The following is a 144179-nucleotide window of genomic DNA, read 5'->3' as shown; positions in this document are numbered from 1 at the left end:
ACTAAAATCACCATGTTCTCCAGTTGGTCACAGCTCTCTGCTTAACAACTTAGCTGGCTGGGATATGGAGTCCTGCATTTGACTTGCTGTTTAAGATTGGAACTCTTAGTGTCCCTAGGAAAGCAAGGGTAAACTGCTGTGGAGCCAGCATGTCACACTACCTACACCATGTGTGATATCAGCTTTAGGCACTGCTTCACATAATTTTTATTTCTGCCCTTTTAATACAGGTTTTAATAAAGGACATGATAATGAGGACTGAATGACATTTATTATCCAGACAGCATATCATGGTCAGTTAGCCTGATGGATTGGTAAGAACATGTCTCAGCTCCATACCATTATTCAGTCCTTAATCAGGAATTTTTCCTTAGTAAGGGCTGAACACCATGCAAGTTTTTCAGATTTACCTTGTGTTATTCATAAGGAGCAAGTGCTTCTTGTGCATACTCCAGAGGAAACAGTCTTCCACCAATATCCATGAAGGGCTTTGCTCTAATTTCTCATCCAGAAGACTTTAGTGCATAAGGACTGTGTCTGCATGCAGGAGATTACCCAGGCAGATGTAGCTGCACTAGGTAGTCCTTTACTCCTTTTAAAATATGTTAGAGGTACTTTATTTCTCCAAGTATGGAAGTCAGTTCATGCCTGTAGAATATACCTAGGACTTACCTCTAGATGCGTTCATCCTCTTTGTATCCCTAGTCTTATTAACTGGGGTTTCTTTCATTTTTCTGGACCAGCAAACCTCTAGTTGCATGGTCAGAGACTTGAACTCCCTCTTCTGATGGGTTCTGAACGAGATGCTTGTCCTCCCAGAAAAACAATGTAGGCATCTCTGGCCAAAATAAAGCTCTGGTGGCATGGACAAATACTGCATCAGGAAAAACTTTGAATATTTCTTTCTGTGAGCAGTTGAGCAGTGAGCAAAAGGACTATAACTGCAAACTGATAGCAATCACTCAGTGCCTTCTATCAAGTGAAAGAAAATTGTACTTTGATCCTTTGGGAGATGCATTTGGATGTAGCAAGTCATGGAATATTTAAAGGAGCCTTGGGGGGAACTTCTGGTGAGAAAGTTTAGTTTGCAGCCTACCTGTGGTAGCTGCAAACTGTCATGTTTATTTTTCCTCTCCTGGGGAGATAAAAACGAACACGGTTTTCAGTGATGATGGGGGCTTGCCCTGTAAAACAACTACCTCTGTGTATTACTGTAGTGTAATATTTGTGGGGAGGCAAAACTGAGCAAATCAGATTTGTTTACAACAAATAGAACTTGCTCCTCGGAGGTTGTTGTGATGCATCTTCCCCAGTTCAAAACAATGCTAATTTGCTCTCACCTAGTTACCAAAGGGAGGTTCTGTGATTTCAGATATGTCACCTGCTGGAAATGACTAGAAGACTGAAAATATATTCAGTTCCTTAGGGAGCGTTTTTTTATCCTTTTAAGTGAGTTTTTGTGTGAAGAGGTATTTGATAGACTATCCCCAGTGTAAGATAAATAGTTTCCGTGAGTTCAGGACTAATTATCCTCAGGGACACAACAGACTGAAGAGCTAGATGAGCCAGAAATAAAATGGTATCTCTTGGTTATAGTGGGAAGTATGCTCCTACCATACATGATTAGATGGCTATCGAGCTTGTTACTGTTGAAAATGACCAGCTTTCTCCTAGAGAGCCTCCACAAATGACAGAGTACGTGTGCACTGCAGCAGCACTCCCTCTCTTTTGTGCATAGGTAGATGTACATCACTGGCAGCTTTTGCTGGTTGTACGTATTTCAGACCAAAGAGGATCTTTACATAGTCAAAAGAGAGAACTTTTTTTGTATGTGGCATTGCACAATGCTTTTCTTGTTTATGTAACATATGTGTTTAAAACACGTCTCTCTTACTGAAGGATGAGAGAGCACACTTTTGTTGTTCCTTAAAAATTCAGGAATAAAATGAGTTTTTGTCGTGTTTGTCCAGGGCTTGAGATCTTTTTCTGTTTTCTTTAACTCTTCAGTTTTTCTCAGATATTTTTCATTGACACTTAGCTTGACATTTGAGGCTCCAGGTTGTAACTGGAAGCAGAAGGGAAAATGCATGTTGAAATTTCAAGGAAAAATTAATTTTTACAGCTTAGAGTTAAAGTGTTTTGTTGTTGGGGTTTTTTCTTCCCCTCCTAAGCCAAAACTACTGTTAAAGACAAATGTTTAAGGGGAATTACCTGACTAATGATCGCAAGATCTATCCAAATGTTGCAGAACAAAAAGTTCATTTGTTTCTTAAACTCTGGATGAGCATCTGAATTCTGTGCCACATTCCTAAATTAGATCATTCCCAGCACAAGCCTCACTCCAGCAGAAACCCAGCCAGGCCATGCCGTGGGCTGTGCTGGGGGAGGTTTCTGTGGGGCAGAGTTTCATCTGTGGGACCACACAGGGTGTGTGAGGAACACCAAGACCTCTCAATAGGGGAGGGGAGGCAGAGGAAAAGGTGAGGGGAGAGGGCAAGAGGCAGAGCACTGGTTGAAGGTGTGCAGTTCACCCTGTTTGCCAGGATTGGCTGTGTGTCACCTCACCCACCAGTGCTGTTGTGGTCAGCTGGGAGGTGAGAAAAGCCTGGAGCATTACAGTGCTGGCCCCAGCCAGGAGGGATAGGCACAGTCTCTTGGCTGGCTGAGGGTACATCTCACTGTGACTGCTATTTATATCTGAGGCAGATGGAGTGGGATAACACACACAGCCCCCATGTCGCTCACCCTACCTGTTTGAAGGGCAAATGCCTCTCCGGTGGAGAGGGCAGTTTCTCTCTGAGCTCTTTCAGATGGCACTCAGAAATTTCTTTTTCTAATAAGAGCTCATTTGTATCAGTCTGCTAAAACTGGGGTTTGGGCCAGACCACAGCACTGCCGTAGCAAACGGCAGCCGCAGTGATCCTCCGCCCCACCTCCTGGGGTAGAGCAAAAACATCAGCAACGAGCTCCTCTAGAGGCCAGTTTGGAAGTGTTTATTGGTGAAGTTGCCAAATAGAGAGACGTAAAAAGAAAAGTCCCAGCTTTAGCAAGTGGATTTGTGCTTAGCATGGTATATTAATGAACTGTTGAACCTGAGAGTTCAGACTACCTTTGAGAGCAAGATGTGCCTGGGGAAGTGTGAAAATAGGGCTTGCCTGGCTGAAGAAGTTCTTTTGGCATTATCCCTTCCTCCAGGCCCTCCAGATGCTGCTGCTGTCAGCACTGGGGAGCTGCTTCCCAGCATCCTAAGGATTCCTAGATTTTAAGTGAGTGTTATGAAAGCAAAGGTGACATTCATAAATTGTGATTCTCTAAGTGGGGTGCTTGCGACTTGTGCATTCACATCTTGCAATCGGAAAGCTATGAATTTTCTGATTTTTGTCACACTCTGATAAGATTAAAAAAACACAGTTATATTTGATCCTGCTGACTGAGCTGCAGAGGTAATTTCTTGTTCAATTGAAATCTAAAACTTTGGAGGTTTCATGTCCACTGGGATGTAAAGTAATTTTTCAATTCCCATGAACTTCAGCCACCAACCAGGGAAATTTTTTTTTTAATTTTAGCAAAAAGGATAATGTATAGTACCCTCATTTTATACACTGACAGGAATTTCAGAATGCAAGAGCTCTCTACCTGTTTGGAAAAACCTGTCCTTTTTCTCAGAAAAGCAGAACTTTGTATTTGGTCTGCAACTTTTATGAGAAGGAGGATTCAAAAGTCTAAAACATACACCTGTATGTTTTGAGACTTGCCCATTTTAAGTAACTTTGATCAGCTTTGTGGAACTTTTTGCCTTTCAGCTCTCTTATTTTTGAACATGCACATCTGCACTTCTTTTGGGCATTGCTCTTTTAAAACACAAACATTTACTAATGGTCTTACCATGGTTGCAGATTGCATTTCAAGGCCTGCAGGCAGAAAAGGAGAGGTTGTCAATCCCTTACAAAAACAAGAACAGCGACATGAACTGTGTTCATTTGTTGTAAAGACAAAGAACACACAAGAAATGCAGAGAAGATGCATTGTGAAGGTTAATTCTCTGAAATTCCTATGGTAGAGCATTTGAAGAAGGAGAGACTTTCTATAAGTCAACTATATTGATTTCTGCTACTAAGGAAAGTGGAAGAAAAAATATTTACTGTGCTAAACTGCTAGAGCTTTCAACCAGTTCATATTGAATACTGGATCCTGTGGTCTTCTCTCCTTGGTGTTGCCTCTGCAGAAGGAAAGACTGGAAGAGACACTAGGGCAGAGCAGTGAGAAGGAGCTGCTCTAGGCTTGTCAGCCTCCTCGAGGGAAACAATCATCTTCTCACTGTTAGCAATGGGTCACAAAACCATCTTCATGATTGTGACAAATCAAGTCCTGCTGTAATTAAAAAGTGATCATTGTTGCTTTTTGGTCTTCTCCGGTGCTATGAGTACTTGCAAACATAGTTGCTAACATGGTCAAAAATTTGTTATAGGTGGTTTGTTTCAAGCTGCTTGATACTTAGGCTGAATTTCGTAGGAAATTATGTTGTTTTGGGTTTGGGCAAATTGGAATAAGTGTCTTAGTTTTTAAGGGGTTTTTTTGTGTTTTTCTTCTCTTTTGTTTACAAACATTAAACCTTTAACTGCTTTCTTAACAAAAGACAAGGAAAAACAAGCTGACTTTTAACTAAACTCTTAAAGGTGAAGATTGATAGATGGATAGGTGTATTTTATAGTGAGGCTCCACTCAGAAAAGTGGCTAGGTAATGATGGTGTCTGCTTCCTCAGTATGACTGCTACTTTTGTGCATTCAGTTAGATCTTTGACTTTATGGCAGAAATAAGTCTTGACTGCTTTTTACTCATTAGCCCTGCAGAGGCTACATAGCTAAGCAGCAAATACAACTGAGAGCTAATGAGCTAGATTTTTCAGTGGTGAGCATTGAAGCCTCAGCAGCTGAGACTTCTGCAAACTATTGATTGCTCCTTACAATGACGGGGTAGTGGCCAAAATGTCATATTTCTCAAAAGAAATTAATCCCAAATAAACCCAAACAGGCTGCCTGTGTACTTGACTTTTAAGTTTTAATACAATTCTAGGTCTGAAAAATCAAAATGAAACAGTAATGAAATGGAAGGCTGAACTTGAAAGACCAATCTTAGGTTTACCCTTTCAAGGCTATACTTTAAGATATATTTATTTTCATCATTATTAAATTTTTTGTAACCAACAGTACTTTTAATACAAAATGAATTTCACATTGACACTAAATAGATGATATATTATATATAAGACTTCCTAGATTTGATTTTTAAGGCTTTTGCTATAAGAGTTCAGTGCTGAATCATTAGTATTTGAAACTGCAGTACATGGTAAGTTGCACTAGTAGATTTTCTGCAATATTCCTGAAATTAGTCCATGAATTTGTAATCTCCTTTCAAATAGATGAATATAACTGCTGTGACTGTAGAAATCTGAAATGGAGACTGAAAAGATGTGATATTTTGCAATTTTTGAAAATTATGAAAAGTAGAGCATGAGGAGCTGTAATGGGAACTGCACTTACTAAGTCAATTTTTATTAATAGTGAAGCAAATGTTAAAGGATGACAGCTGATGAACAATAACACCTTTATATATACATAAAATAACCTGTAACATATTGAAATGATAGATTTTTTTAATGTGATTGAATTTGTAGCCAATGGTAATGATAGCATAACTGAAATACAGATATTTCTCATTATTATTAAGAATTTGATAAAATACCTCCAACCTGAACAATTATTTCTTAGAAACTTGGGTATAAGCACTGTGTCATGCATGAAAAGAGTCTAAATAAATGTTAGTGATTTGCAGCAAAAAATTGAATAGTGGGCGGTGCTCAAGTGAGATGGTGCTAGGCAGTGTGATGCAGATTTTGTTTACAGTGTTTATTAATTTCTGCAAGAGAAGTGTAAACTGCACATTAATTATGTTCCGTGGGGACTAAATGGGGAGGTGTAGCAGAGGATGGACTAATCACTTTATCACTTGCTGGGCACTCTGAGCTGGTATAATTTAGTATAGTCCAACTAAAAATGGGAATAAATTCTCCCTGATAGGAAATTTATTTCCTGGACTGGTGTGTGGATCTGGGCTTTATTCACTTCAGACACTATATATCTAGTCTTATATGCCAAGGCTTTTTTGTTATTCTGGGTGTCCGGAACACTGAATGGTTCTTAAACTGCTTATAGATGATGAGAAGTGCAAATAAAACAATTTTATTAATGATGAAAAGAGGAAGCGGATAAATATTGAGGATCATGAAGCAATACAAAAAAGATCAGAAAAGGCTGGCAGAACAGGGACAGGCTGCTGCTGAGCCAAACATTTTTCTTTGGGTGCAGTAGATTTAGAGGGTGTGCTCACAGACATACTGTGGAGAATAAGGAGGCTATAGCCACCCATGGAAAAGTCTCACACAAAGGATACAATATAATGCTGCATTGGTTTTTTGTAGGAAAATTTCTCCAGTTATTTTAATTGTTTCCACTCTGGCAAGGACCCTCTGACCAGGGGTATTTTGGAGACCTGGCTCTCTCATGGGGCAGAGGCAGAAACAGGGGAAGACAGAAAATCGCCTGTGTGGGCAGGCCTCACATTTTTTGGTGTGGAGGGTGGGCACGTGTTTCTCAAATGGAACTTTCTGGAAAGGAGGTATTTGCCTGTCAAAAATGAGTTTTAAGGAAATTTAATGCCTGTGCAAGACCTCAACAGACTTCAGATGTGCCTGGAGGACGGCAGGATTGCGGAGGTGACTGCAGTGAGTGCTGAGCTGGCTTCCATCAGAGCATCTCAGGTGTCAAAAGCACTGAAGTTGCCAGGTACAATCTTCAGCTTTTGGTCAAACTGGCCAAGTTAAAATGAGGCAGCTGCTTGTGTTCTGACTGTATGGAGGTCAGGTGCAGGCTAGTTCAAGTTCCTTCCTCTAGATCATGTTCTCTGTGAGGAGGGCAAGTTCAAAAGCAGTCTGGACAGGCAAGGCCAATGCATCTGAGGCTGCCAAGAGTGGTGCCTGTAATTGTAGCAGTATTTATCACATTGCAGTGGAAATGAAAACCCTGTAACATCTTCCATAGACCCTTAAAATGCTTGGAGACGAGATAAAATGTTGATTTAAACCATTGGCTTATATTACTTAAAGCAAGAAGAACGTCTTGAAATAGTTTAGGTATGGGCGCACATTTTGTCCTCTTGCCTCTGGTGTCATCATGAAAACTTTTAGAAGTGTAGGAAATGGGGTGGTTGAGTGAGTATACAATAAAATTCTAGAGGAAGATCTTGCCTACAAACTTCTAAAAGACTCTGTGTTACCAGTGGATTGAGCTAGTGAGATGTCTTATTTATTCCTTTAGAGTTTTCTATATTGATTGGGCTTAAATGTGCTCCTTTTACAAAAATGTCCATGAGGGTGATTAAGTCTTGCATAAAAAGTGCAGTAAATTCCTCTGGCTCCAAGAGACTCTTTAGCAGTCACTTGGCACTGGCACTCCCTCATCAGACCTTGTAAATCAGGTACTATCTGGCAGTTTAAAGTTAGTTCGCCTATCTTGTCTATTCTTTGAACAAGTGCTGGAGACAACTGCATTTGGCTATATGCACTGTCATCTGTGATATCCTCTGTCACTTCAAGGCTGTTACTTGAAAAATAGAGGGTACTGGGGTAGGGATTGAAAGTCTTCCTCCTACTGCTTCCAGCCTCAGGCCCAAATCACAGAGAGGCAGCTGCTGGAACAAACAGTAAAAAAAAGGGAGTGGATTCACATTGTGGCATGTGCAGGTGATGTTACCCTCTCAAAGCTTGATGGACTTAGCAGTGCAGGGAATGCGCCTGGGGTTTCTCTACGTACAGAGGAAGTATAATGCATCCTCTATGGCACCTTCTGGGCTGCTAAATCAGACCTAGGGAGGACAGATGTGGTCCACTTGCTCTTAGTTGCCATGTGGGACACCACCTACCCACAGGGGACTGTGGAAGGGGGTGTACATGACCTTCTTTCAACATGGAGATTGAACTATTCTTTTCTTGGACCTCCCAGGTCAGGAGTCACCTTATTCCCTCTTTTCTCACAGACGTAAGACCATCAGAGACTGCTTTTCAATCATGATGGTGGCATTCAGTGGTGTGCCTTGTCATCGCCCAAGGTGCCTATGCCATTGCGCTCTCCTTAACATGCCTAAGTTACGCTTAACAAGAAGTTAATGTGACATCAGCACCCATCTGATTTTCTTCTGCTTCTCTGCTGCTGCAGCAGAAATTATATGGCTGAAAATCTTTCATGGTTATTGGACTCAGATATATCCTGCAAATGTTAAGTATGGTCTGATTATTAAACGCTGCCCCTTGGTATGATTTAGCATATGTTTGTTGAGCAAACCTCCTGGTGACATTGAATGACTCCTTCAGTGACGAAAAGTGGATTTTAGAGGAAAAATTGTTTGAAATATTTATTGGGAAGCTAGTTTGAAAATAATTACAAGAGGAAACTCTTTTGTGTGGAAAACTAAATTCTTAAATAAAGTATATAGAAAATTTAAGGATTTTTAAAATATTTTTTAAAAAAGTGTAATTATATATATACACATATTCCTCTTGAAGGCAAGACTTGGGAATTTTAGGCTTTTGAAATGGTTCTCTCTGTCAAGGGCACAAGTCCATAAGTTGTGATTTTTGGATCACTCTGCTGCTGAGCTAGTCTAACTCAGGAAGGTGGTAAACATTTTAAACTTGCAGGGATATGCCTGAGGCAAGCTTCAGGCATGTTGGCATCATAGCTGCCTCACTGCTTTGCCAGCAGAAAAGTGGTACCATATAGACTGATTAGAGGAACATGGATAAGGGAAGGAGTAGAGAATTCCAGATAAAATAAACAAATAAAACCTGCACAAAGAAGCAAGTTTTTTGAGGTGTTCTATTTTTTTTCAGGAAAGGTTTGGTTTTGGTTTTGTTTTTTTTTTTACTGCTCTATTTTGAGAGTTTGTCATCAACTACTGTGCCAGTTTAGCCCAAAATAATGTGACATGGCAAGTTTTAACTAGGACTACTCCCAGTTTACTCCTATATGAATGAGATGACTTGCAAGTGAAATCAAAGACATTTCTTGTGGAAAACCACAATTTTATGTCAGGTTCTTAATTGCACACAGTGAGTCAAGTGAGAGTAGATTTTGTACCTTGTTCTTTATGACATGTTGCAGTGCAACACAGTTATGAAATTCATATCCAGATTATGATTTCTGAAATTTGATGATCTCTTAGACTTCATACTCTTTGGTTTGGATCTATCTAAACATTAAGCATTGACATATAATGCTTTGCATATGTAAACATACTTTTTACTTTTCATTTCCTAGTAACCACAGGAAGGTTATCAACAAGATGGAGCCAAGTTCCTCACAGCATTGAATACAGGGGTGGATAAGGGAAAGCAGTTGTTAGTTGAAATGAGATGTTCAGTTGGCCTATAGTCAAATAACAGAGCAGGTGGAGGCTGTGGAGTCTCTGTCCTTGGAGCTTTTCAAGACCCAGATGGAGAGCACTCTGGTCTGATCTCATATTTGACCCTGCTCTGAGCGGGTGATTGGACCGATGACCTTTTCGGGTATCTTCCAAGCTGAATCCTTATGACTTTTAATTGCTGTTTTGTCCAGTCTAATTCAAAAAATTATTATGGGCAGTGTTAGATGAAGATGGAGTCCCTTTCCCAAACTGGAAATAATTTAGAAATATAGAAGCGCAGCTGGGATGCTGCCATTGCTTGATGAAGATCGATGTTAGAGAAGACATGATTATAAATCATAAGGATGGGAGCTGAACTCCCTCTTGCACTGGTTGAAATGGGATTTCTACATATTTTTAATGTTGTTCTTTGGTCATATTGAACAGCGACTAGGATCCATTCCTTTTCATTTAATGGTCTCCCCAGCACAGCAGTGCAGAGATTAATCAGTTGTGAGCAGTTAAGTTGGGTTTAAGTGGTAGCAAAAGTGAGGACAAACCAGGTAAGCTTGAGTTTACACTGACAACTCTCTACTGTATTATAATTATTCCCCTGGGATATTTTCTTTGAAATCTTAAAACTTTTTGAAGAAACTTCTCATCTGCTTTTGGCTCTTTGCTTATGGTGAAAAGGACATTGAGATTCCAACCACAAGGTTTTTCCCCCTCTCCCATTTCACTTCTGCTACTTGAGCTATGACTTCCACTTCTTTTAGCAATCCCCCCAGATCTCCTCCTTCCTCTGGCCCTGCAGGTGACACTAATAAACCATTTGCTGAGAGCAGCTGTTGCAGCATCCCAACTTCAGGGATCCCTTCTGGGAGCCCACAACTGCTCCAGGTTTTCTTGCTTAATTGGAAATCCCTGTCCTGAATGCCCCTTCACTTCTAACCCTCACACTAATTTTTTAGTTAATTCCAGCTCTTACCCACTGATTTTAGTGGATTTACTGCTGGAACATGAATATCTTATTGTCTTTCATTTTTGAGTACCACTGGTACTAAGATAACTGCAGTTTTATGAGTTTTGTGTTTCAAGATTGCCATTAAAAAAGCAGCACTGTAGTGCCTTCTGATATTTGAGCTTTCCTGTGATATGTGTAGTATCTCCTGTAGCAAGAACAAGAAGTACTGCAGTAAAGACAAAATTTGAGGTACTATAAATGTTAAATTTATTTTAAAGGACCCCTTGCAACCCAACAAGAAAGATATACTTAATACCCTAGTCTATAAATATAAAAATTGATCCAAGACTATGTCCCAGGAAAGTGAGAAAGAAATAACATTTTTTTTCTCTCACAGAAGTTGCTTCTTGTGTGAATGAGTTACCTCCAAACCTTCCAATTTCTAGGTTATTCCAAGATTAGTGACCTTCAGTGGCAGTATCACAGCTTGTTCCTACTGCCTCATCCTGCTGTTAGGGGAAAATCATTTTTGCGAGGACCTAACCTTGATACCTGAAGGAAAATACACACCAAACTGTGATGGCTCCAAGTCTGAAGGAAAAGTGCATTGTCTGAGTCTTTCAACCCAAAGGTCTGAGCAACTGTGACTTCTGCTGATTTAATTCTGAGTATAAACAGGGAAGCAACAAATGCTTAAAGCTGGCTGCCAACAGAGAGGGACTAATTTTTAAAGCTGCTGACATAGGTGGAAACTTAGGGAAAAATCCGAAGGCTTTTGAAAATGGCAAGGGACTTTGCAAGTCTTCTTTATGAGAGGATTTTTACATATATTCCTGTTTTAAAGGGAAGACAAACCGTTTGGGTTAGTAGGGAAAAAATCACTGCCATATGGCCCAACTCCTCCCTTAGCTGATGCAAGAATACACCTGCTTTGGTCACAAACCCTAGAAGAGTTATGGTATTTTTCTGCCTGTGCTGAATGTGTGAGGAAAAAAGAAGGGAACTGAGAGTCCTCTGGTCCTCCTTTCCTTTGCTGGTAGTGCCATTGAGTGCCCCAAACACCACTGTACTCTGCAGTGCAGCTTTAAGTGCAACTGTGTATATGCTCATTTAGATCCTTGCCTTCTGATTCAGCCTTGTATCGCATTGATACTGCCTGGACATGTTAGCCTCTGAGGATCAACATTCTGCCATGTACCCACCTCCTCATGCCAAGTTCAGCGTCCAGACAGCCATAACAGCGTATGTTAGCAGCTGGGCAAGTTTAGCAATGCGTGGTGTACCCTGTTAAGCATGTTTGTGCTTCCCCTGTGGCATAGGATTTTACTATCTCTGTTTTTTCTCTGTGCTAAAATGCTATGAAACAGGGTGTGCATAGAGGTGTGAAAAAGCTGTTTCAGTGCCTCACTGCTTCATGGTTTGAGTCATGTCATTAGCAGTCCTCTGGTGCTAAAACATTCTGTGGAAACCAAATTAAAATACAATTTGGTTGTAGAAGAACACTTTATAAATGGAGTACTGATTTCCACTTAGGTATATTTGCAGTGTTCAGGAGCAGGAATAAATAAAAGCATCTTTCCCCATTTGAGCTATCAAGGTGGCTTCTTTTGTGGTGGTTTTAATCCAAGGAAGTGAAAGATGACTAGAAATTTTTGGTGCTCAAATCAAAACATTTTAGAGAGGTCTAATCTTCAGAACAAAGGTGTAGAACATGTTTTGGAAACTGGACAGTTAGGGGCATCTCTGTGAATGCTCTGTGAATCTGCCATCCTTTCAAGAAAACCTAGACCATAGGCTTTTGAGGACAGGTATCTGTATTTCCTTTGTATATGCAAGTTGGCTGGTCAAATTAACCACACAATTTCTCTAGGATCCTTTTGTAAGAACTGGAGACACTGTTTATTTCAAAACTGGTGCAGGGGAATGTAAAAGCATACTTGGAGCCCAGAGAGAGTAGACAGCCACTGTAAATGGCTGAGTTAGGTGGGTGGGCAGTGCCAACACATCTGAAGGTACATAGGTCCTGGATATCAGCATTGTTGCTTTTTGTAATTAATTATACAATTATGTGTAAAACTTTTTAAATATATAGTTATGTGTCCTAAAATTAGGAGACACTATAAGTGTGGATGGTGTTTGAATGGTACACCAGCTTCAGCGTTTGAATGCTACAGTGTGCTTAATTGTTGCCAGTCATTAAGGGAATTCTCCATATGAGTGTTTCTGTGGGCATGCATGTGTTTTAATTCTTTCCTCAACCCATCTGATTGGCTCTGTTGCTTCCTCAAAGACTATAGAGTGTCTTTAAGTCTCTGTTATGCCACATTTATTTTATTTGCTTTTTTAAAAAAAGGAAACATTCTTCTTTTAAACTTGAAAACCTCTAACTTTTATAAGTGCCTTTCCATAAAGCTCACAGATCATTTGACATGCTTTAAAAGTTCAAACCAACTGCAACAACAAAAGTAAACCCAGAATTTTTGCCCTAATTGGAATATGGAGAAAAATCTTTCTTTTGCAGGCGCAAAGTGCCTGATGTATTCTCAGGTGTATTCTGTTCCCAGTTCTGTTCTTTTTCTCTCCCATTGGGCACATGAAGAAAGAAAGGTGCTTGTAACATGAAGGAGAGAAAAGCTAGTTCAAGTTAATATTAACCAAACATGAGAGGAGAAGCAGGGAGTGATTTCTGAAGTCTGAAATGCTTTTTGGAAAGGACTATGACAACTTCTTCATCACCAGTAAATAGAACAAATAGAACAAATAGAAGCTTGATGCTTCTTCTGACCAAATGCTCCTGTAGCAAGGCAATACCCATCTGGTTTGAGTAGCAATTCCATTTAGCTCTTCTGTCAAAGGCTCTTGGGTTCATGTGTTCAGAGGCCAGAAATGCCTATGATGAACTCCTAAATGAACCAAGTAGTGGAATTCCATCCACTGATGTCTGCATAAAGTCCCTAGCTTCTCTTTGAATATAGGCTTTAGGAGACATCCGGTTTTGTTTTAAACATATCCTATAATGAGAAATCTACTGTATCCCACAGGAAGCTGTTCAAATAGTTATCTCTTTCTCGAAAGCATGCATTTCATGTTGTGTTTGAACATTTCTAATTTCAGCTCCCTGGTGTTTTGTATCTCATTATCAAAAGATGTTAACATTCATTCAACATCAGGCTTAGATGAGATCACTGGAGCAAATGTTGCCCCATCTGCTCATCCACCCCCATCCCAGACACTGCTGCCCACCAGAGCAGGTGTGGCTAAATGTCTCCTAAAATGACACAATTTACAATGATAAACAGATCCTGGGCAGCAACCTGCAAGAATAAAGACTGAACTGGTTCATGCTGCAGCCCTACAGTTTGATCTGTGGCTGCATGTATATTAATATTTTAATGTACTAGTCTGAGGTACCTCTTATATCCATGACTGTAGTTGTGATCAAATATCTTCCTAACCTTCTCTTTGAATAGGCTGACTTCTGAGTCTTTCGCTGTAAAATGTGCTTTTGAGCCCCTCAAATCTGTAACTCTTTTCTGAGATATATTTCAACATGTGGACATGGGACTTTGATAACCATTGCTGGTCAATCATTCTGCAGTATGTGTTAACTATGTAGATATCTCCTCATTAAAAAAAGGTGAGTCCTTAACACAGAGACTTCTTTACAAATAAAGTTTTCAATTCTGCAGCTGTGGCATGGTGCCACACTACTACAGAAAAATGTGGGTAATGAAGGTTTGGTATTTAACCTACCCATTTAAATACCACTGAGAAACAAAAAGCAAATGGCAAAATCAGGGACATTTGAATTACATTTTTTTGTCTTTGTTTTTCAATGCTGTAGTGGAAAAAGTTAACAGAATACAAAACTTTTGCATTGAAAAAACTTTTTTTTTTTAAGAGAAGTATTTTCTTCCAACAAGGAATTAACAATTTAAAGCAGGATATTAGGAGTTGACTGGAGTAGCTGTAATATATTGTGTGATCAAATTAATATGTATGAGAATGTCCAATATATGCATACAAAACCTCATATGGTATAAACCTTATATGGTAGCTCGTTATGCAGCAATTCAAGTCAGCAGTGTAGTCTGAATTCCAGTTACTTTGCAGTGAATTGGAAATCAGGAGAAGTATAAGCTACCTTGCATTGCTGGAGTAGGTGAAGTTCATTAATGTTCATTTTGGGAATGATTTAATGATGAGCGGTTGATACATTGCCAGCTCATAGTCAGCTCAATATCAACTCATTAGCAGGAAGCTGAACTCTGTCTGAGTTGTCCTGAGACTTGTACCTCAAATACAGCTATGAGAGAGTCATAATTTTAGCAAAAGTTTTTGATATAAGAAACAATATTTTAAAAATAAGGTGAGACTTTATAGAAGTAATGTTGGAATTTCCTTGAAATGATTCTCCAGGAAAGCTCTCAGCTTTAAAAAATGAGTAATTAGATATGTCAATGTCTTTCTCATGCTAACACAAACCTACTTCTTTGTAACTGCTAGATCTTATACTTTTAGATCTAGGAAATCAACACTGAATTTAATTTTAATTCAGTATACAAAAACAAATCAGTAACACCATATCAAAAGCACAGACTACATCTGGTCTCAATCAGTTTGTGTACAACATACAATGCACTTGGGAGCACACCACCCACAGCATCATCTCCCAACATGCTCAGAGCTTCCAATGCTACTTTCTCTGCTTTTTTTTTCTCACTTAGAGTATGTTCTTTAAAAATAGACAAATAAACAAACTACATTTTCATGATTCACATTTTCCATAATCTTGGGTCTGAAGCACTGCTTCCACCTATTTTTAAGCTATTCCTGCATTCCTTCATTTATTGTCCTAGGCACCAAACAGTATAATCCATAAATTCCATTCATTTGGCATGTACTTTGCAGCTCCCAAGGCATTTGGACCCCATAGACTCACATCTCTTTCCAGATATGTTATTTGGGGATCCCAAATACCTGAGATTATCTTTTAATTGCTGGTTTAAATAAAGTACTGATGTATTGACTGAATTGTGTCTGTTCTCATTTATCTGCTTAAACAAGCAAAAAATACTAAAAGATAACAATATTGTTGATTGATTTGACTGTGTGATGTTTGATGCAATCCATGTGGGCCACAAAGCCAGCATTAGGTTTGCAATCACAAGACGTTACATCCAAAATCTCAAAGAAGAAGAAAGCTGTTGGTGCTGGGAAGAAATTCAATTCCTGTAGTAAAGAATCATTTGTTTTGGTTTATTTACCCCTGTGACATATATGAAGGCAATGTCAGTAAATCAGCTGTCAGCTGACAGCAAAAACTTCACTCCAAAAAAAAATAATTGCAAACTGAGATCTGCCAGTTTCACGCCTGGTAGTTTAGAAATACTAATATAAACAGGAAAACCTATGACAGGAAACTGATTTATACAAAACCAGCAAACCTCTGTTATTTGTAATGTTAAGTTTTCTGCCTTGTAGAAATGATCCCTGGAAAAAATTCATAGTCTGAAGATCTCATTATCCTCTGATTGTTTTAAGATGTCCTTGCCCGGGTCGGGACTTTGGGAATGGACCCTACTTTTCCCAGCCAAGTCAAAATAGTGGATTCTTGTGTGTTTTTTGCCTCTTAGATGCCTAGCCAGGTCTTGTAGCTTAAGAAGAGAGAGCAGAAGCTGATCATGTTTTTGGTGCAGAGGTGTTGCAGTTTCCCTTTGCAGGCAAGCCAGAAGCTGTGGAAGAAATTGAAAGAGGAGAGAAGTGGAGCCAGAAAGTCTCAAAAAGAATGCATAGGAAATTCTTCTTGAATTTTTGGATGATTGTATCAGTTTTGAGCACCTTGAAAAAAGCAGTTTTGTTTTATTCCTGGTGTATTGCACTTGTTCAAGTAAAGCCATTAAAAGTTTGGGAATAATAATTTGTGAGGCAGCTTGTGACCCATGCTGATCTTTCTTCCGTTCTTCAACCTAGTTAAACTTTAAAAGCTTCATACATTATTGTAAAATGCTGCTTGCATCTAAAAAGATAAGTGCAGCATATCATCTCCTGTTAAAAGGTGAATTACAGGTCTCCCTACTGGAAGAGCCAACAAAGGCAACAATGTGTTTTCATTGAGCTTGCATTGAAAAATGTAGATAATCTCTGTGAATTGAAAGAGTTTTCAGGAGAGAAAAATGGGAAAATTAGAAACTTAATGTTTCACTGTTTACCAAGAATGGTTGTCATACTATGCCAGGCACTATAATGAAGAAATTAGCAATACACATTTAGGACTGTGTCTTCAAGAGAATTGTAACACCTTAGTTGTACCGAATATTTGCATTGAAGGCAGTGAAGGTAAGCTGATGAGGAAAAGATGTGGTATTACATCCAGACCAGGTAAACTGTGCAGGTAAGGAGGGGCTGTGCATTTCTATACTACAAGCTGCCCCTATTCTGCAACTTGTAAATTTTTCTTCATTTGAATAATCTTGTGTAATTACCTGGATCTCTCACAGGTGATGGGAACTACCTCATGGTCAGGAACATATTTCAGAATAAGGAGATTTATGCTTATGTCTCTTTTCCATGCCTGATGTGTGCTGTTTTTCTAGAAATAACATAGAGTTTTGATGATGGGTGTTAACATTTTCCTGAGGGTATTTGATGTTGGTGTTGGATACGGAGCTGCTGGCTCAGCTATAAATGGTACCTGGCCATGTGAGTTAGGGCTCCAGAAAGCCAGAGGCGATGCTATGTCCTTGTCTGCCCTACTACCTCCTTGTCTATCAGCTGTTGTGCAATGCAGCCTGGCTTGGCCACATCTTTGACCTCAGCTTCATCACACAGTGCTGTTTTCTCCTCTGCTGCAGGAGGCTCTCATGGTGAAACTAAATACTGCTTCTCTTAGTTACATGAGCTACTCTTTTTATTCAGGGCAAAGCAAGCAAAATCTCCTGCAATTGCTCTGCTACTTTCCCTTCCTCCTTTATAATTTTTAACCTTTTCACTATCCCCTGCCAGCTTGAGCTGGGTGGGAAATCGTCACTTCCTGCTTCCTAATGACAGTCTGTGATGAATGCATGCTTTGCACTGTGTTGCAGCCTTTCTGCTGGATTTGGTTCTGGCATAAGCTGGTAGGACAAGCTGTCACTTGTCACTCTCATGATGTTTTCCTTGTGAATGGCTTCTTTGGCGTCTTTTGGCCCAAAGGACAGTCAAACACTCTTCTCTTGCCTACTCTGTTATCTTCCTGTGCTTATTGCTCTGATTGTGCCAGATGCAGTGAGACAGTTACTACCCTTTAGAAATTTGCAGTAGGACATTGACACAGGTATTTTTGTGGTCCAAGGAAGACGTTAAACAGCTGAGGTAGGAGGGGGGATGACCGTACCTATGAACGAAGCTGGTGCCCTGTGAAAACCTTAGCTAATTACCTCTGGATGAAAAAACTGTCAAGGTCCACTGGCTGAGATGTTGGAGGCTGTTACCTGAGCAGTTCCATGGACTCCGGGCAATGAGCCAGTGCAGCTTCCAGCCTTTGCCAGTCCATTAGCTGCAAGCTACTAATATGACACATCCCTCACAACTTGTGTAAAGCCAGTGCTGGATTCAGTCCCAGATCCAAGCTCCTACATTATGTGCTTTTTCCAGAATTTCATGTTTTTATTAGAAAAAACCAGCAGGCATAAGAGCCTAACTATTCCTTGCTGCTTAAAAAGCACACACACTTGACGCCACTTGATTACTTTGGTGTACAACAGTATTGGTGAGAGATGAGAGCACACTGGAAACCTCACTGTGGTGCTGATGCTATGGCCCCAAAGATCCATGAGACCATTCCCAGATCACCTTCTGAGAAGTCTGCATGAGAAAGATGTGGTAGCCCCAAGCATGCACTCTACAGGCCTGAACGAGCACTGAAGTAAACAAAGAGTAAAAAGAGTTTGCTTAGACCTTGCTTGGCTGGAATGTGAGGGTGACTACCCGTGGTGATGCTTACTCTGGGGCAGCAGAAGGCATCAGTCCCAGCACAGCATCTCATGCCTGTGCTGGCAGCAGGAGGAGTAGCTTAATGACGCGTGCAGTGGACTTCTCACAGGTACAACTAACAAACACTCACTTTCTGAAAGGACACCACCTGTGTGAGACAGCTCAAAGCTATTTTAATCAGGCACCAGCCTTGTCCAGGAAAGCCCAGACAACACTGACATCTCCAAAGGTGGGAGAAAAAACAGCTGAGTAAATACAATAGTGAAGGGTCATTATCCCAGTCAGCCAAAAAGCACAGCATCCGTCCCGCACTGGACATTAATCTCACAGAGTAATGAGAGTCTGGGGAAACTCCTTCCTTTCCCTGGTGGAAAGAGACAGCTGGTCAGAACCCTGCCAGCAACACAGCACTGGTCAGGCTGTGAGTGATAAAGTGCCTGCTGGACAAGCAGAGAGCTCCTGGAGGAAAACTGACCTGTGCAAGGGCTGGGGGCTGCGCTGGAGGACCACGGCTTGGGCTGGCAGCACTGCTAGGGCTGGGTTGCTTTGCTTTGAAAAGGAGAGGAGGCATTCACCAGCCTGCATGACAGCTGAAATAGCCAGAAACAGCCCTGCAGCTGTCCAAACCACTGCTGTGTCAAAACATCAGTTGCCTTTGGCTTTTGTAGTTTCGCTCTCTATGGACTTGTTTTTATTGAAGGATAAATTCCTGCCACAGTCTATAGCATTTAAGCAACTTTTCCTCCTGGAAACCTCGTGGTAGTGACAGGAGGAAGATGGAGCCATGTTGGCACACTGGCTTCAGACACAGAGCTGTCACACAAATATAATCTGTAATAGCCCAGTGCTTTTGGCCAAGAGTGCTTTTTTCATCAGTCTTCATAATCCAACAAACTCCATTCTATGGACTTCTTTGTACTAATGTAAAGATGCTATACATAGGCTCTGTCTGACCCCACTCCACCATGGAGGAGCAGCTCCAGTGGGGTGTGCTATGCCCCTGCAACTGTAGTAGATAGGCTGATTGCCTTCTGTATGGGCAGCAATGGCAGCAAGTGGCAATAGGTCTCTCACCTGAGGCAATTCTATTGTTAATGATGGAAACAGCTGGACCCACTTGTGATCTTTGTATCCTCAGTGTTACTGCTCCTCAGCAAGTGGCTGTCAACCTGCAGCTAGACTGATGAAGGAACTGATGAAAGCTTCTCGGTGATTCTGTATTGGGTTCCTGGGGTCCTTTGGTTGCTTTTCTATGGTGAGTGAAGCTAATCTGTCTGGAGTACAATGAGAATTGCTCCTATAGTCTGTTTTGCCAGGTCTGTTGTGTCAATTTGGACCTTCAGCAGGGGCACCATAACTGATGGTAATTGTGCAAATAATGTTTTAACCTTGTACAGATGATTCTGCAGCAAGTGACCATGAGCTAAGAAAGGAAGGAATTCAATCCATGTGTTATTTTAGCTTTCTCTCAATACACCCATGTTATTATTTAACCTTTCTTTTGATTTTCTGGTATCTAGAATCCTTTAGTATTTGGACATTTTGGCTTATACTCAGGAACAGACTTGGTGTATGGTTTTTTCTCTACCACCACAGATTTCAGCTGAGGGCAAGGGTGACATACACTGGTACTAGTTTCAGTTGACTGTGGCAGATTAGACAATAAGCACAGGCAGCTTGTAAAGGATATGTGCCATGTGTCATTGGTATCCTCTGAGGAGGAAACAAAATGGCACAGGTGGCAGCTAGTGCTGCTGTCAGGGTTACTTTCTGCTCCACAGCCCTATTGTGCACCCAGAAGTTGCAGCTGGCTTACCAGCATAGGACAGAGAATGCTGTAAAGAAATATTCACTTCTGAATCCATTTCAGCCAGCAGAAGCTATCAGTGCTCCCACCTGCCCATTGGCCAGGAAAACCATCCCTGCAGCTTGCTTAGTAGAAGCTCCTTACTTGTCTTCAGCTAAACCAGGTACCTGAGCCCTCTGCTCATGCTGTTTGAGGACATGGATAACCTCTGATGTTTCTCGATGAGCGCCAGAGCTGAAGGGCAGCATCACTGTAGTCCTTCAGGCAATCAGCTTGGGCTCAAGAACTGAGTAACTATTTTTGCCATTCTTGAAATGATAAATAATAACCCATGAAAACTTAACTAGTCTGATTATGACCACAGTCTACCAGGTGCTTTGGCGTTCAGATAGCCAGGAGGAGAAAGTTTGCAATTTTTTAATGCACATAAATTTCTGAGTATAATGTTCCAATAACATCTTTCTGGCTGTGTATACAATTAGATAGAGGCTTTTTGTAATATTACACAGTTTCTGATAAAACCATTCTTCTGTTTTGTGGTAGCTCTCCCAATTTTTACAATCACTGCTTTGTTTGGGTCAGCCTGTAATCTTTCTGAAGAAACTCAATGTCTCAGAAAAGTTATGGGTCTATCAAAAACCAGCAGTTTAATTTTATAGGCACACCTGTGAATTTAATTCTCTCTAAAACTTCTCTTAAGTCCTTAAAGGGTCATTCCAAACTCTAGGGGGAAAGCTTTGATTGCATCGTCTCAGTAAACTGCACAATATATAGACATACTGAACCCGACAAGTGAGTGTTCATTAATCCTGAAACCTGGCCAAGTCACTTGTAATTCAAAAAGGCACTGCATTTAAAATTAAAAGTTCCCCTTATGATAAAGGCTCATTTATTATTTCTTTATTATATTTCTTACTGCTGTCATTCATTACTAACTGCCAGCAGCCGCTAGTAAGGTCATTGGTAGTTAAAGGTTTTCCTCACCTGAGGAAATGTCAGTGAACTATAAATTCTAGGACACAGATATTCCCTCCTCCTTTCTTAAAGTAGAAAAAAGTTTTTATACACTTCTTCATATCAGCTCATAGAGTAATCTCTACCCTCAAGAGAGTAAGCTAAAGGGGAGCAGGACTTCTGAGCTGGAGCAAACGTGCAGCTTGCTTTCAAAGAAGATGCATTTGGTACTATCATTACTAAGTGTTGCACATAACAATGGTATTTCTTCCTAGAGTTTCGCTAAAAACCCCAAGCCATTTCTGATTTAATCCAGTAAGGTGAGATAACCCTTTGTCTTGAAAAATTTGAGGTAGCTGAAAACAACATGTTTTAAACATTGCTTTTAGAGTGATCTTGTATGGTAGTGAGTTTTAAAGTTTTTTTAACAGTTCCCTAAGTCAAGTCACACTTCAAATTTATCCAAAAGTTTTCTAGAGGGGAGGAAAAGAGGAAAGCAGATGAAGAAAATATGCTTGTCAACACAGGCAGCACCTAAAAATCCGAGGGTGGTGGCAATGACCAGACAGAGTAAGTTTCTTGAGCACTAGTTAAAGTCTGGCTAAAATGTATTTGCTTTACAGTTAAGTTAATGACTACATGTCTCCTATTCTGTGTTCCTTTTAACCTAAAGCAAAAGTATGTACAAGCTGTGGCCAAGCCTCTTTATGAAGTACTGATATCTTGACAAAACAAAAGTATCTGAAATCTTGGACTGTCTGTTCTCGAGGATATTCACTGCAATTTTGTAATCTTTGTCAATTTAAGGAAGGTAAAATTGCCTCACTGAAATCTGTGTGAGCTCTGACATTTATTTCAGTAGGGCCAGTATTTGAGAGAGTCCATTACCTGAGGAGCTCCCTCTTTATGTATAGTGGGTAGTCCACATGCTTACCTGAACCTATTACATGCTTATCTAAACCTGTTGAGGTTTTTGTGTCACTAAATATGAAGCATATCTATCCTGCTTTTTGGTGGAAATTTTTTTAAATACTGAAAAAGGGTGAAAAACCAAAGGGAGAGAATTACCATGATTAAACATGCACATTGGTGAAACTTCAGTGCCAGTCCACCCTAACTATGCTGGCTTAAACTCATGGGGTACCCGAGACCCTCTGCAGGGCAATCCACATGCTGTAGGCAAGCCCTGTGCTTACAGAGCTGGGTTAGATAGAAGCTCATTAAAGCTATTACTAGGCAGAACAATTTAATTTGTCTTCAGTGACAAGAAAGCAGTTTTTAACTGCTACACAATGAAAGGGCAGTTGAGGCACCAAGGTATTTTTGGTTTTACTGGAAGGTAAATTAGCTAAGGTTGAATCATCGACCTCTATAATAATGCTGATCTTGCCTAGCTGTTAGTAAAACCTGCAAGCACCTGTGGCCCCTTGCAATTTACAGCAAGATAACCATCCCAAGTTTAAAAAAAGCAAACATCCTCTCTCCACCCAATACCTTTGTGGTAGAGAAAACAGTATCCTAAGTCCTGAGAGACCTCTTAGTCATCTGGCCTCAATAAAAATTCTCCTTATATCATCTGTAATTGAATCTTATCTCTGAAAAAGGAGAAGTGAGGAAAGAAAGACTATATAAGATTGGAAAAAGAGAGGGTAAAGTGCAAAGGGATGGAAGAGACATGCAGGAAACCTGATTAATAGAAAAATCACCCGGAAAGCCCTGAAGCATTCTGATTCCTACTTTGTCTTATTTATACATCTTAACACTGTTTTCTGTTTGTTCTTTAGTTCTAGAAAATGGTAGTTGCTCCATACTTTGCAAATACTAATGGCTTTAATAGATTAAAACTGTAGTAATGTCCCTGCAACCTAATAAAGCTCAATAGTTTGTAATGTAAGGCATTAGGATTTCTGTTCTTACTGTGTTGGCAAGAGGGAATATGACAACAAGGGTAACAATTCTTAAGAGCATGCAAACAATACCCAGGAAAGGCTTGAGAGTCTTCTGACTCAGAATAAAATGAATTTATAATGAAACTCTTCACAAAGAAAAGCCCTTATTTCTTCACTGAATGTTATTTTCTGGAGATATTTGACAGTGTTGCTCATATCTTGGAATCTAGAGAACAAAGAGCAATGATTTTCATTTCTTTTCCACTAAAACATTCCCTTGATGTTTGAGTTTGGTTTTGGTGATACTCTAATAGGTTGCACTTATATATACAGCTTTCCATTTTGAAATCTGGAGTATCATACATATACTGAACTATGCCTCACATTCATGGCTAGGCTTTGCAAATGAAGATTTAGAAAGGCTCTATCCACATTTGTTGCAAGCACATTTGTTGCTGGTGGCTAATGAGGCCAATACGAGATAGACATATCCAATTGCAAAAGGCACAGCAGAAAGACTCCTTAGGTTGTGTATTCTGCAAGACACAGTTCTTCCTGCGTTGTCTTTTCTCCTCAGGAGTGATCCTGCGTGCGTTCTCAAAGGAAGCAGCAGCGTTATAGATGGTGTGTCTCCAGGCCTCCCGGTTGGATGCCAGAGTAGACCAGTTATGACGAGTAGCCGAGGCTGAGATGTTGTTTCAGGGAGTCCTTGTATCTTCTCTTCGGGGCTCCTCTCTTGCGGTAGCCAGTGGCAAGTTCACCATAAAGCAAGATCTTAGGGAGGCGGTGGTCCTTCATCCTGGAGACATGCCCTGCCCAACGCAGCTGTGTTCTCAGCAACATGGCCTCAATACTTGTGATTGCTGTTTGTTCTAGAACAGATGTATTGGTCACATAATCTGACCAGTGGATGTTTAGGATTGTACGGAGGCAGCGTTGATGGAAGCGTTCTAGGAGTCGCAGGTGGTGGCGGTAGATGACCCATGATTCGGAACCATATAAGAGAGTAGACAGCACAATGGCTTTGTAAACACTGATCTTGGTACTTTTCTTCAAGTGTTTATTTCACCATACTATTTTGTGGAGTTTTCCAAAAGCACTATATGCCTTTGCTAACCTGTTGTCTATCTCCCCATCAATCTTACCATCCGAGGAGATGAGGCTACCTAGGTAATTAAACTGCTGGACTGATTTGAGCTCTGATTCGCCAATGGTGATAGGAGTGGATGTTCCTATAGCAGTTTAGGAAAGTACTGGAGCTGGACATTTAGTCTGAACCAGCATGATGGCTCTTATTGTCCATGGACACTACTGTCTCTTGCTGTCCCTCCTGTGCCTGTGAAGGGGAAGGACTTGCCCTTGCCTCAGCTATTCCTGCACAAATCGAGTGGGACAAAAAAACCCAAAAGAGCCAGTTTGCAAGCAGGTGTGACTGAACAAGGGCATGTGGTCTGGTCAACATGCTCCTACAGAGGGGGCAACTTCTGGCAGAAAGTGTGGTTAGCTAGAAATAATAGTGTTTTAACATGCTTTTTGTGTCTATATGGAGCTTGAAGACTGGAAAAATAATGGATTTTTTTTCTCCAAAAAATCTTTTGTGTTATGTCTGAATGAATTGTTTCATTTCAGTCTGTCTTCTGTTTGTTTTTTGTTTGTTTGTTTGTTTTTTTAATAAAAGTAAGGTTTTGACTTTTTCTTTACAGAATTTTGAGGAATCCTACTAATCAGCTTGTAGGTGTCATTGCTCCCCACTTACGTGTTTGCATACTGAAAGCTGCTTTCACTTCTAATTGAAAGCATTGTGATTGTTTTATGAAGCTCTTTTTCAAAGCTTCTGGCACTGAGCTGTGGACAGAAAAAACCCCCAAACTTCTGAAAACTTCACTTTAATAACGTATGTTACACAGTGCATTTGAAGAAGCTCTCTGAATTGCTTCTTCGCATCCAATCCCCTTTATATGCCCACTGCTAGGCACCAAATAAGTAACTGTTATACTTCTTTCTTTCTTTGCTGTATACCTATAAATGGTTACCACCTGTCTTTCTGAAAAGACAAGAGTTCACTTTGTATAAGGTCCGACACAAGCAGGAAAGAAGAGTTAAAACCATGTGGTCTCTCACACAGTTTTCTTTTGTGTCATCTAACATACTTATCTTAGCAGGAGGAATAATTTTAGTCTTTTGTGTGTGAATAAATGTGATAGGATTGAAATATGAGTTCATATCTACCATGCATTGTCCTAGAATACTGCATCAGATTTAATCACATATAGGACTGAATGGACAAAGACTTATTTGATCTTCTTCTGTTAGCTTTACTCACAATGGAACCTAAAGCAGACAGTTTCCTCTCAAGCTTTGAGGGGTTGTTTTTCTGTTTTTACACACTGATGTGCTGCTGCAGCACAAGTAGATGCCAGCACTCTGAGTTGGAGGATCCATGAGAAGAGTTAGAAAGAAGTTGTTTATGCACTGTTAGACTTCATTAGGAGTTTCTCACCTATCCTGGAAATCATAAACTTTTATGGAACAGATCAGTTTCCAGCAAGGAACAATTACATGGCAGAGGCTGGAACAAGGGTTTGCCTATTGGTAGGTGTGGGTGCCAGAGTTTAATCTACTGATTACTGTGTCCAATTTATTCTTTCAAAATAATGTTGGTGTTTCACAGGAAACACAGAAGTGCTGATTTCAGTGGTTGCTCTTTGTCTGTCTGTTAGGTGGTCTCTTCTATCTTTATTTTCGTGGTGCTTACTGAGGAGCAATGGTATGGCTTCTTCCTAGCTGAACCAGGGGATTATTGAGCTGAGGCTAACCAGTGATGTCAGTGCAGGTGTAAAATAGCAGTGTCCATTCAATAACAAATGTCTCTTTAAATACACAGTTTCTGTGCTTCAGTTGACCTCTGGAAGTACTCTAATGCTCTTCCATTTGCTATGCTTAGACTCTTACAAGTTTTGAATTCAGTAAAATTCCCTTCAGCAGATTCCACTGTCACTTTGCTACATCTTGTACAGTTTGATTCTCCTAGTAATGAGAAAGTCAGTCACTTAGCATTGTTCATTCCTTCATCTTGTGACTTCAAATCATTGAATATTAAGAACCCATTGTGTTCTTTATGGTTATTCTGTGTAATAATAGTCCTAATAGTTATTTGTAAAGTATTTTTTAATAAATCCTCACCTCTGCCCACAGTTTTTAATGCTTGGATGACATGGGAAGAAGTGACTCACCGTTGCCAGGCTAACGCAATTTCTAATAACTTAACAAGGGCTTATGAACTTCTTAAGCTTTAAATACATTTTGGCAGGACATACATATGTATCCTATAACTATATTTAAAGTTTTCTGCATATTCTCTCTTGCTTTTACCCTTGATGAAATCTCTTGGGTGGCTCAGCTGTTTGTGGGTCTAATATAAACCTGGAAGGTGCACAACTAGATATACCTTTTTTTTTTTTTTTTTTAACAGGGGTATGATGTAGATAGATATTCATGCAATGATTTTAGTATAGTTACATCATCTCAGATGGTGAGTATAGCAGAGCCAAAGCCTGAGACAGGAAGGCGCATGAGTACGGACCTGGAACAGGGTAATGTAAATACCACAAGAGTGCCCCAGGAGCAGGGTTAACTACAAGAAGATGGGTGAGTGTGGGACTACAGCCTGTTTCCTCCTCTCATTCACACTTTAGTGTTAAGAAGTATTCATAAGTTGATTTTTTTATTTTGGCGGTGTGTTTTGTTGTTTGTTTTTCTTGAAGGAAATTCTAGGCAACTTTGGTTGTGGATGGAAAATGGTAAAAAAATACCAAGTCTACTACATGTGTCTGACTAAAAATCTTTTCTTAGCCTTCAGATTCAACAGAAACTCTGATCTGACATTACATATGAACTGGACTGGGCTCTTGGAAAGCTTTGCAAGTGTGATCAATTTAATAATAGAACTTAAAATAGCTGTGGAGTTAGGATTTTGCTTTGGCAATTTCATAGCATGGTCATGTCTTTTGTTCTCATTTTTGTCTTGCCAGGCAAGCCTAAAGTGTAAAGAAGATGAATGGCTTTTGGGGGCCCTTCATGTAACTTTGTTTGATCTTTCCATTGATTTAAGCAAGCCAGAAAAGTCTTGGCCCAGTTTCTCTTTCTGTTTTCTTCTTTTGGCAAGAGTACCTGGTGGGAAGCAGTATAGCAGGTTTGCTTTCCCTTTCGAATCATGCTCTATGGCTCAAGGCCTGAATGTTGTGATTCAATTTGTTCTATCTCTGCCTTTCTCCTCTTTACGCCATCCCCTCAGGAAAAACTGCCCAACAGCTGCCTTGATTATGCTGGACCTCTGAAGGGTAGGATACCAGGACTCGAGCAAACCACAGGTCACTCATAAACAAGGAGATATTGCCTTTATGTTATATCCCTTTGCTGTTAGATTTCTATTGTTCAGCACTACTATGAAGATCTTAAGGGTACTATTACGATGCAGGGTCCTGCTCTGACAAGAGTACTCTAGAGCAAGCTCCTTAAGGATGATTTATGAAATAGTGCAAAAGTAGTAAAGCAAAAGACAGCATTATGTTTAGAGCTGAAGCTCTAAACTTGTACCTTCCCATCCTTTGGAATATTTGGGAAAGGAAATAATCTATTCTGGATTGAAGCAGACCTTTTGAAATATTTGTAGAAAGAAAAATCTGGAAAAAACAGGTCTGAAAATTTGGAAACAGGTTTCTTTCATAGCATCCAAATCAAAGGCTGGAGTTTGGTTCAGCTGAGCTCTCTAGGCTGCCAGCTTTAAGATGGGCAGGACCTGGGACTCCCATCCCAGACATGCTTTGTCTGGGGTCTCAGGCCTCTGCCTCAGAGAGCCTGGAAGACATTTTGCCTTGTTTCAGAAACATTTGGCTACTTCTACTAATTGCCTCATTGTTTTCCATTCTGTCTTCCTTTTATCACTCTAATAAATACAGTCTACTCAAAGATCTGTTCTGCAGTGCTATCTGAAAAGAGAAGTAATTACTGAAAGCTAGGTCTCTGCTATTTGCAAAACTTCAACATACAGATCTATAAGACCTCAACAACTCTAGTCTCAGGTGAAAAATGGATCCTATTTGATGATTGACCTTCCTAGGAACAGAAGCTTCTCCAGAAAGACATCAGATCTATTAGTTCCAAGCTGCTGCTAGGTAAAAATCATTATTAAAGCATACAAGGGAAAACTAGTTGCACTGGCTGCTTAGCTCGATGAACGTTTCTTAGAATAATCCCTAAAATAATATGAACCAACATGGACATAATATGTGATTGCATCTCTGGCCCTTTGAAGGAAGATGGCTGTAGTTCATTATTGATAGGATTTACTGAGGTGAGCAGTAGAAGTCAAGTAGTTATTAAAAAAAAAAGACACTTCAGAGTTTCAGCTTCTTTGTTGTCTGCCTGTTCTTGGAAGAGGAGTAGATGGTACAGGGTCAGAAATTTTCTCCCTTGGTAGGCAAGCTGCTTGCTTTCTCACTTCGTGTACAAATGGACTCAGTGTGTGCTCAGTCTGCATAACGGATTAATTCCATTGATCACTTTAATTCCCCATTAATAGAGTAGCTGAGGATTGGCTAGCAGCACCTCATACTGCAGTTAAATTTTTGGTATTGGACCTGAAGGGGCATGTGATGGTGAGGATCTCCTTGGCTGAAATAGCAGGACCTTAGTCTACTCCTTTAAACGTTTAATTTAAATGACAGGAATTGCTTAATGCCACTGAATTGGGCTGTGACTTTACAACTTCTTCCAGCTGTGGACTGAGGTGAGACTTTTTAGCCTTGGCATTGTGCCTCTTGCTCTGATGATACCATGCTGCAAAAAAGTGCACTGAGAAGATCTTTTTTTTTACTAATCTGACCCACTTACTTTGACTGCTGGTAGAAGGCAGGAAGAGACAGAAATGAGCCAAGACCCTCCCTACCTGTAAAAGGAGAGAAGAATGGTTTCTCTTTCGCTTGGACATGCAGGTTTTGTCTGTGGGCAGCCTTTGGAATAAGGAGACTTCTTGTTCCACCTTTCTCACCAAAAGAGGTCATTCTGTCTCAGCAGCTTCAAAGCAATTTGGAAAGATAGCAGACAGTTATATTTTATTATCATAGCTTATGGTTACTTCCTACTCCCTGCAAAACAGCTGAAAGGAAAAAGAAAATGTTTCTCTATGCTTTTAAAAGAAAACTATTACAGTTAATAGTGCATCTGAGACTAAAATGAGAAACAGTCATTTGAGAAACATTTGTAATTGATGCTCGCTTGTTCCCTCCTCATTAAAATTTCCCACTTCCCAACATACACACACCTACACATGTAGCCCTCCTTCCCCAGCTCACACTAAATTCTGTCTTCTGGTGAAATGCAATATAAAATAGGATATAGAGCACGAATCTAGTAAGACTGTACTTGGTAATCCAATTCTGGGTTGTTTGTTTCTTATCCTTTATTGCTTTATTTTGTCCTTATTGAAACTCCAATATGTTGCCTATATTATTTTATATTCCCCAAGTTTGCTCTCTAATGGCTGGGTATGCCCAGCAGTTACTGCCTCTCAGTTTCTGTTCCTTTCTTTCAGAACAGAAAGTTCAGGTTTTTGGTAGGCTGTGCTGCACCATTTATAGTCCTCCAACTTTTTGATTGCAGTAATCACCTACTGGATGGCTTTGCAATATCAGGACTTGCATGAAAACATCCCATGAGGACCAGGTAGAGCTGGTTTCTCTAGACTTAAGCTGAATAAAATCTGCTCACTATTGCCTTTTATAGGAGAGTGAATGTCGAGGTTTCTCTTCGATTGGATAGTGGTTCTTAAAGTAAATGATCTGTCATTTTGTGTAACTTTACATTTTGTACTTTTTTTCTCTTAAAGATCATTCAAGTGTTGATCTAAGACATATAGTATTATTCAGGGTCAAATGTACAGCATATGATGTTGGTTATTCAGATATGAAATGGCTGGTGCACTGACAGTAAGGTTTTGTATATAAATTTAGGCCTAATTTTAATTAAAATAAATTATCATGAAATTGGAGTTTTTGATCACTAATTGTCAAAAAAATGACTGGAAATTCGGAAACTTTGGGTTTTGAACAAAAGCTCCATCCACTGGTATTCAATAGGCATGTCCACATCAATGACTTTGAGTTAAGGTTTTTTTTTCAGTCTCTGAATTTACACTATGTAAAATCAGTAAATGCTGTGGAAAAGAAGCAGAGAATAAATGCTGAAGGTGTGCTGTTATTGCAAAGCTGAGCTAATTTATCTTTATAATAAGTCAATACAGCTCAAAAGATTGAGGATGCACTGACATTACACTCATGTGGCTTTATCCATGTCAGTGCTGTGCTCGCTCACGCACATATGAAACTGAGGCTTCTGGGGCTCTTACTATCATTGTTGTTATTGAGCTGAGCTCTTTTGTGATGGCTTCTCTTCCTCATCCTGCTGGAGGGTTAGGGGAGGAACTGGAGATGGTGGCTTTGCAGTCATGCTTGTTTCCTTCCACTCTGAATCACAGTTAGGCAAATGGCTCATTTTTACTGTTTGAGCTGGCCTTTTTTAGCTGAGTCCTCATGGGCAAGCTGCTCGGCAGAGCTTGCTTAGAGAGACACAGCCGAGGCTGCTTTCATGCCAGGCAGGTGAAGTAGTAGAGACACCTGAAACTCATCTTCGAGAACGAGGTTTGGGATTGTGTTTGGATAAGCAGGTATATTCTCTTTTGTCATGGCTGCCTTTTTTAAAAAAAACTTTGTTCAGACCTCTGAATTTTGATGTTGCTCTCTCAGGAGGAGTTTTGTTGTCATTGCCTGTGACTAATTACAGTTCTGCAGTCACTGGCACACACAGTTTTTTCTTAAATTTTTTTCATGTGTCTTCCATCACATCAGCAAAGGCCTCTGAGATAGCCAACTTCAGCTGTGCCCTCAGCACACCTGCTGACTCGAGAAGTCATGCCTATTTTCAGGGTTTTTTTCCTCTGTGCTTAATGGTTTGATGTGTGTTCAGGTTTTCAGCTCTTCTCCCTGATAGCCTAAAAATTTAATAGTAAAGAAACAATGAACATGAAAGATGCTTATGTGAGTCCTCAGCTGCAGCTGTGATTGGAGTACTAGATTCATGATATAACCCTAAGAGGTAGCAATGCCACAGAAGTATGGCCACAGCCATTCAACAGACCTAGGGGAGGCAGTAGAAGAAATCATGGGGATGGTACCAGCAAGAATGTTGCATGTTGTGATGTTACTAGAGAATGACTCCGAAGCTGTCTCTGTGGATCAACAGCTCGTGCTATGAAGAGATAGCTTGAGACTTCTATGCATTTGAAGTCCACTGTGGTATCTCTGTGCTCATCTCCTGCATAATGTAGCCCATGCTGAAAATAACTTCAATTTGAACAGATGGGCCATGGCTGTAGCTCGTCTCCCATACCCCACCTCTCCCAAGACTGCCTTGTCGTTTTCCTCTCTCCGAAGGCAACTGCCTCCCAACTGCCTCTCTTTCTTGGTGCAATTTTCCTGGTAAGCCGGGAAGAGCCGTATCTTCCTCCCTCCTCTGCAAGCCCCAGTGGTGCTGCTGGACTGGAGAAAGGCTGGGGTGCAGGAGTGGTTCCTGCTGTGCATGGGTGAGGAGGAGCAGAACTGGGATACAAGCAATGACAACCTCATGCATGTGACAACCCTTCTCTTGACAGTAAGGGCTCTGCAGGCATGTGGTGGTTATTTAGGCTGGGGTGAGTATTTCTTATTTTCTCAGCTACAAGATAGGCAAATTACAGCTGACTGTAGGGTGCTGACCTGTGCAGCTAACTGCTGTGCTGGTGTCTTTCTTCAGGTTCACGGGGTTTTTTTTGTTTTGTTGCTGACATTATATTAATTTTAATGTTATTTACTAAGGAAAATAAAAGCAGCAAAAATCACCTGCCAAGTCTAGTTTCTCTTGACTACCAAGTCTAGTTTCTCTTGACTACCTGCAGACAGCGAAGTGATGTTGGTCTGGAAAGCATCTGCTTCTCTGGCTTCACAAACACCCTCTCACATGTAGGATGGCTTTTGGTAATGAGGGTCAAGATTCACTTCTGTCCAGAGCACAACAGTTCATAAGATTTTCACTATCCAGATAGTCTATTCATTTAAATGCTAATAAGATTCCTTGTTTTTTTTAAATGTAGAGAGGATCTTTCTTCTTTACCCTTTAATCCCCTTTCTCCTGTTTACAATCTTGCTTTTGCAGTTCAATCTGATATTACAGATAAGAAACACTCTCAACTTAGCCAGGGTGGAAGTATCTTCTGGATGTACTTTTCAGAGGCACACATGCTGGATGTGAGTGATTCAAGCATGGGCAGCAAAGCTTTCTCCACCTCTTTGGACTTGCTCCATCCAAGACACCAGCTTTTGTTTTACTTTTAGAGCTTTAGTACAGAGAACAAAGGCCTGTTTTACCCAGATAGGCTCTTATGTTCTACCCAGGCAATCTCTTACAAAGACAGCAAATGCACCTTTAAGACCTCCACAAGTGGCCACTGGGGACTTGCTGCTCAGAGAGGGTGAATCAAAGATAACAGCATAGTTTCTGTGGGAGCCTGACTCCACTTAGGAAAGGATAGCACTTTCCTCATGATGTTGAGCTGGACCAGAAATAGAAGCAGGCTGCTTCTGTGTACCACGGGGCTTTAATAACTTCATAACAATGACATGAGTAACCCTGTGAGTATGCTGTAAGATGACAAGAAGCTGGAGATAGCAGTGTACATGGTCTTCTCATTACGTATTCTAGATGCAGAAGGTAACAGCAGAATAGGAGTCTGAAAGTATGTGACTTAAATTAGGTCCGAGCTATTCTACATCACACTGACGTATCTCTTGGGAGTATACATTAGAATTATTAGAAAGAATATTGGAAAGATCTTGCTAATATTATTTTTATGGTTTTATTTATTACAGTGATACAGAGGTTCCACTTTATCTTGGCCCAATCTATGGCCACATACATGCATGCACTAAAATAACTTCCTGACATCACAGCCTCAGATTATAGCATGACCCAATGATAGCTCTATTTTGAGTTTAGGGGCAACTGCTGTCCTCCTTTTCAAGTGGTAGAAGTGGGGAAAACTTTTGGGGCATTGTGATGTTCTTCAGGTGATATTCTATATACATATTAGTGCCCAAGTCAGAGGAACGTCCTGGACCCCTCAGCTATCCATCGTACAGAAGAATCACTAAGACTGAAAATCAGAGAAAAAAGACATAAAGGAAAACTTTGAGCACAGCCACCTTGAGTAACCCTGAAAAGGCTAGAAGAGAGAGTGTTTTTAGGTTGCGTGCTGATAGGAAGATGCCAATGAAGAAGAAATCTCTGGTCGTGTGACACCCTCAAACCCAGAAAATGGAACTTGGTGTTCCTTGTCAGAGGGCAGAGTTTCTGTAACTGATACCAGGCTCCACTGCCAAATGCTTTTTCCCAATAAAACAATTTGCAAGATCCCAAATTTGGGAAACTGTTGAGTTCAGAGAGAGTAGCAACACAGCTGAAAGTGTTATATAAACAACATATGTTAGATGTCTGATGTGTGGAGCTGGTCTGCTCCGCGAAGAGTGCTAGAAACTGCATAGAACATAAGAGCCCAATCTCCCATTTCACCAGTGCAAAGGAGCACTAAAAAGCAGAAAGGGGAATTTCTATTGAATTTTACAGTAAGATTTTTTTCTTATAGCATTTTTATAGTTTTCTTATAGTTTTTTCTCCTTTGTTGTTGTTGTTGAATGTTTGCATAAAGGAAACCAGTATGTGAGTTGTATTTGAATGAAAAGGTCCCATCAGAACGTAGCCTTAATAATTAGGCTTGGAATCCTCTAAAATGGCTTTTGCCATCAAAAACATAGTCATCAGGCCTAAGCCAGTTGTCTAGGTACCCATCACAGCTAGAAGACGGGTGTCTCCTGAGGGCAACTCAGCCCTTTCTAAAAGGACTTTTAAAGCAAGTAAATGGTTTATCATCCAAAGGTGATTTTCTCTTTCTTTGTTAGAGAGAAAGCTGTAGAGGGCTTGTTTATTCTTACCCTTTTTATAATTTTGATACCTCATATATACCTTATCTTTACTCTTTGTATAGTCATTGTTAGCTGAGAGGAATCTTGTCCAAAAGTGTCCAAGAAGGGTGTATATGAGAGCTGGTCAAGTGGCTGTTTTACAGCCCAGCCTTGCCAGGCCTTCTGCAGCCTGAGCAGAGCCTTTCAGGTATCCACCCTTCAGGTGCTTTCATGGCACTGAACAGTGAATTACTGTCACAGCACTAAAAAGTCCTCTGCAAACTGTTATTTTTCTCAGTCTTGACTTGCATGTTCTCAATTGATTGCAGTTTCTGCTTTGTCTCCAGATTCATAATCAAGCACTGTCATATTAGCTGGTTTTCTTATGAATTGTGCTGCTCGTGCTCTGACAACTCAGTGCTTCCTTGGTGGTGGCATTACTGCAAGGCATTTATGTTGTGCCTACAATGACAGGGCCTGACATTCAAATCTTGGCTTCATCCAGTTACTTGAGGGGGGTTGAGAGCAAATTCTTGCCTTCAAGCTGCAGCCTTGATGCCAAGTCTTTTAAGGAAGCCTGTCTCTCGGACGTGAGAGCTCCCCTTCTTCCTGCTCATTAGGTGGTAGGATCTGCTACAGTGGTTTGACTTTTACAATGCCACAGGCAAGAGTTGCTGCTGCTTTTTGCATTTTTACCTGAATCATTGGCATTCTGCCTCTCCGCTTTTGAGACTTGAATTAGGTATCAGATTCAAGAGGAGGCTGTAAGACACAGAGGCGTGCAGACTGTTTTCTAAATCAACCCTGATTAGAGATGAAAAACTAATTTCTCTTACACATAATATATATTTATGAAAGCATTGTCTTTCTGCAAACATTACCATTTTTACAAACTTGCTATAAGTCAGTCAAAATGGATTATTCTTTGTGTGTGTGTATTATTAAACATTCCTGCATTTCTTTATATTTGAATGTTTATTTTCCGTGGTGCCTTTTTTTTTTTTTTTTTTTTACTTGATACAGTTGATCTTAGTGCCTTGTTTCTGATACCTAACACTTGTGCTGCAAAGGAGAGAGACAGAAATAGAACACCAGATCCCTGCTTGGTTGGGAAGGCATTTGTTCCCTTGCAGTGTTGAAGAGGGTGACAGCTACTCAAATGGTGGTGCGAACAGACATGTGAGGGGAAAACCCAAGCCAGCTGTCATTGCAAGGAGACTGTAGAAACCTCATGTACCAGAGCAGTATAAAGAACTAGAAAATGAGTCAAAAATTCATGTGTTCCTTCCATCCAAGTAAAAATTCCATACAAGCATGTGGATCCAAATGAAAACCTAATCTGATCCTGGGCTCCTTGTGTTTCCAGGTCTCCTCTGTGAGCTAGCTTGCTGCCTTGCTTCCTCCCTTTGCTACTTCATCCTTTTTCAAGGGGAGGGAAATGGATTTTCTTCCTTTCAAGTTTCCCACACTCTACTTTGACCAGTTAAGTCTTCAATAATTTCTCATTTCTGCTTGACCAATTTCCTCCTTTTTTTTTTTACTTCTGAGACCCAATGTAATTTTAGACCATAAATAATGCTTTTATACAACTTGCCATAGCTATACTCTTGATTACTTCACTGTCTCCTTTCTCATGGTCATTCTCTGTAGCCCCATATGGCATATCCTCAAAGACAAAATGAGAAGTTGCTGAGTGCTTCCCTGTCCTTTTGTATTAGCATTTTGAACATTTTAATACCTTTTGAGTCTGCAAGCGGCCTCACAGCTTATGGATGTCTTCCAAATATCCACAAACAAAAGGAACTTCTGAAACTCATCTTTGAGCTGCAGTTGTGCTGGATGACTTCAGGGTTTGTTTTGTGTAAGGTGATCTGTGATGGGATCTGTCTAAGACCCCTTTTATAGGGCTTCAAGTAAATCATGTGCAAGTAAATCTACCTCCGAGGGTAGAAATGTCCAGAATGGTTTTACTGGAGCAATCGGAGGCAGAGGTGGCCAGGTACTTCCTCATGTTGGGGATCTCAGCGGGAAGCACTCTACAGAGCGAGTGAGTGGCAAATGGATTTGGGGGAAAGTAACTCTCTACCATCCTTGGAGCTCTGTGGCAGTGGCAGTATTTACGGGCTGTACTATCTGCATCACTAGTGCTATTTGGCAGGATTTGGCAGTAGGACTCCACAGAGACTCAAGAAAATGTTATAAGCTCCTCTAGCTCTTGCTACGTATTATCAGTGGGGCCTTTGGGGCTGGTGTCTTCCAATACTTCCCATCCTCCTTCTAGTAGCTCAGTAAACTAGAGCCCTTTTCCTAGCATGTTGTCAGGACCATGCTCTTCAACAAGCCTTCCTCCATGCTGTGGGACAATACCTGGAAACACTTAAAAAGGCGCAGGTCAAAATGCAACTAAATAGTAAATGTAATGAGAATTTAAAGGTACCTGCAAAAGGTGTCAGAGAGGAATGAGCCCAAGTTCTCAATCGTTCAAGCACCTTTGGGTGCCCAATGACAGGCTGTTGAGGTTGGGACAGAGTTTACTTGTGTTATGTGTATTACAGTAATGGCCAGAGGTCCCAGCTGGGAACAAGTGTACCACTGTGCAAGACAGCATCAGCGTTTCCAGATCACTGTACCCGCCCCACTCATGAAGGAATAGGCTGGTTTAATCCAGGTGGAGGTTTTTCTACAAAATTTCCTTACTGTAAATTACATACGGCTAAGTAAAGTATCTGTACTGCTCTCTCTGAAGTAGTTTGAGCTCCTCACAGTCCAGGTCCCAGCAGAAGCACTGTTGTTGTTTTTGCCTGTTGAACATTAGCAGACAGTTTTCTTGATGGGACAAAATGACAGCTCTCAAAGCATTGCCCTACCTAAATTTGCTCAGACTTGTGCCATGAAAGGAACTGGTTCACAATGGCCTGTTTCAGCCTTTGTCAGGGAGGAAATGTTGAATTGCAGGTAAAGCACATGAAAAAGGAGTTGCACAAGATCAGGGTAATCCGATATTTGCAGAGTGGTGCTTGTGTGGCTTTTGTTGGGTGGTGTGCATGCAAAATGCTTGCGGCCCCAGTGAGGTTTTGGAGTAGTCCCGTGCTATCAGGGAGGCCACCGGTATCATGCCTGAGAAGCAGAATTTCTGTGTTGTGTTTATCTTCTCTTTGTTTGATAAGAAAACATAGATGTTTTAAACTCTGCTGTATCCTTGTAGTTTCTCATGGCTGTAGTCTTGCATGCAGAGCAAAAGGTTCAACAGACTATTTGTCCTGGTGTCAGATAACGAGCAAGGGCTGGCTGTACACAAGGAGATGGGGCTGGGGTCAACTCGAACTGAAATAAGTGTTAACTCCCTGAATTAAGACAAGCCAAAATCACTTCAAGTTTTCTTGGTTTTTAAAATGGGGAGAAGATGGATCTGTCTTTGTAAGACTTAGTGGTAAGTACTGCTAGAAGTCATCTTGTCTTGGGAGTATTTTTTCACTCTTAACACTAAATGATTTTTTTCTTAGTTCTGTTTCTTAATGCAATTTCATGCCTTGATAAAATATAGTATTTTTTCTACGTTCTATATGGTAGAGTAGCCACTCTTGAGCAGACCAAATACATTTTGTTCCCTTCCTGTCCTTGCTGCAGTACAAAATACCAAAAGTAATTAGTCTACAGTATGGATGAATTGATTAGATTTTCAGCTTGGGGAACAGATACATTTTAAAATTAAAGCCTCTGGAGCCATCTCACTCTCTAGTACAAAGTTGACTAGAACTCACAACTGCACTATATTCTTTTATTTTTTTTTGTGTGTGAGTGTGTGTCTTTAATTTACTATGCAATTTCAGTGAGTCATTTAAACTCACCGGCCTTGATTTATCATGCATTCTGTTCACCTAAGCAAAATAGAGCTGTGCAGAGCAGGGGTTCAGTATACAGTGAATATGTAGCAACCCTTCCTGATGGAGAGAGTGCTCTGGCTTGGGGCAGGGTGGCAGGAGAGGGATTAGTCATCAGAACCCCTATAGTGCTGATTCTGCACTCCACACTGTCTGCAGTGGTTGCTGAAACATCTGGATTTTGCAGAGTAGCATGAAGAAGCATAGGCAGCCTGTTTGAGGGAGACCCAGGCCAGCTCCTCACTGGTTCTGGTTTGGACTGAGTGTAAGGGGGAATGAACTTCCCAGTTGCACTCTGCAGCTTATATGATGCCTCAGTACTTAAAGATCTTTGGATAAATGGTACAATTCAGTCCTGACATTATTCTGTAACTTAAAAATGGTTGAAACATTGGTTAATCCCAAATTTAATTAACTTTGTTTTTGACAAAGATTATTGTAAAACCTTTATCCAGCTGAAGCTTTATCTGCCAAGTTTCACTGCAGGCTGTGCATTTGCATAGCAGAGTTTTACACACTCCTGAAATTTACGGTTTGCAATGGAAAACCTGGTAGACTTGGTTATATCAGCATTAACAGATATTCAATATAATTGAAAATACTGTCCCTTGCCAAAAATTGCATTGTAAGAGTTTAAAAGATTTTTTTTTTTTTTGCTCCAGGTCCTTTCACTTTAGTAATGAAGTTGCGCCTCAGTTTATACCGGGGTCATGTATGGCTATGAATTCCCTCTCCTGTATCTTCTACCCATGAGCTTGGGGTGCAAATGCAGCCCTCCACTGCAAGAGTTGCAGTACTTCTTCCCAGTTTCCTAGCATGGCCATGCATATGTGATCAATGGCCAAGGACATTTTAGAACATCCCATTTCTCAGGTCAAGCAGTATGATGCCCTTTGAAAATTCCTATGTCAGGGAAGAAAGGCAGAGGAGAGGTGGGAGGCATACTCATGTTTCACAAAGTCCACAAACTGCAGCCAGACTCAAAAGCACTTAAGTACAGCCTGACTGCAAAAGGAATTCAATATTCCATTCTCCAGAGTGAACGAGGACGATCAAAGAAGCTGTGTCTGAAAAGACAAACTCTCTCCTGTCCCCTTCACTTCCAGACTTGAAGGAAAAAGTATGAGAGATCACTGTGCTGCAGGAATGGCCAATCCTCATTTCCATGGGGAAAACACTTTTTTTTTTTTCTGCCAACCCTCTTTTCTTATGTCAAAATAGTATTTATTTTTTAGAAAGGGGAACACTGAACTTTGCACTGTAAAACTGTCTTTAAAAGGGGTAGGGCAAATACAGAGTAGGAAAAGAACCGCTAGAAGCTGCTAAGCGGCTCTAAACAGAACTGCGAGTACAACTTCCAGATAGACAGTCAGACAATATAGCGCAGAAGTGCAACTTTGTTCCTGCCCCTGAGTTTCCCCCAAACACACCATGACACCTGTGCTTGTCCCCAGGCAGCTGCTACTTCTGTTGTCAGAATCTGGTGAGGCAGACCTCTGGTTTGGTAGAGGACAGACATCATGTTGCCTTACCCTGGCAAATGGGGAATGAGATGTTGTTCCTTGCTGCAATGAAGGGACAAGTACACTATGTCATCTGTCCTCCTGAGGACTCCTCTTGCACAGTTAGCTTTCAGGAGCTGATAAAGCTATTAGTGCTGAGCACCTTCCCTAGGAGCATCCTGCTTTCCCAGCCGGGTAGCTGCTGCCCAGAGATGCTCTTGGTGGCTGTGGTCACCTCTGTGACCCTTGACGTGGATGCTTTCAAAACTCCTCATCCCTGCACGAGAGAGCAGAGTATAGGAAATGCTTCTGTACCGGGAGACAGATACAATCCTCCAGGCCTCAGAAGAGATTTACATTCAAAACACCAATGCTGAAAATATAGAAGTTAAAACTGCAGCAGATCAAATAGTTGTAATTGTGCCAAGCATATGAAACAAAATGCATTGTCATTTGTCTCTCTAGGGACACTGTACTTTTTGTTTGAGCCATATTATTGGTGGAGGATGAATTCTAAAATTATAATAATTAAAATGATGATTATAAAGTCTTGGGGATTGTAATTTTTTTTTTAATAGCTGGGAACAGCCTGTTCATTATTGAAGCAAAGATCTGGCTTTAAATTCACATCAGTTTAAAAGATAGTGAGAGGGGGAGTGTGTTGATGTGAATGCAGTGAACATGCCCACGTGCTGAGGCCCCTTCTCTTGCTGCAAACTCAGTCCCCTTTTGCCTCTCTCAAGCATGGAGTAGAAAAGAACTGTGGTGAAGTTCAGCCCTGGACAGTGGGCTGGAAATGTGTCACTACTTGACCTTGCTGGTGACTTCTGCTTTGTAAATACTAACTGGATGGCTCCTGCAGCTCATGGCTGGCATGCTGGAGTAGGCAATACATTATCCTCATTTTCTGGAAAGAGAAGCCGAGAATGAAAAATTGAAGAGAACCACTAGAGGCATCAGCAATTGGAGCACAGGAGCCCTTGATGTCAAATGCATCTTCAGTGTATCACTTTACATTGTGTGTCTTATGCTGGTACTGCTTCTTGTTGCAAAGTCCTATCTGTCTCAGGGCAGAAGGAGGTGTGTTTCTGGCTGAGACTGCAGCCTGTGCCAAACATGGTTGTATATCTCAAGGAGTTGGCTTTGAGCTTTGTAGGTTGCCAGGACTGGAATGGGTAGGTCAAAAGAGAGAACATCTTGAATGCTTGATATTCAAAATACTTTGCATTTTCAGATTGGCTCAACTTTTGGGATGAAATAGCCCCAAAATGTCAGCTATGTCTGTTCTGTGTCAGAAACAAATGAAAGCTGAGATGAGTGTTAGCTTCAGGCACCCAACCAAAGCTGTGGGAGAGAGGAGGAAATCTATACCACAGATTTCAAAGAGCCCATATGTCTGATCTAGGACTGGCTGCCTGTCCTTTGCTGGATCAGGCCCACCTCTGTGAAGAAGAGGCTGGGTAGCAGCTGGGGGATGGAGGGGAAGAGAAGGAGAAAGGAAAGGGAATCAGAGAAACATTGATAAATTCTATTTAGTGAATAACACAATACATGTAGCAGCACAATGGCCTTTTCTGCAGGCAGATTATCCCAGCCAGAGTCTTTGCTATATTAAAAAGAGGGGGGAAAATAGAGCACCAAAGAAAAGGAAAGGCGGGCTGTACAGCAGCAATCAATGCTGCCCTTTGTGCTGCCTGACATTTGAGGGACTTGTTATCAACGATTGCTGGCTGCTTTATCTAAATGTATCTCCCCAGCTGCCAGGCACAGCGCTGATAGGAAGTGGGACGTGCTGATGGCCCCAGCTGATACCGCGGCAGCCCAATTCACCCACCAGTCTTGCTGTCAGGGCAGGATGCCTTCCAGCACACCGCTGGCATGCTGCACCTACCCCTCAAAGGGGGAAAAGAGACAATCTCCCCCTTCCACCCCCCTTCTCCCCATCCTTACCAGCCACTTCTTTGTCTTTTTAAAAGAAAAGGAAAGGAAAAGAAACAATTCAAACAGGCCCAAAATTAAAAAAAAACCCCACAACAACCAAATAGAAAGGGTCAAGAAAATTGCAATGAGGAAGGGATGTTCTGGATAAAGGAAAATTTACTTTATTTTTTTGTTTGTCCTGCAACAGCTCTGTCATCTGCTGCTCTGGCAGAAATTGCCTTATGTGTGTTTGTCTTCTCTCTCCTGCTTTACTGCAAAAGAGTGATAAGAATAATCTACTGCTTGGCTGCTAGGTTGTCTCTTAGTGTGGAAAATGCCTTTCTAATATTTTTTGTTTGTTTATACAACATATATACTTGTGTCTGTGTAATGCAGGGAGCTGTACGCACAAGTTTGCATGCAATTGCTATTAATTTTTATGACTGGAAGATTAGGAACAGGCATAAAATAGAGGTTAGCTTGTGGCATCTCCTAAATCCTGGAGGGTGCGTGTATTTAAAAAGAAATAAAAAAAGTGTGTTGCAGTCCAGTTCCATCCAGAAAGTAACTGCTCTTAGGTGTGCACACTGCTTAAAGCCAGTTTAATTATTCCTAAAATGTAGCCAGTTATTGACAGGTTTTAAAGTACGAAAGCTCTGGATTTGTGTGGCCTCTTATTCCAAGAGACAGCTTAAATTATTACCTTTACAGCTAAAAAGGTTTTGAGGTCTGCGTGGAAATGTCAGCTCATAGGTTTGCTTGTGTATTTACTCTTGCTGAGTGCTAATGAAGCCATTAAAAATGCAATATAGCACAGGTGAAAGATTCCTTAAAAATGAGCATTTTCTGATGTCTGTGACTCTTTCTGGTGAAGCATTGGGAAAACAAAGTAACCTATAAGCACAATAATAGAGGCCACTGTATTAGCTGATCTACTTTTAATGATTATTCACCAAAGTCTGACAGTAATTAGGGCTTTCAAAAAGTAGATAAGTAAATTCTTATCTGTCCCATGTTCATCTATCTTATGTAATGTGTACATTTAGCATATATTTGTACAGATCTGATTTTAAGTGTGTGCAAATTGCTAGCTTGACCATAGTTGGAAACCTCATATGCCTATAGTGAAAACTAATGTTGGTGGTGCATTTTAAGGAAATCGAGGCCTTTCTGAAGGACATTTGTTTGTTTGGTTTGTTTTTTATCATGTCTGTCTCAGGGAAAAAGTTCTGGTACTGTTGTCCTTGCACTTCTGCAGTCACTTACACCTACTTGCACCAAAAGACCCAATGAGGAGAAAAGCAAACATGCGTGAGGGGCTGTCGCAGACCATAAAAATCCCTCTGGAGAGCCAGGGCCACTGCTCAGGTGCCAATATATATCTGTTTAACAGAATAATATCAAGATGTTAATAAAATACAAGATTTGCCTTTCAGAAATGGCACAGTTGAATGTTAGCACCTTGAGTGTCCAAACTGAACATGGAAGATGGTGAAGGGTCTTTGATAGAGCTCTGGCTGAGAAAGCAGCAGGCTAAGAATCCAGTTCACAGCTCAGAGCTGGACACCCTCACTCACCCCTGCAACTCCCAGTTTTGGCTGGGTCACAGAATTCTTTGTGGAGCCAATACTACTCTTCTGTATAAGAAATGGGAACAATTTCACAATGCAGTGTGGAGTAATCTTAAACGGAGCGTGTTCTGCCTAGCTTCCATCGTAAGTCATGCAAAGTATAACAGAACTGCTTTTAATTAATAAGTGCTGTCCAGCACTGAGTTCATTTGCCTTTCTGTCTCATAGCACTGAGCAAGGGGAGAACATTCCCCATGCCCTGTTACTCTTCAGCCTTTTGCAGATGCAGGCAGCACAGCTTATAGAGCACAAGCTCAGATGTGCACATAGTATAACCTTCCTGAGCATTTCTCTTTCTGTGGCATTAGGAAGCCAATTCCTCCCAAGAGCATGTTTATATCAATCTAAAATTCATTTCAGCTGAAATATTTATGATTCTGTGGGGGGGAGGCAGGAGGCCTGGGTGTTGAATGTGGTCAGATCAAGTTAGCTTCAGCTGGCAAGGTTGACACAAGTAGGAATCTCTCTGTCCCTCCTATACCTAAATGAGCATTTATTCCAAGCCCTTTCTTAATGCTGTAACATAATTCATTAGGACAGCCTTAATGAGCTGATAATTAGTCTGATGGGAGGGGGTGAGGAGGGGAAATAGAAATGCTAGACAGAGAGAAAGTCGAGCAGGCTGGGACACCTTAAAGAGCCCTGAGAGAGCTTTTTGTCAACAAAATGGATCAGGCTTGCAGGCAGTAAAACTTTCAAATGACCTTCGTGTCAAAATATTAGGCAGCTATTTTTTGCTAGATGGTGGTTTCATAAACATAAAAAGCGCACATATCATTCAGAGTGCCGTAAAATTTGTCTCAAAGATGTAGTCTTTTCTTTCCTCACCTTTCTTTTCTTTTTTTTCCCTCCCCAAGATGAATATCACCTCTACGTGGTAAGAGTGGGGGATGGGGTAAAGGGAATGGCATCTAATATCACAAGCTTCTGCTTAGTCTGAACATAATGTTAATAGCAGCTCATCTTTTTTCCAATTGTTTTGAGTGCTTGTTCTTTCTTTTTCTGGAGGAGAGGGAGGGGAAGTAAAATATGTACAATAGTATCCATGCCAAAGATAGATATTGAGATGGTGACACTACCACTTGTAAAATTCAGGAAAATTACTTATATATTTATAATTTATGGCAAAAGCTAGATGTTGATATTGCTCTGTGATTTAGAAGACAGATGTGATATAATAAATACATCAAAGACAACAGCTTATTTCTGCAGAAGTGAAGCATCAAAACAGTTGGCTATTTAAGTGCTTTTTTGTCTGTGAAGTCTTTATTTTCAAGGTTAAAATTTGATATGGGGTTGGAGGGTAAAGGGGTGACTGTTTTCTACAAGGAAGTGATTACTCAAAGTATCCACACATTTTGCATTGTGCTTGTCTTTAAGCTCCTTCCCTTTCTGTCCTTATCTAACAAGCCCCAAAGCGGTGGCACTTGTGTAACTTGGATAAGTAGTAGAAAGCTGATAAGACATCGAGTTGAGTTGAACCACAGCAATAACTGGTGTAAATAGCCAACTTAACAAAAGCAAAACCCAAGGAGATAACAGAAAGACGGAAAACTTGACTTACTGAGCTGTTCTGGGGTTAACTATTTTTTTCTCTGCCATCACATCACACAATGCAGAAGAGCCAAGCTGTTCCTCTCAGCCTCCTGTCTTTCAACTGTATTTCCCCTCTGAACCATTTATCATTGTAAACATGTACTGGCAGCCATGTCATTGCCGGGAGCCCAAATCTTCCCCCAAGAAATGTCCGTGGCTGGTGACCACGGAGGTATGAGTACTTGCCTACCTCTTTAGTGTGGCAAGACTTGCCTATGGCTGCAGACTGGCTGTATCCAAGCCCATGTGCAAAGATCACATGGGGCTGGATGCCTTGGGGATCTGTGATTTGATGTGCTTTCCTTTGAGGTCTCAAGGCAATCTTTCCCCCATAAAACATGAAATGTAAAGAGAAATTTAATCACGGATGAGATGATGCTTTACTTCTCCTTGTGGACCAGAGCAAACCAGGAAATTTTACTTACACTTGTGAAAAATCTAAACGTGTAGTTTTACACTGCTCATTTATCAATTGTGTGAGAAAGAAAACAATTTGAACTTTTTTTCCCCCCACTACTGTAATTATTCTCAAATATTTTGCCAGTGTTGTAGTTGTGCTCTGAAAGAACAACTAAATATGGATCACAATCACCTCCGGAGAACAAGTTGTTGAGTTAATAAATGAGGGATTTTTTAAAATTTTTTGTTTTAAACTAACAGGAAATACAGAGGTGCTGTAAAATACAGTGTAACATACATTCAGGAGGGCTTCAGGTTTGATCAGTTTATCATGAGGCAAAACACTGGGTGTTGCATTCCAGTGACATTGAATCCTGCTGGCTGGCTACATCAAACCTACCAGTGAAACTGTATTCCATGCCTCCCGTTTATTTCTTTCCTTTTTCCTTTTTTTTCTTATTTTCTTTCTTTTTTATTTTTTTCTCAGCTTCTTACTGGAAGAGGTAACAACTTCCTTCACCCTCTAACATATTATATTCAGCATGATCCAGGCACACTGATAAAATGCCAGAGCTCAGTAATGAAATTGGATCTCTTCATAAGGTACAGTGCAATGTTTCTGATACACAACACACCTATGACATGACCCACAAAAAAGTGTTTTAAAAAATCTGCTTTTTACAGCACAGTTGAGTCTTGTAAGGTTCTATCACATAGATAACTGATGAGCCTGCAATCTCTGCCTAGCTCTCCTTATTAAAAGGTTTTTTATTTAATTCCTTTTCTCTTTTTTTATGAAATATGTTTGCTTTTATTCCCCAAACCTTGATTTGGGCTGAAATTTTCTTTGCTGGGTGTCTGCTGCACAGTGAAGTTCATCATTCTCAGGAAAAGTAAATTTTAGCAGGGTTAAGGGAAAATGACATGCTAAATTCTGGTGTCTATTCTTTGCAAAGACCTACCATCACCAGGCAGGACTGAAAGACAGTGTTTTAAGTAGGGGATTACATTGATTTTGGAGGAATATCTTCTGCATCTTTCTCTCTACTTTGATAAATTTAGCGAAATTCTTCAGTTTTTGAAAATCTGCAGCATGTATAAATTCAGTAAACATTCCTCAAGTGACACAGGCTGGGGCAGGTTTTGAGGAATACAGAGGGGATGGAGCTGTGGACCTGTCTTGCCAGGCAGGAATTAATTGCCTGTGTTAAAATGCCTGAGAATTGGAGGAAGGAAGCACCTTGGTGAACAGAGAGGGACTGTGAGGGAGAGGTTGGATATATTAGAGCAGATAGTCTTGTGTTGTGTAGTAAATACAGTTATCCCTGTCCATCGCAGCAAGTGCCTCCCTCCTCACTTTAGAGTACCTGGAATAGCACCTCAGGTCCTTGAGTTTAAGAATTTGTCTGCTACCAGCAAATAGCCACTGCATCGATTGACAAAGCCTTCTACCCCCTCAAAAAAATCAAATCGAGTCCCAAATTACTGGTTCCTTTTAACTTAATATCCCTGTGACTTGCCTCTATGTACCATGAAAGTAAATTAACTGTGCATAAGTTCCTTGTGGCTCTGGCACTAATTCAGAGGTTAACAGTTCTGTCTTCATAGCAGGGACTGAATAATGTGCAGCAGAATAAGAGCTAGGCAAGTACATAGTACATATTCTTCAACAAAATATTGAAGAAATGCAGTCTGTGCTGAGGCAAGGGTTCCCAAGGCAAAATATACGACTATGTAATTAAGAGTGGTATCCTAATGCAGCAGCAGTGAATAACGGCTCTGCAGGCATCCTTCACTCCAGTGTGTCTTAGCTCTGCTATCCCCCCTGAATAATGATCTTTAACTTACACATTTTGTGAGATATATTTATCATTGCACTTTCCACCTACCTCCTGTGCAGTTTTGAGAGTCAGAATTCACTGTACACCATCCCTCAGTAGCAACGTTATTTTTCTTGCTCTGGAAATGCCAAAGCTAAAGTTGCCCACATAACCGCAACTCTGGTCCCCTGTGTAAACACATTACAAGACAGTCTTTAATTACGCTAGCTTATATTTATTTTTTTTCCACCGCTGCATGATGCTCAGAGACATCTGGCCATATCAGTCAAATTGTGGCCCAGGCCTTGTTTACCTCACATCATTCAAACAGTGTACTGAATACAAAATTATTGATTTGCTCTTGGGTGTTTCAGCTGTGCTCTCAGCAGAACGTTTGAGCACTTTATAGACACATGTGGATTCAAATTCACAGCACCCCTGTGAGACAAGAGGGGGACAGTATTCCCATTTTACAGATGGGGAGCTGAGTCACAGGGAGATTAAGGTCAAAGGACCCACTGATTTTGGACCCCCAGTTTGATATTTCAGAGTACTTAGTGTTTTTATAGCTCGATATATGCTCAAAGCACAGCTACCAGAGACTTCAATTACAGCTTCCAGCACTCAGCACTTTGCAAATCAGCCCCCGGGGTTTCAAGTCAGGCATCCAGAAAATGAGGAATGCACAGTTAGTGACCACCTGTGGTTTATAACTTGGCCAAATGTGTGTGGATCTTCATGGTAATAGCAAAAGGCACCTCTCTTATTCCTGGGTGATGCTTTTCTCTCTCTGTCAAGCCAACCAATCCCTGCAGTAAAATAGAGAGTGCTGCTAAGGTCTCTTAGTGGAGCAGTCCTACACCCTGTGGAGGAGAAATGCAAGGGAACCATGGCAAAACAATGCTGTTCTCTTTTATGTCATTTATGGCAGCAGCTGACAGCTCATTGTTAAAGTTTTAACATGGCTTTTCAGTTTCTAAGATACAGCAGCTCACGTTCAAAGTCTTTAATTCTCAACAGAGAAACTAGGAAAAGTTATGGGAGACTAAAAGTGTGACCTTAGACTGGAAGGTAGTGGGCACTACACTACAAGGGTTGCTGTCTGGTCTACTTCCAGTGCTCTCTGGCTGTATTTTGCAAGTGAAGGGGTGATAAACTGAGGCTCTGCTTCTGCATAGTGCTGGTGTGGGAAAGGGAATACCTTTTAGCTGTGCTCAGTCTGGAGCAAATTTTTATGGCAAACTGATGAAACCTCTGCAAGTAATAATTTTAATGGACCTCTCTGACAGACCACAATTATAGTTAGGCAAGATTTTCATAAAAAGCATTTAAAATTTGAGCAACATGGAGCTGGAATGCCCAGGCATAGGTCACTGCTTTTAATGGTGTTAACAAGAGAAAGATAGTAGTGAGTGTGGTAGGAGGATGTGTTATATGAATGAAATACTAAATATGATTTATTTTCTTGAAATACAGAGAGGTAACATAGAATTAATCTCATGGTTTTATCTACATTCCACACCTTGTTCTCTGTGCTGGCAGATGCTTATTGCTGAATAAGGTGGAACAGCTGATTAAATGAGTTGCAGGTTACTTCAATTTCATAAGGAGAGAAATAGTTGAAATATCAGCCCATAGAATTGTGTAAACTGGTGTGAGCTCCAGTGTGGGGACAACAGGAAGCGTGATGGATGCATTGAAAGGTGCAGGTAGTTTGGACTGAGAGAAGAAAACTGAGAACTGGTGAGATCCTGGAAAAACTCAGAAATTATTACAAAAGAAGTCAATAGAACTGAAAGAAAGGAACAAGACACTAGGAATGGACCACTGAGAGCTCACAAAAATCCAGTCTCCTTAGAAGAGCAATACGTGTGAAGTAGTGGCTGCTCTTAATTTGCTGGGTTTCTTGTTTACTGTGAGTTCATGGTGCTGATGATGAGTCTGTTCCTTAGCAGCAGCATACTTTGCTTATTAGTTTTTCCACTGTTCCACAAGAAAAATGAAAAGGATTGTTGGTGGACAGAGTCAGATTGCAAGGCGGTGGCTCCTCCTGCATTGACAACAGTTTAAGTCCAGCTTGTATGTTCACACTTGTCTTTACCATTGCAGGCCTTTCAAGGTGCAATGGACTCTCCAGCATCATATCTTATTATCATAAAAGCTTGATTATGAGAAAGAAACCTTAGACCTCGGAGAAAGTAATAGATTTCTCCCTGATGTTTCTAAATAATTCTCCCTCTTGTTTCTAAGTAGGAAGGTATGTTCTGAAGAACAACATTTGAGACCATACCTTAAAATTATGGAAAAAGAGGAAATATATCCATAAGAAATGGAACAAGGAAGAAAGTGTCTTCCTTGTCTGAGCCCAGCTGAATCCTATTCACCTTTTGTGAGCAGCTACCTGAAATTCTTTACACCAGGTAGGTGAGCAGGATTTGTTCTCTAGCAATGTTCAGAGGGCCCAGAGGAGAAGCAGCCTTTACCTGAAGGAAATGAAAACAGGCAAAATAAACTTCTAAGCCTCTTTTAATAGCAGTCCTTTACAGGTCACCTTTAAAAGACTTGCATTTATGGCATCAGTATTTGAACCTACTTTCTGTACAATCTGTGCATGCAGGCTGAAGCAAGACTACGAATGCCTGAAAAATGCAGAGGCTAATTACAGCAGTGTGAAAGTAAAATAATGAGAGTTTGAGTATGTGGGTGATAAGCAGTTAGATAACAGACTAACAAGAAGGATGTCTGTAGTCCATCAAAGGGCTAAGGAAGGTCTCTATGTCCTCTGCTATTGCCTGAGGAGGATGTACAGATGGAAAATATCCCAGAAATGGCTTATGAGGATATATACCATGTACTGACTGTGTGGTGATATAATGATTGGATTCAGTAAGTGCTTAAACTATGGATAAAGTAATTACTCAATTAAAAAATGCACACTAGATGCAGATAACCAAGTCGGACATACTTGAAACAAATGTTTACAAAGAAGGCGGTGCTCGGTTTCAGCTGCCCACTGAGCTGGGCTTGCAGCCCACAGTGCTACATCGGTTTCGGTGCCACAGGAAGGTGGCACGTCAAGACTGAGGTGGACTGGTGCCTGGTGGTGGCTGGCTTGGGAAATGTAGCAGCTGCTCTTAAAGGGGGCATCTGGTTCACATGCTTATGTGCATCCCCTCACATGTCACAGTAATGCAAGAAGACCTTTACTGATAACATCTCTTTGAACGTTGATGTTCTGCTGTATTTTCAACCTCTTTTGGACTGACTGATTTTTCTTGGTAAACATGCAAATTCTGACCCTTTGGGTTGAGCTGTTCCAGGCAGGAAACTGGGGGGCTAAGCATTCTGGCAGGCTCAGAAAATGCCAAGAAAATAAAAGAACAAACAAGCAAACCCATGACCAGAAAAGATTAATTAAAAAAAAAGACATTTATTTGGTCATAAATAGTACTGTTCAATAGCACCAGAAATCATGCAGGCTGTGCAGGGAGACATAAAACCACTGAATTATGTATTAATATGTCATATAAAAGGAAAAAGTTCTAAAGAAATACTGTTGGAAAAATAAACAAAACCAACATTAAAAGTGAACATGTCCCATTTGGTCAGTTATGCCAAACATAAAACAACAGAAAGTGCTATTTGGAAGTTAACAACACTTTTAATTTTAGTACTGACTTTTCCATTATAGATCATACCAAGGTGTGGTTAGACCATAAGCTCAGGAATTGATTTTATGTCTGTGCTCATCTAAATCAGTAAGCTTTTAAAATATATATCTAGACTTGTATCTCTCTGTATATATGAAGGAAGAGAGGAAGAAAGAGTTGGAAAGCTAAGACTGTGTGAGCTGGCTGATGCTAATTTGGAGCTGATATCCTCCCAGAGGGAGAGCCAGAGCTGAAATCTGCTGGTGGTGGCCACGAGGCTGATGCTCTCCAGCTGTTGCTGCTGCAGACGTGGGATGCGTGTACACATGGAAAAGCCATGTCCTACTCACAGCAGCCCAGGCTGTTCTACACAGAGGAGACACTGTTCAAGAGTACCCGTGGAGGATGATGTGGCCCTGCTCAGGTTGCAGCTTGCATTTCACTCTGTCCCTCAAATGTCCCCAGTTTTAATGTGAGATGACAGGTGCTGTGGCTGCCCAGCCTGGCAGATCCAGCTCTTGAAGAGCGATAGGATGCGGGAAAGGGGCTGCCCACGTTTGCACAGCTGGGCCCACTCTGTCAGGGTGCCAGGACTGTCCATTTGTCCATGTAGGAGGGCAGCCGGGAGTGGCTGTGAAGTGTACTCATCAAATCTGGGCTGCTCAGATCTGGACACTGCTTTGGGCCATTTAGCCCTTGTGAGACTTTCCCTGCTGTGAAAGGCAGGGCCACAACCAGATGAGGAGCGTCATTGCTAGGAGCTCATCTCACACACACACCTCAGGAGGGATTAAAATGAAAACAGAAATAGGGGGGGAGAAAAGATTTTGCTGGCAGAAAGTGCAAATGACATGGAAGCTGCTGTGCCACTGCTTCATTAAATACACTGTCCTGCCAGAGCTGCATTGCAGATATCCTCCCAGTGTGTTTTGAACAGCAAAATTCCCTTTGGTCAGCTCCACTGTGCTTTGCCTGCTCTTCTCAGCCCACCTGCTGCGATCCTGGTAACATCTTTGTTGGGAGAGGAAAGGCTGAGAATGACAGCAGGGACAGCTGGATCTGTGCCCAGTGCCCCAACACCTGTGCTGGAGCTGCTACCTGTCTGTTCCCCTTTCCCTGTGCCGTCTTGCATCAGTGGGAGGCTCCAGACCAACACTGGACAGAGGCAGCAACACCTGCCAAAGCTCATCTTCCCTTGTGGGGATACACACGTACAGTGTCCTGCACTGGATATACCAGCTCTGCAGAGGGAGAAGGCCTGACTGGGCTGTGGCTTCAGTGTGTGGGTTTACAGAGCCAGGGCTACAAGGTCTGTTTCAGCAGAGCCCATCTACAGCACCAAGAAAACCCTGAGATTTGATTTTGTTTTGCTTTAAATTTATAAGTCTGGAACTGTGTTACAGAACAGGAGAGGGGAAAGAAAAAAAAATAGGAGGCAAGAATGTAAATAATCACAATTAATCCGAAGGTCTAATGGCCTACCTGCCTTCCTGCTGTAATTCACCATATGTTCTATTACTTGTCTGAGGTTCCCTGGCTCACGTGTTGTTAGTTTATGTAAGTGCGCACAGACCTTTGGCAAATTTGTATTTTTATTATGTAGAAGCTAACATTTAGTTTTCTTGTTGTGGGTATGTTGTAGCATATGTTAGTGTTTATGTTGCAGGGAAAATGAATCTCTTGACTAGAAAATATCTTCTAATATTCTAGCTATTTGTTATTTTGACCTTTTTTGTAATGATATTTTGTCAATAGCAAAGCTGAGTTAGACGGGACAGGTAAAGGCTAGTCATTTGTGTGTGACACACATGGTATATCATTTCTTCTGGGTTCTTGAGGGGATAATCACATCCAGGTATGATTCAGAAGGTCAACCTGCGTTGGAGGGAAATGATTTCTCAGAAGTGGGTATGAAATGGGAAGTGCTTTATTTTTCTTTTCTTCCTCCCCCTGCCCCCCCAGTTGGAAAAACCTATGTATGACAGGGATGCCTTTTTCCTTAGTTTTCTGCGTATATGTGTTACCCTTAGCAAATTTTTTTTCAAGACAATTTTATTTTTAACTTTGTCATGGCAGAACCTTCAAGGTTTTCAGTGGGAAATATGTTTACATCATTGATATCTGTTTTCCCCAGGGCTCGTAAATAGGAGCCCACAATATGTTATTAATGGACTAAGGCCAATAGATGACATGCTGTGATTTTCCACAATTCATGGGAAAAAACACCCTTAATTCTAGCAGGAGTTAGAAGGTTTACAGGATTTGGGGTCTATTGTTTTTTCCAAAAGCCCGTGTGAGAAATATCAAAACTTTTTTTGAGCTTCATGCTACCTAGATGTGGCATAAAGACTGACCCAGGCCTAATGGTCAGCACCACAGCCAAAGAAAGAAGGAAATCCCTGCAGTGGGCACCTCTTGTGTCCTGGAGACTGAAGCCCACAAATGGAGCGAGTGGGCACAGTTCAGAGTAGCTCTCTGAGACTGCTCCCATGTCTGGAAAAGCCATCTGCATGCTAAAGGGGAGAGTGGAAGAGATCTGCCTTTTTCCTTGGTTCTCACTGGTTTCATTTGACATCATTCCCATGTGCTCTGACCCTTGCTTTATTCTTGGAAATATCTGTCTTCTGTATTCACAGAGAAGTCTGATCTGATTATCTGCAATCCTGTGACTTTGTATGCTGTGTTCAGGTCAGATTCACTAATTATTGCCTATAAGATAATAGCTCTGGGTTTTTATGACCTCATGTGATGTCTCAGGCAATGCATTTGAATTCGTAATGAACAGGGATAGAGGGTGCTTTTGCCTGCGTGACTATTAGCGTCTGCACTTGAAGCACAATAAGTGTTGCTGCTTGTGAGTACCACGAAAACCAAACCAGTAAAAAGTGGGGAAACCTTTAAAGTTCAGAAACGGAGTCTCCTTGGACTCCGTGTTACATGCTGTGTTGGAAATTTTCCCTTTAATTCATGCACCCTTGCTTTGACTGCAACACACACATCTAAAACTATGCTCTCTGTTGAAAATAATGGGACATACTATGATGAAAATCCAAAATAATTACTACTAAGAGGATTAGAAAATAAACTATTGTTGAAATGTGCTTTTAACCTTGATGTGACAGTATTTACAGAACTGATGTTTTCTGAATCTCTGCAAGCCATGTGTTCCAGGATTGATGGACATAATATGGAAAGACCCTGGAACTTAATGATTTATAGCCCTGTGGTGTTTCTGTACAAGCTACAGCCCAATATCTACCAAGTACAGGACATGACCTGGGCAACCGGGAACGATAACCTCATTTAGTTATATGGAAGCCTAAATTAAACAGTGCTTGAAAAATCAACAAGATCTTAAAATGAATCTTGTAACCTGCTCAGTGGCAAGTGAAAGATTTTGGATGTGAGGAGGGTATTTTTGACTAGGTCTAGGCTGCACTGAAACTGGGACAGCTGGATTATGTTCAGCTCTCACTCCAGGGAAGCCTGTGAAAAAAGACGTATCCATAATGGACGATACTCTCGGACAGAGGAGTTGGACTAAGAGTTGGATTCGATGATCCTTGTGAGTCCCTTCCAGCTTGGCATATTCTGTGATAATCTGATAACTGTCCCTTTTTCCATTTTTAGCTGCTTTGTCTCCTTGGATGTGGCAGAACAAAAGGACAGGTTTTTGCTCCTTTCCAGGCAGTTTCATTGTAGCTACCCATTCACTGCTCTCTAATGTGATACCAGCAAGCAGAAATCTCGTTTCCAAATTATTTGCCAAAAATGGCAAGAAACTAGAAAATTTAATGTTCTCTGGCATTAAGCCATACATATGCATTCTTATTAGATAAGGTATGTGGGGTTTTGGTTTTGTTTCTCTTTAAGTGAGAAGTGTGTTGACCCACTCAAAATAAGGTGTCATGTAATGCCCTGTCATATAATGGAAATGCGGAGATGAGCTCTCTATGTTCTATGGGCAAAAGTACATAGGAGAAAATAGCTTTACAGCTATGACAACTTTCTGTATGGTGCATGGCTAGCTTTCATTCACACTGTGAAAGCATGAGAAAGTAAACAAGAGGCCTTAATATTTTGCTATGAGGATTTTCCTACAGTATTGCTTTTTCTTACTTCAGTGCTTTCTGGCATGCAGCACAAAGACAAAGGGATGTTTACCTAGGAAACATGAGATTATTTTGTGAGTAAAACACTAAGGAAAAGGAATGGATCTTCACTGTGGAAACTGCACTGTTCAATCTTGAGTGTTGTAAGCACTTACCATGTGCTGCAAGGCAACAGTTACTGATAATACACTGTTACAGCCTGCTAAGCCTGTTCCTCTTGGATATGTGTCAGCACACTCTGGAGATATCCCCCCAACTGGAGCCATGTGCCTTAAATCTATCTTAATCAGGGCAGAATTGAGGAATTGAATACAACCTGGGTTTCTAGAAATGTTTTTATGACATGGAGTTTTTGCAGGACTTCTTTTGACCTGAGATTCTAGAAATATGGAGTTGTTCTTTTCCTAACATCTGCAGCCCAGCATTCTCCATGATCAGCTCTGTTAGCTTTCCTACAGAAAAAATGGTGCCCTGCACTACCAACCAATGCCTTCTGATCTCTAACTCCTGTCTGAAATTTATCTTGTCTCCTGCTTTCCCTTGCCCTCCTCTGTTCTTCAAAGGCCTTGGAGAAAAATGTTTCTTTGTAATTTTGTTCCTCTCAGTCAGGATCAATACTGGTGCTGATAGTCCTGATTGAGTAATCTATTCTGAGACAGAGATGTAGACACTACTCAAAAAACCGCCCACAAAAAACCACCAGGGCAAAGAGTTATAGAAAATATCCACAATGGTTTCAATGTACAAAAATTCTGTGATCTCAAAGAGAATTCACAAGCTGCACCTTGATTCCTTGATCCGTAGCTGAGATACTTACCCAGTTTCTGCAGCACTGTAGCTATGCTTTTTTAGGAAGTTGTGTTTGCTGACAGGTTATTCTATGCTTTCTAAGCACATCTTGAAGAGGTTTTGGGTTGTTCTGAATAACCAGCCACATCAACAATCCAAACTGTCACACATCTCTACTTCTGTGGAAATACAGCACATGCTGGTAAGTCTGACCTATTAGGTGCTATTAAATGCTGTTAAAAAGTTCCCATATAGGATTTATTCTGGGCAAAATCCATCTTTCTATGGAACACAATGCATTTGAATTGGAACAGATTGTTCCTCTTTAGTCTGTGAGTAAAACCATTGCACTGGCCTGATGTGGTTGGAAACAGTTTCTTTTTAACATCTTTAAACCAGAAAGATCTGAAGTTGACAAAGTGTTTGTGGCATCTCTTGTTTCTTGCTATTTTTCTCAGTAACTAGGCTCTGGGGAAAAGTCTTTAAATCCTTAAACAAGCCAAAAAAAATCGCTCCCTCTGATCTGCACTCCTCACTGAAAGCTCTTCACTGCTTGCTCTGCACTTGCCTGTGAAGGAGCCACACATGGGGTATCACCAACAGTTATACTTGCAGGAAGGGCATTCAGTAGGGAAAAGGGCCCAGTGGCTGCCGAGGCTGGAGCAGGGATATTTGTCTCCTTGATGAAGCTTCACTGGCTTGAGTAAAAGAAGATGTACTTTTCCAGAAAAGCCTGGAAGAATGCCTGATCTGAAAAAAAAAAAAAAAAAAAGAATGAGTCTTCCAGATTCTGGTTTCTTCCCTTTCCAGGGGAAAAACTGAGGAATTCATGTAGTTGATGCTTGACCCTTTGCACAACAGTGTCAGATGCTAGCCACTCTTCTCTTTCCAAGAATAAGTGTAACTGCTATGATTTCGAACACAGTGGGTAAATGTTCCTATTTTTCTTTTTTATGATCTATCTAAACTTTCATACCAAATTTGCTACCATGAACTCTGAATATAAGTTTGTTTATGGGCAGTTAAGTACAGCATACTTAACATAAGTTTCCACTTGGAAACTTATATTACAAAACACTTGCTCAACTTCTTACTGCACGTGTGCTATTAGAACAAATGAATCACAGTAATAATTTGCATCATGGTTGCACCTGGCAACTGAGGCTCTTGAAACATTAATGAAATAATTAGATTCACTCTATACTTTGCCAGGCATCTGTTTTTTCCAGTTTAATTAAGATCTCAGTGAATAATTCCTTTTACATATTTGAATTTTTCTCATTGTGAGGAGTTAAGTCCAGCACTTCATCCACTTGTTGGGTGGTTCTTCTAAAGAATTATTGCTGAGCAATTCTTGATCTTTATACTGATCATGCTGATCAGATGCGTGAGTAGCTCAGTGTGACTAGAAGTAAGATTTCAAAAGCACTGTTCAGTAATACCTCACAATTTTATCTTTCAATTAAAGTTCATTATAAAGTAATAATCATTATAAACTATTATCCTTATCTCAAAAATAGAGATACATGGATTTGAAGGATTGACTATTCAGTGGATAAGGAATTGGATAGATGGATGGATGGATGGATGGATGCAGTCAGAGAGTTGTAGTCTATGGCTCTATGTCCAAGTGGAGGCCAGTGACCAGAGTTGTCCCTCAGGGCTCTGTCTTGGGACTGATGCTCTTCAGTATCTTCATCAATGACAGACAGTGAGATCGAGTGCACCTGCAGCAAATTTGCTGACGACACAAAGCTGAGCCCTGCTGTTGACACAACAGAAGGAAGGGATAACATCCATGGGGTGTGGGCCCACATGAACCCCATGAAGTTCAGCAAGTCCTAGTGCAAGGTGCTGCACCTGGGTCAGGGCAATCACTGACATGAGTATAGATGGAAGTACTGGGAGAAGAACACATTGAGAGTTGCCCTGCAGAGGAGGACTGTGGAGTTCTTGTGGACAAAAAGTTGGACAAGAGCCAACAGTGTGCAGTTGTAGCCCACATGGCTAACCACATCCTGTGTTGCATCAAAAGAATGAGTGGCCAGCAGGCCAAGGGCGATGATTCTGCTCCTCTACTCTGCCCTTGTGAGACCCCACCTGTAGTACTGTGTCAAGAAAGACATGGACCTGTTGGAGAAGGTTCAGAGGAGGGCCACCAAGATGATCAAAGGGCTGGAGTACCTCTCCTACAAAGACAGGCTGATAGAGCTGGGGTTGTTTATCGTGGAGAAGAGAAGGCTCTGGGGAGACCTCACTGTGGCCTTCGAGTGCTTAAAGAGGGCTTATAAAAAAGAGGGAGAGCAACTTTTTGCACAGGCAGATAGTGATAAGGCAAGGGGGAATGGCTTTAAACTAAAAGAGGAGATATTTAGATTGGCTGTTAGGAGGAAATTCTTTCCTCAGAGGGTGGTGGGGCCCTGCAACAAGCTGCCAAGAGAAGTTGTGATGCCACATCCCTGGAAATGTTCAAGGCCATTTGGATGGGTCCCTGAGAAACCTATCTAGTGGGTGGCAACCCTGGCCATGGTGAAGTTGAAACTACATGATCTTTAAGGTCCCTTCCAACCCTAACCATTCTATGATTCTGTGAATACTTGTCTAAAATTACCCTAAAATTTAGGATATATCATGAAAAGGGAATGAAGAAACTGCACATTTTTGAAATTTTGGAGGTATTTGTGTAACAACAGTTATGAAACCTGTTCTGAGAAACCTGAGGCATGGCACTCCTTTGTTTTTCCTTATATCATACAGCATCTTTGTGACAGAGTGAAGTCAGAACCATCTTCAAACTTGAACTCTTACCAGTAGATGATAGTTCCTCATCTGGAAAAGCTTGAAGGAGAACAGATACATGCAGAAAACGCACAAGGAAAGGTTTCTCAATTTTGCTGTGCACATCCAGGGCTAGTGACGCATTAGGGGCTCTGCAGGCATTCTCCAGGCAACACTCCTGCTCCACCACTGAGCTGATCATCCAGCTCTCACAGCTGAAGGAGTTCTTTCATGTTACTTCTTCCCTTTTCCATCTGTGGAGAAGCACAGTCAAAGCACATCATTAAACCTCTAGAGCACTTGAACATTTCTGTAAAGGAAAATATGCTAGTTGGTAACAATACCTCACACAAACAGTCATATACCTATGTGTGCCCTCGATGTGTATCAGAAACCTCAGAAAGCCAATCATAGTAATGCTTCTCATTTTTCCTGGAGGCAGACAACGTACTGGCAGTTCTACTTTTAGGAATTGCTTTAAGTTGGAAAGAGTCAATGAACCAAGTTGCATTGTGCTGCAGGTGGGTAAAGCTCTTTTGAAGGAAGCACTCACTCTCTTCAGTGATTTTGTTCTTGCAGTAGTGAATTTGTTCCACTGTCCCTGGCTCATGAGACTCTTTCCCTAGTCTCTCTCATTCTCTCTCTCTTTCTTTCCCATTTATGTCTTAATTCGCTGCGGTCATGATTTATACTAGCAATACAATGTGCAAGACATGAAAAGCTATACATATATCATACCCCTGTCTGAATGCTGGGACATGATATTTCAAAATTATTTTTTCTGTATACATTTATCATACTTTTTTTTTTTTTTCTAGAGGAGATACTGTCTTCTGTGCATTGAAGCAGACTAAAGATGGTCCAGCAACTCTACTATCCTATTTCGTATACTCTGTGAGGTTCATGGGGTAGAGAAACGGGGAGGAAGCACTGCTCTGCTGTGGTTCTCCATTCCTTTGGCCAATCTTGTGGATTGGATATTTTATGATTCTTGTAGAAACTAAGGTAGATACATTTAGCGTGTTATCCATCAGTGGCAATTTGAGGTTTAGCGTAAAGGTAAATTGTTCTTTAGGGAAGAGTAAGGACCTGTGATGGGTTGTACCTGCAACTGACCGATTTTTATCAGCCTTGTGACAGTCCCACAGGGACAACTACTTGTAATTACCTCATTTATTATTGATTCAATCTTTGGACAATTACTCAGAATTAATCTGGGTTCAGTGGTGTATACATAAGAATTAGGCATTTCTTACCGTGCTAGAGGAAGCATGATGTGAACACTGTCTCAGGAACAACATGCAATTTTGTCTTTTCTGAGGGTTTGGAAACAGTTAACAACTTTTTTAAGAAATTTTTTGCTTCCTCTCCCTCATTGTTGTTTCTCTGTACCATGTAACTCTGGGAGAGGCTGAGCATAAATAATAAAACACTGAGAGTAACAGTACTTAAAAAGTTTTCAGCCCAGTCTTTGATCTTTCTTCCCTGGTCACTTCTTCTGCAAGCAACGTCGTGCCTCCCAGAAGCTGTAAGGCACTGGAGCCTGAAATTAGCTGTGTGATCTTATTACTGAAGCCCTTGTGCTTTTTTCCACACATCCACATATTGGTGGTTACTCTTGTTCTTTGTAATTTAATTTTAGACATAAGATAATCTTGTTAGAGAAAATGCTTTTGTCTTTTTGTGTGGTTTTTTTTTTTCTTTAATAAAACATGAACTGTAGTGTCTAGATGCTAGGCAAGAAAGTTGTTGCAGTGTAAGGACCAGGTTTAAATTTATTCTAAGGTCTTTTAATGCTTTTGATGTCTGTTAAAAGTGCTGAAAATTTTTGGCTGGAATGAGTCTTTGATACAGCTGGGATCTAGTTAGAACTAATTTTTCACATAATTTAAAAAAAAAAATTTTCTCTGTGGAGCTTCTGAACACAATGCACATCTATATTTTGTTCCTTTGATATCAGTATGTTTTAGAAAGGAATTTATTTTTTTAAAGTGTAACTAGGTTTTTGAGTTAGGAAAATAAGTCAATGTCTCTCTTCATTTTAGAGTATCTCTTGCAAAATGTTGTAATGTACATTTTTCATGAAAGAAATCAACTCCTCTCCATTCCCAACTATTTTTGACTAAGTTACGCTTGCATTGGAAATATCATGAAAAAAATTGTGATTTTTGCAGGCAGCGTGATAGATAATTTGGAAAGGAGAAAGCCAGACAACTGATTAATGCTCTAAAAATAAGATATTGCTAAATGCCTAATATCTCCCGAGTGGGTGTTAATTCTGTTTATATTAGATCTAAGCTAAGTACTAATTTTATTAGCAGCTGTAAGTCTAAAATTCAAATATATAGGACTGTGGAACAAGTGTATGACTGTTATTGGAACAAGAGTAGTTAGGTGAGTAATTAATGGAACAACACTTGAGGTTTTTCTTCAGTCAAGTTATTTAAATTGAATATGTTGTTCTTTATCTCATCATAACAGAATATATATGTTACATTCTGCCACTGACATATGGATTCTATCTCAGGTCATTAATACAGTGGTTAATTTTCACAATTAATTAAATAGTTTTGGCACACTATCCGCTTCAAGTCAATGAGCAGAACTGGATATAATTTGAAGATTCAGTGCATTTGCCTCTGTGTTTGAATTTTCTTCTGAAGGAGGTGGAAGTGCCTGGATGAAGAGGCATCTGAGAGTTTTGTTGAACTTCCTCCATTTTTTGAGTTAAAGTACCCTTGAATGTAACTAAGAGTGAGGCATTGGTGCCTTTTAAAATTATTGCCAATGATGCGGTATTTGCAATTAATTCAGTCATAAGTCTTTTTGTCTGAAAGCTTTAAGAGTAACTTTTTAAGTTAGAGTCCCAACTATGCATTTAATTTAGATTTAATATGACAGTTATTTGTTCTACTAATAAAAGTCCCATTTCATATTAAAAACATATTAATTGAGGATTAACACAGATGTAGTAGATTTAGAAATCTTTGATGAAAGTATTGCAAAGCATCATTTGGCATTTGTGATTACTGTAAATATACTAATGACATTAATGTGATCATCCACTTATAAATCTAGCATATTTTGTCCAATTCAGAACAGTATATTCTGGGGCTATGGAGGACCTGCTTTGCCAGCACCATAGTCTTCTGCTTCTAATATTTTAGGGAGATAAGAGCAGACTTGCTCTGTGGATCCAGCCGAACTCGTCCTTTGCTTTCTGCCTTGCACCAAGAGAAGCCCTCTCTGTCTCTGCTGGTCAGTTAATGCCTCAGCAGCACCCTGTCCTATTATTCTCCTACTACTCCTGCTCACCAAGCTGTGAGCCAATTTCAGGCTCACCAAATTTGTTCTGATGACAGGAGAATTCCCTAGGGTGCTGCAAGGAACTGGGCAGGTAGTACATGTGGTCTTGTCTTGAGGGCTGTAATGCAGCCTTGTAGCAGGATCTAGTAAGGATGTATTATTATAAATCCTTATCATGTTTATTTCACTTTTCATTCACATTCCTTCCCATCTTTTGATATTTAGCCTTGGGGCAGATTCAGCTATATATCCAAAGATGCAACTTTACATTGAATTATTGTGTATATCTTTGCCAGTTAAGAAGTTAACAGAAAAGGAGTAGGTGTCACTATTTTGCTTATGGTGGGAATTTGACGACGCACTGAACCAAGCACAACACACTTCCAGAATCTTAACTAGTTTGATTGCACCATCGACAGTGTTATTTCGACAGCCCTGGTCTCTGGCATCTGGCATAATTGGAAGCAGCAGCCAGCAGGTATCAGATGTCAGTATGAATTGTCTCCTGCTGCGTGAGCACTGACTATGAAATTGATTTGCTGTCTTTTTTACGCAGTTTTGTAATGAAAGTAACGTAAAGTCCCAAACAGACAAATTCTGTATTTGTGTACATACAGTTAAAATAGGCATATGCCTGAAAATTAGAGAGGGGGAAATAAATCAACAGGAAAGCAGTATGGCATCATCAGGCCTTGTTTCCTCACAGGTGGTTGTGGCAGTCTATGTTATATTTCTGAAGAAGCTGAGCTAAATCAATAGCTGGAAACCTATTTCTTTGGGTACTTGTATGGCTCAAAAGCACAAAACATGAGAAAGAAGAACCCCTCAGTGAATGAATTTATACCTCTATTTTGCTCACTGGTGACAATAAGGCAAGTGAAGAAGACTGTGGAAATCAAGTCTGTAACCAGGAGCAAATTTTCCCCTGATTTGTCATCAGGATGATCAAGGTCCCTAAGATGAAAAAACTGGCCTGAGCAAAGTCAATGATAAATTTCTGTTGATTTACTATTGCCAGGATGTTGCCTTAGGGCACATCAGAGATAAACGACTGCCAGTGCATTCAAGATGCTGTCATACAGAAGAATTTCAGATATATAAAGGTAATGTCTGTGTGACTGGGATCTTGACCACCAATTTGAGATGGATTGAGGTAGATATATAAGGGAGGATTAGACTAGGTATAAAAGTGGTGTTATCATCCCGAGCCTCGAGAAAAGCCTTTGAGCACTCCTTAGGGATTGCTGACATCTAGATGGTAGCACTAGGAGCACAGGGTGCTGGGCTTTGTTTGCAAGAACTTGTGCCTTTTCTCAAGCAGGATTACAACTGGCCACGAAACAAACATCTTATGGGTCTCCTCCTCAGCTTGAGGCAATACTTGGCTTTGATACCAGAAGGCTTAATCAGCTCCTACTGTAATCAAATTATTTAAGGTTTTTCAAAGAGAAAACTGCAACAAGTTCCCGTCCTAAGAAGTCAGGGTCAAAAACTTTCTTAGACAAATCAGCTTGAGCATCGATTACTGAGTGTGGCTGCCTTCTAGACTAGCACAATGGAGAAAAACACTCCCAACATCTGGTTCAGTGAGGTTCAAGTCCAGTGTTTAATTGTGTTTTTGCTCTGACACCCAGTTGCATAGCAATAAGGGGGACCATATGATACAATAATCTATATATAGGATAGGTGGGGCTGAACCTTTGACTTGAGGCCAGCTAGTCTGGTATTCTAATCTTGGTGCTGACATGAAGGCAGCCAGTACCTTAGGCGGGTCACTTGAAGTTCTTCCTAAATTTCAGAACCTCTGTTGATGAAGGGACCGGTCTGTAACTGTCTTGGGATTGACAGTTGTTGTAACGTGATCCAACAGGCCATTTCATACACGAGCAGGTCATGGGTGCCCAGAAAGGCTTTCCCCCCACTCAGGATAAGCACAAGATAATTTACAGGGAGCTGGCTTCTCTGCTTAGAGGACAGTTTCCCCATAGAAGCAATTTCTTCCCTGCAGAAATAAAGGAGCCTGGTTTGAATCTGGCCTCAGCAAGAAATGGAGGCCAGCCATTTGAGCATCTGGTCCTCTTTCCCCCCCCACAAGACATAAGCAATGGTGCTCTGGCTCATCATGATGCCTGGACTGCCTTCTTTCCCCAGCCATCTCCTGCCCTAGGTAACACTTCGCTTTCTCTGTTTCTGAGGCTAGGAAATAGAAGCTGATTCCAACAGCAAGAAGACAATCAGGTGCTTACCCTATCTTACAGACTCAGGTCCTTTTCCACAGAACCAGAATTTCTGCCAGATTTTAAACCTATGCTTTGGTCACAAAGATGAGTTGTAATTCCACATGCAAGAGGGTGTTGTTAGAGGGATGCTCTCTGCAGCTCACTCCCTAGAGGGATGTGGTAGAAAGAAATCCTCCCACCTCTGCACAGAAGCACTGTATAGGCTTGCTCAAACACAAGATGCTGCTGACACAGCCAACCCAATTTGCCATTATGTTCTTCCCCTCATTTTCTTGGAAGCTTTCCTAAATTGTGCAGGCCTCCAACAGCAACAAGGAGGAAGAGGACTCTATTCTTCTTATTGCAACAGAGAAAAATTGTTCCTTGTACTAGGTAAGCTGTTGCCTACTGCTATGTCTGTCACTGAAATCAGGAGAGGAATGAAGGTGTGACCCAGCACCATTTCCTCTCCCTTGTTATGGAAGAAAAGTCCTATCATTTATTTAAAGGGTGCTGTTTCCAGCATCAACAAAATTTTTCATAGTGATGCATTCAATGGTAAAGGAAAGAGAATTCCTGCAAGAATGAAATAAAAATCTGAATAAATTAAACAACAGTCTTACAGCAGTACATCTGATAATGCATTTAACAGATTCTTTCAAGCTGTGTCCTTCCAGGCTGTTTCCTTCCCTTCATTGTTGTGCTGTGAAGGCAAGTGGGCGGTAATGCTGGGCATCATGGTTTCTGAGAGCGTGCTCCCACTGCTCTGCACAGCACATTGTTGTCATTTTTACAGTGACTTTTCCTGCTTTACAACTTTCTCAGACCCTTATGAGGATTCAATAACCTGCATTTCTCAATGGAGGTTGAATAGCTAAATCCAGTATGGTAGGTGAAGTCTCTCGGAAGTTGTGTGTTCGCTCACTTCTCTCAGATGACTGTTGAACTTCAGCTGTTCTTTTCCGCCAGTTTATTTATCTTAAAACGAATAGGCCAGTTCAGCCCTTCACTCCTGGATTCTCTTAAAGAGAAATTTCAGGGGGATTAGTGTAAGCAGCACAGTTAAGTTCCTGTCTGCTGCTTGCTGAAAGCATATTCTTCAGCTGCTGTTTTAGTAGCAGTAAAACTTTTGGAACTGCATGACTTTTTTTGAATGTTTTAGTGTTCCCTTTATAGCAAATGTTGCAGCATGCACATATGATGTCAAATTCCTCTTGTGAGCATTTGATTTTTAGAGACATGAACATGACACAGATGGACATGAGAACCGACTGTTGACTCAGTCTCTCAGTGACTTTTTGTTTATGTCTGTGACCTGGTCACAGAGTACAGAGAGTTTCCTGCTGAACTACATGCAGCTGCCTGGCTGAAAAGCATGTGCAAGCTTTATTTGTCCTGCCTGCAGCCCTGGATCTTCTTGGAACTGACTCCCAGATCCTTCTTGATGTGGAGGTGGGTGATATCACTGCACAGCCTTCCCAAGGATCCTGTCCTCTCTGGAATCCACTGTCAGGGATCTGGAGGGCATTACAGCCTGCATTATGGTGTACTTCTCCAAATGGACTGCCTGAATAAGGTTCTGGGCTCCCTGGGGCTTCAGAGCAGAGCCACCCATTTTTGTCAAGGAGAACAAATGTAAGTGGGGAACATAAACTGAGGATTGACTGGTTCATGTCCTTTTTCTAAACTTATTTTAACAGCCTTATACACTCCTATGCCTCCCTCTGGAAATCCCTTGTGCTGTCATGAAAACTGCTCAGGCTGGCTTTCCCATTTTCCCATGTTTTAATGATCTGAAAGACCTAAATATCTGTATTGAACCAGATGCTTCTTGAAATGGCTGCACCACATTGCATCCCATCCTCAGCACTGTAGGCTTGCAGCTCGTGGTCAGAAGGAGTCAGAAATGTTTGGTTCCTGCAATGGTCTGCAGGTCTGGCAGGCTGGTGGACATTTTTAACTACAAGTGAAATACATCTTGTTCTGCAACTGCCTGGCACACCCTCAGGTGCCCAAATGGCAAAGTGGTGTATTGCTTAGATGGCACAGATGTTTGGTTGCATATCCTGAAGTTACATCTGTACCACTGGGTGTCTGACCACACTCCCTGGGGCCCAGAACTCACCCTGTTAGGTGAGCAGTCGCATTCCTTGGTACAGCGTATCTAGTCCCAGAATAAGAGGAGGTTACAGACAGAAGAAAACATAAAACCACCACCAGATCATAAAACCAAACTACCCACTTCTCATCAGCCTTAACTGAAAAGATACAGTTTTCCAGTACATCCCATGTTTTGCATATCTGTTTTTTTTTTCTTAAGTGGGAATCTGGTTTTGCATTTCACATTCTCCTGAAGTGATCTATGCTCCCTTTGCCATCTCCTGACATGTGGAACACCACTCTTCCACCTCTCACATCTTTGGTTTTCTTACATCCCAATTTCAACATTAGTTATCACATGAGAATGCAATATTAGGAAACCATTTAGTATATTTTTAGCAGTGCTCAGGCTGAAATAGCAATGAAAAAGGAGGAGTGCCAGCCGCACATGACCAACCAGCTGTCTGTGGCCCACATTTTGGAAATCACTGATTCAAGTAGTTGGCAATAGGTTGTGGAAAGTTTTCTTTTCAGATTGCTACTTCAAATTGACCCCAAACTAAACAAGGTAGGAAGGTCATCTTGGATGTAAGCAACTTTATGATGTGTCTCCATTCAGTTTTTTTGCCTTTTAATGCAAGAGAAATATTTTTCTTGGAAGTGAGTCTCTTTTGTGCCTCTTAGCTACAGGAGCTGTTGAAACATGGCTATGGCTGGGGTGGAGGGGCTATGTGACTGCTGTGTGCTTCTTCCCCGCTCTTTGGCACCTGGTAACACTGTGATACATGCTGAGGTCTTGTCCTCAATTGTGTGGAGAGAGGGGGAATCATCTAGCTAGTCTAGCTCCATAAATTTTAATGTGACAGCCATGTAGCAAAAAAACCACCCCAAATTAAAAATGCGAATCTGAATCTTCTTCTCCAGCCTCTGTCATGCATATCTGTTGGCTATGACTTCTAGCTCACCTCCTTTCCTGTCTTCTTAATCCATGAGTATTTTAGGAGCCAATAACTCCTTGTCAGCTGGCACCTATTGCTATATATGCATCAAAGGCAGCTGCCTGCTAGAGTTCTGCATGCTTCTGGGGTTATTTAACTGCACATATGAGTAGATCTTGCATTCCTTGTATGTCACCCATCTGTGAAATTCCCTGCACCAATTTCATCCAGGCTTGCTTTATCACCTTCCCTCCTTGCCAGCCTAGCAACCTGCTCTAGTCTGTTTCCTGTCTCACCGGGGTTGGGGGGACAAGGTCTTTAATGTATGTTGCCTGGCTTCTTATGGTTTTCAGCTTCATTTCTCTTGCCCTCAGACCATCTCTGAGCGCAGCAGAAGGTGGCATCAGAACCCTTCCAGGTCCAGCACATGCACAGGGTGAAGTGAAGAAAGACTCCTATGTGCTAGCCACTCCCAAATCCTGAGACTGATAATCAGCCAGGTCTGCCTATGGGAACAAGACCCCATTCCCTAGATGACATGGGGAAGCAACCAGAGAACCCCAGTGGGTACCCTGCTAGGGCCTTTCCATCCCAGTGTGAGACTTAACTTCCTTGTAGATCTGAAGCCTTTGCCAAGCTCCCTTATCTGCATTGTCTGCCAAGGAGGTGACAGGCACCACAGACCAGCCATGATGGATGTTGTGGGACTGAGTGCCTATGTGTTTTAACTGAAGCCAGTTTGATTCCAAAGAAGTGCCCCCAGAAACAATCTTTCAACCTCCAAGGAGACTATTTATTTTTGTTTTTTAGGAATGCATTTTGTAAATCACTTAGGTGATGGCAAGTTCATGTATTTGTATGGCAAATTTATATTGTGCTATTAGTTTCAAGGAAATCCAATTGAGTGTGTAGATTTTGGACTCCTGACCTTTAAGCAGAATGAATTTTTTGAAGGGATGTGAAGTAACCTGTTCATCTCCATGAGCTGTACACTCTGCTGAATGAAAATGTCCTCTGTAGAGACAGAGATGTGAGGTGTGGCAACAGCCATTCATCTCAGTCAATAGTGCCTCCCTTCCTAACCCATTGCCAGTGCTTGGGATGCTGTGCTAAGCACTGACCCAGTACATATTCAGTCTTAAACTCATGTTTTGCAGAAGCTACCAGGAAGGTGGAAAGGACTGCCCTACTGCTGGCTCCCATGAGGAATGACAGTCACCATCCTCACCAGATGAGACTCTGGGCAAAGGTTGCCCAGATCCCACTGAGAATGAAGAAGTACGGAGAAGAGGGAGGCACTCATATGCTTGCCTTGGACCTTGTTAGGGCTTGAAGCAAAGCTGTGCCTCTCCAAGTCTTGTCCCTTTTCTCCTCCTCTGCCACCCCACTACCGTTTTCCCAGTCCTGCTCTACCTCCCTGCACAGCTCTGAACTTCTCCCCCTTCCCCAGCACACATGCTATTTATTTAGCTTCAGTGCCATCTGAGCTTTCTGCTCTGCTGTTTTGATTTCTCTCAAACTACAAACTCCTTTGACAGAGGCAGACCATGACAACATGCCTTGCTCCTCTTTCCTTTTTTCTGTGCTTTCTGCCAACCGTCAGGTTTGAACTGACATTGGCTGGTTGTAGGTCAGGTTCAAAGGCATCAAGCACTGTCTGAACATCCCCTTGAGCTATCAGCTCATGTGAAAATGAGTAGTCTAGGAAACCTCTGTGACTGCACAGAATAATGCGCTTTATGAGTGAGCTCCTAGGGTTGACAGACTCGTCATTTACTATGGGGTTTCCCATATTTTAGCCTGAAATCCTGCTTCCTGTGGTAAAGGACAGACTTACTAACCTCCATGTTCTTTTTTTAATAAATCATGTAGATTTTTAGCCTGAAATACGGTCCCATCTTACTTTTCTCTTCACAGCTTCCTTGATTGTCTGAGAGCTGCTACACTGCCCTGCAAGTAGAAGTGGTTATAAGGTGACAATGGGGAAGAGTGGGTACATGAATGATAAATAGGGAGCTGCACAGAGAAGTGCTGTAGCAGTGTGGTGGAAACATCCTATAGTTTAAAAATGCTGATTTTAAGCATACTGATTCCCATTTTATTTCTCAAAAATTAATGGATGCCACAGAGCAGCTTTTGGGTGTGTTAAGTGATTAAGACCCAAATGTGGAGGGAGAGACAAGAATCATAGCCACAAATTGTAGCTACTGAAACTGTCCTATCCCCCCAACTCCTGCCCCCCCCCCCTTGATTTGTTGTATACTCTTCTTAGGAGCCATTTACATAAATGTCCCCAAATCTGGTGTACACAGCCTAAACCAATGCCCACAAAATTCCCCACCTTTGTGAGCATCTGGATTTTAAAGCCTTTGTAGAATTGAATATTTAAACAAAGATGAGATTCTCTGCTTTAATTGTGGGGGAGAGATTGTTCTGCTTGAGTCAGGGCACACATCTTTAGCCTGTTTAATTCAGTGTCAGCTTGAATGAGACTCTGCTAATTGACAGCAGCCAAGGATCTGGCTTTTTTTTTTTTTTTAAGGAACTTGAGGGGTAAAGGGATGGGCAGTGGCTTAGAATTCATAATACCCAGCTCCTGTGTGTTTTCAGTATGCAGCACTCATAAGCCATTACTTGATGAATATGGCCTGAAGTGATGCAGGCAACTTATTGTAATTTTTTGCTGTGCTCTGTTTGGATTTATTTCCTAGTCAGTCAGGTGGGACATCCTGTAGATTAAGACTTAGCACTTGCATTTTGAATCTGTAGACTAGTACTTAAGGTAAAATAGGAATTCTTTATGTTTCAGAGCAGTAATGGCCTAAATTGCCAGAAATAACTGTAATAACAAACTGCTTGTTTCCTGATCAGGCACATAGTGCAAACAGCCGTAGTCTTGGTGCACCCTGTTTTCTAATGAAAATAACAGGTATGGGAAACTGTTCAGGAAAGGTTTGTTCTCTTGGCTTGTCTGATATTCTTTTTTAAACTGTCTGCTACTGTGAAGAAATATAATTACAGAACCATTTAAAATGTGTGGGTCTTCTGAGAAGAGTGGGCAAGTTGTATGTAAACACGGAGCTGTACATAGCACTCAGGCAAACCAAAAAGCATGTGGATACTGAAATTCTGATTTCTGGGAGGTCTTTGGGTAACTCTCCTGATTTTATTAGAGCTGTTATATAGAATTGGACTTCCTAGCTGACAGTCACTCCCTTGCTTGTGTGATTCTCTCAGACATCCTCTCCTCTTGTATCCACCTTTATCCTGTCACTTGCTTTGCAAGGACTTTTCAGGGTGCTCTGTTCAGATCAGCAGCCTGGGTGGGTTTGGAGAAGCCTACCAGCCTTCTGAAGAAGAGTTCACATCAGAGGCTTTCATTGCATTTCTCTCTTCAAAGTCCTCAACTTACAAGAAAGTCCTCTCTGATTCTATGCTTTTTCTTTCTTCCCAGAACCTTCTGCATTCCTGTCTCGTATTGCACACAGGCTGTGAGACTTCCTTCTTTGAACCACCAAAATGTCTATGGGGGTCTGCTTAGAAAGGCTTATGAAGGCACTAATAAAGTACAGGGCACAACTATTCAGACCTGCATCTCTGCTGACAAATGTACAGCCCAAAATTGTGGCAGCAGTGGTGGAGATGTTAATGCAGACATGTGATGTCAGATGCATTTATCACTGTGGGGTAATGACCATGTATCTAAGCACCACTCGATCCCAGCAGAAGCAGGGCAGACCTACCTGCTTTCCCTACGCGGCTGAAGACTTGCTCAATGTTCACTTTGGGATGTGGGAATTTTGACTTCACTGGTTTCTGCCAGCTTGAAATGCTATTTTTTTCTTGCCTTGTGGCAGACCATGCCAAACAATAGATCTGACTCCTCATGAACATGAATTTGTGCCAGGCAAACACATATCACAGGCTCTTATGACTAAAGTGTTGACTGAGACTGAGGGAGAGAGGAACCTCAGGAATGAGCCCCCTTGTCAGCCGTCCTGTCAATCGCGATCGGTCAGCTGCTGCTTATGATGAAACCTATCTTTGGGAGGTTTCATTCTGCATGGCTGGCCATCTGGTATGTGTTTCTGTCTGGGCTCTGCAGCCCTGGCCCTCATTTCAGGAGGGAGGTCTTTGTTCTGTATCAGGCTTCAAATAGTTTGGCATCTGTTGGTTTGTGTTGTCTGCTTGGCCATTTGTTGCATTAGCGAGCTTCCTTCTAATCACAGCCCCTAAACAATCTGCTCCCCTGAGTGGTTTCTGCTCTAAAAAGTAAAAGTAGATGTGTGCTGGCTGGGAACACCTGAACCTGCTCTTATCCGAGGGGTGAGGAAATCTGCACACAGGAGATGGAAACCAGCTGTGAGGGTTTGCTTCTGATTAACTGTTTGGTCACACTACAGTTTCTTACCACCAGGGCATGTTAGCGGTGAAAAGTACAAGCTGTGTAATCCATACTTCCACTGCTTTGCAGATGGCAGAGCTGATGGACAGACTGGTAGTGATTAGATCCGCAGCAGTGATTCACAGCCCAGGATTATAGTTTCTGCAATTTTCTCGAGTTAGTACAACCCAAATATCAGATAACATTATGATTTACATTTTCCATAGAATGCTGTCTCAAGAACATATTGATTTGTGCTGTTTCAGATTACTCAGGGGTTGGAGAAAGCCAAAAGGAGAATTTTACTTTTTTCCTGCTGACATTTGAAAAACAGGATTATACAACTTCACACCTAGCCCTGTATAACCTTCAGTAACCAGCCTTGAGAAGTTGCTTAAGAACTACAATTTTTTAAGCTTTCTTTAAACAGTTAAGAACTCTCTTCAAATCCCTTGAAGGCAAGCAGTAGTCTGTTCCTGTCACCTTTGCCACAAGCACCATGCAAAGTGAGGTGGGGGAAAAGATAGTAGATAACTGCAATTCACCCTTTGTGTTCAGCATTACCCTCTCTGCCTCAGATGGATCCAGAGGCCACTGGAGATTTGCTCATTCATGTCCTTGGATTCCTGAATGATCAACCCTAACTAGAAAAGCTGCCATCTTCAGTGCTACCTGAATAAGTGAGAGTACTGCTCAAGAAAGGGTTTCTTAGAGTCTAGTGTGATCAGTCGTCTTTTGCCCTCTGTACTAGTACTACCCACTGTAGCACTTAGTCTGTGTCACATTGATGGGAAAGTGGTCCTAGCACTGCCCAGCCTGCCACTACAGTCCCCTCAGTGGCACTCAGTGTGGTTAATGATACAGAAACCAGACATCTAGTGTTTTGATTTTTTGAATGATTTTTATTTAGTATTCATTTGTCTTTACTCTCAAATTAAGCAGTTTCCAGAAGAACAAATTAAATTCAGCCATTAAAAATCCTAATGCTAAGGCACCTGCTCAAATGTATCCAATTTTCAGGGGAACTGAGTCTCTGAAACATAGTTTTGAAGGAGTAAGGTCCCTGGGCAACACCAGTACTCCCCAAAAATAAGGTCACTCTTAGTTGCATGTCTAGTTTAGTCATCGGATATTGGCCTTGGATCTAACGTGTATGGAAATGAGTGGGGAGGGGGAGGCTGAGAATTTTTTTTTTTAACTTTTCAGCTGCTTTGCTTAGAAGCCACAGACTGCTCTTTGTAAGTGTGCAGCTGTGGCTAGTCCATCACACAGTATTTTATTTTAGGATGAGACAAGCACCGAGTCAACGTAGCTCCTATTGTTACTTGTCTGTCATCCTATGTTAGCAGAATTCAATGCACGCAGTGTTCACCAAGGAGATGTGGCATTAGAGCCGCATATGTAGATGAAGGCTCCCCAGATGTGTTGCCCTGAAAAGTTCAGAGCCCGGAGCACACAGCAGTTACTTTCTCTCCCCTTGGAATCTGTATAATCCGATGAGGCACCACAGACTCGATAGTCTCAAAAGAAGTAATAGCCTTTGCCACAGCAGGTCACTCTCTGATGCAATGGGAGGAGACATCTTTGCAATGCTGTGCCAGGAGTTATGCAATCTAAAATGTCAACTTGAAACATGTCCAAGCACTACTCAAGAAATGGCTGCAGTGTAGAACAGTCGGGTGCTAGAGATGCTTGGGTACTCGGAGAGTATGGGGGCTCAGCAAAATGACTTTTGACATGCCTGAGAAAACAATGGCCCTTGCAGAAATTGACCTATTGAGAGATTCAATTTGCAGGGAAGGAGATGGAACTTACGTAATTGTTTCAATGTACTAGAAGAGGAATCTAGTTCTTGGTAGAAAGAACTCTTTTCCTCATTTAATGGTGTTAAGTTCCAAATCCCTCTTCAAGAAGGGGTTGCTATGGGTTTATCTGGGATCAGTGAATTTTCCAGTCACTTCCCAATGTTATTGTGGGTTACATATGCCATCCTTCACAAAGGATGGTGATGTGTGGGCTCTTGTAACATTAATCTCATGTCCTTCCCAGTTTTAACTCCTCATCACATTCCATTGCCAGGACAAAGCATGGGGACCTTGTGTGAAGAATGATTCTGGGGTAAGATGTAGACTGTAATGAGCCCAGATTTGATGCTCTCATAATATCAGTCTCTCTTAGTTTTGCGGCATAGGCATTTTCCTGGCTTCAGAGGATTTGGCAGGGTAGTGAAACTACTCCATGGAGAAAAATGTTTCTGTGATACTTGCTTCTGTATACCAGATATTACAGCAACATCTCTCTCTAGAGATGTTATTCCAAAGCTCTGGCGCAGGAACTTGTGTAATTAAACATGCCAGAGTAGAGTTAGATTGAATCCTTGGCAGACAGGTGCTCACCAAGGCAAATTACTTCGGAAGAACTTAGGAGGGAAAGAGTGGTAAAAGTCACTAGTCCATAAATGTGATGTGCCTCTTTTCCCAGGATGAGTTATAAAGGAATGAACTGCTTGGGGATTGGACTGCAGGTAACAGGCTGAGTAACAAGGGGCTTTGGTGATTCTGTGGAAGGTCCTAAAAAAACATGAAGTGACATTTAATTCCTCATTTTATCCCTTATCTTCATCCAAAGTGAACCTGAGAGATTCAAAACTCCAGTATATAAATTTTTTGACTTTGCAAATCAGGGAGTGAGTTATAAAGTAGAGATGATACATATGACTTTTAACACCAATTAATTGGCAACTCACAGTAGCTAAGCATTTTGAATGGTCAGTCTGTAAATTCATTGTCTAAAATTTGTTTTCAGAAACAATCCCTGAGGCAATTAGGAACATAGGAATAAATTCATAGTAAGAACAAGCTATTTGCAAATAATTTCTTTAAATAAAATAACAGAATTGTTTTAAAGAGAAAGCAGCTATCCTGTAGTCAACTATTTGCTCATGTCTGCTTCTAAGATGTCTCATCTCCCTCGGTAGATTTCTAAGCCTTTATGCATGAGTCACTAGCGATATGGTGAAATAAGGGATGTGCGTTAAATAAAAAATTCTTCCATCTTTTTAAAACACATTTCATCACTTCTGTGCTTCTGTCTTTTCTCTCTACGGCAAATAAGGATAGAAAAAATATGTATAGACTAATGACATCCTGTGCAGTTATTTGTTCCCACCAAACATTCATATTATCCATGCTGTTGTTTTTGAAGCTGTTACCATTCAAGGGATTTTTAAATAATTTTTTTTCAATATGTACAATGTTTTAGGGACGTATTTTGGAGAGTTTTCTTTCTACAGTAAGGTTCCTCATCAGAGGGTCTTTTTAAAAATTATAATGTGTGATTTTTATTCCTTGCCAAGGTATTTTTTTTTCCAGAGAAGACTGACAGTAACTCAGTCTGCAGTTGTCTGTTCATACAGCTTTTAACTGCGTTTCTTTTGTAATGATGTGCTGTGCATGCTATGCATGGATCCAAAAATACAACAATACAATAAATTAGAGAAAGGTGATGATTGATTTAAGAGACCTACTATTTTTACCACACTCTGCAACTGACATACCAGGACTGAAGTTTTAACTGAGCATTCCACTGCTATCAGTATCTTTTAGATAAGCTTTAAATAACCACTGGAAAAACACTCTGGGCAGCCTTATGAAGATAATAACAGCAATTAAATCATGGTTCTTTGAGAAGGAAACCCTTAGCAAACCACAGATGAAAATTTCTTCAGGAGACCTCAGTCAGATGTGGGGAGGCAGAGAAACCTGCTGCATGAGCAGGATTAATAGGGCCCTTGTTGGGCTGCAGCTGGTGTCGCACCCCGACAGGTGGGCAGGATTTGAGCCACGTGCCTCTGCCAGATCCCCGTGCTCCTGCCTGCCTCTCACTGCATCCTTCTAGCAGCTGGAGAGGACTACCCCACTCCTCCGTCTGGCGCCTGGCAGCTGTGTGAAGGCTGCCAAGAGTCTCATTCCCCCCATACACAGGGATGGCTGTTTATGGCGAGGGCAGAGAGCGGTGGCTTGGGGATGGACAGTAACCATGTGCCAAGTGCTCTGGGCTGGGGCTGAGGCTGGGGAATGCACCTGGCTCTACAGCCAAACAGCCTAGCCCTCCCCAGGTGCTGCCTTGTTGATTGCTGGGGTATGGAGGTATTTACTTTTTTTTTTTCATTCAGGGGTGGACTGCAAGTCACACAGCCACTAATGCCCCACTGCAGTGGTCCATCACCAGTTTTCTGGTGGGTTTTGCTGGGCTTAAGGCATGAGGAGCTCTGAGTTGTAGGCTTGAGGACGCTGCAGTGGGACCCACAGCTTTGTGGGAGGCTTTTTCTGCATAAAGCGTGAGGAAAGACACTGACATTTAGCTCCTATGTTTTTCCCCCTCTATACTCTCTGCAGATAGGTAAATATGTGTTTTATATATAATAAATAAATATTTAAATGAATAAAATTTAAAAAACAAATAAATATGTGTTTGTTCCTCCCTGGTGACAGAGAATGGACTGGCCACAAGAGTCTGTCCTAGCACTAACTGGCACACCAGCTGCAAGGGAGGCAACATCTCCTTACCGTGTGCACATAATCCCAGTGGAAGAGTGTTGGTGTGAACAAGTCCTGCATGTATCCTAGGATGCCAGCCGGACTGACAGCGGTGAGGCATGGTGGAGTCCTGTCTCTGGCTGGGACTAACAACCTGAGAGCTTTACCTCTGGTAAAGTACTTAGCACTGTCCCTCCAGGGATGGGCGAACCCTGCCATTTGCTCTTTACTCTCTCTAGGACAGCAGTAGAAGTGGGACTCGCCATCTGGGTAATCCCCTAGGTTTCTGTTTCTGGGTCCCCTGCTGTCCATTGCAGCCACAAATCGACTCCCAATTTCAATCCACATTTCTGTGTGGAGACTTCCAAATATATGTCCTGTTGGCAAAACTTTATGGCCTATTGGTTTGTCAGGCCCTGGGCAATAGCAGGTTCCCCCTTGGTGATGATGTCCTGTTGTTCTCCAGCATTTTATTGAGAGATGCTGCCTATCCCAGCCGGCAGCTCACTGCCAGGGATGCAGACCGCTTTCTCACAGCTGACAGTCAATAGCTAATGAATGGTTGGAATTCGCAGAGAGAACAAGTAACAGCACTGGGGGTGGACCCCTGACTTTTCCTGCTCTGAACATTACAGCCCCACAGGAAAAGGAAAAGGAATGACAAGCTGCAATCTTGTTTCAGGCCTAGTGTGAACGCTGAGATGAAGAGCTGTGGAAAGAGAGTCTGTGAACCAGAAAAGCTGTGGTAGAGAAGGAGGAGAGAACATCACAAGCAGAGTGGGAATACTCCAAAAGCATGAATAGCTGTTCCTGGTGGGTACAATTACCCAAGTCATTGCTTCGTTTATATTCCCCACATTCCTAGCTAAGTGCTCACTGACTTCATGGTGGCCTCCCAAATATCCTAAGAGTTCTCACTTTGCTAGGTTCCTCCAGGAATAAATAACCCAAGCAGTTAACATGGATTTGTGACTATCTGAGGACTGCTATTTTTGTGGGAAAAAGCCCAGCATTATGCATGTAGACAGCAAGCCAGCAGTGGAGCCAAAGTGAGGAATAATGGTGCCTTTAGACCTTCTTTTCCAAATGCCTGCCATTAGGATTTTAAGTTCTGAAAGAAGCTTATTGCTTTCAGGCAGGACTGTTTTGCCACAAGAAGACTGGAAAAAGGAGGAAGAAAGAAGAGGGAGGGGAGAGGAAAAAAAGGAGTCTTGTATTGTATAAAAACGATTGCGACAGTGGAAAGTGGAATTGGTTACTAATGATCTGTGGCTAAGAAAGCATTAAACACATTCAGACTCCAGCTTCAGTGGGTGAAAGGAGGGCAACATGAATATTGGTGAAGTAGGGAAGAGCTATAGTCCTGTTGCAGACTGATGTAACTGCAGCCCTGGTTTCACTGCTCAGCTGGAGTCTGACTGCCTCATGCCCAGTGGGTACCAGTGATGCAGTCCTACATCAGCTATTAGCAACTGCTTTCCCAGCTACTCCTTTTGGAAAAGCAAACAAACAAGTTTTTGTCTGATATGTGTCCATTCCCCTTGGAGTTCTGCCAAGAGTTCATTTGAAAGGGGATTGTAAGGAGCCTCACTGCAGCAGGGAAGAGTAGGTGTTACTGCTTCAGGAACTGCTGGATAAATCCTATGGCTTGTGCTACAAAGGAAGTCAGGCTATATGATTTTTGTAGCAGTTCTTGCTGGCCTTAAAATCTACACCATTGTCTGCTTCAGCAGGGCTGGCTGACAGCTTAGGGGGCTGTAACGCAGGTGTTTTTTTTTTGGAAATGCTGGTGTTTGACTCTTCCTGCCACCCATTCAATGTGAATTTAATTTATGCTACTCAGAAGAGTTCATCTTATGCGCTGAGTTCATATAAACTGCTTTATTTAAATCTAGTTTTAAATATTTTTAAGGACAATACTTTTGTAGCCACAGCCTCTATGCACAGAGAACACCTGTGACATGCTTCTTTGCCCCTCATGTCTGTGGGACATGTCCCTCATCTTCTCAGTAGACCCCTTTTCCTGTACAACCCTTCTGAGCAGTGGGTCTTGAGAGTGTCCCTGCCATATCCAGATGTCCTTCACCAATTACTCCTGCAGCCAGTACCTCATAGTGGAAAGAGCAATCTTTCTGCGGTCATTATATTCCCTGCCTGCAAAGTGTCAGGCAGCAGTGAGAAGGGAGAAAATAGACGTGTCTCCTTTCCCAGCTCTGTAGGTGGGCATGGCTGCCCTGGAGTTGAACAGGACTAAGTGAAAATCTGGCTCACGTTGCAGTGTCGGCCACTGCATCTTCAGGTAAGGGAAAAACTCATGAACAGATCTTAGTAACACTTCACAGTTAACACACTAAGATGCTGCCAGATAGACAGGTTTTGTGTCAATGCCTCAACCCAGTCCCAAAAACTAAAGACCTCTGGAGTAACTCCAATTTCCTGTCCAAAGCTCAGCCCTGCAAGGCAGTAGGGTGGCTGTATATCATGAGCCAAAAGTGAAAGAATACAGTGGTCAGGTAACTAGGCTCCATTTGGAACCTCTCATTTTATTATTTTGCTAAAATATCTTCTAGTTTGATTACTTCAGTCACAGGCTGCTCTGTTTATTTGCTCTGCTGCTAAACTGTGATTTCTGAAATCACTCCCTGTTTGCCCTTTTATAATTCTCAGCTTCCCTAATAACCTTAATTTTCTGTCTCAATTTTCTTTTTCAATGTTAACACCTGCTATTTTATTTTTCTTTGTAAACTGGAAACTCTTATGGAGAAACTCTAGTAGAGTGGTTATAATGAACTGACACATCCCAATAAAATCCTGTGCTCATATGGAGCTCAGATACTGAGGAAATCTGAAAGAGATGTAGAAGAGTTTTCTATTGAAACAATGAAAAATCATTCATCTTCAGTAATATTATGTAGGAAATTCAACTGAAAATGATAGTACAGTCATTTCAGTCAGACTACAGCTTTTGATCTTGCTTGTATACCTGAATTATCAGGGAAGAAAAGAAGGAATCCATTAAGTGCAATTTTCAATGTAATTAATGAAAAATTTATTTAATTTTTTTATGTGTTAAATAATACAACTATATGAACCAGTGACCTGTTTTTCACTCATCAGGGAAGCACTCTTGCTGGGAAATCTCTTCTTTATGCTGTCTCAGATATATGAGGCCCAGCTGTGATAGTTCTCACCATAACACCAGAATAAAAATTAGTTTTTCTTTAACAGACCTATTTTGTGTTGCAGACAAAACCAGCCTCAGCTTACGTACCTCCCTCGATTTCTGTCCAGAATTGTCATCTAATCTTGGTCTCATTTTCTGCTGTGTAAATGTTGTGAAAACTTCCTGACAGTCCCAGGCATCACTCAGTTTGCAGTGAGGATGTATCCGTGAAAACTGTCTACCAAGACTGAATCCTGCATCAGTGCAAATCTTGGCATGATATATCAGTGGCCTGACTCTGGATCTGGGTCAGTGGATGTTAGAGGACATTTTCCTTCTTCTTTTGAGAGTTCTCCCAGTCTTCAACAGGAGTGCGGTCCCATGGGGCACTTGTTAATGTTTAACTTCTCTTGTTAGTTCTGAGTCAGGAAAAGTCAATTATTTCCATTAGGTGGGGTTTGTATCTGGAGTGGATTCCCTCTTCCAGTTGTTTTGGACCATAACCAGTACAGGAAGAGACTTCCCATGTCACCTTTCAGAAAGATGATACAAGAAATTGGAGTGCAGAGGATAATGCAAAAACAATTCATAAGGAAAGTAGTCTCTGTACAGGATGAAAGCAGAAGATTCTCTCTAAGCAGGCACCTTGGAAATAGCTACCTTAATCAATGTACAAATACTCTAACTACACGTGCTTTTCCTTCATGTTCACAGGTCCATCACTGATGTGTGCACATTGCTTGTTATATAAGAATTTACACAGACTTATAGCTCATCTTCTTAGCATTTGTTTCTACCCTTGCCATTCCTGGTTTAAACTGAGACCAGTAGTATTGTGAGTACTTTGAATCTGTGCAAAGAGGGAACAGGAAGCTATGAAGTGGTCTAGTGCTTTGCTCAAGTGAATATCCCTATTATGAACTGACTTCTTAATGTGTAATCAACCCACTCATGAGATAGGCTGAATATATATGATTACTTATTTGTACCAGTAGCTCCAGAAATTCCAGTTCAAGGACTTGGACCTGAAGAGGTAGATACAGAACAATATGAAGTCCTTCCTCTACAAAACAGACACTTTAGATATTGAATAAGTGGTACACATACCTCTTATGAAAAGGCTATTTTCTTTTTTTCTTTATGTCTAGCTCTTATCAGCTTCATTTTACACTCTGCTTCTTGCAGTGAAGGGACAGTGAACAGTCATTTCCTATCCACTCATGCCACTTCATCATGAATTTTGGAACTCTATAAACCATGCCATAGTTTATCATAGTTGATCTTTGAGCTTTTTCCACTTCCATATGTCCTTTTGTTGAGATGAGGAAACCCTACTGAAAAAATATTAAACCTGCAGATGAACAGAGTCATAATTATGTTTTTGTCTTTCTTTTTGTTACTGGCATTTGAGTTGGTTTTTTAACTGCTGCTGAGCACTGAGCTGATGCTTCCATGGAGCGGTCTATCATAACCTGAAGCTCCCACTCCAAATTTTGTAATTGTCAGCTCAGAGTCCATCATTTTATTTCACTGTGAAGGGTATTTGTTCTGTTGCAAGCACAGGCCTTCTGTTTCGTGTCTTTTGGCCCTTTATCTGTCCCTGCCAGGTCCTTCCCATTTATGCTCTGGCTGCTCACTTTCTCTAAAAATCATTCATGGGAGACTTCATCGAAAAAATTTTGAGAATCCAGTTGTATTTTTTTTTTGACTGGCTCACCTGACCCATATGTTAGTTACCTCCAAAAAACTAACAGATTTTGCAAAACATAATGTCTTACTACAGAACTGACATTGGCTCTTCCACAGAAATTGCATTCAGACACGTATTTGTCCTTTATTGTAGCCTTTACAAATTTGTGCACTAGAGTTACTAGCTTGCGAGCCTGTTGCTCTCCAGATCCTCCATGGCATCACATTTGCTAGCCTTCAGTGTCCATAGTACCTAAAGGCTAACATGGTAGGTCACGTACCCCTATCATTGATTCAGCTATTACCTCCTTGGGTTTTCTCAGAACTCTTGGCTAAACACCATCCAGTCCAGACAACTCATTAAAATTGTGCTAACATTACAATAGCCTCTCCACAGTCAGTTATGTTTCAGATGGATTCTCTGAAGCATTGCCTTCCATAAAGGCTTCTAGTGAGGAAATATTATCAGTTTATTCTACAGTGACCTTAGAATCATAGAATGATTTGGGTTGGAACGAACTTTAAAGATCATCTAGTTCCAACCCCCCTTTCATGGGCAGGAACATGTTTCACTAGTTCAGGTTGCTCAGAGCACAATCCAACCTGGCCATTTCCAGGAATAGGGCATCCCCTATTCCCTGGGCAACCTATTCCAGTGCCTCACCACCCTCACAGTAAAGAATTTTTTTTATAATATCTAATCTAAACCTGCTCTCTTTCAGTTTGAAGCCATTTCCCCTTGTCCTGTCACTACACGCTCTTGTAAACAGTCTCTCTCCGTATTTCTTGTAGGCTTCTTTCAGGTACTGGAAGGCCACAGTGATGCAAATATTCATTCTGCTTTTCAGCAACAGCCTTGCTCTCCTTGAATATTCAACCTGTCAGTGGGCTACACAGACTTCCTGGCAGGTTTTTTGCTCTGATGTGCTGAAAGAGGAATTTAGTATTACTTTTGATTGCTTCAGCCAACTGTTCCTCAAACTCTTTTTTTTTTCTTGCCTGCCTAATTATACTTTTACATTTAATCTACCAGAGTTTATGATCCTTTTTATTTTCTTCATTTGGATACAGCTTCTGCTTTTTGAATGATGCATTCTTAATTCTAATAAACTCTTTTACTTCCCAAATCTTTAGCTCACTGCTCCATCACACCTGCTTCTTTTTATTGTTTCTCAAGTTTTTCCTAACAGACAGTGTGCACTGAAGCTCTGCTTTTAGTGTAGGATGTTCTTTGGTAGTCCCTGTGCTATCTGTAAGGTTTTCATTCTCTCAGATACCTCTTTTAAATTATTTTTTAACAAGTTTCCCCATGTTCATATACTTCCATTTTTTAAAGTTTAGCCCAATTGCGGTGGATTTTTGATCTTTGTTGCTCCAGAGAGGATATTTGATCGAAGTATGTTGGAGTCGCTGCTCTTTAATGGTGCTTTTCCTGTGAAATTTAGAACTAGAACCTGCATAATATTCAGCAATATGATGCAAAGTATTTATAAAACCTGACATGAAAAGAATTTAGGGTAATAAGGAGACAGCTCAGGTGCTTGTACCAGTGTCAGTGGGATTGATTTGAAGGTAAAATGGTAGAAGAGGTTTAAGAAAATATTTTGTAGTACTCAACTGTTACGGAATTTATCACAGATCAGAAAAGAGGGTAGTGTGGAAATGGAGTGACTGAGGCAGATATTGCTGGAGGAACAGCTGAGGTCAGTAAGATATGATAGAGTGACTGCAGCAGTATCAAGAACAAGCAGAAGAGAGGAAATTACGAATTAGAAAGGTAATTTTGGTAACAATACTTAGAGTGAATTTGAAGAGTGACCAAACAATATTTTGGTTGGATGGTAATACGAGGAAATAATATGACCTTTTTCCATGCCAATTTGTTCATGCAAACTCAACTTCCTACATGCAAACTAGGTCAACATCTTGAAGGCGTTTGGACAACTGGTCCCTGTATCTGAACCAGTTCATATACTAAAAACTGATTCAAGCCCCATAAAAGTTAACCAGAATAATGCGTGATAGAAATTAAGGATTAGAGGTTGTGAGTAGGACTGATGGTCTTGAAAATATACCAGAGTCCTGTGATGCCATGAGATTACTCGTGTCATACTGCCTAGAAGATCTTCTAGTAAAATTAGCTGAAAAACCTCAGGTCAGAAATGGTAGCAAAAGGCTAACCCTTCAATTAATTAAATCAGTGCAGATGAACTTTCTTTATGCAAAGGGAGCAGGTAATTTTGCATTGCTGTTTTGCATATGTGGGCTTTATTCACTGAGGAAATGTAATCATCAGTCCAGGCAGTGCTTTTCTCCTTGCCTCCCAGCCCCTAGCTTAGAAATAAATGTGTGCAGAATGGATGTGTGTAGTAGTAGCTATATTCTTTCCCCCTGATTTATTTGGTCCCATACGCGCTGAATACATCAGGCATTTGTTTAAGTGTATCTTTCCGGGTAACTGTGGACTGAAGGAATATTGAATTTGGTATAATACGAATCTCTCAATAAATAAAAAGTCTCCCACTAAATCTCTCTTTATAAAGGCTGAGAAGAGAGATCTGTAGCATTCCACCTGCGTATGAATCGATTTCAATCAGCCTTTAGGAGACTTCAGGCTGTGTTAGCTGTAGGATAGCACAGCACAGCAGCGAAACTGCCCTCATGTCCCTTATTGACAGGTTTGTTATGAAACATGGAATATTTAGATTGAAGAGATTCATCCTAGTACTGCAGATGCCCAGCCCTGCTATCTTCCCTTCAAGTCTGCTGTAATGCTATCCACAAGTACACCAGCTTCCCCATCACATGCAACAGAATACCAGCTTCTCTAGATAAGCCGCCTCTGGAAACTAATTAGCTCTTTAAGGGAGGGAGGCTAGAGGAATTATTTTCTGGTTACTTTTTTTTAGAGCAATTTCTGTATTTAGGAAAATGGGCCAACTTTCCCATTTCAGAATCCTCTGATTCAGATATGTGCAAGGTGAGAGGTTAGAGGCTTTGTGGTTAATGAGCGAGGCAGCCTCTGATTTTTACACTAATTGAAGCATTTACATTTTTTAGCAGAACTAAAATGCAAAACTAACACATTCCATGGAGATTTATAACCCCACAATGGATTCTCCTATCCTCTCTCCCTTAATTATCCCAAATTATCTAAATGCTCATGAAGAAGAAAGAAATTAATATTAATATTCCATTTAGAATATATTCTAAAATGCAGGAGAAAATGGAGGCAATAATAATGATAAAGAGGGTAGCTGAGATGATTTGGAATATATAATTTTTTCTTCTCTTCATTTCAGCTTTCTTATACTAGAGTAAGCCAGGAAAACTCAGTCTAGCATTCATTTAGCAAAGCAATTTTTGTGCTGCATTGACTTCCAGTACATAAGTAAAACCTTAGTAAAATATTATTCTGTTTGTTAAATGTAATATTTTGGCTTTGTGCCTTGATCAGAAAAAAAACTAGGGAAAAAAAGTAATTGGATAACTCTTTTTGAATAGTGTTTGTACGTAGGGGGCAAATACATAGATATGACTTGTCACTGGAGAGTCGAGAGGAAAAATTGCAAGAAGAAAAGAACAGCTATAAACTGGACATTAAATGAAGCAGAAATTATAGTTCATGTTGAAAGAAAGGAGGGAATTACAGTTATCAGAATACAAAACAGTGGGGTCAAACTAATTAAAAGCTATAAATGTTGAATTTGTGTCCATGGGCCATAGGTCAGAGGAGAGGGTCTACTTGCATGAAACAGACAGAGAGTACTGCAGAGAAGGGTGGAAGAGGAAAAGGAAGAATGTCTCATCATTCGGATAGTGAGACCCGGGTACGTGGTAAATGTCCAGTTAGCCACTGACTGACTACTGTTATGAGTTACAGATCTGTAATTGGCCTTTACTGCTCAGAGATGGCCCACAGCTGCTGCCCCAAGTTCCTTGCTCCCAGCTCTAGGGCATTGACTTTAGGCTCCCAGTGCCTTGGAAGTTTGTAGTTATAAGTCATGAGTGAAGGATTGGCTTAGTTTTGGTTTAGAAGTGGCCTAACATGGAAAATAGCCTTGAGAAATGATCCTTGATGATGGGATACCATTCACATTGAATGCAAAAGTATGCCCAAGTTCAGCTTTAAAATTGAAAGCAGATTATCAGTCTGAGTCCCATAACCACTTTTTCATCTTGTTCTGTGTAAATTTGTTCAGTGTTTCCACTCACTGAGAGAAGCCAGAGACTTTCAAAGGACCCACCGTGTGTGAGGGTCTTGGATTACACCTGTCTTGGTGTTATGCTGTGGGCCGCATTTAGAACTATGTATCTCATGCAGTAATGTTTGATTTCTTAGACAATATTTTGTGTCAAAACTGTAACTTTTTAAAGGAAGGAGGGATATAAATAACTCTGCTCTCCTATGCTTATAAACCCGTTTTTTCTGTCTTAGTACAATGTTGGCAGGTTGCTGTACGGGTAGAAGACATCAACTACATTGAAGCCCATCTGCAAAGCTGTTGCATACGGCATCACATATTGGGCTTGAGGATGAATTGCGGGTGAAAAGACTGTCATATTAAAAAAAAACCACTGACAACAGAGAGTGATACTAAAAATAGGGAACAGACTTGAGATCAGCTGTGAAAAAAAAAATCCATTTTACTGTTGCTTTTTAGCTTGAAAAGAACCTTTACTTTTTTTTGTTACACTTTGCCTGCTCTGTTTTGTTTGCTTAGACATGTTTGTCTAAGCAAAGACATGTTTGTAAGGCTCAAGACATGTTTGTAAGAAGTATTGAGACATGGAACTAAGTCTGGAAATATATAGAAATATATCTTTGTGGGCAACATCCAATACAACTGGGGGTCCACAGTACATTGGCCCAGGCATGCTTACCATCACAGATGGCTTTACCTCTGCTATCTCAAGGTAACGCACAGAAAGTAGATGGAGAATGAGGTGGCCTTGCTGGTGGCAGGTGCTGCAGCACCATATGTTGCAGTGCTGCAGGTGCCATGCATCCAGGCTCTGCGTTGTGTGCGTCAGACAGCCCATAGCACATGTGCAGAATCGCACTCAGGGAAGTGATGCACAGGACTGTGCATCGCTGCATGTGGTGACTTGGGGTTATTGAAAGTCTGTACAATTGTAGTGTAGCTAGGGGATATTGTGGGTTGGATACTTCGGGTTAATTTTCAGTCTAGAGCATCTGTGAAAGGAGCGTATGTTTCTTGGCCTTCTCCAAAAGGCCAAAATATTTGGGAAAGAACACTAATGCAATGTTTTGTTGTTCTATTCAATATAGTGACATTCAGTCTCAGGAAAAGCAATTTTGTGATCCTGCCTCCTTGGTTTTATTTAAAAGTCAGAATGAAAACCAAACCACAACCCATAGCTAAGGTAGTTAGTAGTAGCTACAAGTTTTTGGTGTGAATGTGTGTTTTGAACTGTTACTAGTGACTATGTGACCTTTAAACATAATGGAATGGTGAAGCTAGATTTTATTTCATTTAGTCTGATGTAACAATTTCAATGTTATGCATTGCAAGAACATTTGCAATCCACCATTGAGAAACAGTAATGTGATGGATAAAGCACTGGACTGGGATTTTATTCTAGGCATAGCTGTAGACTTTCTACATCAATTTGTTGACAAAAATTAACCAGCCCACTTAGCCAGGGCTTTCTTATCTGTGAAATGAGAATGATAATCCCACAATACATGTCTGTGACAAATACATGAATATTACTCGTATGTATTAAACAGTTTTAGATTAAATTTTTCTCTTTTTCAGTTATTTCAAAAAACAGCTGTCAAGAAAACCTGACCAAAGATATGAAAGCTGTTGCATTACACACCTGATACAAATTGGCTGACACAAGATAAACTGTTGAATGTCCTTGCATGAGAAATTAAAATAATTTGTTTAAATTATGGAACAACTGATTGCTAAAAGCATCGTATGTCCAAAAACATCTCTTATTGACTCCACAATCACTGAAAATTTCTGCAGTAGTCATAAAGGATTCTGCATCTTAGTTACATTCCTCATTAGTTTTGTTCATTAAGTAAGGGATATGAGGCTAAAATTAGACAATTTTGTTATTAAAACTGCAGTTTGATTTCCAAATATCTTTTTGTTTTGTTATGTGGCAAACATTTTATGGATTGTTTCTTTGTTCATCATTTAATGAGCAGCAATATTCTGCAAACTGCCACAGAAGAAAATAAAGCATACAAAGGATGAAGAAAGAAATAAAACAGTACATGCTATAAATTGAACAAAGTAAATGTAAGGTATCTATGCATGCTTTTTATTACATGTCTTTCTCTGTATTGCTCTGGGTGAAAAGAAATACTCTTCTTCTTGTTTTCATTTCCTCACAGCTATGTCCTTTGCATCACATATCAAGTCTGCAATGGTGCTCACTTGCAAGAAAAGTGCCACATGCATGTGCATGATGATCTGATTGTGAAAGATCTGCCTTCTTTCCTTTTTCTGGAGATCCCAAAGGCCACATTTGTCTTACAGTCACTTTGCTATGAGTGTAATTAAATGTAAAGGACTTTGGGATGTTCAGCTGTATTAAGTATTGCTATTGAAATGCAAGTTGTTTTTCTGCAGAAAAACACTAAAGGAAAAAGCCAAATAAACAGCAAATGAAAAGGTTTCTAGGGATAAAAATGTGAACAGTGTTAGATAAATAAAACATTAGAAAGAAAGGAAAATACTTCCGGAAAACAAATCAATAAGATTAAAAAAAAAAAAAAAGATTCATTTGAGAAAGTTGACAGGCTTGCAGAAATTTCTAGCTTACAAGGTATTTGCAGAGAGAAAATATGATGAATCAAGACACTATCATCAAAGTAAAAACCCTAGGTATTAAAATTTTAGCTCTAACTTGTAGAGAGTCCAAATCTTTTCCTCTGTGACATAAATTTGCACAGGCAGTAGAAGCTTCCAATTACAGAATTTCTTCTGTATTTTACATCCTTGGAATAGTGTTTGTCCTTTCATAAAATGAGTGTGAGATTCTGTCCTTCCCAATTTATGACTTCTATATGACACATTAAGAACTGGAATTATTTATAAAAACAGAAAAAAATATGGCTTAACAAGTTCATTGATGGATAGTTTTATTTATTTACTGCAAAAGGACACTTCTATCATGTTGAAACAGTGACAGGGTTTACCCTGAGCTGTCATTTGGCTGTGGACTAGTCCCTAAGTATTCAGCCTTCCAGGTAAGTGCCCTGATCACAAGGCAATAGAAGTATAGGAATAATCATGTAATTTTTTTTCTCTCTGTTGGTTCAGGTAGTTCGGGGCTAATACCACACAATAGGGAGCTGCATGGAGGGCTCCTCTTCCAGGGGAGCACTCCAGCCCTCGCACTGCTAAGTAGGCAGTCAGAGAACAAGTATCAGCACATCCTACTCCTCTTCGCTCTTTTTGGAAAAGGAGTCTGTGTCTAAAACCAGGGATGCTCACCTGCTCCTTCTTCCATCCAAGTTGTTTTAGGAGGTTACAGCTCAACCTCCTTGTAACCCTCCTCAGCAGAGGGTCCCAACTCCATAAGATCTTTTGAAGGAACTTCTGTGTCGGGGAGGTGGGGGGCTGTGTTTGAAGCAGAGCAGAGGCACATGTTGTGTTCTGCCTCCAGCTCCACTAAGTGCCTCTTTTTTTTTCATTGAAAGGTCTGGAAAGTAAGTGAAACTTATCAAAACAGTTTTGCTTCACTAGGGACCTGGTGTTTGCTATACATGTATTTTCCAGATAACTTAATAGCCTCCCCAAAATATCAATAAATGTTCTCCATTAGACTCCTAGCTTTGTGTCAGTCTTGAGTGATGATTTCTCATCAAAATTCGTGTTCTGAAGGTCCTGGATTTGCTTTAGCTTTTATGGCTTTCCCATACTGGACCATATTAACTCCTCTTCTGATCTTCCACTGAGTCCATGCTGAATTGAAACTAATGGGTTAATGTCTCTGTCTTTATAAAATGTTTGTACTTCTCAGATTTGGATTGTTACGTGTTTGTGGTGGGTTGACCTTGGCTGGACGCCCGGTGCCCACCCAGCCACTCTATCACTCCCCTTTCCAGCCGAACAGGGGAGAGAATAAAGTGGAAAAACAACTCTTGGGTTGGGATAAGGCAGTTTATTTAAAGCAGAAAGCGAAGCGGAAGCTTGTGCACGCAAAAGCAAAGCGAAAGATAACACGGTTTATTCTCTACTTCCCGTGAGCAGTCATGGTCGGCCACTCCCGAGCAGCAGGGCTTCAGCACATGTAATGGTTCCTCAGCAGGCAGCCATTGGAGACAATGAATTCCTGCCTTCCTGCTCCTTGCCTTAGTTTTTATATCTGAGCTGATGTCATATGGTCTGGAATATCCCTTTGGTCAGTTTGGGTCAGCTGGCCTACTTGGGTCCCCTCCCAGGATCTTGCCCTCAACTGAGGAAGGAATGTCACAGTGCTGATGCTGTGCTCAGCAGTAGCCAAAACACCGGCGTGTTTTCAACACCCTTCTAGCTACCAATGCAAAGCACAGCACTGTGAGGGCTACTATCTGGAAATGAACTCCAGCTCAGCCAGACCCAATACAGTGCTGAATGCCAAGGAATAACAGAAGTTTGAATTGCCTTTCAAATTTCCAGTTACCTTCTGCACTTTTAATTATTTCTGGTAAAATGTCTCAAATGTATCAACTCACCTCATCTTAGAAGTTTAATTTGATGAAAACTTGATCTTCTACCTGCTTTAAAGGATACATATCAACAAATATTTCCATGCCAGGAGGACTTCAGAGCAAGAAGTTGAACTACTCTTTCAGCTTGTACTATTCTTCGATGTTTTGCTAAAACTTGCTCACTTTGGGCTAAAGTGACTCACCTGACATTTGATAGTTAGCTTGAATAATGCTGCGCACTCCCACTTTTTACTGGGTGTCTGAAATGTTTGAGGTAAAACCTGGCAAATTCTGAATGTTAGTTTTGTGTTTCCTCTTTGTTTGGGGAATCTGGTCTATTTGATTTCCTGAAACACATATCTATAACCTCTTAAGAAAACATGTCTCACATGGTTGCTTTACTTCCACCCTAGACTGAAATGCAGTAGGAAGATGGGAGAAAGCCTTAGCTGAGTTGAAATTAGAGAGAAAAGGAGAAACACACTTGCACCATTGAAACCTGGATCCATAGAAGGTAGTTTTTATGGTAGCTTTATTTTTCATGTGTTTCTAATAACCTTCTCATTTAATCTTATTGTGAATTAGGGGAGAAGATGTACTACCATGAATGCCAGTGCATGGTCTAAGCTCCAGCTTTCTTTATAACTTCCATTATCACAATGGACCTTCATTGGCCTGAATTGTTAACATTCTTATAGGAACGATAAGACTAAAATGGCTCTATCTGCCTTTCAGTGATGTGTGAATCGACAATCAAATGATTGATCAATTTTTCTGTGCTTCAATAGCTTCTTTCAGCTTGATTTACTGTATAAAACGCAGCAGTTCCAGTTAACTTTTCTAAGGGATAGGTAAAGTAAATTAGGCAATTAGACCTAATCTTAGATTTAAAAATTGAAAAACCATCAGCGTCTCTGTCTTGCAAAGAAAATACATTTCAAAATCTGAAAATAATAAATCTTTTGTAAGAAAAAAGTATCCTTACAAAAGAAAACTCCTGTAGTCCTGACAGCTTGCCTGTGAATGGCTTTCATGAATTTCTAATATATTTTTCTTTTGTTCATTTTTTCAAAAAAACTTTAGGCTCTAGAAGCTTTTAAGAAGGAGAAGTTTTGAAAGTGGAGCGATAGGAAGTGCTAAATATTTTATTAGTGATTTATGATAACATGCTTTTACTTTATTCCTTTAATAGAAAAAAATCATGACAGTTAGCAAAATGATGAGGATTAATGTATGAAAATGTATTGCATGGCAGCCTCTGAGTAATGTATTTATAAACAGTTGCTTTAAAAAAAAAAGTATGTCAAAACAAATTACAAGAAGATTAGGAAATTACTGTAGTCAGAACAAACAGAATACACGGTCCATGAGTTTTTTTCTGTAACGTCTGCTGCATCCTGACTGAGATCACCCAGCCTTCATCTAGTTCCCTCTCTCACAGGAATGTCATGTTACTTTTGTTCACCTCCTTGGTTGAAAGGAGAGTAAAGCAGGTGAGCCTCTGAAGGTTTTAATGTAGGAAAAAAGCTATTTAAGTTAGGTTTCATCCCAAATCTACTTTTCAGTTTATTTAATCCTTTTTGCAGCTGTTGGTGAACCTGTGCCCTTCATGGTCTACAGGTAATCATTCACTTTTAAACAGTAATACAACCGGAGTTATATGTTCTACATGATCTGTCAAAACTAAGAAACAGTGAAGAGCTGCAGAAGGAAAAAAAAAATACAAAGAGAAATGTAAAAAGTGAGACAGAAACCATCAAAATAGAAAAGTTGAGGCAGACAAAGTCTGGGTAACCGTTTTGACAGGCTGACAGGAAGCCACTGTCTTTATGCTGTGAGGACTTCGTCCAAATTTCACTGGTGGCAGTAGAATGGCTTCAGCAGGCTTCGATTCAAACCTAATTCAGCCAATTTATTGAATGATTTCTTCATTTTTGTCACACCAGTCTTGTTGCTGAGCAGGGATGAGGAGGAAGAGGACAAGGGGAGGCTAAAGGAAAGCTGACCACACAAATGTAATGTTGGAAGCATTAGACTGCATGGGGTGGTTCAGCCTCCACAAAGAACCAAACTTATTCCCATGGAAACCAATGTTCGAAGATGAATAAGTAGCCTGGCTCTCAGCAGCTCCCTTTCCTTTTTTCTCTTTTCTTCTCTCTTGGCATGTTTTGTTGTTGTTTTTGGTAAAGGGAAAGAAAGAGTCTCTTCACCTCCAAGCAGCTTGAGAAAAGACTGGCAACATTCATTCCACTAATAAGCTGGCAATTAATGCAAAAAGGAATGTCCTGGATTTCTCAAAGAGATGTATTTTTCAGCAGGAGCTAGTCAAGATGTTGATGAGGTGTTTTTTTTTTTTTTTTTTTTTTTTTTTTCTCCTTGTTGTTGTTTTGTTTTATTTTGCTTTGTTTTGTTTAAATGGAAAGTACACTTTCTGGAAAAAGGGGGCTGCTAAACTGGTGTTGTAAGTCTGCCCTCACGTGTTGGATTTTAACTCTTCAGGAGAGAAAGTATAAGTAAGCTCAAAGGAATCCACCAAATATATTGTGGCACCACCCAGTACAGATCCTGAGGACTATGTTTTTTTTTTAATTCTGAGGTTTACATACTGATGTAGGCATACCAATGGGTTACACACACAGGGAATACACAGAGGTATGCACTATCCATTTGATGTAGCAGATATGGGTCATTATAATTCCTGCACTAAGTAGATAATGAATTCAAAGGGATTGTTACAGAGGTGTTGCTGATGGTATCAATGTTATAATGTGTTGCAGCTATTGACTGATATAAAAAGAGGCAGTCAAAGGTGGGCTGAAAAGCATGAGTATTATCAACTTTTAGTAAGTAAGGAAGATACTCTCAGTCTCAGAAGTCTGAAGGAAATTCTTTACATTTGGCTTCTAGTGAGGACAGTTTCTGAGAATAGGAAGTGCTGCAAGATATAGCATCATATGGTAAATTTCCAGTGTGAGTCAGCATGAATCTGTGCCTAGATGGGGCACAAGTGGTTCTGCAGGCTTTGGAACTAATGAAGCCAGGTATCCTGCAGGCTTGCACCTGCAGCTGACTGACTCTGGTGTCTCTGAAAGTGTCAGTGCCCACTGAACTTTTGGTGTCATAAGCGTGTACAGAAAAGCTTTTCCATCCAAAGGATGTGTGGATCCTCTGGTAACTAAATGATGATCTCATGCTGCAGCCTTTCCTTTAGGAGGGAATACATTTTGGTTGCTCTTTCTTTCCCCTCTCCAGACACCTGTTTCAGTAAAACTTACAGCAACATAATTGTCTGTCCCTCTATTCCACTTGGCTGATATCAGCCAGTAGGCTCAAAATTATTAGGGAAACCAGCCAGACAAGATGATTGCCTAAGCCTCATTTCCTTAGGAAACTTGGCTTAAAAGTTAATATTAGCAATAACTTCTGAATTGGAACTACACTGTGCACTACAGAACTTCAGTGTGCACTGAATCTCTATACGCCCAAGTGCAGATTGGTGTGTTGCTCCTATTGTACTTTTGTGTAAACTTTCTCCTGGGCCCTGTTAGCAAACAAACCTCCCTCCAGCTACTGTGGGGGTGAACGGTCATAGCAGTGTCCTCAGCACTGGGACACTGAATGGGAGAGTCGGAGTCTCGTTGTTCCTTGGTTTACCCACTGGTGTTTTTGGGGTGTCAGCATCTGCTCAGCAGAAAGGAATGGAGGCCAGGTTTTCCCTGGCCTTCTGCACATTTTGAATCTGCACTCAAATCAGCAGTTTGCAGTGGGTTTCATCTCCTGTTACTGAGTAATTAATTTCCATGGCAGTTTTTAAGAAAGTCTTTTAAAAGACCCTGAATATATGAGTGCCAATTTGGTTTAATGTATCTATCTGGAGTCCTTAAATTGTTTTTTAATTTAATTTTTAAAGTTTTATGTCTTCTTTTTAGATAATGATTCATGGATGTGCAGTGTGAGAAATGTGTTTTCTGCTGCAAAGGTTGGAAACCTGGGTCTCCACTTTTTCATTGCTGCCTGTGGTCTGCATTTTTACCTGCATGGTGTTGTTCTTACTATATATCCCCCCTTTTCTCTTTCCCTTTTCTCAGAACAGTGCTTAAGAAATTACATTTATCTTTGCAGAATGCTGAAATGATAATTTCTGTAGGGAAAAAAAAAAAAAAGCATATTTCACAGCATTTCACAGCAGACTTCCTTCTCCATCTCTATCACATGTGGTCAGTGATAGTCACCTCACTGAGATCCCTTCAACTCATAGTGTGTTTAAGAAATTCCTTATATACTAAGAAAGGCACATGGCCAAAGCTGCCTGTGCTGAGATTTTGGCAGTGTGAATATGAAGTGGGGCAATGGCATTGTAACTGCTTTCCAGTGTGAGCTCATCTTCAGTATTCTGTTTTATCCTGAGGTGTTGACCTTTTTATTATCAGCCTCTCTGAAAGGAAGGATTACAACCATGTCTTGTCTGTGTCTTGTTTATGGTTTATATGTGACTCAAAGTTCTACCAGAAATTTAGTGCCATTTTACTGCCTGGTTTTACATTCTACCTGTGATGTACTAATTATCGGGGTGTGACAGAGCACTTATTTCCTATCATAAACCGGGGCTGTTATCCAGGAATGAAATTTTGTTTGAGTCATGAAAGGATGTAACAGTATGAAATATTCTCCGAGGACCATATTCTGATCCTGTTGACGTTGATTGGAATGTTAGTTTTGTCTACACTGAGTCACATAATGAAAGACAAGACATTACTATTCCTGCTTCTATTTTATTTTTTTAAGAGCCATTTCCCCGCAGTGCTGTGAGCACTGGACACTTGCATACCTCAGCTGAATACGTGGTGCAGCACTAGCATAGGATACTTAGTTTGGTAGGGAGCCACATTCTTTGTGGATGTAAATTAGTGTAGCTCCTTTCACATCAGGGGCAGTGCACTGTTTTATATTATGGGGAAGTCTTGCTCTCAGATTCAAGCTGCCATTTCCCCCCCCTTTTAGAAGGGAAAAAGCAAAGAGTCTCCTCTTGTAATCCATTCATACTAAGGGGAGGATGGGAGGAAAGAAATAAAACAATCTGGAGACTGTGTAGTTGTTTCCTAGTTCCCTACTAGTAGCACACAGTTAATGCACATGACTTAATGGGAATACACTTGCACTCAGCCACACTTGCCTACGGCAAAAGAGATAATGAAGTATTTCTGCTTATACCATCAAAAGCCTTCACTTGAATGGAGAAGTACAAGTAGGAACCAGATTCAAACCAAGAGCAAGGGTGAACAGAGGGCAGCCTCCAGCCTGGCCAGGGTTCCTTAACACTGCACAGTGACACTGGCTGTTGGACACTTAGGCATCATATGTTTGAGCCGCACGTTGCTGTTGCTATCAGTGTTTCATACATTCACAGGCTGATGGCTATTTCTTTGTTCCTCGTGGAAGAGAAGATAAAATTTAGAGACAAATGAAAACATTGGTCTTTTTGGCCAAATTTCAGCAGGCTAGATAGCCCACACTGTTCAGAACATGTGTGATAGACATTTCTGGTTGTAAGAGCAGAATTCAACCCTGAACTCAGGTACATGATTAACATGAAGCCAGAATGTCCCACCATACTTTTATAGCACTGGAATGCAAACTTTGATTTACAGTTCCAACTTTTCTTACTGATACCCTCCCTTCTCTTATCCTCCTGAAAAAAAAAAAGTGTTTTCATCTTTAACTTCTATCTTAAGTCTCTCTTTCTGATCTTCTACAGACTGAACCTTGGCAATTTTCAAGGAAATAGATGGCCTTTCTGTTCCATATATCCTATAATTTATTGGCTTCTTGCACCTGTCAAATGCCACATTTCCTCCCTCTGGGAGCATGCCAGCATGCCCCTGTTCATGCTGTTCATGTAACCCTCCTTCCCCTGTAACTAGAGAAAGAGATAAAGCTACAGGTGTCAGTTAAACCATGACTGTTTCTTTGATCTTTCCTATATATTTTCTTATTGGAATATTTCTTCCTAAGGGTTTTTCCCATGTAACCTTACTTTCAAATAGAGCATTTGTTTTGTTTTCAGTAGGCTTGGAGCCCCAATTTTGCCTGTGTACCTGTGAAAAATGTAAGTGAATCCCCTGATCTCAGTAGATCATGCTGGGTTAAACCTCATCCACACAGAGTTTTGGTCTCCCTGTCATCTTGTTCAGAAATGAAATTCCCATTTATGAATAACTCTTCAATGTGTGCTTCAGATCCACTCCTTATTTAAGAAAGCACTCAGATACCTTCCTGAATCAGGAATAAAGAAAAGATTCACTTTTATATAAGATATTGATTTTTTTAACAGGACAATTTCATGATTTAAAAAAAATCAGATCTATTAAAGAAAAAGCAGATCCTTACTTACTTTCTGTTATTTCCTTTGTCAGGACTGGAGCTCTTTCTAACTGATGTTCTGTAGCTGAAACAGAAGATGAGAGTATGAAGCTCACATTATTGAGGAGGCCATTTCCTAGTGCTATTCAAGAAGCTGGACATAGTCACCGCTAGCTCTCTCTGCATCACCGAAATGCAAACAGTTGGGCTCATCTCTGTGCCTTCCAGTGCAGACTTTCAGACACCTTAGTAGTAATAAATCCAAAAAAGCACATTTTTAAAAGTAATGCCATTAGCCACAGCTGGCATTTGCACAGCATGATCTGGACATCTAACCTGACCACTTTTAATTTTTGATTCTGATCCTTCCTTCTCCCTCTGTTTCTCCTGCCCTTGCAAAAAAACTCTGCTGCCTGAGTGAAATGGTTGGAGAGTGTCTGTGTTTCTAAAATAAATCAGTACTTGTGAGGTTCTCAAGAACTCTGAAAACATATCTGCACAGATCTTTTTTTTCTTCTTGCTTATGCTTTCCTTTCTTTCCATGTCAAAGCATTCATGTTGGGGCAGAGCCCAGACCATTTATTTCAGGTTTTCTTTTGCTGCAACTGGCAATGCCTTTTAGTCCCTGCATTGCTGAAAATGCCCCTGGACAGTATGGCAGACCCAGAACAAGCTCCCTGGGCCCTCCAGCCCCCAGTCCCATCTCCTTTAACCACCCTCACCCCCCCACCTCTGCCCTTCCATGAGCCAGGAGGACCATATAGCACCTCTTGCCTCTGCCTACAGGAGCCTTTCAAGGTATATCAGTGTGTGTGTGTGTGTACGCATGCATGTATATTTTAACCCTCTATGTAATGAATTTCTTTACTTTGATACTCCTCATACATCAGAAGAGGTGGCTGGGCAACACAAGCCAGAGGTTCATGGTAGTGTGTTTTCTCATCTCAGCCTATTGAACTATTGTCTTTAAAATATTTCTTGTAACATCTCTTTGGAGGTACATGTTTTAAAAATGGAAGGAGGATCTATGAGCTTGCTGCTATGTTTATTCAATTCTCAACCCTCCAAACACTTGAGAATTTGAATTACTCAGCTAGGCTTAATGAGGCTGACTCGGAGTAAAGTTATGTGCATAAAAGCCAAGGACAGGACACCTTGATGTTATGCATTTTTAGGAGGTTATGGGGTTTTCAATATTAATTTTTATTACTGAGCTGTCTGAAGGAGAACTCAGGCTGTACCTTTACATCAGGGCTTGCTACTACTTACCTTGCCGCAGAGGAACTCCTGGAATGTGGAAGTTTGTTTGTGGAAGCACTGCCATCTGTCAGTGCAGATCTGAGGGCTCCAGGTCAACCACTTCAAACTCAAACCTTGCTAACAGCTAACGCTGCTACCTCTGTGTAGGTTTGTGCTGCTAACCTCTAAGCTTTTTGATCAACAGCTTTCCCTTTGCCGCCATTTTCCAGTTAGTAGAATGGGGAAAATTACTTTGGATATTCAAAATGACCAGCATGAAGCATCACCATGGGCCATACTGTGATCCCTAAGTGGATCACACAAAGAAAGGGGTAAGAAAATTTGACTAGTCTAAAAGCCTGACCATTTTCCCATCCCAGCTTGTTTGGGATTTAAATGTTGGTTTGTGGTTTTTTTTCCTTCTCTTGAGTTGCCTTTGACCCTCTTTTTTTCTGATCCTGAAGAGTGTGAGAAGGCAAATTTGCTTGTGGCCTTAGCAGTTTTGAGCAACTGCTGGAAGGACTGCTGGCCTCATGCTGGAGATCTGAAGAAGAAGACAGGTTCCCATAATGCTCTGGACAGGAAATTGTTCAGATAGTCTGGCAAAGATGCACATGAGCATGGGGACTTTTTAGTGGTGGTCTGAATTAAACATCTAGGGACTCCACACAACTACAAGATTCTTCTTACGAGCTTCTCTGAGGCTTTATCCTGACCTCATCCCTGCTCCCATTTGCACATATAGTGAGAAAAATTCCTGTTGAGTTACCCTTAGGAAATGATTAGAAGAGAACTCATCCTTTTTCCTAGATGTGTTTTTGCTTTGCTAAAGCAGCTAAAGCTACCTACCCTTTCTATGTAGTAGATTTTGCTGAACACAACTGTGAGAGCAGAAAAACAGGTACCTTTTATTTTGGTAACAATTTTTATTCTGATTTTACTCAGACCTTTAGATGCATTTTTACATATCTGTCTTTATAATTTTCAGTTGGTAAAGGGATATGGTCAGAACATGCTGACTGCAGGAAATGAAAGCCCTTTTCAGAAATATTTCACTTTAATGAAGTAAATATCATGTTAGATCACTCCCAAAAACCTGAGTATTTGTCCTCTACAGCATGATTTTGGGTTTTATGCCATGTTGCAATATTCATACTACAATTATAAAAAATGCATAACCATAGAATTGCTTTTGGAATATTCTCTTTCACAGTAAAGTTATGAGATTATTAATTTTTTCCCCATTCTACTTGAAGGAATATTGAAGAATCTGAGAATTCCCCACAAAAGAGAAATTTCAAATTTTAATTAGCTTTACTAAAAGGACTGTCATCCCCACTTAGAGCTATGAGATTTTGGAAATCAAGTCCCACCTGTTTCCTCAGAGCATATGGGAAAGAATGGAAAGTGGAAGGACAGGAGAGAAAGGTGTACCTTTTGATGATTTGAAACATAAGCAGGACCCTCCATTCCTATAAACACCTTCCTGGCACGAGACAGCTGTTGCCACTGAAGCCTTCTACATATTTATTGAAATCCCAAGGATCCTTCCTTTTTTAACCTGTATTGTATCCCCACTGCCCTTGAGATCCTAGATTACAGCTGCTTTCCTCAGAACGATTTGATAAGAATATCTGTTTTGGACCCATGTCAGTGTTAGAGAATTACTGTCAAGCATCAAAAGATGCTCTCACTCTTCCCCTGGGGCTTTAAAGATGCTATTCTAAAATTAAAGTGTTTTGTATAGATAAGACACTTAGGGTTATAATGAGGTCAAGTGTTGCTGGCAGTTTCCAACAAGACTTCTTTTTAAATAAGTTGCTGTGGTTATTTTCCTTTTTCAACAGATAAGTATAGACAGACCAGGTAGAGAAACAGTTGGAAACAGGAAGCTTTAGAAAAATATTTGGAAATTATTCTGATTGCATTGTCTAATTCAAGTTGACCCATTTGATTATACTGGCCTCCTCTGCAATGCAATGTGACATGGAATATGTGATGTAATGAGATATGCCCGCCAAAATGCAATGTGCTGTGTTTTAGTCAGAATGTATTAATCCACTTACTGAATAATTGACCCAAAGAGATTCTGTCAAACAATATTAAATTATTCACTGGATTTCCAAACCAGCAGACAGTGTCCTTTAAATATTTAAGAATAATGTCAAATAATTTTCCACACCAAAAATACCTTTTTTGTGTTTACTGAGGTTTCCTGGCTGTTCTTTGTTGTTTAAGTGGGGCAGGATAATCAAATAAAAGCCAGTGTGCCCTTCAGGGGTGCCGTATGAGTCGGAGGGCAGAGGCTCTCCCACCTACCAGCACCCCCAGAAGGAGAAGCAAATCCTCACCTGGTTCAGTTGTCAGACCTTGCCAGATGTCATCCCATTAGCACACTTTTACTGCCTCACCCATGCATTTTAAAGGAAACTGCAAGCTCTCCACATACATACACATATATTTTACCACATAGCCTGTGCCTCAGCAGCAAGTTCCCCCAGAGAGGATGGAGCACTGAGGCTGTGAAGTGCCCTGCTATTCCCTACCCTCAGGCCTCACAGTACCTCTCTAGGTGTGCATTATGAGATAACAACCTCTCCGGATCAATTTTGGTGTGGAAAATAGGTTTCCTTAAAAAAGGGACACCAGTACAGCAGCATTCAAGTTCTACCAATTACAGTGTCTGACACCATTCCCCTTGAAGGTTGCATGCTGAACGAGTGCAGGGTATATTTCTGACTTGTTTAAAAAGGATGAGGAGAGGCATCTGATAGCTTACCTTAATTATTCCATTTCCTCCTCCCTATATACATTTCCAAAATCTAATTATAGTGCTCATGGCCCCTGCTATCAGCCAGTAGCCAGAGATTAATATAAAGCCACGGGAAGGACAGCTACCTCCCTTCACGCTTTCCACAACATTGCAAATCTATTCCAGCAGTCTTTTGATACTAATATTTTGACACATTCATCATTGTGTTAGCATCGGCAGTGAGCAATATTTACAGTTTATAAGCTTTTCCAGGACCAACTGTTCATATTACTCCTATTAAGTCCATTCAATTTTCCACCTGAAATACCACATTTATCTAGTCAGAGTTTGACATCTATTTTCAGGGGGGAGGGGGTTGCTTTTAATAACGAGTTTTATTTAATTGTATGTTTTGCTTCTCCTGAAGAATACGCTAAGGCAATCTGTTACATATTGTCAATCAAGTAAGATGCACTTGGCTGCATTCTCGGCTGCATTATCTAGGTCCTGATATGAGGACATTTTTGTGCATATACATCTGTGTGTGTTGAGATGGAATTGCTTATCTGTTCTGTGGCTTTATTTGGACTGGAATTTGCTGCAATGTCCTCATGAGTTGCAGGAATGCTGTCCAGAGGTGTGTTCTGTGCAGCTGGGGGGCAGTGGGCAGCCCTCCATGATAAGTTTGCTATTCCAAGCCACAAGTATTGTCACACTGTTTATTTTAGTAAACAATATGACTCCAAACATATGAAATATTCTTTATTTGTCAAAGTATATGTAATGATTCTCTTACTTTAAAGGTGTTTAGATTTGGCTTTAGGAGACAGCATACCCTATGAGTCTTCTCAACCACACCAGAAGCAAAGCCCAAACAGAACAAAAACACATAGGAAATTCTTCTTATATTCTTCTTAACATTATTATTATTATTACTTAAGGATCAAGGGAGAAAATTATACCAGCACTGAAAATAAACTTTACACCTCCTGAAAAGACTTATGTAGGTCTCTGAACTTTTAATACCAAGGTGGCCACGGACATCACACAATTCAGTGTTCTGTTTGGAACAGCAACAGCAAACCAAGACTTGGCCAGAGACTGCACTAGTCCATCATTTTGCCTGATGGACTAGTGGGCTCCCCTGCTCACTGCACAGGGAAATTTACCCCCAGAATAAGAGCTTGTGAGTGGCTTCTTTTGGCATAAAACTGCCACCTTTTTCTCATACTTCCTCTGTGCACACCAGGGTTTGTGCCTGGTCCTGGTGTGCAAAGAGCATGTCTGAGACCCCTGTTAGCAGTCATTGCATGTAGCAGAGGTGATGCACAGAGCTAGTTGGGAAGGAAGTTGCTGTTTTATGAGAAATTCTGCATTAAATTATGTTAAACATACCAGGAACAAACAGAAAACCCCACAGTAATTTCCAGGGGTGGGTAAAAAAAAAAAAGAAAATTAGGGTCATACCAAAGGCTTAAAAGAATTGAAATCTTTGATTTGAATTTCAGCCTTTTAAAAAAAATCTATATAATAAATGTACATGCATAAAGGAATTAAGTCAAATTGAATCAGAAACTAAAAATCTTTTTTTTTTTCCCCCAGAAATGACATGCTAGAGCACTCTCATCTTCCTTGGATGGTTAATTTCTCTGTACTTCAGGTATTGCTTCTTGCGATCTTGTCCCTTGTTGGTCTACTGATATCTCAGGTGAGTCAAGCCCAGACTTCTCCCCCAGCATGCTGTTCTTACTGTACTTGTTGAACAGGGCAGCACAGAGCTATGGCAATCACTGCTCTTCCGAGAGTTACTTCCTTGAGCAACATCCACTCCGAGTCAAGAGAGAAGGAGGCATCTGTGTCCCAGGGACCTGCCCCAAAGAGTATGTCTTCCTGCAGGAGCTTTTCAGGGTGTGTGGAGACTCTTCTCCAGACACAGCATGAAGGAGAAAAGGAAGAGCAGGACTGGTGAACGCCAGAACATGGTTCTACTTACTCTTCCCTCGGGCAGAGAATTGCAAGTGCTATGCAGGCACCCTGCTCCTCCAATGGAATAGGAGAATTCAGCACCAAGGGAAAGCCCCAGAGCTAACAGACACTATAATCCTGTCACAGTGGGGTTCTTGAAAGTGTAATCTGCTGTCTGTATCTGAATTCAGAGAGGTGGAATGCTTTCCCCAGATATGCAGCTAATGGCTATTAGACCTAGGGTAAAAATCTTGCCCTGCAACTTCCAGTCTGAAGCAACGAAACTCATTTTCTTCCTATGGGGCACTTCCTATCTATGGGGCACTGTCTGTGGTGCACCGCTCTACTGGTAACATTCACTACACTGATGGATATGTACTGTATAGCTTATATGAAACTAATGAAATGAGTTTGGAGGACTTGTCTTGCTTTGGCTGCAACGCCAGCAGGATGCTGAAATGTTGCTGACTGTGTGCAGTCCTGCAAACTAAACTTTTCAGGAGAAAGGCTGCCAAAGCTTTACAAAAAGCATCTTAACTTCAGGTGCTCCAGCACTGTCAGGCAGGGCAGTGATGTGCTGGGATGTGCTCTGTGTGTGCGTGTGCTGGGGGCTAACACCAGTGTGAAGCAAACATCTTTTGAATGAATTGGTGCTGGAGGGGATATGCACAACATCCCGAGGTGGCCTCAGCGAGACATCTGACTGATTAGATATTGAAGTCAGGCGCTGAGATACCAAGGTCATGCCACATCCTGCTTTCCTCATCTAGCTGGGCCCCGATAAAATAGCAGCTGGTAAGACCACCAATCAGATAAGGTGGCAATTTTCAACAGTCTCAAATTATTGTTGCAGCAAGGGAGGTCCAGATAAGATCAATCAGATGCTGGAACGATTTAGCCATTCTGATTCCCCTCCGCCCTTTTTTTCCTTTCTTCTTTCTGGAGACAGCCTGTCTTGTAAATGTGAATGCAGGGAGCACTTGCAGAGACCCTCACCATCCTCAGAACAAAACATGAGAGTTGATTTATGGGCTGGATTACATGGAAATGGTAATTCTTTGCTCTTTATGATGTTTAGCCGGAAAGTGCAGTACCTTCCAGTCAGAGCAGCAATATCGACATGAGGTTTTTACAAAAGGGGTGAGAGAAGGGGGGTGGTGATGATTACAGAAGCTCCTCTAACACTGCAGTTAATAAGACACCAGAACATTAATCAAGTGACAGGTATTGAGTCTAACAGGGCAAGGCAATAGTTTCTAAAAGCAGCCAGTTAAGTTACTACCTGGTAGAAAAAGGCTGACTGAATGCCACAAGTTTTATGCCACTATTTGCAATTAAAGTTATTTTTTATCCCACTTCCCTTTTTGTTTTTCTTTTTTCAATGTTTTAAAATGTCTTTTTTGGACCTGTAAGAAAATGAGAGATAAACCACACAGGGCTGTAACAGAGGGCTGCATAGTCCCTTTCCCGTTGACCAGCTGTGCCCTGGGCTATACGTCTGTTATTTGCACAGTACCTCACTGTGGTCCCTCCCCTGAGCCATACCCCAAGGGCTCCATGCAGATGACTGACTCCTGAGGGTCACGGCACAGAAGACAGACTCCAATGTTTGATACAGCTGGACAAACTCCTGACTAAAAGAGACCTGATTCTCAATTGCAACCTAGAGGTGTGGCTCTCTTCTTTCATGTGACACTCCAGGCAGCTTTATTGCACCAGACCATGTACACCCCAGCCTCCTTTATCACCACCCGCCCGACCAGAATTGGCATAGTCAAAGGGGAGGAAGAGTTGGGGTAGTCCTGGTACACAGTTACAAATGAGCCCATACCTCCTTGGTGTCTTTTGTTTAAAGGAGCTCCAGTCACTTTAATCCTGCGGTTACCGATGTTATAATGCAACTTATTTTTCATTGCTAAACCCTGGTTGTTATCAGAAATACTATAAAACAAAGGAAGAAAACATCACTAAATGAACCATTCCCATGATTTTGTAGACTTCCTGCAAGTGCACATGCTCTTTTTTTTGAGCCTTAGTCAAACTATTTGCCATGACAAGTTGGGAGCACTGGGCAAGACCAAAGCAGGCAGAGTAGTCATATATAGAATCATAGCATTGTTAAGATTGGAAAAAACCTTTAAGATCATCTACTCCAGTAGTTAACCTAGCACTACCACCCTGTTCACTATTAAACTCTATTACTTCCTTGGGCAGTCTGAATAGGTTAAGTTTTGTCTTGCTTCCCATATGACAAATATAGATTTCCAGGACCATGCCAGGACCATACTACTCTGTGATGAAATGGACCTTTAAAGTAGGATGCAAACAGATGTCGCCACTGTAAATGAGTCATAAGAATTGCCTGCCCAGAGGACATCTAAAGTCCATCTTGCTCATTAATCAGTCCCTGACAGTGATCAAATCCTGATATTTCAAGGGAAGATAAAAAAATAATTCTAATAAACAGAGACAAGAACATAATTTGCTCCAATCTGGTGCTATTGGAAAGAAGTGTTCTCTAGACTCTGGACTAATCATTAGCAAATGACAAGCAACCAAAGGTGAATAGGTGGTTCTGCAGCTGAGAATCATAAAATGGAGTTTTATGGTCAGTGCTGGCAGTGACTACAATACTACTACTAGCAGCTTCCAGGAGTGGCTATGTTTGTAAGACGAAGTCTATAAATTTGGGAGTAGATCACATAGGTAAGCCACCAGACTGGCCTGCGAATAACCAATTCCAGGAGGGCTTGCAAGGAACTTCCTTTATTCCAGTGAACACAATGACTATTGCAACTCAGTACAGCTTTTTCTGGCTGATGTGCGTGAGCTTTGCTCAACTGGAAGCAAGGAAACTACAGTGATTCTCAGCAGCTAAAGACCTGACACACAGTTTTCAGATTTTCTTTAGTTTTGTCTTGCCTTTTGAAGGTTGAAGATTGCATTTAGAGGTCTTTGTGTTTGGTTTTATGGACTTGAGAAGACATCTGACAGTAGCCATGCTGAATAATGGCTATGTGGATTTCCTGATGCTAACTAAAATAATCCTTTTTTTTTTTAACATAACTTTGTGCTAAAGAGTAGAGCTGAGGCTAGGTAAGATGTGCTTAGAAAATAATTTCTCTAGCAAGTTCTGATATATTTTTCTGAAAAATAATTTAAAATTTATCTTATGTTTTCCCAGCTGTTTGCTCTCTGCAATTGCTCTCCACATCATAGCATCAGAATATACTGCAGGTTACAAGGTAACCAAGGGAGATGCCTAAGCTAGTTCTAACTTAGTGGTTGTTTGAAATAATGCTGCTGCAGACGTATTTCTTCTGGTATCTAAGCCAGTTTAAAGCAGTTGGCTATCTCTACTTCACAATGCTGTCTGGGATGTAGATATATGCTTCCAATCCTTGGTCAATTAACAGAAAATATTGATGAACACTCTCACACTTTAATATTTGTTTCTCAGTGAAAAATCCCTCCCTAAGTACTTTGTGGTGTAACTGTAGCTGACTAAATACAAATATAAGTCATGCAATCATGTTTGCCACCCACCTCTGTCTCTGCAGAGCTCTATGAGCAAATCCAGAGACACTCCAGTTCACAAGAGCAGTGTGGTTGGCTGAAGCTGCTGCTGCTGCTGCTGCTGCTGCTGCTAGCCTGGCCACCTGCTTCTAGCCAAAGGAAAATCTTGGCCCCATTGAACTCACTGGCAAAACTCTTGTGGGACCAAAATATGTACTGCAGCAAACACTCAGAGTGCATAAAGAGCAAGACTGTCTGTTTTCTCTCCCAGAAACAACTGGACTCTGCAGCTGGACTATCACTTTGAATGTTGGTGCTAAATAAATCACCTCCCTGTGTCATCTTCTCACTCTAAACAAAGCTCTTTTTTCACTCTGTTGTTTTAGCATATGATATCATTATCAACAGTAAGGTACATTTTGTTTCTTTTTCTCCATGCCTGATATTTGGATTATATTTGCTTGTAGGTGTTTTTTGTTTTCCCCAACACAATACAGAAACATGGGGAAGCATGAGGTTGTTTTATGATTGCCAGAACACAGATAACTTGAAGAGTTTAAGCTCACCTAACTCCCACTCAGACTGTCTGCATCTCATCTAGAAGGCCTGTCTGCAGTCCAGAGCTGACTTCCTTGGAGTTCTTTACCTGCAGACACTTGCAAGTGTTAGATAATTTCCTAATTAGACTGAATGCACTACAACAGCTCTCTTTTAGTTTCATATCTGTTCTTGGAAGTAGATGCTCTGGTGCAACAGGCATTTTTCTCTGAGCCAGAGCTGTGGTACATTGGAGCAGAGATGGATAGGCAGCTTGCTTCCATCTCCTTCCCTGGGGATGTCTGTGAAGTTTCCTGAAGGACCGTGCTGTGACACCAGGCAGGAAGGCAGAGCCCCACTGCTTTAGGACTGAACCCAAAAGGGCAGCAGGCACATAACAGCTCCTGCTCCTGCAGTCTTCTCTCTATTGCAGAGAAATATGTGTGGCTTAAACCTCAGGAATATCTAGAGTCTTCTGTGGTCAGTGGAGACTGAAGGGGAGATTAAATTATATGGCTGGTACCCTCTGGAGACCTGTGAAGGTATCTACTTATTTGTACTTGCTAGAAAATGTAGGCATCAGCTGGCATCAGAAACCTAAAATTTTCAGAGACAGTGCCTAAATAGGACACTCCAAGTAGATGGACTGGGTTCCACTTTTGGTTAATAGACTGACAAATGGTCTGTAAAGAAATAATAATAATAAAATAAAATATAGATAAAATATAGAAAGAAAAATGAGAAAATGAAATCTTTCAGCAACAAAAACCACTTTGTCTTTTGTCATTCTCAGTCCTTTGAAAATGCCTCAAACTTTCTTTTGGTAATTGCTATGTAAACATTTTTGATGTCTGTGCAAAAACATCTGGAAGCTTACAGTGGCATCTGGACATAAATATTAAAAGATCAACAAAAACCCGATATGAATTAGCCATGTGGATAGCCATAAAAACCACAACCACATAAACCTGCTACAAGTCTTTGGCTACAAAAGTGGATGCTTTCTCACTTGGCTTAGTTGTTTACAAACTGACATTCAAAAAGTAAGTGATTATGACTAATGGTTGGGTTTTCTTTCATTTTGACTACTCTTAATCAGACTAGAAATTCTCTTGCCTAATTTAATGGGCAGGAAATGTACCTCACTCCATCTCTAAGCCCTCTGCTGAATTTTTGGTGTTCTATATGAAAGTTTTGATTGTGAAACGGGAACTTGCAAGGCTCCTTCTGCATGACACATCCTGGACTCCCACTGATTTCTTTCTGCTGGTGGGCAGAGCTACCTGAGAGCAATTGCTGTAGGCAGTCACTGGCCTGTATTACAAGAACACTTGTTTTAGTGTGCTCAGGTCTTGCTCTAGCATTCTTACTGGTGAGATGTGCTGTGAGCAAAGAAAGATGACTCTAAGATGTACCTCTTATAGGGCAGCTGAAGGAAAAGAGCAACCTCCATCCAGATTTCACAATGTCAAAAAGAAAGCTAAAATGGCAATTCCATGGTTATTTTTCAGCTTGTGGAGTCTAGTCTTACAGCTTTTGAGGCTCTCAGGTTGACAGCATTGTGAGTTGCTGACATGATCCCGTAGGAAAGAGGGTAAGCCACACTCAGGGTTAGGGTTAAGGAGAATGGCCTCTTTATTAGGGGAGTTCTGGCTTATATAATGTCAGGGAGAGAACTTGCTGGAAGAAAGGGAGGGAAAAGGGCGGAGTATGCAAAATACAACCAAACCAGGGAAAACAGGGGTGGTAACAATCCATTTAAGGGAGAAGATGGCCATAAAAGGTAACACTGCAATTCAACAAGTGTTGGCCAATCAGGAAAGGGGGGTTTGAGGGTACAGAGAACTAGGGAATTTTTCTAAAGCAATTTTCAGGGTACAATACAGGGAAAATACCATAAAACAGTAAACTCTGCTTTAGAACCATAAAAACAACTAAATCCAATGTTCTCCGTAACTTCACACGGAGGTCTCATCGTCAGGAGGGTCGTATAACTCTTGTTCTTTTCTCCAAGTTTCATATTCTGTGTCGACCTCATTCCTGACAAGTTGCTTTTCAAAAGTGGCAAGGACATGAGTCTGTGATGCAGATAATCAAGGGTTTTAGAAGCTGACAGTAGTCAAGCATATAAATGGATTTGATAACCCAGATCTTATTACCTTTATTTTCTCTTGGTAAGAACATAAATAATAGCTTTTTGCCTCCAGAAGTGAATACATGAAAGATTGAGCAGTGCTAGGATAATAGAGGTCCTTTAAATTTTCCAAAGAGAACTGGAAAATGCACAGTTCAGTGTATATGGATTAATTAACCAAAGCTGTGTGTTCTAGGTACCATCACTTGCTCTTATCTTTTTCACATTCTTGCCATTTTCTTTCAGGTCTTTTAGCTTTGTTCACTCATTCATTGCAGGCTTCAGTGCTATTCACCTCATTCTCAGGAGTGTTCAGCTGCAAGTTGCGTGTATCCCACTATCCAAACTGGACTGCTTATGGAGTGTACTTGTTTTTAAAATGTATTTTTGTTTCTTAATTGTCTGAAGAAATGTATAGTATTTCGAGACGGAAACAGAAAGGCTATAACTGGCCATTGTTCTCTGTGGTTGCTAACCCAGTGGGATACTCTGGATAGGACCAACTGCAAGGTTGCTCTAAAAGACTCAAGAACGGAAACACATGGACCTTTGTATTTGATTTCTGCCCTAATATTTAGGGAGGAGTCTATAATTTAAATAAAAGGACTCATTTCCCCCCAATTTAATCTCTTTTAAACAGTGTGGGAGTTATAAACATTTTAATAATTTTACCACTTTCATATTTAAAAATATGCCCTCTAAGCATTTACATTCAAGATTTGTTTTTCTTCAGATGTGTAAATAACACATAGCAATTTGCATCTCATGCATAAATCTTTCTCCTGTTGAATGCAAACTAAAAAAAATAATAATCTGGCCCCCAACCCCTTTCATTTGCCTCTCATATTTACAGCAAGTTAACTGGCTAATTCTTCCAATGAGAATTTTAAGGGTTTATGTGTGTTTAAAAAAAAAAATTATCCAACTGAAGTTTTCTTCCACTGAGTAATAAGAAGCCTAGAGCTGATTAATAGTGTTTCCTTTTCCAGTCCTAATGAACATTTTTCAGGTTTTATGCATCCCAGATGAATCTATTTTAAATGGTGTGTCTGTTTGCATACATACACATTGCTCTTTCTTGGGATTTATCCCAAATGAGTTTAGCTTCTCTGTACCTTGTAGGACAATATCAATGCTGGCTTAATCAATTTCAATTTGCTGTTAAACCAGAAACGAAGCATTTATCAGGATGAGCCAGGAAGAGCTGAATGGACATTTCGTGTTGCTGAGGTCTCTTTGTGAAATTTGCTTTGGGAAGTTGCTGGAGCTGAGAATTTACAAGAAGCTCTTCTGTGACTTGCAGTTATCACCTAGTCAGGATACACCCTCAGGATGGTTTTACTCTACATGTTTTCTGCACTGGCAGTGTCTGTGCCTACTGATGAGTATCATGGGTCTCAGTCCACTAAAAATAACTTCTCTAGAGAGTCTTGCCGCCTTCATAAAAATGCAACCAAAATATCTCATTGAATCATCTTCCTCAGCTCAGACTGGCTCTGCTATTTATGACTATAGAGTCACTTCTGCCTCCCTGACTGCTTCACACCAAGAATGGGAGGCAGCTCTGGCAGACATGACGTGGTGCCAGCAGTGGCAGGAGCTCTTTGGTGGGTGAAAGCCTTCTGCTCATACAGCAAATCCCAGCCCCAAGCTGCTGGAGATATGGGGTGTTGCAAACTCCCCAGCTCCTGGAGGCAGGTGCTGTTTTAATGATCGTCTCCAGACTCCATGGCAAGCAGTGGGTGAATATTTCTTCCGCTGCTGCCTGATCACAGTGATGCTAATTTTAAAGTGGTGAGGAAGCACAGGGAGGTGATAGCAGGATGGTCCCAGCTGTTCATGCCAAGGATGCGAGCAGCACTTTTATTCAGAGAGGGAAAACAAGAACTCCCATTTCACTGCACAGACTGGGAGAGTGAGGAGAGGAGAGAAAAGCTTTCCCTAGATTCCTGTTTCATTTCAGAAAAGTTTTTTCAAAGACTCATCCTGTCTTCCCCTCCTGCAGGTTATTTTTAGTTTTAAGCTCTCCTGGCTGCTGCATTGATAGCTCCTTACCATTTCAACTGCAATTAATCAAAGCAGGGCTGATTATGCTTTTGTCTCTGATTGTGTAAATCAGGATCCTTTTGTCTAAAATGAGGAGACCTTTGCTGCTGGGCATCCTGTTTCCCATCCCCTCCCATCCCTTCAGCATGACCAGGCAGCCAGGATTCCTGAATGCACGTGGTGGATGTTGCTCCTGTGCTGAAATCACGTGGAGGAGAGCTGAGGCGAAGGATGGAACAAGCATCATGGCTGTGGTGAAAGGAGCTGTGAGATGGATGAAGTCACCATTATAAGGGGCCTGTTAACCCACTTTCATGCTGCAGTATAAGGGGGAGATGAGAGGGGCTGGAGGGATCTACGCCAGCTGCTCTGCAGCACAGCCAGACTTACCACTTCAAGTGCACTTCTTCAAAATCTGCTTGAATAGGGTAGCGGTCATGCAAAATGAAATGAGAAGAGCGAGCATGTTTGGATAGAGAAAAATCACGGTAAAGAAGTAAGTCCAAAGGAGCGCCAGATCCAACAGTTGCTTCTAACAACCCACAAGTTGCTTCCGTCCCCATTTCACACAAAACATCATAAGGCTCTGGACCTGTCTGGGTCAACTTGAGGCAGCCAAACTCTCACTTAAGATCAGTGATTGCTTTGGGAGAACATGAGCATAGGAGCAGCTGTGAGGATGCATGACACCTTCTGTGTATTCGGAGAGGTTAAATGAAAGAACAAACTGTGATTGTAGAAGTTCCCAGCACTACAGACATGAGCTCTTCAGCGTTAGCTCTTCTTCTTGATACCTCACAGCCCATGAGCTTGGCTAGAAGATATCTGCTGTTATAGAGTAAGGTGTGCCTGCGAATCTCAAAGCTCTTTAAAAATATGTATTTAAATTCAACACTCCTGTGGGACTGACTGCTTCACAGGTTTGTAGTCTCAGATGAAGAAGGGTTAAAATTGTTTGCCTAAAGACTTAAGGTGCAGAGCTGAGCAGGCAGCAGGACTAAGGACATGCAGTTCTTAACGTGCCACTCTGAGCACTTGTCCGTAATCCCTTGTCTTCAGTTAGTAACAAATGATAATTTGCCTCTTAGAAAAGCCAGTGCAGTGTTGCTCTCCAAAGCAACCCTGCAACAGAAATCTTCCAGTTACGCTAGCTAAAACTGCAGGAAGTATTTCTGAAGGGCAGACATACTAGGCAGTGTCCTGCCTAAACACTGGGCTGTATGTTTCTGTTCTGGTTTTAAACAGGACTGATGAGTTGCATTCATATTGCAGGGTGTAACATTTGATTTTGCTGTATCTTTGGTTAGCAGATCACATTCTTATTACACCCTTACATGTCAAACAACAGTTCTGTAGGCAGAGATCAAAGCAGTTGGAAAGAACACATTTCCTTTACTCATATTGAAGAAGATGAGAGGTAACATGATCCTGACCTCTGAAAGTCAGGGACAGTTCTGAGGGTGGGTGACTTGAGCCAGAATTTCTGCTGATCATACAACAACAAAAACACATGTTGGTGCCATAACAGAGACATGGATTAACTCTTTGGAGAGGGTTGTATTTTAAGGGGTTCTAACCCCTGTAAAGCTAGAATTAACTGGATAAATGTAACCTGTACTACTTGTAATTTCAATTTTTTACTGTGTATAGGAAAAAAACCAAGCTGATTCTTAGTAGATTGTGTTGCTAAACTTTTGGGTGGAGAAGAAGCAACTCCTGGAATGAATTACATCTTCAGATGATGTTGCAAAGACTATCTCTTCAGGGTTTTATTCCTCCCAAAGTAATGTATCATGTGCCCTTTCCCAGGAAGGTTTTATACCATCAACAAACAACAGGGGAGTGAAAAATATCACCTGCAGTACATGGTAAACTCACACAAGTAAGCATGGCCATAAACTATAAGTTAGTTAGTGCGTTGACAGATGTTCATTCTAATCCAGATGCAACTACCGTATCTCTGAGATCTTACAGATGTACTGTAGAAGCAGCTTTGCCATGTTGCATGGAGAATTGATGAAGTCACATGATGCTATTGTTGCCATATTTTTTCCCCAGTTGCTAAATGACATTAAAAAGCACTAAATAGACATTCAATATTTTCCTTACATGAATTTATCATGTAGCAATTACTGCAGTTATTCTCAGTGTGGATCTGTGATTGTAAATAGGAGGTGTCAATCAGTGTAATTAGAGAAGGAAAAAAATGTGCCTGAAAAACAACCTCTGCATTACACTATAAACACCCTACCACGTGGCATGTCCCTTCTTAGTTACACAGAGTAAGTCCTGTGTTGATTCAGGCTTGAGTTTCACAGTAAATCTTTTTTGTGAATTTATAGACTGTCCCTTTGAAGGTAGAATTGTGCCAGCCTATTTATTTAAAGTCCTTTTTCACTTCAGCAGCATGCTTTGGAGATGTAATACCTTATGCGCAAAATCCCCGAGTGACAGCAGCTCTGCAAGATCATGATACTTATAATACATTACATATTATCAATAAAATGTTGCAAGACATGTCATAGATCTTATTAACATAACTTTAAATTATGGGTACAAGTTTGACCTATCTCTTGATGGATTAGAAGCAAAGCTTGGATTGTTAAACAGAATTAAAAGGCTCAGGGCATCATTAAACAAACTGTTTAAGTAAAATGTCTGAGTTTCACCATAAAGAGTCAAAGCATACCTGAAAAGCTAGCTGTCTCCAAGGCCACTTATAAAGTTTAAAGAAATCCATAAATAGCTTTCAAGTATTTTTTTTTAAAATTACTTTTACCACTGCCCTGATGTTAATTCTGATCTAAATTGCTCCCAGAAACCTTGGCTGCCCTAAAGCATTTTGATCTGTATCTCTCCCCACTCCCCAAAGCAAACCAGAGAAAATAAGCACTGAACTGACAGGACATATAGACAATACCAAAACCTCTGGTACCAGTGACATGTAGTGTCGTGTCCCATTTCTGAGTTGAGATTCATTATGTCAAGACTAGAGAGTGCAGTGACAATGAGGCTCCAAATAGAGATTTTTAAGTGACTCCTCAGACATGCAGGAGTCTATGCTGGCAGATCCAGCTGCAGATTTTGGGCATTAGTTCACAAATGAATCTTCTGCAGATTTTCTGAGAAATTTCTAGGAGTTGTGTGTTTATGGGTGCTTAGGTAGCTTGACTAGTTTTAATTTATGGAGTGGCTTTTGGTTTTTTGACTGTTGATCCTTTGCCACATCTCTTTATATTCTCTTTGTGTTGACACTGTTGCTCTCACTTTGGCAATGGGGAAAAATTTAAGGCAAGTCATTTATGTGCAGAAGAGCAAGGATAGGACCCCAAACAGCTCATAGATGTACTGTTTCCTAGCCCTCCACTTATATCCTGGAAATATATCTCTTATTCTGAGTATCATTAGGAGTGGTCTTCTATAGGAAGATGAATAATGCTGTTTCCTCCCATGCTTTAAATGTTTAAAACATTGAATTTTCTCTTTAAGATGTGAACTTTCTGGTTTGGGGTCATGGCGGTTTGTGCTTAGTCTAGTAAAGATGAGAGCTGGGAGGAAAGAAGCCCAGAAATGACTGCCTTTTTTCATTATTTCTTTAATATAATTTCTGGATCAAGTACAAAACCATGACTGAGAGAGAGAGCGCTCTTCCATTGGGTTGGGAGGGAATGAAGAGAGGCATTTAAAAGAAATGGGTCCAGCTGATGAGTAAGCTGGCATGCACCACTGAGTCGTTAGTAATGTTTATTCTATTAGAGTGGACAATCTTTTGCTGTTGACGAAAAAGCTCTCAGTCCATTACACATTAAATTAAGAGAACACACACATGCACCATAATTCTCAACTCTCTCTCCCTGAGCACTGGTCAGTAATAATGACCTTTTGGGTAGGGGGCAGAAGGCAATAACCTAAATACTTTTGTGTTAATTGTTACTCCTCTGTGCTCAGCAATATCCTAGCATTTAACAACTTTGCTATGCCTGAGGTCCCTTGAGACCTGAAATTGGCAAGAAAGAAAGAACATATATATTTGGACAACAGTACCATGAGTAGTTTTGCTGCTTTGGGTTTGGGTTTTGGGTTTGTTGGGTTTTTTTTGTTTGTTTGTTTGGGGGGGTTGTTTTGGTTTTGTTTTTTGTTTGTTTTGTTTGTTTTGTTTTGTGGGTTTTTTTGTTGGTTTGTTGTTTTTTTTTTTTTTTTTTTTTAATCTCTTCCAGAGTGATGTAAAAAGATTAGATAAAAAAAGTTAGCTTTCACTCCTACGGTCTTATATACCGAATAAATAAAGGCATAAATAAGAGTGGCTTGAGCCCTGTGCTGGACTTCCCTGACTCTTTCTGTTAACCTTAAAGTTCACTATGCTGAAAACTAATAGCATCTGTTTGTCAAGAAGCCAGAATAATGACATTTTGTGCCATTATTCTAATGGATTTTTCACTGTGCATTTTCTTTAATTATTTGCATGAGTAATATCATTATGCATTCATGCCAATACAATTCTGATAATTAATTTACATGATGGCAATTTCTTAATGATTTTGATGTCAAAGTTAATAGCAACATCTGATAGTTGATCTGTTGGAGCTGACATAAATTTAACTTGTAATGTATTGATGCCAAAACCAACAGCAGCATCAAATTACATTGCAGAAAAATAAACATCCACAGGGTAAAAACCTCAGTGGAAAAGTCTTGATCCTTATCCCAGGTTTATAGGTTTAAAACAAAACCAAGGCCCCTAGACATGATGCATGTCAGATTTTTACTTCATCTTGCTTTATTTATTTATTTATTTACACCATTAATAGTATTGATGTCTGATATTTAAGAGATCAAATTATATTCTATCATATAAAGGGTTATGTTCTCTCGCCTCCAGCTTAATGCATATATTCCATATATTAAAATGAAAAAATGCATTAATTAAGGTTTTATCTTTCTGGTTCTTTAAGCATGAAATCTAAACTGCTCTGCAAGGGGAGAATTTAGGACTGGTGTTTGAACCTGAATTTGTATCTTGGTTTGTGATTTCAGTTTGCATCATGTGGTAATAATATCAGCAAAATAGAATTTATGTGTAGGCAAAATATGTTAATATCAATAAAACAAGAAACAAAGCAATGTATAATAACGTTTGAGATCAATATTTTCAGTACATTTTTGCTATGTGGAAGTGATTCATAGATAAAGAGATAATTGTATGTGTAACTGTATATATGTACCTATCTTTTTATATATTGACTCATGTAAGTATTACAAGACAATCAACACAGAATAAAACCACATTCTTCAGTCTTTGTCTGGGAGATCTAAAGATCTCTTTACAAGTTTATAGGCATTTTTATTTACGAGTTAAATATTTTCGTACACCTTAGTACTGAAAAAATGTGTGTGAAACAAATTATGACAGCCATAAAATGATGGTTGTTTTCCCTTTATTTTTTTAATCAAAAACAAAACCTCATTCTATGGCACAGTTGCTAACATAATATTTATTTCCCCCTGCTTCAGCCTGTTAAATGTACAGACAAAATGGTAAAACCCATTACAAATAAAATTGATCCTGCTGTGTATTTCAACCTTTTCCCCAACTGGCTTTTCATCAATGTTATCCACCAAGGGAGTGCACATTTCATTTTATATAGCAAGGAGATAATTATACAGCCTCAATTAGACCTTCCATTGCTGGACTATAAAGGGCTGCTAGTGCAGACTCAGATAATTTGCCTCTAAAATGCACTACCTTTCCTTCTTCAGAGACGACAAGGAAGCTGTCAGTCCCTACCTGCTGAACAAGTAGCTTATATGTCTGATTGCTTTTAACCTATCTTTTCCTTGTCCTCGAAAACGTGAGGACACATACTTGCTTGAAGCCAGCCCCACAGAACTCAGGCATGTCAGCGGGGACCCTTTGCTGTGTCTTTCCTGTGGAGATGAATGCTTCTCCACCCAGAGACAACATTTGTTGAATGCTTTTAAGTCCCACTGGTGATGGTGAAGGTGCAAAGAGGCAGCAATAGGAGGCCAAGGTAGGTGGACTGCCTTTTACATGGCTGCTTAATGAAGTTTGCAATGAAAGGTGAACTTTGGCCCTAATGCACAGCTGTCTGGAGGCACATAAGCGTGCAGCTGCATGGGAGACCTTTGACAGAAGCACAGCTCATCTCTGCAAGTTGGTGCCTGGTCACCCTTTCAGAACCTCTGTCACTGCTGAACTAGTGCCCAAAAGGCAATGCCTAGCACCTGACATGGAGAGGGACCCAGTGTCAGGGGCTTAGGTCCTAAGGAGGTGAGGAGGGGAAAGGACAGAAGAAGCAGCAGGCAGGAACTAATGTGAGAGCAGGAGGCCCCTATGTTGGGAAGAAATTGTCCCATGTAAGAGGCCTTCCCGTAATAAAAGCAGATGACATGAGCAAATCCAAGTGGCTACTTGCGGTGCTATCACCTTTGCAAGTGTACAGGACATCTTGCCCATGCATATGCCATCTGTGGATGCACACCATTCATATACCCATTGACCCCATGCTGAAGTCCTCTCTTCCTCCTCCTCTGCCCTTTGCTTCTGGAGAATGTGCTAGGAGGTAAGAGTCTGATGCTTAATTCTGCACATACATTTCTGTGGAGTTGTATTTTGGAATAAGCCTTTGGGATGGGATGGACTTTGTTTGCTCAGAATTTTTAGCTTTCCTGTGCAATGTACCATGAATTCAGGTGTTCAGCTACACATCTGCAAACTCTTGTAAATGCAGTGCTCTGATGGAGTACAGGAGAAGACCATAGATGAGAGGAGATGCCCGAGAGCTCTTGAACTCCAACAACCGTTTGTCAGGACAGACACATCTTCCACGTGTTCAGACATAAGCTGAGTCTACCTTAGCCTTTTACTCTTAAAGGAGCATTAGTCTGAGGCTAGACATACAAGTAAGGACAGCAAGAGAAAAGACTGGAAAAGAGTCTGACACGCAATGGAATTTTTTGTTATACAGGTTTTGTCAAATGCGTTTCCTCTTCACACATTTGTCTGTGATGAAAATCTGGAATGCTTTCCTCTACCAGAATAATTTAATTTCAGAACCTTTTTATGGGCAGTGGAGAAAAGAAAAGAAAAGAAAGGGGAGATTTCTTTATGTGTAACATTATCCTGTATTAATTAAAGATTATTTTAATAATAAATTTTAAAAATAATAACATTTCATATTATGAGACTGAGAAAAGGGTGGAATACCACCTGACTGTCCTTTTCCCTTGGTCTGCAGAAGGCATGGGTTTTAGCTGCTCAAGTTTCCTTTGGAAATAAGTTAGTCAAGAACTTGGTTTTAAGAATAGCTGCTCAAGGAGAAACAGTAGTGTAAATGTTATCTTTATTCCAGGTGAGTAGAAAATCTCTTAAAAGCATTTCTGAGGAGTGTTCACTTTGTGGGTTGATTGTTGCAAGGTGTAAGAAATATGACTATAACTGTGGTTTGCACACTGAGAGACTCTCCCCCACAACCCAAATGGCTTTCTTGTGTGTGGTATTTCAGAAAATGCTTTTTTTTTTTCCTCTGAGCATGTGGAATGCCTGTGAAGAAAACATTTTTTTGGTGCAGGGCTAGTCATGAGTTGGACACAACATGTTTGAAATGCAATGTAGGAGTTCGAAAGGGAGGTTTTAAAAATTCTGATTTGCCTCATGACTGGGAGCATTACTAATGAAAATGTGTTTGAGTTTAATGTTGCAATTAAATGTCCCATAGAAGAGAATGAAATTAATTTCTTCCTTCCCCAAAAATCACACAAGTTTCTGTAGCCTTAAATCAGGCCTGGATAACTTAGCCTCTGAGTCAAAAACTGCTCCCTATGTCTCACATAAACAACCACACCCAGGCATCTCATATTATCTTCCATTTCTTCAGTCTGCCAATTACTTGACACACCCATTTATTGTGGGCTATCTTAAATTAGCTCCTCAGTGACTCAAACATTTATTAACTGGTCAGGTGCCAGGAACTCAGCATGTGCATGAAGCTCCTGGGCCTGGGATGTTGCAATAGAAGATGTTTAGGACACTGATGGTGGTCTTTCTGTACCCTGAATCATGGCAGAGGCAGCAGGGGTACCACCTGGGGATGGGGTTGTGGCTGGGATGTCTCTGCCACCCTGAGCTCTCTGGCTGCTTTGGACATGGGGCTATTGGTGGCTGCTCTAATACAGGCCTGGCACCTAGGTGATTTTGGGAGAACGAGTCCCAATGAAGGGAGCAGATCCCTTGTCCATCTGCTTTTGGCCATGCTGGCCAGATGTGCCAAAGCAGGGACCTTCTACTCAACCCTTCCACCATAGACATATAGAGTGCTCTACAGGAGGTGGGATGCATCTTGTAGCAGTGTCCCTTTGAGTCATGAAGCTTGAGGGAGATGGCAGCAACGATCTCAGAAACTCAGTTTCTTTAATCAGCTGTGAGCACAGAGGTGTGACTGTGGATGTGATCTAACTGCCTTGGTCTTTAGTGCAGAAGTTGATTTCAGCAGAGGTGGTTATTAATCAGAAGGCACAACTAGCTACCAAGTAAAATGCTCATTGTTTCTCTCCCTGACAGCTAGCTCAGGCTGGTTATTAACACAAAAAAAGCTTTCACTTTGAAAGTTGTTTTGTTCTCTCCATCCTCCGCTGCTATATTTCCTTTGCAAAAACCATGCTGAGCCACATTATGCTGTAGCTGAAGTTGTGGAGCTTCTTTAAGGTACCATTTGACACACTGGTCCAGAAATCTCAGACTGTGAGAGGAACAGAAGAAGCAAGCAGTGGAGATGGAGGCAGCTTCTCGGTTCCCATGGCATGCGCTGCTGCATATTGAGCTGGACAAACTTTTTATGGCAGAAGTTCCACAGCATGCTACATGACAGCTTTCTAAGGAAAGAGAAATTATCTCCTCTGTTACTTGTTGGTGAACTGGGATTGATTATGCTGAGTCCTGTAGCTGTTTGTATGTCTTAAGTCTGCAGATCACAAAGAGCTTTCACTGTAACTGGACAGCCATTATTGTCCATTTACTCCATTGTTTTTGTCATGCAAAGCTTTCAGTCATACAGTTTGCTGACTAATTGTACCAAGCAATGTGTTCCTAATACTGTATTTACAGTCTCTAATAGTCATACATAAAGCCCTAAAAAGTATGCTATGTCTGACTCCTAAATCATATGATTTTACAAGAGGTTGTGTATATTTTTGCATCCACTTTAGACTTACACACATAGAGTATTTCCAATTGTTTACATATGTTAAAATCTCTTGCATTTAAATAGCTCATTATGCAAATATTTACAAAATACATGGATATTTATTTTTACTGTACCCTCTATTCAATCACTGAGCTAAGATTTAATGTCTAAATATTGTCTGCAGAGTCGCATGTGCAGTAATGAATTATGAGTAATTATGTACTATATACAATTATGCAACAAAAATTACATATTCAAAAAATATTAACATTACAAAGGCAAGACCTCAAATTTATGGAGCATCAGAGGTAAGGTGGAATCCTAATTCAACCTGTAATTATGCACATGTGCATTATAACATGGCCTTTACCAGTCACGCTCTGTCCTCCAGCTGCCTTCAGCTGCAATGGGTGCATGTGTCCCAAGCTATGTTACAGGCCAAGGCCCCAGCCAAGGCTCCAGCCAAGCCTTGGGATCAGACCAAGGCAAATTTATAGTTTCCCAGGCAAGGACTTTTTCCTGGATTTGGTCACCTAAGCAACTGACCTGGTTCAGCAAGCATGTTTCTGATTTTCCCATTCCTACAGCAAGAGCTTACAGCAAGAGAATGCCCTGCACTAATTCACCTCTCAGGACAGAGCCATACACCGAGCAGGACTAATTTTGCATTTGAGACATTTGAAAGAGCCTTGTGTTCTCATATAATCAAAGACTGACCCTGAAGTACATTGTGTTGAAAGGTTTTTCTGACCAGAATATCTTCCACCAGGAAATGCTGCTTTGTCAGAATTGAAATGCTTCGTAGGAACATTTTGTTTGTGATGATATTTTTGACAGAAAAAAATGTGAGCAATTCAAAATCTGAAGAAGGTTTTTCTCACTGCCAGTTGTTTCAATGTAGGCCTGATTTCTTTTCTTTCGGTCTCAGAGCATATATTATTTATATTTACTATTCATTAGTTAAATATTACCAAATCCCCTGCAAAATGTTCCTGAAATGTTTCAATCCTGTTAATTCTGACATTGACTGATTTGGTTATTACAAGGTTTCAATAAGTTTGGTTTTTAACAACTGTGTGCTTAATGGCCTTTGTGGATGCACAGTGCTTTCTTATATGTTAAGAAAGCAAGCAAATTCCAGAAACTTAATTTCAGTAGAATTTATAACTCCTATGAGGAAGACACTCAATTAAAAAAAAAAAATCAATTGAAGTGGATAAAGTTTTCCCAAGTTATAAGCAGCCAAAATAAATTTAAAGACTGAGCGATCTCAATAATACATGGCCTCCTTTGTTCCATCTATTACACTGCAAATGATTTGTCCTTGGAATTTTTTCTGAAAACAGTAACTGTATTCCATTTCTTAAATAATATAATTTACAAATAATTTTTAGCACAAAGAGCCAGTATTTGAAGCCAGATTTTTAATATTAGCTGAATCACTGATGAATATGAAGTCTACAACTGTCTACAGTTAAAAATTATTTCCTAAAGCTAATTTATTGCAATATGTGTCCTGCATATTGCTAATATCTTGATAAAAACCAGACTAAACAGAAGTTCTCTTAAACTGAAGACGAGTTGGACTACAGTAATACCATTTGGATAAAGATTTCTCAGGATGCTAAAATGAATCTGATCCCAAGTCTTTTATTTCCAGATCAAAAAACATTTTATAACTTCCCGGGGTATTCTTATTCCTGGGATGTTTGTTTATATTAATTGACATGTATCTTAGCACATTCTGGCTATGGAAAAAGGTAAAGCAGAGCAGTGATGAAGGACACTCTCTTGTAGACAAGTTCCAGGAAATATTAAGAATCTTATTAAAAAGCAATGCTTTCATAGCATTTCTCACTAAATAAACAGTGTTTGGCTAGTTTCTGACATCATGGATTGGGATTCTCCAATTCATTACTCAGTTTCTCTCTCTGGAGACATTGGAAACAGGAGTGCTCACAGCAGGTGTGCTCAAAAGTATAACCTGGGTAGTAAAAAATCCACCTTCATACAGGACATTGCAATGAGGACTTGTTTGGCTGTAGGCTTTGCTTTTTTTCTGTTAAACATGAATTGGTTGGGTAAAAGATCTCCCTGGTTTTCCACAAACCCTTATCCTGAGGTGGACACAACCCTTTCCAATCTTTTTTACATTTACTTTTCTCCTAGCTGCTTGTTGTGGATCTTAAGAGAGAAATCAGCTTCTGATCTTCCAAAAACTGAGATTTCTGAACAAATTTCCTACAGACATATTGAGGGGCAAGAAAGCCAGGAGGGCTTATGAAGTGGATCTCAGTGTGTTTATGAAAGGGATTACAGACCAAGTTTTCTTGCAGTAGCAGCCAGCTGTGGTTGGTGGCTCAGGAGTTTGCTTTGTTTGCTCAAGCAGACTAGTCCAGACTCAAAAGGACTAATCCTCTCAAAAGCTTCAGCTTCTTTCTGGAGGCCAGCAAAAGCTAGCTGAGGCATGGGTTCCTGCTGCTAAGATGCAGGCCCAGAAATCAGACCTATCAGTCTTCAACGAAATATCATTGGGGTCCTGTCTCTTCAGCTGACTTTCTTCTCCTACTCCCACCTCAGTCTCACGGTGTGGTCTCAGGAGAGTTAAACAATGTACACACCACATTTTCTCATCTAAAAAAATGGGAGAAACATTCCATAAACCACTCTTATGATGGCAATGATGGGAAACAGCTCCACGATGCTTGAATAAAATATGGTAGATATGCAAATCATTGCTGCAGTAAGACTGCACCATAGAATCCAGTACTTGAAAGGCTTCAACCCAAGAAATTCTACAGCCTCAGCTTGCTCTGCTCTAACTTAAGACTCTAATCTTGTTCCCCTGGCCCCCTCTTCCATCACTGGACGTATCTTCCATCACACTAGCTTATTTCAGGTGGGAAGCAGAACGTCTTTAAAAAGAAAGAGCAAAAGGAAGACAAAAAAATGGACACGTCTGTGCATTTCACATGTGATGTCCACCCACCCCCTGCCACATAGATACAAAAATGTTGAGTTTATTTATACATATGAATAAATATGCTTTTTTATCACTTCAACTTGTAAATAGGAAATGAAGTCACAATCCTCAAAATTATAATGGCAGGCACACAAAGACTCAGTTGCTGGCACGGAATTCAATTAACAGATAGCAATCACCCTTGGGTGAATGTGTGAGGTGGAAATATACAGGCATGCTAATAAGTAATAGCTTAAAGCCAAGGCATTTATCAGCCAGCAGCCAGACATGGGCATAAGTGTGGGCAGACAGCACTGCTCTGGGATATTTAATAAAACCTGCTCTCTTCACTTGAGGATTTGTGTTTAATCATTTGGTAACATTTTAGAAACCTTCAGCCTGGGAAGCTTCTCAAATGGAACTGCTTAGGTCAGAAAATGTAGAGAGTTATTTACTGATGCTAAAATAGCCAAAGGAACAGAGTGGATTCTAGGTAATATTAACAAAATTCTTTGTTGCCATCTTTTTGACCTTTTGAGTTTCTGGGATATGCCTGCTATGTGAGGCATATGTGAAGATACATGTGAATCAGAGCCTTATCTGGGGAAACATGCAGAAGGCATTCATTAATACTGGGGAAACGAATGATTGAACTGCTGTTTGAAATAAAATTTTAACTCTTTTTTGCTTGGTTGAAAGCCTAAAGCTAAAATAGTTTTCTTCTAGGCTCCTTGAACTCTAATTTACATTGCATTTTGAGCTTTCAAAGGCTTCAGGCAGGCCAAGGTTTGTCATCTGCTGAAAGATGTTCAATTTAAACTTTCTCATCAGGGCTCTCTTTTTGCCATGGCAATTGGGTGAATTTGCAGGTCTGTTTTGCATGGCTAAATACCACTGCTTAGAGGAAAGGGAAATCCAGATGCAAAGTCATGAGTTTGTTTAAAGAAAGGAAGTTCAACTTAATAAGACATTTGTTAGGAACTTCACACAGAAGAAATGTAAGGGATGGTGTTGGTACATTCTTGGGTAACTCTCCAGGGTTAAAGCATTCATCAAACAAAGGTGCTTTGGAGCAGGACACAGGGAGGCCAGCCAGTCTATTCAAGGGACATCCAGGAAGCAGCATATGTCAGTAATTATCAAGGAAGGCTGGAGATAGTGTTGCAGCTCTCACTGCTTTTAGTTTCGCCTGCGTTCTGGGTAAGCAATCATCCCTTTTGCGGTCATTGGCTGTGCCCCCGAAACTCAGCTGGTGGCAATGGGAAGTCTGCGGTACCTTCACTCCTTCCCTGAGAGCAGGGAGCACCCCTCTGAGCATACTGCCTCAGCAGACCACATTGTCCCACTCCCTGGTATGGCTGTCTGCTTTTCTTTGGCTGGAACCTTTCTGATGCCTAAGCAGGCCCTGGTGGTCACCAATAGCTGCGTAGCAGCTGAAGTGGTGTGGTGATTGCCCATTTGCACAGTCTTAGTAATTTTGCTTTGTCAAAGGAGTCACCAAAGGCATAGGTGGGCTGACACAAATGTTAAAGATGGGCAGTGACATTCTATAAGCACCCTCTAGCAGGTGTTGTCAGTACCTGTTCTTTTTTCTGGGGGATTCACATGATGTACAAATCAGTGGCCAGAGTCTCTGCCAGCCATTTTCCGCACTTCTGGCGTGCAGCCCAGCCTAGGCTCTACTCAGGAAGCTGTAAAGTGGCTCTGAATAGCTGCTGTGAAGCTGTCGCTGTGCTGCTCCTATCACAAAGAGTTTTCAGTGCCCGCCTTGCTAATGGATGGGTTTCTCCTATACAGAGTGCCAAACAGTGCGGTGATACATTCAGGTTTTATTAGTGTGAGTTTAGCGTTGCCGCATTATTCATAATGGAAACAGCACAAGAGAACTGCACTGTTCATCCCAAACAAGAGACCATAAATCCTGTGAACCACGCAGCACCGTCAAATGGTGTGTTTTCACCACTTATTTTGCAGGAAACCTATTTGTATTCTGTCTATATGTAAACCCAAGCTGTCTTAATATTGCAAGCCCAAACTGTGTCAGAGGAGGTAATAGCAACAAAAAATAGCAACCAGTATACATTTTAGAAAACTCAGTCATAACTCCATGATACCAGGGCTCAGCACCCACTGCCAAGTGGGAGGGGAGCGCATGCTGTGGATGGTGCACTGCTCAGGGGGCTCAGCCCTTGCCCAGCTGTGGGTTATGACAGTGGAGCCCTGCGGTTGCCTCAGGACTGAACACTGATCCCCTTTGCTGTGAAGGGTTCATGTGCATGTCTGCATTTGAATGGGGCAAGGGAAGACCTTGTGCTTCTGCTCGCTTGGTTTGCTTTTACAGAGAGCTGCTGCAGCAGCGGGGTGTGTGGAGTACGCCCAGCGGAGGTATATTAGTGGGCTGAGTGTAGGTAAGTTGGTCAAGAGTTCAAGACCATTTTAATTTACTGTGATGAGGACACATCACCTGCCTAACATAAATAAGGCTTTTCAGGTGTCAGGAAGCAGTTCAAGCTATATGCCAATTTGCTGGTATGCTTTCTTTGGGAGACTGTCCCAGAGGGAGCCAGTCTGGGCTCCTGATAGGAGTGAGCAGTGGCTCTGGAGAGGCTAGGCTGAAGCCACTGCCTCCCTTCATGTAGGCACTGTGTGATTGTGAGAGAGATGAAGCTGACTTTTGCATGGTTCTGCATTCGACCTAGTGACCCAGAAACTAAGGGCTACAGAAGCTATTATCAACCATTTCAGCTACTGCCTCTTGCAAAACTCCCGTTGCCCTGCTTCCATCAACCTTTGCCGGGCCTGCAAGCCAGGCAGCAGCTGCCCCCTATCACCCACGGCCTGAGCACTTTTTTTATGATACTGCAAGCACTCATCAAAGGAAATGTTTACTAGAAGATACGTGTACATTCTAGATGGTGTTAGTTCATTCAGACATGATGGCTCAGGGAAATTACGGACCACAATCTTGTTACTTTTGCAGGAAATATTGCCTGAACTCATGGAGACACCTCCCCTTCTCTCCTCTTGCTTTCTCTCCTGCATCGCCACCCTCTCAGGTATAGCTGCTAAAGCGAGTCACCCTGGGTTGTGAGGAACCTCTGATTTCTTAAGCCTCACCTATGAACACTCCAGCTCCAGAGCTGTGGGCTCACGAGCTCAGCTAGGAGTTTTACTTTAAAATATAGGTTTAGGGTTCCTTAATACCTTGAGATAGTGTCAAGAGAATAAGCCACAGACTTGTTCCCAAGGGGTTTCTTTATTACTTTAGGGGAGACAATAAGGGAACTTGGCAAAAGTTCAAAAAGGGCACTACATAAGCTAGACAACATGTTCCACTACTATACCAACTCAGAATATACTATTAATCCACAACACTTAAATCAAGATGTAATCAATCCACAGCACTTACGTCAAAAGCCGATCCCTCCAACTCCAAGCCACCAAAAGCATCAAGCAAGAAGCAAAGAAAGAGAATCAGAGGGAACAAGAAGAGAGAAGGAGAAAGAGGGAGAGATAACTACCACTGAAACCTTGTGGAAGACCAGCTTCATATGTCCAGATGACAGGGCAGTGATGCATGGCAAACGTATGCCTGTGGTTTTGTCTGCTCTGGTCCCTATGGACAGGCCCCCCAAGTGAGGTCTCTGACCCACCAGCTACTCTGGGGTTCCAGGCTAGGGTGAGGGGCAGTGTCCTCACTGTCCTTGCCAATCTGAGGCTGGGTGAGGGGCTCCAGGAGGTGTGATGTATTATAGTTTTCCTGGGCTATTTGTGACTGACAACTACTCCAGGGCTTCCCCATGTGAATTCCAGGGACCTGCCATGAGGGAGACAATGCCCCTTCACCTCCGTGAGGTTCAACCCATCCCTTCAGGGACACACACACACACACACACATGCGCACGCACACACTCTCCCCACAAGGTGGTTCTGACCCAATAATCACTGATCTTGTGTCTAACAGAAGCAAATGCTCTGCACTCCTCTAGCTACTTTGTTCACTGTTGGTATTAGCACTGGAAATGCTGACAGCAGCTACTAAAGGTTAAGTGTGTTTGTAGAAAATCAGCAGTGTGGTGCCCCCTTCCCCCTCTTCCCTCAGCTTCTGAAGGGGGAAATGGCCCTTCAATACATGAAGAATATAAGTTCACATTTCTCTGTCTCAGAACACATGCATTTATGCAAGAGGTTTAAAGGATATCTTTTATGATCCTGGTACAGTGATGCTTCTCTTAATTAAGTGCTTGAAAGAGCGACAGAGTCTTCTACAGCATTGGTTATTATGCAGGATGTGTGTTTTAAAACGTTAAGTACCTTGATTGTCTCTCATATAGCTAGTGCTGTCAGCAGTTTGCATAGTGCTTTTATGTGCCTTTTTCCTCCCTGAGATACCCGTGTTCAGTTCAGAACTGATTCTGCTTCTGAAGCAATTCATTAAACATCTTTAGTGCACCACTTCTGTGAAGAGGTCAATTTGTTCTTTCTGTCTAGAGATGCAAAACTCTGGCCTTCAGTTGGTAGATGCAAGTTAGGTTAATTTCTTACTGTTTAACTTATGCTTTCTTTCAACCTATTCTTTCTAGCAATCTCTTCCTTTAACATAGGCATTCATTATTGATGAAATGTGGAGACTGATGCTACTGTACCAGTCTAGAACAGGTGCTGTTGGGTAGCCTGGCATGCACACACTCTACCTCTCACCCTCTTCTGGAGGAGACATTTTTCAGATGAAAGAAAACAGCTATTTCTTTCTCTTATGTTCCTTTGTCTTTCTTACAAGGTGCCAGTGTGGTGGTGGCGGTGGGTCCTGGAGCACAACTAGCCTGAAGGTGACTCCTAACCCAGCTCACTTACAGACTGTTGTGTATGTGTGAGGAGTCTCTGGCTTCTGTTTCTCTCTGAGGTGGGCTTTCTGGAGGTTAGAAACAGGACTCTGGGAAGGAGTCATGTCCCAAGCTCAATTTTGTAATGCTTTTTTCCTTGCCTTATTGCTTGAAGAGAAGTTTTCAGGGAGGTTTTATCTGTAAGTCCTCATACTCACAGATCCAAATGCCTTTGTGTATTCTTGTTGTTGAGTGGGCTCTTTATTTGTCTTTGTTTGTTTGTTTGTTTTGTTTTTAATCTTGATATTTCTAATATGGAAATTGATCTGGATCACATCTGCACATACTAGATAAAATAGGTTTATTATTAAATGTAATTTTTAGGTGAGATGAAGTGGACCAAAATTAAACTTTACCTTAATCTTACTAGGGTCCTAGATAAACTTTTTTTTGTCTTTTTTTTTTTTTCATAATTCTCATCATTTTTCTGGGATCGCTTTTATTTTACCATTGCATGTAGGAATGTGGCTCATGGTGTTTAGCTAGCCCACCAGTTCTGGAGGGAGCACACCTGCTGAAATAAAAATCAATAGGTATTCATAAAGTTATCCCTAGGACCTTAGTCAATCTTTACTGAGTAGGCCTGACACAGCAGATCCCGAAGTTAATGGGACCACTTCTATTGGAATATTAAATGTGTTTATTAAAATGTCATCCCAAGACAAGTGTGGATATATGGAGTTGATATTTTCCCTGAACACTGAATAATTTAGTAAAATTATTATATTTCTTATTACAGAAGTTACAGCCCTTTGGGAAGATTTTTATTTAATGTAAGTATTTTAATATATTTTTCTGGACTATATTTTACATACAATGTAGTTTCTGCTCAGAGGTTTTTTTTTTGTGGGAGTTCTGTTCTGCAGAGGTTTTTACTTTTTTTTTTTAATTTTAAAATTATAAAATTTTTTTTCTTTTAGACAAAGTCAGACTGAGAATTTAAAAAGCAAAACTGATTACAAAAGGTACCTGGAAAGCATAAATCAGTGTGGGCTTCAGAAATAACAGACTCTCAGAACTAGTGATAGAATAGCATTTTTTTTCTTTCTTTTATCATAGACAGGGTCTGTAAAGGTATGTACTTGAATCACTAAAAATGTCCAGTTCTCAAGGATGCTGACCAACTTGTTATTCTTCATTTTGATTTAGATAAGATATTTTCAGTGCGTGGTTCATTTCGAAACAAACCAAACCAGAAAAGGCTGAACAGTAAGTGATGCTTCACATTTTCTGTTGGGAAAAAGATTTCGGAAGCTCATGAAATGTCTCCAGCCTATATAATATATCACGTCATATTAATTTATGGTAGTCAGTGAACAGTCAGAAATGGTGGAGGAGAAAGATTGAGAACCTATAATATTCTGCTTTATTCAGAATTGTATATCAGTGGGCTTTTTTTTTTTTACCTTTATACAGAACTCAGGCACAGCATCTCTTCTTCCTTGCTTCAGGAAAAAAAAAGAAAGAAGGAAAAAAAGTCTACATATTTGTATTATTTCTCCAAGTAGCAAATTCCCTCTGCCAACTATCTGTGGGTGTGCAGCCCTTCCTCAGGAACATGCTGTAACTTCTGAGTTCCTGTGTTTGCGATATCACAGTGCTTTTGCTCTGCAAAACCATGAATGGGGCCATTATGAGGGGCTGCCAGATAATTAAGATTCTGAGAGGGATAGGCTGCTAAAAGCGTGTTTAGTGAGGAAATTACAAGGCCAATAAAAAAAAAATGTCTTTGCAAGTTCCGATTGTACTCTTTTCTTCTGTGAGTCTAATTTTTCAAGGTCTGACTGGATCATGTTGGGGTTTTCTTTCATCCTTTTTTTTTTTTTCTTTTCTCCTCTCTACAACAGGAGCTGAAGCTGGAATCTAAGTCCAAGTTAATGAAGCTGCCTCAAAGTTGAGGAGGAAGAGAATAAACCACAGCTCTGAGGCACAGACCACTGGAGATTCCTCCTTCAAACCCTGCCTTTGCCGCTCACTGGAGTTATTTGATTTGGGAACAAGATAAGAATTCACAATATCTGATTTGTAGAAATAACCTGGAGGAAGAAAAACAATCAGAAATATTAATTTCAGATATAATTTTCATCTCTCAGTTTCCTAATAGTCTTTCCCAGCTCTAATAACATTAACCAAATATAAAGTCCAGACTTTGGGGAAGTTGTGTACTGACTGACAAATACATCTCCAAATAGTCCACAGTTCAGCACTTCTTATTCTGTTAATACTCCGTGACCAGGAAAGGTTCGGAGCATAATTCTCTTCCAGTTATTCATGTTCTCCCTTTCTCATTTTTTTTTTTCTCCCAGCAAGAAATACACCTGGATATTCATTGTGTGCAAACTGTTGCAGTTCCTTGTGGTAACCTGCAAATCAAACTGATAGAGCAGAAGAACTGCTGTCACACCAAGGGCTGTACAGCCAAATGCAGGTGTTATGGCTGCTATTGCCCTTAAGAGATGGGGTGTGAGGAACAATTCAGCCTGCTTGATAGTCAGCTCTACCCAGTCCTTGGCTAGAGTTGACAGAGAAAAGTACCCAGCATCTTTAAATTAGGCAAAGTCTTTGCTATAAATGTCTAACAATGGCAGTGGAGCAATTCTAATTATTGGCTGTACAGGTGTTGTCTTTCTTCAGTGCTGGTAACATATCGTTGTAAGGCAGTGGGCATATATTTATGGCTCACTTCTTCACACACTCAAAATTTGGGCTTCAGATTTGTATTGATTAAAGTCAGAGTGGTGTGTGTGAGGGTAGGGCCACTGTGCAGTTTATCCATTGTGTCACCCCAGGAAGCAGTGGTGCAGCCAGGGTGTTTGGTGTGTTCCTTGATGGTGACCCCCTACAGCCAAGGAGGACCAGGAGGCAGCTACAGACAACCCAAGGAAGGTTTGTGGGGTGGATATGTGTCCTACAGAAAACAGTGGGAGGGGAGACCATGGCTTCCCAAGCTGAACACACTGTGGATATTGCCTGTGGTGACTGTAGTCACACCCTTGCTCTGAAAATGAGACATCACTTCCTCTTCAAAGGTTCAGATGCCTGTGCTGCCTGTAGCTACACATTCAAAATTTCAGCTTCAAATTTTGTGTTGATTACAATTATTTATTAGTATTAAATTTTAATAATTATTCTAGAGTCTTGTTCTGCATGCCTTCACAAGAATTTAATTGTCTTCAGCAGGCCATTTTAATACGTTAGTGTTTTAGCATGTAATCATAATAATTTATTGTGTTAAAGTGTTGAGACTGCAGCTAGGAGAAATGTATATTTAGGCTGATAAGAAAGGGAAAGCTTCAACTTGGAATATGGTTGATTATAAAAATAAAAGATGTCTCTAATGTAGCACTTATTTCTAAGCTTCCTCTTCCTATTCCTGACTTTTTTCATCAGCGCTTCTCATAATTTATTCACATCCATGTACACAGTCCTTTGTTACTGCATGAAAAACCTACACAAATGTGGTTTACTGATTACACAAAGGAGGAAGTGAAATTCTTGTCAAATGCTTAGAGAAATCAAATTAAAAGAGTTGTCATTTTGCCTTACTGACTTAGTATTGTTCCCTTTCATAACAAAGGATAAAAATGTGATTTTGAAATGGTTGTGTTCCTTTGCATGGTATATTGATTTCTGTATAGATATGCTTATTTACACTGGCAGAATCCTGGTTGCTTATTCAAATGCCATCTTGCTATGTCATCCTGTTAGAGACATAACGTTCCTGTATTTTTCATGTGACCTTGTCTCATCTGTAAAGCTCAAATTTCATTGCTACTCCAGGAAAGGTTACTGGTGAGAAACATTTGAGCCTTAAATGGATTCTAAAATTTGAATAGGACCCATTTTTTATGTTATGTTTGGACGAGGCTTAGGTCCAAACACCTCTGAAACTTTAGAAGATTCAAACTTGGATCTAGACTGAATTGTGCAACTTAAATCTTTTTCTAATACATAGATAATACCACGTGCAAAGAGTGTAAATGCACACACACGTGTGTGCACACATATAGACACAACGTATGTATATTGATACATAACCACGCAACTTGGTAATACTTGGAAATAATAAGTGACATACATCTTTGACTGGAATTTAACCAGTGTTGACTCTATTTCCCAAAAGAATTGAAATTTTAAAAGGTTTTAAATAATTTCTTGAGTAGCTAAAGAAGTTACTGATGGAAAAAAAATCAAAGGAATCAATTGCAGTTTTTTGGAAAAGTTCTTTCATTGTCCATGAGCTAGATTTTAGAAATTTTAAAATGTTTATTAGTTCCCTATCATTGTTCTGTACTGAGTTCAATATAGATTGTGGTTTGAGTGGGACCACAATAAAAAGGAAAACCCTCTTTATGTGGCTAATGCAAGATCAATAAGTTTTGGAAGTATGAAGCAGTGATTAACAGGAGAAAGGAAAGGATGTTGTGTAGGATGGATGGCAAACCAGGGAATCAAAATATGGAAATGAAGTAGACCTAGAAACATTCTGGTTGTTTTGGAGAAAATCACTGTCTAATTTTTGGCTCTGCAGAAACAAAGGCAGGGTGGCCTGGATTTGAATCCTGTTTTACCAGCAAATCCAGCCTTCAGGATCGTTTGCATAACTCATTCCAGCTTTGGCTCATGTCTGTTCTGAATAAGCAGTTAAGCAGTTTGGGTATTTTTCAGATCCCTGTGGGCTGGCAGAGAAAAGATATGCAGCACAGAGGACTGAAAGAGATGATTTGTTTAACTTTTGCCAGCCTGTATGGATGCATCTCCCTGAAGGCACTAGCATTCAGCCACCCTCACTCCCAGTACTGACTTGTGTACCAGGCAGAAAGTGCTGGTCTCACAGAGGGAAGATGTTTTGTGCTCAGTGCTTCCAACTCCTATTTACAAAGAAGCAAAATGGAGCTGTGTCCTAAAAACTGGGAGTGCTCTGAACCTCGTGTGGGTTCCAGCTTGGCAAGAAGGGCTCCAGAGGACACAGGAAAAACAGAGAAAGCAGCCAAGTGTTATATGCCTCCCCAAATCCTCGTTTATAAGGTGGTGGTAAATCCCTGCTGTAATGCAGACTCTTCCTATGAGAATACCCAAATGTGTAGTTAGCACACCAAATCACATGAGCGCACTTGCATCAGCAGGTTTGTGACTGAAGCAGTTTTTTGCATTTGTATTTTTTTCCATATGGATGTGACTTCAGAGCAGAACACAAGCCTTTAAAAGGGAGAAAAACATCCTTTGGCTTCATTTTGTCTCTCATCTATGGACATATGCAAGTTTAAAAATATTTGACCGTGCTGTTGAGAAAGTGCAAGGCTGATGTTCATTGTTTTACAAGACAGATATTTGGTTAATGCCAGAACTCCAAAGACGCAGACAAGACTGCACCCGCTTGGTGCAAAGTGCCCTGCAAATGCAAGGTATGAGACAGCTCCTGCCTTCTCTGCTCATAACCTGCAAGGAGAGAGGATATCATGCCTGAGGCAATGCAAGGGGAAAAGATGAGAGCTCAGATCTTCCTTGCCTGATAAACTTCGCTCTGGATTGGTTACTGTTCTCCCACAGCATCACTCTGCTGCACTAATTGGGATTAGGTCCCCCTGCACTTAATGCTTCCTGAGCACAGAGGAGGAAGCAAACTCAGTCATGAAAAGCTCAACAGTTGTAGCTGCTTAATTGATGGGGTTATTTTAAATCCAGTCAGTTAAATTGCTACGGACACCCTTTATTATAGCCTAGGCAATTTTATTTCAAGTTAGCTTTAATCAATTAGGAATTGATTTTAGCTAAGTCAGTATAAGAACATCTGATCTGGTTTAACAAAATTGGTTTTAGAGAAGTGAAATGGGTGCAGATTCAGCATAAGCTCAAGGAAGGCTTTCTCTTTTTACTTGCTAATGATGAGGTAGAGGATATGCTGGTAAAACCCCAGATGCTGCAGAGCCTCAGCAGATCGTATGCCAATCTTAAGTCCTGTGAAACAAAATGTAGAGAAAGGGAGATAAGAGGGGGTTGCATGAATGAAGAACTCTCTTCACAGCAACTTGTGCACAACCAAATCCTTGTCCTGACTGCACTGGTCACTGGAGGAGGTTTGGGAATAGCAAGCGATGCAAGCTTGGAGCTTGCTAGTTGTGCTTGCCCAGGCTGCAGCACCCCAGGCCACTGAGGCAGCAAAGCATCTTGGTTTTGCTCTAAGTGTTTTAATGCACTTGTTTTCTGGCTGATTAGTGTTTTGAAGAGGTTTGGAAAGATGGCTGAGCTGGAGGTATGGCATGGAACACTGCTGGGAGCCAGTGGAGATAAGAGGAGGAAGCAGCAATTCCATTTCTTGGCAGAAGTGAGGTGCTATATTGTGAAAACAGAAATCACAGGAGAAATGACAACCATCAATGGAGAATTTTGAGATGCGACCAATTTCTAATGCTGTCTTGCCTTCAGGACTATGAAACATTTGTGAGGTTGTATGATTCTTTTGATGCTTTTTTCTCCAAAAGATTATTGTAGTATTTTTACCATACTGTAAATTGGTACTATGTTTTAAAAAAGCCCATCCTGTTATCTTCAATTTACTGCTTTTGTTTTTATCATGATTGTTATGAATTCTCATATGGGAACTCTTGATCATTGAATGTTGGAATTTTTCATTTCTATTCTCATAAATGGCAGGAACAAAGCTACAGCAGTCAAGGACCTGCTATTTCTGGTATTATCAGAAGGAAAAAGCAGTATTTCTGCCTAGGACTTATTTACTTTGTGACATAACCGATCCCATGCTTGACTTCTTCTGTAGGTACAAATAGTGTTAATGAGGTGTTAATGTGTATGTAGGCGACACAAACATGGATTTGCCTTTGATCAGTCTGTGTTATTTCCGTTTTTTTCTTGACTCTCTTTTTTAATCTAACCTCGAAAAGCTGTTTGCACTATGAGACCCTGTTGACTTAACAGAAAATTTTCTAGGAGCTGAAAGAACTTCTGAAAACAATGTGTAGTGAAACTCCCACTGGCTACAGTGGGGTCAGTATTGTTCCTTTGATTACAATTGTTTGAAGAGTAAAAACATATTCCCAAGGGTTTGCCTACATGCAGTTTTTGTACTGCTTTAAATATAGGCTTGAAAGTAGTATACTGAAAGCAGTATATAAACCCTAGTACAATGCAGTTGTGGTATTACCAGGATGTTTATGCTGACCTTGCTTGACCCCACAGATGCAGGGCAGTTCACAGTGTCTCCCTCTCTGCATCAGTACCATAACTTCAATGTTTTTTTGAAAAAATACACCTCTAAGGCGCTAAAAAGACAAGAAGACTGGGCGTGTTAGGCCTGGGTTTCTTGGTTATTAACACACATGAAAAAATGAAAACAAGCCATTTAAAGTGAGAAAGCTCCAGAAGATAGAAAAATTATGCTTTCATCTTACTGATGTGGGTTTCCTTACCCTGCCGCCTTTGTTATCGCTCTTATTCACTCCTGCTGACTGAAAGGAGCATTGCCTTGTGTTTATCCGAGTCTCATGAAAAAAACAATTGGTTGGGGGGTATGTGTATGACTTTCAGAAAGTGAACACATTCAAAGTGGAGTTGAAAAGGTGTTCAATGCTCATGTCTCCTTCCCCAGACTCTAGGCATCCCCTCGAGACTCTGAGACTTGGCACTATCATATTTTCAAGTGAAAGACTGAGTGGCTTTCTGCATGTGCCTCTCTTGGGGGATCCCTTTGCTACAGTCATACCTTACAAGCTGCCGAGAACAGGCTCCATTGTCCCAGGTGCTGCACAACCAGCAGACATGTCCTGCCCTCTGCACAGCAGCCTGAGTCATGTAGCTGGCCTGGTTTCACATGGCAGAAAGGAGACTTAGATCTCACAGTGGGAGACAATGGTGCGGTCGCAGCAGCCAGCGTGCTGGCACTGAGGCTTGGGGAGGGCTAAAAATGGGTTTCTTGAGAAGTAAAGTTGAAATAGAAGAAGAGGGAAAGTAAAGTGAAGCTGGGAAAGATGTATGCTCAAAGAAAACCACACTGCAGGCTGGAGGAAGCAGCCCACTAGCAAAAATTGATAACTCAGTCAAAAATGTATAAAAAGTTCCAGAAGCAGCTGGAGGCTCGCAGTGCTGATGGCTCTGTAGCTTTCTCTCCTGGCTCTCTACCTTTCCCTCCTGGCTGAGGTCTCATTCTCAATGTGGTTTTCTCCCACAGGCCATAAGGCAGCAAGAGCTTGAAACATGGAGAACTGATTTAAATCAGCCAACTTGGGCTCCTGTTCCAAATCCTGCTTTAGTTGATGTCTGTCTCTCCCTTGTAACTATAGAAAATCCTGGTTAGATTATCCTTACCAGACTTCAGTCAACCTTTGGAAGCACTTCTCTTCCTATTTTCTCCTTACTCACCCAAGAACAAGGTAGAAGGGAAGGAGAGGTGTCTCATTATGTAAAGTTATGTCCAAGGGCTGTGAGGAGAGGAAAAGTGTAAAAATACAAGCAAAGAAGAGGCATAGGAAACAATGCACCTTTGTGTATAACACTTATAAATAAGGTTTGCTGCCTGAACCTAAGCAAGCCTACTGCAGCAGAGGTGGATGTCTCACAAGGTAAAACATGTGGACCTGGAAGTATCTGGTGTTTGCAGTAAGCAGCGCCAGCAACAGCTTCTATTTCTTCCTCCTCCACCCCAGGTTTATGTTTTGTAGTCCCAGTTGGAGTTTAATGTGCTTTCCAGTTTCCTCTATTTTTCTTTTTGACTGTGTTTTGATTTTTTCATATTGACATCTCTGTCCACAAAAGGTGCCAGCCTGTTTAATAGCTGTCAGGAGATAAGTGCTCAGTTGATGCAGACAACATAGGTGGCAGTGTCAGAGGCCAGCCAAGACATTGTTTGGGCAGGCAGCACCATATCTCCTTGGCGCCTGTGTTCATTTACCCCTTCAGCTGTGCTGCTTAGAGCACAACATGAATGATGCTGATTTTTGGAATGGGAGCTTAGTGCTTTGGATGAGAAAGCATGCTGTATGTTTTCACACCTGAAAGCTCTTCAAGGAGAGATCTGAGATGTTTCCTTTTATGCGCATAAATTGAACTTTCTTTGCCTGGCTTCAGACTTTTTTTTCCCCCCACATATGGTGATTGCTTCCAATGTGTGCTTATAGAAACTGGAGACATTTACATTCCTAGTTTAGGGAAGACTTGACAGATATTTGATTTGAGCTGGCTTGTTATTTCTAGTTCTGGCTCATTGCAACCACAGTGCTTACTGCTGTATCGCTATTGATTGCAGCCAGACATCCTGACAGATAACTCTGTCTTCCCTTTTATTTAAAGAGCAAAAAAAAGGGCATATCTCCAGCCCCACTACTTGTGAAGACAGACACAAATACATAATGCAGACTGTTTGGTGAGATTGAAAGTGTGTCACTGTGATCTCTAAAAAGTCATAATTTATTCACCCTGACTTCTCTGTCCGTCTATGAAGTGCCCACAACACTGGTGTGCAGAGCTGTGCTGGGAAGGCTGCAAAATAGAAGTACTTGCCATTGTTTGGGTTAAACTAGCAGGAAAGTGCAGAAGTGAAACCGTGAATGAGACATAATCTGAATTCAAAGCTCTTCCAACTCCAAAGCAAAATTACACCTGACACCCCCTCGTCCCTCCCTCTTATTTCTGTCCATCCACGCAAACTCCACTGGAGCCCTGGGTTTAGCAGGTATGGGATAGTTTCCTTGAGCCTTTTCCAGAGAGGAAATGTCTGGGGAAGTTGGTTTATATTTGCATCTCTAAAGCACCAGAGTCCCTAGGAGTTTCTCTGGCTACCTAGATGTTGTTCCTAGTAGAGAAAGGCCCTGATCATGTCCCATTGTCTGAATAGTGCAGGGGCAATGGACAAATATGAGTATCTGCTGTCACTAAAGATCTTGCCTCTGTCATTACAGAAACTTAATCAAAGACTCTGCTCCAGGTCTTCGGCATCATATTTTCTTGGCTGACGTACCCGGACTGCCACTCCGATTTTTCTTTAAGATACTGCAGAGTTTGACCGCTCTGAAAATGAAGGCAGCTTGTACAGGTAAAAGTGGGTCAGATTAAAATCCTCAAGCACGAGTACCAGCAGCAGCACAACTCCTCTAGTGGGACATGTGGCACAGGATAGCAGTTCAGAAGTTTATCTCTGGCCTCTGTTGTATGTTGTTTGAGCGTCTGTGGGGGTCTCCTCATTTAATGCCTCCTCATTTAAAGCCAGCATGGCCAAGTTCTCAAAATCGCTGAGGATTCCCACAAATGCAGGTCTTTGCCTCATAGGATGAGAAGACAGTCAGTCTTTAGCTTTTGTACCTCACTCCTGCAGCTTCTAAAAGTGAAAATGAGCCTAGGAAAAACGGCGAACATCATGCTACAAGCTTTAAAAATTTATGGTTGCCACAGTATAAATCACATTGAAGCAACATGTTTACTCTGTTTCATTTAATTAATTGATCTGATGGCTTGTGCTCCTGTGAAGCCACTGCCTTACTTGCTCATTTAGTTTTCCTCCCTCCCTCCAAGCCCCAGAACATAAACCTTTCTCAGCAAACTACCTGTCTGTTGGAAGGAGATCTCTGCTTATTCCTGCCAGATGAGAGAAAATCAAAATCCTTGCTGAGCAGCAGTAAAAGAGCAATGTTGCTTCCTGGAATTGCATCAGAAGCTCCTTCCTTATTAGACCGTGTAAGTGCTACAGCAGGGAAACAAGTAGCTGAGCCTGTTCAAAAGCCTACAAATTCTTTCTTGCATTAAGTTAATTAGTGAGAAATGAAACAAGAAGCTAGCGCATGAAAGAAGATGATTAGGTATCTCGTATGTTAGTAGCTCAGTGGAATTGCAAGGAAAAGGGATCCTACTTATCATTGATAAGAAATAAGTCTTTTATCCTTGCTTCAATTTTGAGAAAAATTCACTGTGTGTTTTACCTGCTGATGGACAGAGAACATTCAGCTGCTAAGGCAAATGTGATAACAGATAATCCAGAGAAGCTTGCGCGATGAGTTAGTGCTCAGGCACAGTCCAGTCTGAACCACTGGCTGAGAAGCACTGTCTCCTAATTCTCTTCTGCTTTCACTCCAACCGGCTGACACAGGGAGTAGGAAACTCAAAAATGAAGACACTCACTCCTCCCCAGCACTTAGCAGCACAAGGAAAATTAGGCAAACAGATGGGAGCCAATGTATCATCCAAGTAAAATCCCACCCTTCATGAAAATGTGCCAGCTGAAGAGAAGACAGGATTCCTATTGGTGTCTTTTGCCATAGAGAGTAAATATGAATATTTTGGCTCAAAGTTAGCAGTGAGTGCTTTGCTTTTTACCTTCTTTTACCATCTTGTCCAGGTGGTCTTTGAAGCTTGGGACATGCAGAAGCATGAGACTTTCCAGAGAAAGCTCCAGATGCCCTTGGCAAACTTTTGTTTCTCTTAAATCCTGATTTCCTGCTGTGTCTGTGGCTGGGGCTGAATTTTTTCACAGAAAAACTAGCAGTTACCTAACAGGCTCTTGATCTGTATTTTATGTGGACAAGATGTATTTCTATCTGGAGTTGTGGTGGCAGCTTTTCCTTGCCTTGCCAACGGACTTCCTGTTGTCACAAACAAAACTTGCTTTTAATGGGTATTGGGACCCCTCTCCCCTTCATGTGTTTCAGTTGTGACATTTGGAAATGTTACTCAGGAAATCTGTCGCCATCTGGGCTTCCAGCAACCTGTACTGCTGATGCACCCTTGTCTCTGTCAACAGTAAGCCCATCTCTTCCCCTGCAGCTGTCCCCTTCAGATTCTCTTCATCAGTCTGTCAGCAGCTCCACCAAGAGAAACCAGATCATGGATCCTGGCCAGTCCATTTTCCAGCCTAAAAATGTAACAGGAGCCTTCTCTACCTGCAGTCAATGTTCAGTTTCTGTTGCTTGCCATGAAGTGAAGAATGTTCTTGCAACATTTGAGGAGCTACAGATTTATCTGGATGTCTCCCCACCTGCTCATTGATAGCAAGATATCAATTATCTTCAAAACTCACAAACCAAGTACATCTTCAGCCTGAGTTTTGAATGGGCAGCTTAGGGCTGCCTCCTTCCCTGCTCAGCTACAGTGCAGCCTCACTATGCCCATACAAAGGACTCTCACCCTCAGCTTCAGTATCACCTCTGCTTTGCTGTATCTCCATCAGCAGTAAGCAGCCTGTTGAACAGTCCTCTTCGTCTGCTTCATTGTTCATGATGTCAGGAGCAAGTAAGGGTGGCTAGGAGGAGGTTTGTCAAAGTGATCTCTTCTGGAAGTGCAAAGCTGATCTCTTCTCATGGCTGATGTTGAAGCTGAGGTCATCCCGTAAGGTACCACTGCACATCCATGCACTACTGCTAACCTGAACAGCCTGCTAGGATGTTCACTCACTGTGGTAGCTCCCTGGTCTAGCTAAGCTCTGAAGGGCTTTTTATCTGCTCCTAAATAAAGCTGGGGATTGGCAGGCAGCCACTACTTGCTGGGCTCCTGAGATCTGCACTCAGGGTCCCAAGCAGGGTAAGCTAACTAAGAGTGGATAGGTGGGTATGTGTAATTTTAAGGTTTATACATACTCATAATTATATGTACTATGCTTTAAATACATGTATGTATATAGTTACATATATACATATATAAAATATATATGTATAGTTACTGAGGAGAACTGTGAGTGTATCACTCAGAAACTATCCAAATTATAACACCGCAGTAGAAAGCTGGATCAGCTTTACTGAAGCCAATGGAACAATGAATCAGACTAATGTCCCATTTTACTTGGGTAAAGAAGGATATTAACATGAAGTACAGCACTTCAAAATGGTCAAAGGTACTTTTAAATCTGTGAAATATTCTTGTTTAAATATATGTGTAGAATTTCCTTTTCTAGCTGGTAAGACAGTTGCTAGAGATTTTGCTAACATGAATGGTCTTTTCCAAATTAATTTCACACTTTAATTAGAGTAAATACTGTACTGCTAGAGAAAACGTGTAATGAACATTGAGTTCTTTGTCTAGGTTTCACAGTTAAGTATCATACACTTAAAGGGTGGACATACTATGGGTCCTAAGTACCACTAGTGATTCCATCTAGCTAGCCAGTTTATGTAAAATCGTTGACCTTGATCTGAGGATAGACCTCTTTAACACAATCAATACAGGTGCAATCAGATAAGAACATTCTACTGTTTTATTAAAGTGCATCTAATTCAAAACTCAATAACTCTCACAAATCCTTAATCAGAGAAGACACCCTGGGAGGTATTTAGGTGAGTGATCTTATAACTTTTGCTCTCTCCTTGTTAGGATGGCATTTTACAAATAGACTTGTCTGTTTCCTCCTTACCCTCCCTACCATAATTCTTTCACTGTACAGTTCTGTTGATTATCATGCATTTATCAAGTATTTATTCCCCTTAATTTATTTAGGGAGACTGAGTCAAGTGACAGCTTCTGCTTACCCCGTCCCCCAGCATCACTTTGGCCAAGCATATAAATGCAAATTTAGCTCACTTGCTAGCACACTGGGTCCTATGTTCTAGTCCTTGGCTTAGATGTGTTACGCTATAGGAGGTGCAGTGTTAATGCATGCTCTCTAACTCAGGGTGGCCTGGAATAATGAAAGAAAACAGTCCATGTGCAACATTATGTGATAGTTTAAACAGAATGAAAGCCAAAGGCAATGACTGTATTTTTAGAAATTATTTTAGATCAAAATACCGAATAAGAGAAAATAACCACATGGTAGAGAGCTCCAAGAACACTGCTTACAGTGAGGTAATTATTATTCTTTGCAGGTGATCCTCAGCATGTTCCTCGATAATGCAAAACAAATTGTAATTTGGAGCATTTGAGCTGAAGGCTGATTTCTTTTTAGTCATTTAAGTTCATATATGGCAGACTGAGGCGATCAGGTCTTTAGTATAAGTGTGAATGGCTACACATCCCTGGTTCCCTGCATTACACAAAATAACACTTTGCCAACCTATATAATAAAATAAGAAAAAAAATCAAATAGATTTTTAACTATGTACAGCACAGAGAGGCTCAAGTGACTGCAGTACTGCAACAGTATCCTTAACATACATGTCCAGTGAAAAGAGAGGATTTTTGGATAGCAGCTCCTCACAGTCAGGAGTCTTACAGTTGTGATTCTGATCCTTTTACTCCCTTGGACTTGAACTTATTTATTTGGAACTTTTATAATTTTTATATTATGAAAAATTTTTGCACAAACATTTTGTGTCTTCCTCAACCTTTTTCCTCACTCTATTTCTACCTCAGTTGTTTCAATCAAGATAATGCCTACAAAGGCATTTCCACATGCACAAAATCACCAACATCTGTGGTTTCCAGGAGCAGAATTCTGTGTCTCCTATTCCATGTGGGCCTGTACACTGGACATATAAAATCTCTCCTGGTAGAAACAGGACTTGAAAGGTGATGGACCAAGGTAATTGGCTATGTACTGCTCAAGGTCTCCTGTCTGGGAAAACCTCAACTATCATCTCTCTCTAGCAGGGATTGTGGCCTGGGCTGCCGCCTTCTGTTGTAAGGAAACAGACTGAAGGCAAGAGTGGGGAAGAACAAAGAGCCAGGGATCCCTTCTGAAACTGTTTTGGTGATGCTGCTATAGCTGAGGGCAGCAGAAGAAAAGAGCTGATCCTTCTTACCCTGCTAATACAATACCAGTTTCCATCATAAACATTCTGGCCTTCCCTTCTGTTCATACCAAGAGCATGATTTTCCATGGCTCTGCTGTGGGCAAAGCAGGACTCGCAGTTACTTTGCTGTTTCTGGCTGCCTGTTAGCTTAGATGGTTTCCTGCTTAGCTTGTGTTTCATCCCTACAGTCTCCATTGTTTTCCATGTCCAGAAATGTGCTTGCTCCATGCAGTGATGATGATGGCAGTGATTCCTGAGGCACTGTAATACTTGCTGTGTTGTCTTAGCTTGGGTCCCAAGGTCACTGAAGTATTGGCACTGCACCGAGCAAGACCTAGTCACTTTGTCCTTAGCATTATTATCTCCAAAAGGCCAAGCTGATTTACCAGATTCCACATGACGACTGGAATTAAGGGACTGATGAAAGTCATGTTTATTTGTGTTGGGGGTTTGTTTGTTTGGTTGGTTTGTTTTAAATTACTGAGCAGAATGGATTAAGCTTAAATATTTCTTCAAAACACAATTTCAAAAGATGTGCTGGATAGCAGAATGGCTAAATATAAAGGCATGCTAAGTATCTTGGCCTTTGCCACAAAAAGCATTGCTGATTCAAGCCATTACATAAAAGCTTCTGCAGCACTGCAATCTATCAGTAGTTACTACACCTAGCCTTTTCATTCTCCTTCTGCAAGGCAAAAAAATACTCTCTTTTTATTTTTGTAATCAGAATTTCTGTCATATCTGAAAGGTGTTTCTTGTATGTTTCTTCTTTGATAAATGCAAGCCCCATCATCAGTGGAACAGAAATAAAATTAAAAATTATCTCTGCAGACTTCTGTGTGCTGGGCCTGCAGTTCAAAAGCAGCCTCATTTTGGGGAGCTGGGGAGGGGGAGAAGCTGGCGTATGGACATACACAACTTTAGATGAAGAGTTAATAAGGAAAATGCTGTTTCCTAAAGCTGAAGGGAAAAACAATAGTGAAAGAGAGGGAAAAACTCTTCAGATGCTGCATTATGCTCACGATGATATGTAACAATTCTGTATTAATCAAATGAAGCCATGGGCTCTGAGTAAGTCTGTGCTTTTGCCAAATGGGTTGGGCTCTGAAGGATTCCCACACCCGGTGAAAAATACGGATAAAAGAGATCTAATTAAAAACGGGAGCTTGAGAAGCACAACAAGATTTTAAACTCTTCTTCTACTTAATGGAATTTGCTGTGGTGCTAAAATAGCATTCCCCCCTGTCATTCTGACATGAAAAACATTAGTGAATATTTAATTTTACTGTGGAACAAATTATGATAATAATGAGTCTTTGAGAGAAAAAAAGGTGCTCAAACCGGTACATTCTCATGTGTGTAAAATGTGCACGTTAAACATAGAGCAGATACACAAAATGTTGTCCGCTACTTCATCAACAGACATATTTTATGAGATTAATGCCCTTTTTGTGTAGTGCTTGATACTTAACATTTGCCTGTCTCAACCCCACTCTTACTGAAAACTTCTTTCTTCATATAATTTGGGCAGTGGGAATGCATGAACTGTCAGGTTTCGGGTCCTACTCAGCAACCCAAAACTGCAAGGCCAGTGTGCAGAAAATCTTCCCTACCTTTGAAACTGATTCTCAGACTTTATGGAATTAATGGCTGATCATTTCCAGCCAAATAACTGAACAACCAAGTAACCACGTGTGCCAGATTTGTTATACTTATTTATTTACTTGTTTTTGCACTTACTTTTATTATGATGACTGAGCTCCTGATAAGAACGCAAGATACCTCAGAGATGAATGGACTTAGACGACCATTTTTTAATGATGAGGTTGTCAATACACCCATTGCTGAAGCAAGTGCTGCCAACATGTAGATGCCTCCTGCAATTTTTTGCTTTTAATGTTGCACTGATTTTAGAAAAGTTGATGAGAAAACAGCTTCAGGTTGCTTGAGGATGAGATGAAGAGTCACTAGCTTCCAAAATCCAGTTCTGGCAATGAAATTCTCTTGACCTTGACCAAAGGGCCTTCAACTTCCCTTTCACTTCTTCCTTGGTAAAATGAAAATAACAGTGTGCTTGCAAAATTTGTTAACAGGGATATGTCAGTGAAGATAGGAGGCACTTTGGTGCACACTGGATTCAACAGAAGAACTTTCAGTCATTCCAGTAGGTCAGGTCACATTGTTAGCATGGGAATTCGTTAAATAAGATTTCTTGTCCAAATGAGACTGGTGGATTACTTGGGACATTATCTGGGAAGGCAAAGAGGTGATTGTTCTCTCACATCTTCTGAGCAGCAATAACTTTCAACCTTTCATGGGAAGAATATGTACAGGAATGTGTGAATTGATATGCTGTATACATTGTTCCTGCCTCTTTTCAGCTGACATTGCTCACTTTCCAGAATGTCCCAGCCCTTTTATATGTCTGTAAGTATGACTTGAGGGCAGTGTGTGTGGCAGAGGTGGGAGGAGAGCTACTTTTTTGCATTCATAAACTCCTCTTCATCATAATTTCCCCATGATGGCCTTTATCAGAGGACATCTTCAGAAAACTCCAGGGTGAACCTGGCTCAGCCTTTTCAAATTTCTGTCTTTCTTTTGCTGGTTATTAAGGAAAATTCCCAGATTCTCTGAAGGTCGTAGCCCCCCCCAAAAAAAACAAAAGGATTTACTAAATTTTTCATGAGTAAGAGAAGATGATTTTATTTTTCTGTCTTTAAAAATCAGAAGTATG

At 40.8% G+C, this 144179-nt stretch overlaps 2 long non-coding RNA genes across 2 annotated transcripts; one reads left to right on the top strand and one right to left on the bottom strand.

Annotated features, from left to right (window-relative positions):
• Window positions 1–78688: 78688 nt before the first annotated feature.
• Window positions 78689–95915, bottom strand: LOC120323425. Its single transcript, XR_005563831.1, has 2 exons — window positions 95580–95915; window positions 78689–79351 (listed from the first exon to the last, which is right to left on the bottom strand). It is a non-coding gene; the product is annotated as an uncharacterized LOC120323425 (long non-coding RNA).
• A 344-nt stretch (window positions 95916–96259) lies between these two features.
• On the top strand, window positions 96260–130434 carry LOC113992324. The gene is made up of 5 exons (XR_005563832.1): window positions 96260–96346; window positions 101142–101247; window positions 127522–127555; window positions 127932–127991; window positions 128630–130434. It is a non-coding gene; the product is annotated as an uncharacterized LOC113992324 (long non-coding RNA).
• Window positions 130435–144179: the final 13745 nt, after the last annotated feature.

This window comes from Pipra filicauda, unplaced genomic scaffold (assembly GCF_003945595.2).
Source record: "Pipra filicauda isolate LSUMZ 115617 unplaced genomic scaffold, ASM394559v2 scaffold258_size1095741_pilon, whole genome shotgun sequence".
Classification (NCBI taxonomy): domain Eukaryota; kingdom Metazoa; phylum Chordata; class Aves; order Passeriformes; family Pipridae; genus Pipra; species Pipra filicauda.
Note: the sequence above shows the minus strand (reverse complement) of the source record. Positions and strands in the feature narration are given on the sequence as shown.